The 144,179-nt window shown below is 37.5% G+C and overlaps 5 protein-coding genes, 2 long non-coding RNA genes and 1 other non-coding gene across 11 annotated transcripts; 5 read left to right on the top strand and 3 right to left on the bottom strand.

Annotated features, from left to right (window-relative positions):
• Positions 1-16,823: 16,823 nt before the first annotated feature.
• Positions 16,824-21,793, top strand: LOC114303797 (rho GDP-dissociation inhibitor 1). Of its 2 annotated transcripts, none has more exons than XM_028248950.2 (5): positions 16,824-17,452; positions 17,570-17,636; positions 19,297-19,515; positions 19,607-19,731; positions 21,445-21,793. In XM_028248950.2, the coding sequence occupies exons 1-5, from the start codon at positions 17,216-17,218 to the stop codon at positions 21,520-21,522; spliced, it is 726 nt and encodes a 241-aa protein (XP_028104751.1). In that variant the 5' UTR covers positions 16,824-17,215; the 3' UTR covers positions 21,523-21,793. The 2 variants fall into 2 exon arrangements, with proteins under 2 accessions (XP_028104751.1, XP_028104758.1); XM_028248957.2 differs by having other exon boundaries at positions 16,868-17,452; positions 19,297-19,506.
• Positions 21,794-30,133: 8,340 nt separating this feature from the next.
• On the bottom strand, positions 30,134-30,811 carry LOC145796135 (uncharacterized). Its single transcript, XM_082881153.1, has one exon. It carries the CDS (start codon positions 30,809-30,811, stop codon positions 30,134-30,136), a length of 678 nt encoding a protein of 225 aa, XP_082737279.1.
• Positions 30,812-55,051: 24,240 nt separating this feature from the next.
• Positions 55,052-58,269, top strand: LOC145796134 (uncharacterized). Its single transcript, XM_082881152.1, has 7 exons — positions 55,052-55,121; positions 56,167-56,301; positions 56,412-56,563; positions 56,627-56,805; positions 57,275-57,570; positions 57,688-57,856; positions 58,227-58,269. Exons 1-7 carry the CDS (start codon positions 55,052-55,054, stop codon positions 58,267-58,269), a joined length of 1,044 nt encoding a protein of 347 aa, XP_082737278.1.
• Positions 58,270-58,778: 509 nt separating this feature from the next.
• On the bottom strand, positions 58,779-59,345 carry LOC145794797 (uncharacterized). Its single transcript, XR_014334741.1, has 3 exons — positions 59,199-59,345; positions 58,967-59,094; positions 58,779-58,881 (listed from the first exon to the last, which is right to left on the bottom strand). It is a non-coding gene; the product is annotated as an uncharacterized LOC145794797 (long non-coding RNA).
• A 650-nt stretch (positions 59,346-59,995) lies between these two features.
• LOC114257528 (uncharacterized) lies at positions 59,996-60,480 on the bottom strand. Its single transcript, XR_014334740.1, has 3 exons — positions 60,417-60,480; positions 60,195-60,285; positions 59,996-60,091 (listed from the first exon to the last, which is right to left on the bottom strand). It is a non-coding gene; the product is annotated as an uncharacterized LOC114257528 (long non-coding RNA).
• A 24,522-nt stretch (positions 60,481-85,002) lies between these two features.
• On the top strand, positions 85,003-87,598 carry LOC114308420 (fasciclin-like arabinogalactan protein 7). 3 transcript variants are annotated; one of them, XM_028254002.2, is made up of 2 exons: positions 85,003-85,308; positions 86,561-87,598. In XM_028254002.2, exon 2 carries the CDS (start codon positions 86,605-86,607, stop codon positions 87,391-87,393), a length of 789 nt encoding a protein of 262 aa, XP_028109803.2. In that variant the 5' UTR covers positions 85,003-85,308; positions 86,561-86,604; the 3' UTR covers positions 87,394-87,598. The 3 variants fall into 3 exon arrangements, with proteins under 3 accessions (XP_028109803.2, XP_028109804.2, XP_028109806.2); XM_028254003.2 differs by having other exon boundaries at positions 85,170-85,308; positions 86,546-87,598; XM_028254005.2 differs by having other exon boundaries at positions 85,192-85,308; positions 86,494-87,598.
• Positions 87,599-90,801: 3,203 nt separating this feature from the next.
• Positions 90,802-90,875, top strand: TRNAI-AAU (transfer RNA isoleucine (anticodon AAU)). Its single transcript has one exon. It is a non-coding gene; the product is annotated as a tRNA-Ile (tRNA).
• Positions 90,876-97,136: 6,261 nt separating this feature from the next.
• Positions 97,137-117,265, top strand: LOC114308393 (fimbrin-4). Its single transcript, XM_028253977.2, has 14 exons — positions 97,137-97,259; positions 97,377-97,547; positions 98,495-98,739; positions 99,125-99,296; positions 99,397-99,435; positions 99,536-99,604; positions 99,719-99,835; positions 102,867-103,078; positions 111,933-112,088; positions 112,205-112,404; positions 114,108-114,271; positions 114,361-114,457; positions 114,795-114,886; positions 116,742-117,265. Exons 1-14 carry the CDS (start codon positions 97,173-97,175, stop codon positions 116,955-116,957), a joined length of 2,037 nt encoding a protein of 678 aa, XP_028109778.2. The 5' UTR covers positions 97,137-97,172; the 3' UTR covers positions 116,958-117,265.
• Positions 117,266-144,179: the final 26,914 nt, after the last annotated feature.

Here is a 144,179-nt window from a genome sequence, read left to right as displayed (position 1 = left end):
GAAGCCGCGTGCATTACTTTCGATGATTCAGATTTGGCCGGAGTAACACCGCCCCATATTGATCCCTTGGTAATTGAGTTACGCGTAAACCGGTTCACAGTTGAGCGCGTACTCATTGATCCGGGTAGCACATCGGAGGTTATGTACTATAAGACATTTACCAAACTCGGCTTCTCCGAATCGAATCTCTCTCTGGCCCTGTATCCACTATTCGGCTTCAACGCCAATCTAGAGTACCCGTTGGGGAAGATCTCACTACCCGTTCGAGTAGGCTCCCGAACAGTGGATGTGGAATTCTTGGTCGTCAAGCTGCCGTCGCCGTATAATCTCATCATGGAGCGATCTTGGTTGCAAACTATGCAGGCCGTGCCAAGCACCTATCATCAGCTGCTACGCTTCTCGACAGAACGCGGTATTGAGCCAATCCATGGCTCCCAGAAATCGGTACAAGCATGTTATCTCCTTGTTGAAAGAACACCAAAGGAGCTATAGGTGAATTCTATTGAGGTGCCAGATCGAGAGAGCCTCAACAATGTTGGGCGGCTTCCAAATGAAAAGGCCACGGAAGGCTTAGACCGAGTTGAAATCAACGGAAGCCCAGACAATTCTTCATGGTCGGCGCATCCCTGGATCAGGCCTACAGACAGCAGCTAATCTCCTTTCTGCTCAGCAACCTTGATGTCTTTGTGTGGACTCCATATGAGATGTCGGGTATAGATCCGTTCATCTCACAGCACCGTTTGAATGTTGATCCTAAGTGCAAGCTGATCATTCAGAAAAGTCGGCAGTCAGTCGCAAAGCACACTGCCACCGTTGTTGAGGAGGTTGACAGGCTGCTTGACACCGGGGCAATCAGGGAAGTGACCTACCCTACATAGCTCTCTAATACAGTGGTAGTGAAGAAGAAAAACGGGACTTGGCGAGTGTGCGTCGATTTCACGGACCTGAACAAAGCATGCCCCAATGATTGTTTTCTCCTACCCAGAATTGACCAACTTATAGACGCGACGGCACACCATCAATGTATGATCTTCCTTGATGCTTACAGAGGCTACCATCAAATCGCCATGCATCCAGAAGACCAGGACAAAATTGCATTCCTCACCCCAAGAGGAACCTACTGCTACAAGGTCATGCCTTTTGGGCTAAAGAATACAGGGGCAACCTACCAAAGACTGGTCACCGCCATGTTCAAGGAGCAACTCGGCCACACTATGGAAGTGTACATTGACGATATGGCGGTCAAGTCCAAGGAAGAGCAGAATCATATAGTCGATCTGGAAGAGACATTCAGCATTTTACGCAAATATAGAATGAAGCTGAACGCTTCCAAATGTGCATTTAGGATCGACTCTGGCAAATTCTTGGGGTACATTGTCAACCACCGAGGAATCGAAGCCAACCCAAGGCCAATCACAGCAATCCTAGAACTCAGCTCCCCTCGATCGGTCAAGGAAGTTCAGAAGTTAATGGGGATGGCCGCCGCACTCAACAGGTTCATCAGTCGGTCCACAGATCGCTGCCGACAATTCTTTCATACACTACGGCAGGGCAAGGCTTTTGAATGGTCCACCGAATGTGAAGCCGCTTTCAACGGCCTCAAGACCTACCTCCGCTCAGTACCACTCTTGACAACACCTGCTGCTGGTGACCCGCTCATTTTGTATCTGGCAGTTTCCGACAAGGCCATCAGCACCGTACTAATAAAGGAAAAGTTAGGGGAGCAGCGGCCAGTGTATTATGTGAGCAAGGAAATGGTTGATGCCGAAACATGCTACCTTCCGCTGGAAAAACTCATCCTAGCCCTAGTCATGGCGGCAAGAAAACTGATGCATCACTTCCAGGGACATAGCATTGGGGTGCTAACAGATTATCCTCTCCGATCAGTACTACGAAGTACAGAAGCATTAGGACATGTTTCAAAGTGGGCTCTTAAACTCGGCCAGTACGACATTTAGTTTCTACTTAGAACCTCAATCAAGGGACAGGTGCTTGCCGACTTTGTTGCTGAATTCACTGGGGGCCTTGCCGGTTTCAAGTCCGATGAGATTCGACCAGAGACGAACTGGAGAATTTATGTTGGGGACATTTGGCAGTTGTGCTGTGATGGATCATCCAATTAGCGGGGCAGCGGAGCCGAAGTTGTAATCATGGCTCCCGACGGCACAATAATTGAGCAGGCCGTCAAGCTCGGCTTCGAAGCATCAAATAACGAGGCGGAATATGAAGCCCTTCTAGCCAGTTTGCGAAATGCACATCTTCTGGGTGCCCAGTGCTTGCTTGTATTTTGCGATTCAAAACTGGTCATCAATCAGTTAAAGGGGGAGTACGCGGCAAGAAACGACTGAATGGCGGCTTACATGAAAACGGCTAACTCCTTGCTGGCAAATTTTAACCATCATGAATTAAACCAGATAACACATGATCAGAACACACATGCAGATGCCCTTGCTTGCCTAGCCTCCGCCATTAATTCAGAGATTAAACGGACCATCGAAGTAGGTTTCGTCCCGGGGCCGAGCATTGGCCCTTCGGAGGAAGTCCAAGTCAATGTTATAGAATCTAGACCGTGTTGGATGGATCCCATCACCGCATTCCTGTCTTCCGAACAGCTCCCAGAGGACAAGAAAGAAGTGCACAAGCTGCGAAACAAAGCCCTGCATTACTACTTGGATCCGCAAGGAAAGTTTACAAAAAGTCCCTTTCTAGCCCATACCTAGAATGCGTGCATCCAAACAAAGTTGAAGAGCTTCTGGCCAAAATACATGAAGGCAGTTGCAGCGCAAATTCTGGCGAGCGTTCTTTGGCCCATCGAGCTATAACACAGGGGTATTATTGGCTGACAGTGAGATCTGATGCCGAATGTCATGCAAAAAAATGTGAACGGTGCCAGAAGTTTTCCCCGTTAACCCATCTGCCTGCTGAAGAGTTGAGCTTTATCACCAGTCCCTGGCCATTTGCCCAGTGGGGGCTTGATATCGTAGGACCATTGCCGAGGGCCCCGGGCAACAAGCGATACTTGATCGTCGCCACGGACTATTTCACAAAATGGGTCGAAGCGGAGGCATTAATGCACATTCAAGATACTGATGTCAAGCGCTTTGTGTGGAGAAATATCATAACACGATTCGGCATTCCAAGAGCTCTTATCTCAGATAACGACACCCAGTTTGATTGTGGCGTCTACCGGGAGCTATGCAGCAAGTATGGTATCCGACCCTACTTTTCCACGTCAGCTTACCCCCAGAGCAATGGTCAGGCAAAAGCCTCTAACAAATCCATCTTGGATGGCATCAAGAAGAGGCTGGAGAAAGCTAAGGGCAAATGGGTCGAAGAATTACCGAGTGTATTGTGGGCACATCGAACTATGCCGAAGCGATCCACTGGAGAAACGCCGTTTGCTTTATGTTTTGGTACCCAGGTGATTATACCCCTGGAGATCGGCCACCCAACCCTGAAAACGTAAGTTTTTGATATGGGCCAAAATGACATGATGCTGGCTTTGGATTTGATTTTGATCGAAGAACGAAGAGACCGCGCCCTCGCCTCCATGGCACGATAACAGCAACAGCTTGCCAAGTCGTACAATCAACACATTTAGCTTCCCCGCTATAAACCAGGAGAGTTGGTCCTGAAGAAAGTACTTCCGCCGGCCAGGAAATCGGCTAACGAAAAATTGGGCCTCAACTAGGACGGCCCCTATTAGGTCGATTCGATCGCAGGGGTAGGGGTGTATCGGCTTAAAGACATGTCTGGAAGGAGCCTCCCACGGCCTTGGAATTCAACGCACTTACGAAAATTATATCATTAAACCCGACTTGTGGGGAATGATACTAGTTCTGAATGGTTCAACGTGTACGTGCACCACTTTTATAATGCAAAGATCATTGTTTACTCACTGCCAAATCCAGTTCAAAAGTGTTCCGAATAAAGCCTCCGGATTCGGAGCGCCCTTCGTGGATATCACGATTGGCCAAATAAAGTCTCCGGATTCGGAGCCCCATCGGCGAATGACGTCTTTGGGCTGATAAAGCCTCAGGATTCGGAGCACCCTTCGTGGATATCACGATTGGCCAAAAAGTCTCCGGATTCAGAGCCCCATCGGCGAATGATGTCTTTGGGCCGATAAACCCTCCGGATCGGAAGCGCCCTTCGTAGATATCACGATTGGCCAAAAAGTCTCTGGATTCAGAGCCCTATCAGTGTATGACGTCTTTGGGCCGATAAAGCCTTCGGATTTTGAGCGCCCTTCGTGGATATCACGATTGGCCGAACAGTCTCCGAATTCGGAGCCCCATCGGCGCATGACGTCTTTGGGTCGATAAAGCCTCCAGATTCAGAGCGCCCTTCGTGGATATCACGATTAGCCAAAAAGTCTCCAGATTCGAAGCGCCGTTCGTGGATATCACGGTGGGCCAATAAAGCCTCCGGATTCGGAGCGCCCTTCGTGGATATCACGATGGGCCGATAAAGTCTCCGGATTCGGAGCCCCATCGGCGCATGACGTCTTTGGGCCGATAAAGCCTCCGGATTTATTGCTAGGGCCGTGTGTAACATATGCTGAATAAATATTTAATGAAGAGTGCTCCGTTATAACGAGCCGGCAAAAATCGTTTGCACATTAAGGCATATATACATTCGAAATGAACTCCAGACGGTCAATGTCTATCCAATCATCTAAAACACATTTATTCAAACATCCATGCAATAAGGCACAAAACATGCAAACATATGTGTGCCGAACAAAAATTATAAAGAAACACGAACATTGAAAACAAAACGTTTTATTCAATTAGCCAATGATTACATAGTTTTTAACGCAATCTTCGTTTTCAGCATCACAATGTGTTTTTATCCAGCGTCTCCCTCATCGTCACTCTTTTCGACTTCAAAAGCGAAAAAGGGAAAATGATCACGTTGGTACAGCGGCAACACCGAATCAACACCCTTTGCACGGAGAGTTTCCACGGCCTGAAGTGCCTCGATCCAACCATGCCTAAATCCCCAGTTCTTACATCGGCAGACCTCCTCCATAAGTTTCTCTTTGGTTTTGTCGATGCCGACCTTCTGGCCCGCATGGAAGCCTTGTTCGTAACCCATGGTCCTCGCATTCTCCACGGCGAACATGCTTGCCGTGTCTCAGTCGGTGATGGCGTGACTCAACAGCCGTTGAGTCACCCTCTCCTCCACGATCGGGTTGGATTGACCCACCGCGCGCGGCTCAGTGGTTTGGGCACAAATTGTAGCCATTTTATACATGAAAATTACCAAACAAAAAGCTGTAAAAATACATTCGAAAACTCCTAAAACAAAACAACAAAAAAGGTGTCGCCCAAATTAATTCTCAGAGTCAGACTCCAGCGGCTCAATATCCACTTGCTCGTATGGAATTGGCATAGCCAATGTCACATCAGCAGCAGCAAGGGCTTTGAGCCAGCCCTGTTTGAATCCCCGATTTTCAAATTTGGGGACTTCATCTACATATTCGGCAAAGGCAGCACTTTTCCCAGCTTTGAATGCCTTAGAAGCCTCCGAGTCGGCTGCTTCCTTCGCCTTCTTTACTTCCTCCAACTCAGCCTCCAGTTTGGAGACCGCCTACTGGGCCAATTTCAGTGCCTCTTCGCTCGCATCCGCCCTCTTCTCGGCGGATAACCTCAATTCATCCGCATTCTGTGCCCTCTCCATCTCGGCCTCGGCCCGCGTGCCTTCCATCTTCGCCCTTAAAGCCTCGAACTCGGCCCTGCTCCTTTGGCCATCAACTTCAGTTTGAAGACGACCGAGCTGTTCAATGGCGTCATGATGGCGACGGCCCATCTCCGCTATCCTTCTGACGGTCTGCAAAACAGGAAGTTAGGACCAAAATAGTATTTGCATAAAGTGAAAAGACAAAGTCAAGATATATACCAAAAGTGCCGACTACGTGGCCAATGCTATTGCAACCAGATCTGGCTCCACCCGGAAAGCCGCCTTGTCAGCCGGCAGTGAAACGGACGTAGCCATGCTGAAAGCAACTGCTAGATCTTTAATTATTGAAGCATCACAGGGGATTAGTGTGTTTTTTATCTTCGGTTGAATTACGAAAGGCACGATCACATCTGATTCCTCTAAACGAGGTCGTTTGTCGGCGCGGTTATCTTCTAAGCCGGCCTCAACCTCGGTAGGGCGCTTTTCTGCCCTTTGTTCAGCCTCTTGATCGGCCTGCACAACCAACTCGGCCTCGGCACTTCGTTTTTCTGCCGTTCTCTCCTCAATAACAGGCAAGGAGGGCTGAGATTCGCTAACAGGCAGGGAGGGCTGAGATTCGGTGGCAGCAGGCACTCCAGCTCGAATGGCCTCTGCCCTTCGCCGTGCTGCCATCCTTTCTGCGTTCGCCTTCTTAGCAAGTTGTATGGGGCTTAACCCAACCATATCTTCGAGGTACGCGTCGGGAAGGTCCTCTAGACCATGAAAAATATCGTCAAGTGGAAGGTCCTCTCGGCCCGAAGTGGACGGAGGGTCGGCTAAGTTGAGGCCGGCTTCCTCAAAGGCTAACTTCAAAGCCTCGTCGACTTCGGTTTCGGACTGATCAGACTCGGCAACCTTAGCTACTTCTGGTCGTTCCGAATCAGACCCCTCGAAACTAACTTGCCTCAAATTTTTGAAATCGGTCAAGATAAGGGCAGTAAGAAACTCCTCACCCTTCAGAACTGGGATGCTTTCTACCACCGAGAAGGTCATATAAGTCGGGTCATAGCGGAGAAGAACGTGGGCCGCCCTCCCCTGTTTTTGAAGACTCGGCCGGCCAAAATATATGAGCGCAATCTTGATTTCTAAAAGAACGGCGTCGTCGGTTAAAGTCAGGGCTTTATTCAAATCGTTCTCTACACAAGCAAAACCATGAGGTCTCGAAAATGAAGCTATAAATATAACAAAAAACAAATAAAAGAAGCTACACGGCCAGCTGGTTCGCCCCTCCGTCTAGGGATAGGATTGAGGTGATCATCGCCTTCGCTGAATTCCCAATTACCTTGGACAACGACCATAACATCATCGACTCGCTTCCCAGAGCTGGAAAGCATAGTCACTAGTTGATGGTCGGTGTCCTTGGCCCTAAGGAAGTAACCCCCGTGCCGACCAGAAGACTTGGCCAAGGCATAACAATACCGAATAGCAAGAATGCCAAGGTTAATCCTAAGGAAACGGTTTAGTGCAATAATCCCCATTACGATTCTAAAAAAGTTGACATTGGGTTGGGAAGGGATTAAACCCCAATGGCAAAGCACAGCCCTAAGGAATGGGTGATGGGGAAAACAGACTCCACCCTCTACGATTGACAGGAGAGGGAAGACAATCGTGGTTTCGTCAGCCCTCTCCATATCGAGGGTGCCGTCTGTCACAAGTGACAGACGGATGTCATCAGGAATGGAGAAATGGCGTCGGAAGCCAGAGATTTGATCCGAGAAAAGGAGATCTTTTAAATGTTTTGCCATTTCTTTTAGTCTATAGGATCGTGCTAAGCCAAAAACAAAGCAAGATAAAAGATTCAGGGCAAAAAGGGAGAGAACTTACAAAAGACGAGGAGGATAGTAAAGAAAAAGAAGTTGTAGAGGTAATTCGGAAGGCAGTCCAACGACGAGCGTCTAAAAGTGTGTATGTATTTGAAAGGACATCCAAATTTTAAATCATAATAAATAGAAGTGTATGAAGGGGCGGGAAGTTGAAGTGATAACCGAGAAGCGTGTGTTCAGACATTTGCGTTGGGATGAGGTTAGCCGCCGAATTTCGGCTCTCACTTTTCAAGTCCGAAACAAAACACTTCAGCCAATTGTCGATTAGTGGAGTGTTTGGGGGACAATTGTGAGGGCCGAATATTGGGAGTCGCTAAGATGCCGAATAGTCGAACTCTGGGTCAAAATTTATAGCATTCGACAGCATCTCACACACTCGAACCCTATCCTATTCGGCCCAATAGCCGGTCGAGCAAGGGGCCGAGTGAAAAGCGGTTTGTTACAGTTGAAGCCGAATAGCGAATTGAAAGTGGACCCAATCCTGAGGCCCAAGAAAGAAAAGATATAAATAGAAGGACATCAGCTAGGAAGAGGTATGTGAGAACTATAACACTTAACTTAAAATACAAGTAACTCAGAGCGTTGAGACTGACTTGCCCGTCGGAGTGCTAATTCTGGCACCCTCGACCGGAGTATTTATTCCTTTTCAGGTGACTTGCAGAGGATCACGAGCGTCCCCCAGAATTAGAAAAGTATTTCCAAACCACTTCTCCACAAATGCAATTCAGAAATAGCTTTTGGAAAGTCGGGTTGCAGAATAGACACACACAGTACTTTTATGATATTTTTTATATGTAAATATTGGCATTTTTGGTCAATACATTTTATAATAAAAATAGAAGCTCCAATGATTATTTTGGTACCCTCACTTAAATATTATTTTCGCTCGCTTTTATTGATTTGTTCAAGAATTGACCGGAGGTAACTTCAGTTATTGGCCATCACGATACTTAACTCTTGGGTACGGGAAGCGGGTCGTGGCATTTATAGTTATGATTTCAATTTAAAATTAAATCAAACTGGTTAGATATATATATATATATATATACACTAGAGTACCTTATTAGTATCTTATATATATATATATATATATCCATCAGTTGCTAATTCTCCACTTTTGTAAGTGTTATTGTATAATTGTAAAATAAGTAATGATATGTAAATAAAAAAAATTATACAAAATTTTTAGGGGATTAACCAATAAATCCCATATTTTGAACTTGTAATTTATATAGTCCCATATTTTTTCTTATGATCCATTTAGTCCTTTTGGATGTGTAATGATTCCTATACCCGTCACATTGAAGTGTCACATTTAGAAAAAGTACACTAAAGAGTTTTTTTAGTGTCACATCATGTCCGCCACGTTAGAGTGTCAAATTTAGAAAAAGTACACTAAAGATTTTTTAATTTTTTTAGAATGTCACATCATACTCACCATGTTGGAGTGTCACATGTCATGTTTGGAAAAAGTACACTAAGGAGTTTTTATTATTTTTTTTTTGAAGTGTCACATCATACCTCTCATGTTGTCACATTTGGAAAAAGTACACTAAGAAGTTTTTAATTTTTTTAGTATCAGATCATACTTGCCACGTTGTCACGTTTGAGAAAATACACTTAGGAGTTTTTATTTTTTTTAGAGTGTTACATCATTCTCACCATGTTGTCACGTTTGAGAAAAGCACACTAAGGAGTTTTTATTTTTTTTTAAATGTTACATCATATCCGTCATGTTGTCACGTTTGAGAAAAGTACACTAATGAGTTTTTATTTTTTTTAAGTGTCACATTATACCCGTCACGTTGTCACGTTTAGAAAAAGTACACCAAAGAGTATTTATTTTTTTAGAATGTTACATCATATCCGTCACGCTGTCATGTTTGAGAAAAGTACAGTAAAGAATTTTTTTTTTTTTGAAGTATCACATCATACCTATCACGTTGTCACATTTAGAAAAAGTACGATGAGGATTTTTTTTTTGAGTGTCACATCATATTCGCCACGTTGTCACATTTAAGAAAAATACACTGAGGAGTTTTTTATTTTTTTGGACTGCATATCGTTGGAGTGTCACATTTATACTTGCAACATTGAAGTATCATATCATACCTATCACATTAATAAAAGGATATAGCTGTCTACCAAAACACTACCAAAGTAAAAAATAGGATTATACGGAAAGAAACTCTCCACTAATAGAACTTAATAGATCAATAGAAAAAATTTGGGACTAATTGGAGTATTTGTTTGTGAGACAGGAGTTATTGGTAAGTATCCCAAATTTTTATACACGAGACTGAATATAGACTATTTACTTTAAAATAAAATACTCATAAAAATCATATTTATTTATGAAAATAACATGGAGTATTATCTTCTTGTAATGAGTAATGGACAAAGAAATAGGGCCATATATTGTAGTAATGCTATGGTATACTCTCCTCAAAAAATATGTATCATACGCATATTTATTATGCATTTTTTATGATATATGTTGTGTATTTTTGTGATAAATATTATATATTTATTTTTTTCTGATAGAGTTAAGATAATTTATAATTTAAAGATAAAATTATATATTTTGTGATAATGTTACATATTTTTATGATACTTATATGTGAAGCACAATCAATAAAAAAAGAATAAGTGATATATCTCTTTTTAATTTTTCTTCTTACACTGTGTTGGGTTCATTGATTTTGATAAGGAAAAAAAAAAAAAACAGCAAGTAACATATGAATCGTATTTAACTACATTTTATTAATTATATATATACATATTTCTTTTTAAATTTTTATTAAAATTTATAAATTAAACACAATTTTAAAATAACTTCTTCTTTACTTGAGGTTGATGCTAAGAAACATGGGACACGGGTCCTATCACACCTATCCTTAAACTAGCACTCCCTCATGACCCACAACCCCTGTGCAGTCCTCCAAACGATGTGGCCAGGCTGGCACCTAGACATGTCCGAGCTACATCCATTATTTCTAGTTCATATCATATGATTGGTCATGAAACTTTACTTTATATAGATTATTATTATTATTATTATTATTATTATTTTATGTAAGGAACAACCTATTCGGAGTAGATTTTTTAATTTCACTTTTATAAAGTAAATTTTAAATATTTGTAATTATTTATGTATAAGTTTAAGAGACATTATCGACCATCAAAATCAAATTTAATGGTAGTTTCAAAAAATTTCACTTTATGGAATTATTCATGTGAATTATTAAAATTTTAACCTACATGACATGGATGAAAGATTTAGATCAATTATCAATGGGGGTTGGTTCAAGTGGAAAGGGACTTGGGTCGTTTAAGCAAAAGTCTCGAGTTCGAGCCTTTGTGGATGCAGCAAACCCCTTTTGGAGAGGACCCGGCATATGCACCCGGCAGCTTTCTCGGAAGACCCTGCATATGCGCCTGGCAGCTTCCTTGGCAGATTAGTCCTAGGTCCCGACAGCTTCCTCGGAGGACCCCGCATATGCGTCCGGCAGCTTCCTCGGCGGATTAGTTCTGGGTCCAAAAAATCTGGAAATACTGTGGGAGACCTAAAAAAAAAAAAAGATTTAGATCAATTTTAAAGTACATGAATAAAAATCACATTGAAGATTCTTGATTTGACTTTTTTTGTTATGAATTTATTTTGTATTTTTGAGTTTCTCTCCCTCACTATTTTTATAATATTTTTGACATAGCAAAACACATATATGCTGGTTTAAGAAAGTGGGGGAGTGATTAGTGGAGGAATTAAAGCCTCCGTTTGGGAAGTGGGTTGACTTTTTGGCTTTTTGATTTTTTGGCTATTTTAGCCTGGGCTATTTTAGCCTGGTTTGGGAAGGATTTTTTGGCTTTTTGACTTTTTTGACTTTTTTGACTTTTTTTGTGAGAGAGGATTGTAATGATTATAGGTTAGATTTGATGTTTTGTTTTTTGTGGCTAAAATAGCCTATTTTGTTTTTTGTGACTATTTTAACTAAAAAAGTCTGGGCTTTTTCTTGCCAAACGGAGGCAAAATATACTAATGAGCTGGCTGTGCAAGAGTCTAACCATTTGACTAGTCATAATCTTCCATGGTTGTGTTTAATAAATGAACAAAAATTTATTCTAAAAATAATCCACTAATTCACATGTCATACTAATGACAACTCTAAATGGATTAAATTTTGGTCGATAAATGCTAATAAATGTTATGTTACGAATCATGTTGTGTTATACATTTAAAAGTAATGTTATACTAATAAAAAAACATACATATAAATTTTATATAGAATGATATGGTTGCATTATAAACTAAAACAATTATTAATTGCAAAAATATTGCATTAATATTTCTCTCGCTTTAAATTGTTTGTCCGACACAAAAAATAAAAACTTAAATATGTTTGGTTCTAGAAAATTAAGTCCACTTCTCATAAAATTGAGTTTTTTATTATTATTTAAATTTTCATGCTTTTTTATTTTTAGTGAATTTTTTTAGGCTTGGTTTGGGAAGTAGGTTGGCTTTTTTGGCTATTTTAGCCTGGGCTAAAAAGCTTGGTTTGGGAAGGGCTTTTTAGCTTTTTGGTTTTTTTGACTTTTTTTGTGAGAGAAGAATGTAATGATTATAGGTTGGATGTGATGTTTTGTTTGTTATGGCTAAAATAGCCTATTTTGTTTTTTGTGGCTAAAATAGCCAAAAAAGCCTGAAAACCATCTTACCAAACAAAGGCTTAATATTTTGTTCAAATTTTTTATTTTTTAGATATACCTAATCTAAAAACCTTAAAAAGTATAATATTTGTCAAAAAAAGTTTTAAAAAATTCACCAAATACAAAAAATACACGCACACACACACAAAAAAAAAAATTCAATATATTTTCATATTTTGTTATATTTAATAAATTTTTTTTATAGGTTTTTGTATAATTTTTTTACTTTTTTAAGTATATTAAGATTAAGTGAATCTAAAAATTAAAAAAATTGATTAAAATATTTACAAAAATCATTAAAAATATAAAAATACAAATTGAAAAGTCCTAAAATTATTTTTGAAAACTACCAATTTTTTTTAAAAAACATTCACCAATTAAAATATCTCTTTAAACATCTTTAATTAATAAAAAAATTAGAAATTTTGACATGAAAATATATTTTTAAATTTTCCTTTTTCATCTTAAACAAACAATTTAAGACTTTTAATAGCATATTCATTATAAATTTTATGTAAGAATCACATTTTCATAAATCAAATACATAGGATTGTCTTTCAAAAAACAAAAAAATATATAGGATTGACCTAAACATGACTATGGGCACAAACATCCCAACCCTAGTAGGCCACCCCTCATTTCAATATTCAAATCAAACCACAAGTGGTCCACAACAACGGACGACTAATAAAGTCCCCAGTTCGGCTTTTCAATTGAAAAGTGGTGTTGGGCTTTCGTAAATCTGTGACAAAATTTAAATTATTTAATATGTAAAGTTTGTTGATTATTTAATTTTTATAAAAAAATATATTAATTAAATATTAATAGTTATTTTATCAAAATAGATTTATATTAATAATTTATTTTTAAAATTATAATTATTATTAATATAAATATAATTTAATTAAATAATTATTAATATCAAATTAATATAATTTTTTATAAAAATAAAATCCTTAGCAAACTTTACGTAATTAACGGTTGGAATCGTCCATACAAATTAGATGGTGAGTCTATGGAGACCCATGAATTGGAGAGAACCTTTTCCCACTAAAAGTGCATATAGACAGACAATTGACGGGACCACACTTATCGAATAGTAAAAGGTTTTCAATCCCCCCAAAAAAGAAAAATGTCAGAGACCACACCGTTGTCTAACGTCTTTCCAATCAATCCTAGAGACCGACCCCTCTTCTTGAAAGTTCTTGGAAAAACTCCGGTATACGTCAATGAATATATTAATTAATATATTAATATTAATTATGATATTATTATTAATCTCATTTATTGATATAATTGTAAATATCAAAAAAAAAATTAACTATGTCATATCATTGATAAGTTCAATTTAGAAGTGTTTTAATCCAAGAAATCCATGAAGGAATTTTTTAACTCATTTAGTCCCATATATGTATAGTTTTATTCTATAAAGTCTATTTTCTTGATTTACACTATTTTCTTGGATACTTATGCCCTTTTATTTAATTTTGATACCCTTATAAATATTTTTTCAACAATTAGCAATTTAATGATGTGAACATTCATATTTTAAAATTCACATTTGTAAGAATGTAAATTGGCCCGTGGGCGGCCCGAAACCCGCTCGCGAGCCAGGGCGGGCCCGGCCCGTTGACAATGTGAATATTCACATTGTCATGTTAAAATTCACATTAATAGGAGTGTAAAATTGGCCCCCGTCCCGTGGCGGCGCGAAACCCGCCCGCGGCCAATGGGCGGCCCCGGTCCGGCCCGTTGACAATGTGAATATTCACATTGACATGTTAACATTCACATTAATAAGAGTATAAAATTGGGCCGTGGCTCATGGGCGGCTAAAAGCCCGCCCACAGCCCAGAGCGGGCCCGGCCCGGCCCGTTGACAATATGAATATTCACATTGACATGTTAACATTCACATTGATAGGAGTGTAAAATTAGCCCGCGCCTCTTAACTGCCCGAAACCCGCCCACGACCCGTGGGTGGGTCCGGCCCAGCCTGTTGACAATATGAATGTTCACATTGACATGTTGACATTCACATTGATAAGAGTATAAAACTAGATAGCAGCCCAAGGCGAGCCCGACTCGGCCCGGCCCGGCCCGTTGACAATGTGAATATTCACATTGCCATGTTAACATTCACATTAATAGGAGTGCAAAATTGGCCCCCGTCCTGTGGCGGCGCGAAACCCGCCCGCGGCCCATGGGCGGGCCCGGTCTGGCCCGTTGACAATGTGGATATTCACATTGACATGTAAACATTCACATTGATAAGAGTATAAAATTGGCCCGCGGCCCGGGGCGGGCGCGGCCCGGCCCGGCCCGTTGACAATGTGAATATTCACATTGACATATTAACATTCACATTGATAAGAGTGTAAAATTGGCTCGCAGCCCGTGGGCGGCCCCAAAGCCCGACCGCAGCCCGAGGCGGGCTTGGCCCGACCCGTGACAATGTGAATATTCACATTGACATGTTAACATGCACATTGATAGGAGTGTAAAATTAGCCCGCGCCCCGTGGCTGCCCAAAACCCGTCCACGGCCCGTGGACGACCCGGGGCGTGCTCGGTTCGGCCTGTTGACAATGTGAATATTCACATTGACATGTTAACATTCACATTGATAAGAGTGTACAATTGGCCCGTGACCCGTGGGCAACCCGAAACCCGACAGGGTCCATTGGCAATGTGAATATTCGCATTGACATGTTAACATTCACATTGATAGGAGTGTAAAATTGGCCCGCAGCCCGTGGGCAGCCCGAAGCCCGATCGCAGCCCGAGGCGGGCTTGGCCCGACCTATAACGATGTGAATATTCACATTGACATGTTAACATTAACATTGATAGGAGTGTAAAACTTGTCCTCTGCCCGAAGCTCGCCCGCGGCCCGGGGTAGGCCCGGACTCAAACCCGGGCCACCCCGGGCCATCCACGGGCTTCGGGCCGCCTATGGGACGCGAGTTAATTTTACACTCTTATCAATGTGAATGTTAGCATGTTAATGTGAATATTCACATTGTCAACAGGCCGAGCCGAGCCCGCCTCGGGCCGCCCACGGGCCGTGGGCGTGTTTCGGGCAGCCACGGGGCACGGGCTAATGTTACACTCTTATCAATGTGAATGTTAACATGTTAATGTGAATATTCACGTTGTCAACGGACCGAGGCCGGGCTTCGGGCTGCCCACGAGTCACGGGCTAATTTGACACTCTTATCAATGTTAATGTTAATATGTCAATGTGAATATTCACATTGTCAACGAGCCGGGCCGGGCCCACCCTGGGCAGCGGGCTGGCTTCGGGCCTCCCACGGGCCACGGGCCAATTTTACACTCCTATCAATGTGAATGTTAATATGTCAATGTGAATATTCACATTGTCAACGGGCCGGACCGGGCTCGCCCCGGGCTGCCCATGGGACGCGAGTCAATTTTACACTCTTATCAATGTGAATGTTAATATGTCAATGTGAATATTCACATTGTCAATAGGCCGGGCCGGGCCCGCCCTGGGCCGCCTACGGGCCATGGGCTAGTTTCGGGCAGCCACTGGGCGCAGGCTAATTTTATACTCTTATGAATTTGAATGTTAATATGTCAATGTGAATATTTGCATTATTAACGGGTCGGGCCGGGCTCACCCAGGGCAGCCCACGAGCCGCAGGCGGGTTTCGGGCCAGCCACAAGCCGCGGGCTAATTTTACACTCCTGTCAATGTGAATGTTAACATGTCAATATGAATATTCACATTGTCAATGGACCGGGCTGGGCTCGCCCCGACCCGGACCCGGGCTTCGGGCTGCCCACGGGTCATGGGCCAATTTTACACTCTTGTCAATGTTAATGTTAATGTTAATGTTAATATGTCAATGTGAATATTCATATTGTGAACGAGTCGGCCCGGGCCCGCCCCGGGCGACGGGCTGGTTTTGGGCTGCCCACGGGCCGCAGGCCAATTTTACACTCCTATCAATATGAATGTTAACTTGTCAATGTGAATATTCATATTATCAACGGGCCAGGTCGGGCCTATTTTTTTGGCTTGTGGGCCGGCCCGGCCCGACTCGAATTTTTCCGGGCACCCATGAGAATTGACATAAGCCGGGCCCCTGCACATTGACAATATAAACATTTATATTGACGGTGTGAACATTCACATTAAGGGTATTTTTGTAATTATGTCACCCATAAAACTTATTAAAACATAAGAAAATAATGTGAACTAAATGAAACATAAGTAGATGAAAAGGGTATTTTGGTCTTCTTATCTCAAATTGGACCTAATGGAATAGTAAAAAAGAATATGGATTGGATGGAATAAAGCTCTTAGAAAATGGATTTATCAAAAAAGCTCGTATTAATATATTAATTATAATATTATTTAAAGGAAAATGTTTAAAACTTCCTTTTGGAGAGATTCTTACTATCTACAGTGATATGGATCAATGATGTGTTTGTATTATTTTATTTTTTCTTTCTCTTACTTATTTAGACGAATCATAAGTGAGTGAAAATTATGAAGATAATATTTTGTAAGGTCTGAATCATTACTATATTCAAAAACTCCTCCGTAATCCATTTCAACATCCTCTCTCTCTTCTCGTGCTCTCGCTTGCTTGGATCAAAGTGCCCATTAGTCATAGTGACCTTCACGTTATTTATCTCTCTCTCTCTCTCTCGCAGAGTGAGTGAGAAATTCAACAACCCAACTCAAAAAAGAAGCTAGAAGACAAACCACAGTGCCCCTTTTCTTCTTTCTCCTTTTGGTGGGCCACGTGTTTGATAATTTGTAGGACTTTTTTTGGGCACAGACAACCGTTACCTTTCTGGGATTCCTTCAAATTTCTAGTCTGTGGTACAAAAATTGGTGCTTTGGTTAGTTTTGGCTTGTGGGTTTCTCTTCTTGACTGTTGGGTATTTGGAATTTATAGGGGTTTTTGGGTTACTGTTTGATGATTTGATGTCTTCGGCCGTTGGAGCTGTTTCTAGTTCCAAGAACATGGGGGGTTTTGATGAAAACAAGGAGGGTGGAGAGAGAATTGGAGTTCAAGAAAGTGGAGATGAAAGTGAAGGGAAAGCGAAGAGAAGTATGAGTGAGAGCTCTTTTTATGTTACTGAAGATGAGGAAGATGAGGATGGTAATAAAATAGAGCTTGGTCCTCTTTGTACTCTTAAAGAGCAGCTTGAGAAAGATAAGGTTTGTCTCTGCTCAAATTCATCCTATATACACAATCTTTACCTTATTGGTGGGTTGATTTTGTGTCTTTTAATGTTCTAAGTTTCCATTTTTTGTTTGAATTTTGAGGTTTTTTAGGATGATGAGAGCCTGAGGAGGTGGAAGGAACAGCTTCTTGGGGCTGTGGATATTGACAATGTTGGAGGTATTAATGATTCCATCTAACTACAATTATGATTATACCAAATTTGGATTTTGGGGGATCATACATTAATCTTCTTCTAGTGGCTTTTATGTTTGTTTTTAGTTTGCTAAATTGTAGTGATCAAACTGGGAAAGTCATAGGATCTGAATTCCCTTTTCTAGTTCAGTGAAGTTTCTTTCTTTTTTGGTTCTTGAATTCCCTTTTCTTGTAATTTAACTGCCTGTCTTTATACTATGTATTGAGATAAAAAGAGTCAAAATCATCTCTAGTACTAAAACGACATACCTGAATTGACTGTTTTACTGTTAGTGATTTGTCTTTTAACCTCTGTTGCTCTGTAATTTCAGTCTTTAATTTTCTTGGTTTTCGTGAACGTGGGACTTTCATTTTTGAGAGGAGCTTCAATCTGGAAGAAATCAGTGATAGAGTTCATAATGTAATTGAAGTTCTGTTATGGCCAAGGTTTTTAAAATTAGGATCTTATGTGGGATCGTTGGGAGGTACTCATGGATCAGATCGTAGAATCGGATCGAGGATCGTGAGATTCTATTTTCAACACAAAATAAAATGAAAAATTATGAATAATGATAATGTATGTTACACAATTTTAAAAAGACTAAAGAAAAATGATAAATTTAATATAATGCACTTTCTATGTTAATATAAATTGGAAGAAACGATTGAAAAATGAGTTTGTAGTCAAATTTATATATATATATATATATATATAAGAAGTAAATAATAACAAAAAAATTGTAGGATTGGAATCGTAATAGAATCGGGATCGTATGCAATTCTACACGTTTTAATGAATAGGATTGTAATTACTTTAAAATCTTATTAAATTTAAAATCCTAGTGTGATCCAAATCATTTGGCCCAATTAAAATCGTAAGATCCTACGATCCGGATTAGGATTCTGATAACCATAGTTATGGTTGATTAATTATAGAATATGCATCATATAATATCTAGGGTTTCTGTTGTGAAGTATATCATTCCTTCCAAAAAAAGGCCGAGCTAGTGCACTAGGCTGCTCGCCCTAATGCATATAATCTACTGAGTTTCCATGTTTTTGCTGTAAAATCAAAGAGTTTTTTTTTTTTTTTTTCTTTTTCTTTTTGTATCATTCCTAGAGATTTTCCTTCCTAAATCAATCAAGTCTGCCAATTCAATACATTTCATTTTCCACCTGAGAATTAGTTTTTAAAGTTGAATTTCAAAACAGCGATTTAATTGGTAGAAACAAGTCAATGTTGTTCAATCATCCATAGCACTAATAGCAAGATTTTCTTGCATATTGCACCCGAGGCATCTGCTACACTGTTTATGCAAATCAACAAGAATATAAAACAGTAGTGAAATTTTTCTTACAAAGCCAACCAAGTCTGAGTGTTTTCCTTTATCCCATTCACCTTTTTTTTTGGGTCTCTCCCTCTATTTATTGGAATGAAGGTTCAACGCTATCCGGAGCAAATATTTCAACTTTTGACAGTACTATCTATGTTAAAAATAAATACTAGTCTTCTTTGAATTCTTTCCTCCATTCACTAACAGCAATCACCTGTTTCAGAATCAAATTATTTCAAGCCTTATCCTATATTTCTTTTCTGATGAGATTTGTGCATCATAATATTGGTTTATTGCTTCATTTGTTGCAGAAACATTGGAACCAGGAGTGAAGATCCTCAGTCTTTCTATCCTCTCTCCTGATAGATCTGACATTGTTCTTCCTATTCCAGAAGATGGAAAGCCCAAAGGCTTGTGGTTTACTTTGAAAGAAGATAGTAGATACAGTTTGAAATTCTCTTTCCAAGTCAACAATAACATTGTATCAGGGCTCAAGTACACAAGCACTGTTTGGAAAAATGGTATGAAAGGTAATCTACCAGTGTCCTAAATCAAACCCAAAATTCAAATTTTTAAAAACATTTGAATGTTTTTGTCCTCATTTTTTGTCTTATATTTCAGTGGACAGCACGAAAGAGATGCTTGGAACTTTTAGTCCTCAGCAAGAGCCTTACACACATGTGATACCCGAAGAAACTACCCCATCCGGCTTTTTTGCTAGAGGTTCATATTCTGCAAGAACAAAGGTAAGTTCAATTAGATAGATTTTTTCCCCTCAAGATTTCTGTGCTTAGATGATCCAAACACTGTCTGGAAACTTTAACCATAATGGAATTGGTTCTGATTAGAATTTACTTTCCTTATCTTCATGTAGTGAATTGACAGTTCAGATGTGATAGGCATTAATATGCTTTTGAATTGTTTGGGGTCCTTGTTTGCATTTCCTCTCTTAAAAAATGCAACGAGTTTGACTACTGGTGGAGTTTGAAGACCGGGGATATCACCATTGAAAATTTTTTAAACTAAAAAGTGATCCGGAAATTTTAGTACTGAAAAATATTTGGGAGTTCTAAATTGGGAGCGCTAAAGGAGCTTTAGAGAGTGAGTTCCACTGACTGATGTGATGTTTTGGCCTTAAGTTTTTTTTTTTCTTTTTTTTTTTTTTGAATTTCCACCTCATTAGTGGTCCATTAGTCCTGACAAATTAGTGGGATGTATCATTGTTGTTTTAAGTACTGATTCTGCTGAATTATAACTGACTTTGTTCATTGTTGAAATTTCTTGCACAATCTTTATTTTATCACTTGACATTTACGCTGTGTTTGGTTGGGGGATTTGAGGAGGGAATTGGAAAGGGAATGGAAAAAGTTAGGTGAAATGTGAATAAAATATACTTATATTTCACACACCTTTTCCCTTTCATTAACGATATGATGACAATTTTTTTCTGAATTGTTTTGGGGCCTCATCTGAATTTTCTAACTGAAAATGTACAATGAGTCCAATTCGGGTGGCTTGAGTTATCGCTTGATCCTCAGGTTTCCTCCCCAGTCTAGGACATAGTTTCCAAATATCAAAAAATAAAAAATTGTATATGAATATAAATTTAGGGCATAGAAATATAAGAGGCACCAATGTATATCTCGGTGTATTTTTATATTTATTTATTTATTTCATTTACTTCCCTTTTTGTTTTCATATATTTTACTTTAAGCAAATCAACTTTCTAAAATTATAAAAAAGAAACTCATAAAGGTGTCATGAGACGTGTCCAAACACAGGACACGAGTGTTTGTGAAATATCCCCAAAGTGTCCTACAAAAAATAACAATTAAAAAAATTGAGACGTCACATGACATGTCCAACACGCGGACACGGACACAGACACGGCACCCATTTTGAAGTGTCAGCGCTTCATAGACAGAACCCTCCCTAGGCGTGACCCATAGCCAAATGTGTTTACCATTAGTTTCCTCCTCTTTCAAGATTTATATTATGGCTTAACTACTGAACTTCAGAGGATTGCAGATGCCCCTGTAATTTCTGAACTGTAAATGTGGCCTTACCTTTTATATCTCATTGTTATCTGAAGATTTTGAGGTCAAAAGAGTACCAACTTTGTCACTTATCCTCTTACAAAGCTCTGTTCTGTCTTGAACACATGGCCCATCTATTCGTGAAGCAAACTTTCTGTTGTTTGCCTTCCTTTGCAAGTGGCCTATGTTGTACAGTATTCCAATTTCTTGATGTAGACCTGGTTTTGTTATCTTTCCGAGTTCAGCCCCTTTGCATTGAAGTAGTTTGAATAAAAAATAAACGAGTCTGACAACTGAAACTAACAGTACCATGTGCAATGCAAACCAAATTATGCATGAAAATTTTACTACATTATCACAACATTGCCTTTGCATTGCAACCGTAAATGTACTGATATCCAGTTTCGTTGTCTTTGTTTTCAGTTCGTTGACGATGATAACAAATGCTACTTGGAGATCAACTACACGTTTGACATCAAGAAGGATTGGGCCACTCCTTAAAACAGCGGACTTGTAGACTATGTTCTTTGTACCAAAACCAGCTTAATATGTTTCTCCTTACATAGATTTAATTATAATTCCCCATTTAGTTTTCACCAATTCATTCCAGCATGATGCGAGATTTTGTAATGTTTCTTCTTCTTTATTTCTTTTTTTGTTTTTTGATTTTTCCTTTTTTTGGGTTTAAACTGTTTGTTGGGTATTGTTAACAATTAGAATAGAAGGGTTGTCAGTCAGAAAGCAATTCAGCTAACGGATAAGTTTTGTTTGATATCTGTTTTTTTTTTTTTTCTTTTCTTAATTCTTTTAGACATACATGGAACTTTCTCTCGCATATCTGTCCTTCCTTTTGTTCTTTTTGATGCGTAATTTTTGCTTCTCTTTCTTCTTCTGGATAAAGGGTACTCCTTAGTCATAACTTCACTGCGATTCCATTTGATAGCTTTGACCTCTTTTAATCGATGTAGGAAATTTGGCTATAAACTGCTCTTATCTTTCTTTTATTGTTAAAAGAACCAAGAAAAAAATTATACTTTTAAAACTTCCTCATAATTATAAAGTCTTGTAGAAAGGACAAAAATTATTATTTAAATATTTTATTAGACTATTATACCCTCAATTAAATCTTTCCCCATCACCATCTCAATCTCTAAAGTTTCGTCTGATACAACTATTGCTTATGCATAGATGATAACGCCATGGCTAGGGTTTCAAAGGATCTGGTAGCAAAATCTACGCCGACGACCTCGCAGGCCTCTCCGCTACCGTGGCCGACAACTATAAGAGCAGCTTACCTCACCCATTGCCCTTGTAATGAACCTACTCTCTCTCTCTCTCCTCACCTATGTTATTCGCCATGGACCTTTATTATTCTCAATTTTGATGCATAATAAGGTATTATTCTTCATGTTTGATTGTGATTTTATTAAAATTAGGGTTTTAAATGATCGAGCTAGGGTTAGGGTTTGTTATTAGAATGTTGATTTCTAAAGAAATTGAGGATTTAGGGTTCGAGATTTGAAATTGTTTTCCATTAATGGTGGATTTGAGCAAGTTTTCATAATTATTATAAATTAAAGATCCTCCGCCACCTATGGTGGTTGATTGTTACGAAGTGATCTCCAATGGCAAAAGTGAAGAAAAGAAGTTGGAAAGGGAGATTGTGCTTGGGAGCTTCTGGTCTTTCGAATCTGGTCTCACAGCTTTTGTTTGGTGTTCAATCACACTATTTGTATAGATAAAAGGCTGTGATTTGTTCAAAAATTTGATCTGTTTATTTTCGATCTTCTCAAGTTCTTTTTTTCAATTATTATTATTATGTAAGTTTAGATCATTTTTTGTTGTTGTTGACGATGATGAAAAAACATATTGCAACAGATATTTATTTTTTTATTTTTTTCCTTGTGTTGATGTTGATGAAAATGAGACAGATTGTAATAGATATGAAGAACATGAATCTGAGCTAAAGATGTCACCTTGTTGTTTCCAGCTGGATTTTTTTTTTTTATTTGTTAATAGATCTTAGAGTAAAATTTGACTCTGGTTCATTCATTTAGTATGTATTTTATTTTTTGTAACAGTAAAATTTTACTCTAGTTAAAAACATGTTAATTTGCTTAACAATATAAAATTTTATTTTGAATCATAGTAAACTTTACTTCTATCCGATCAACCTGCGAACACAACAGAGGTGAGCTACCCGACGATGTGTTGCCGGAAAATCCCTCCGACAGTCAAGTTAGCACACACTCAGAGATAGAGAGAGAGAGAGAGAAGAAGAGAGTTGAATGTTTAGGTTTCTCTCACCAAATGATGTTCTATCCATAGCATGGGGAGCGCAGTCATACTTATATACTTTCTGCGTTCACCTCTGCACCCATTCGTCTATTGACACATGGAGCTGCTCTCCCATCTATCAGCACAAATCCAGTTAAACACCACCTAATCAAACCGCCGGACGCCATTAGCGGGAACGGGTAGCCCGGCAGCATCACCTCGGCCTCATACGACCGTGCTACGTAACGAGTCTAACAACGCCACTCACCGAGCTCCGTTATGACCGAGCTTAGCAGCCCCCCGTAATGACTGAGCACTTGCTCTGTTGGCCGGTCTGCGGAGGATCTTGCACACCGATCTCAACGAGCAAACAACGCGAACCGGGCTAGCAGAGAAGTTATCCCAGCCAAATCAGACCTGGGCTTTAACCAAGCGCACAGCACCTGGATTGTCCCAACCTAGCTCAACCCAAACATGCTCGGACCAATTTTAGCCCGGTCATTAAGCCAGATTATGAAATGTCCCTCACAATTGCCCCTTAATTTTGTCCGCATTTGCGTGACTGGAATTAAATTACAAGGCCGGGCTAGACTTTTTGCTCGGTGGTTCACTTTGCTCAGTCTAGAAACCTCAAAGTTGGCAAACAAAGTCAGCTCGTCAACTCACTTCTTGGCGAGTAAAATCAACTAAGCAACTTCTTGAGCGCGCAAAATCAACTTGGCAAGGACCTTTAAAGTTAGCGAGGAAAGCCAGCTCATCAACTTGATTCTTGGCGAGCAAGATCAGCTCGGCAAGGAACTCCATGGTCGACGAGCACGGTCCGCTCGGCGACTTGCTTCTTGGCGAGCAAGATCAACTCGGCAAGGAACTCCAAGGTTGGCGAGCAACGTCAGCTCGGCGACTTTCTTCTTGGCGAGCAAGATCAGCTCGGTAAGGAACTCCATGGTCAACGAGCAAGGTCCACTCGGTGACTTGTTTCTTATTGTGCAAGATCAGCTTGGCAAATAACTCTAAGGTCGGTGAGCAAGGTCAGCTGGGCGACTTTCTTCTTGGCAAGCAAAATTAGCTCAACAAAGAACTCAAATGTCGGCGAGCAAGGTAGCTCGACGACTTGCTTCTTGGCGAGTAAGATCAGCTTGGCAAGGAACTCAAAGGTCGGTGAGCAAGATCAGCTCGGTGACTTTCTTCTTGGCGACCAAGATCAGCTCGGCAAGGAACTCCAAGGTCACGAGCAAGGTCTGCTCGGCGACTTACTTCTTGGCGAGTAAGATCAGCTCGACAAGGAGTTCCATGGTCAACGAGCAAGGTCTGCTCGGCGACTTGCTTTTTGGTAAGCGAGATCAGCTCGGCAAGGAACTCCAAGGTAGGCGGGCAAGGTTCGCTCCGCGACTTACTTCTCGGCGAGCAAGATCAGCTCGGCAAGGAACTCTAAAGTCGAGGAACAAGGTCAGCTCGGTGACTTTCTTCTTGGCGAACAAGATCAGATCGACAAGGAACTCCAAGATTGGCAAGCAAGGTCCGCTCGACAACTTACTTCATGGCGAGCAAGGTCTGCTCGACGACTTACTTCTTGGCGAGCAAGGTTCGCTCGGCAACTTACTTCTTGGCGAGCAAGATCAGCTCGACAAGGAACTCTAAGGTCGGCGAACAAGGTCCGCTAGGTGACTTACTTCTTGGCGAGCAAGATCAGCTCGACAAGGAACTCCAAGGTCGGCGAGCAAGGTCCGCTCGGCGACTTACTTTTTGGCGAGCAAGATCAGCTTCAGCAAGTACCTCAATGGTTGGCGAGCAAGGTCAGCTCGGCGACTTTCTTCTTGGCAAGCAATATCAGCTCGGCAAGGAACTTCATGGTCAACGAGCAAGGTCAGCTCGGCGACTTGCTTCTTAGCGAGCAAGATCAGCTCGGCAAGGAACTCTAAGGTCGGTGAGCAAGGTCAGCTCGGCGACTTTCTTCTTGGCGAACAAGATCAGCTCGGCAAGGAACTCCATGGTTGGCGAGCAAGGTCCGCTCGGCGACTAACTTCTTGGCGAGTAAGATCAATGTGATATCTATGTTCCGTAATATGTTAATTGGTCCTTAAAATGAGTATGATTATGTGTTTAATATGATTTTGTGTGCAAGTATGTGAAAATATGTAGTTTTGAATTTCTATATGTTTACCGTTGGAATATCTGTTTGATTATCTGCTTTCGAAATTAAATTGAAGGCCTTATCGGCCACCGAAACCAAAATTGATTGCGCCATTGTGATTGGCATAATTTTTAGAGCCTACGGTGAAATTTAATTGAAAATTGATTCAGATCAGATTAAATTGATTTAATTAATGAATTAAGTGCCCAAATGTTTTATATTGAAATAATTGTGACTAGTGGGACTTTAAGAGAGGCATTACACCCTCAACATCTCTCCTTTGTTACACTTTGGGGCTGATTTCAACTCTAAGAAAAGAGAGAGGGGTCGGCTAGAGAGAGAGGGAGAAGCAATTGGAGATTTGAGTGAGGAACTTGAGAAACTTGGAGATTCAACTAGAAATTGTGAAGAATTAAACCTCTAGGTAAGCACTTGACCTTGAATTCATAAGTTTGAAATTGTGATCTTGTAAGTTCAAGGATTGTTTGTGATCAAGAGCATGTATTGAGTTGGTTTTTGTTGAAGTGGAAGACTATATATGCATGCATGTATATAATTGTCTTGAATTTGCATAATTGAGCTTGAATTACATGACTCATGTTGAATTTTGGTTGAAATCCATGTATTTGACCATCTTTTATCATATGGGATGGGAATGAGGATTATATGTCACATGCATGTACAATCCATGGGAGTAGAAGCTTTGAATACATGAAGTTGTTATGTTAGTAATGAATTTGGTGGAAAAAGAGCCATGCATGGCTTTGATTTATGAAATTGAGCTTCAAAATGTTGTAATTTAGTGTTTGTACCATGTTAGTGCATATATATATGAAGTTTTAAAATCATGCATTTGGAGCCTTTGAGTTTGAAGTTGAAGTTCAAGATCGTATTCTGGATTTTCCAGAATTTCGATGTCTGCTCGAACAGGGAAACCGCCGCTCGAGCGTGAAATTCGTGCTCCCAGTATATTTTTGCAGACATGGTGTCCGCTCGAGCGGGAAAGTTCACGCTCGAGCGGGGAGCAATGTAGAGGCCTTCCGCTCGAGCGTCAAAATCCATCATTGAGCGTAAATTTCACATAACCAGTACTTTTACAGGCCTCTAGGGTCCGCTCAAGCAGGGAATCCCACGCTCGAGCGAGGACCCTGTTTTCTGAAATTTTATTTATGCGCTCTATGTTTCGTTTTCCGTTCTCATTCACTTGTAAGCACTCTTAGGCATGCATTGAGCATTGTAATTGAGTTAATGAGATAAGAATGAAGCCTAAAGAGGAAAATGTGAATATAGAACGGATCGAATTGTTTGTGACCCTTTTTGTGTTCATAGAATGTATAGAGTCAAGCTCTAGGGCAAATCCACAAACCGATCACTGTGAGTAATATCCTAACAAGATATTTGAAATATACTGTTATCCAATTGTTTACTTCTATGTAAATTTTGTAAGTTCATTAATTTGAATGGTGGGCAACGATTGACATGAATGATTGGGCCGAAGGCCGATTGATATGAATGATTGGGCCGAAGGCCGATTGACATGAATGATTGGGCCGAAGGCCGATTGATATGGATGATTGGGCCAAAGGCCAATGGACATGAATGATTAGGCTGAAGGCCAATTGGCATAAATGATTGGGCCAAAGGCCATCTGCTGTAACTGTTTCAAAGATTGCTTATGTATCTACCTTATTTGATATTATTCACGGGGCTTTCGCTTACGCTCATCCATATACATATAGGTGAGCCAAGGGACGTCCAGAACCAGCCTCGGTGAAATTGTGAGAAACAGTCAGAGTTTTGAGAAGTCAACCCAAACATCTCACGCACAAGACTGTCTTCGCTTTTGTCCTTTGTTCATAGTTTTTATTATGTTGGCGAAAGCATTAGATTACTTTTGTATATAAGTCTTGGGTTCGACTGACTTGTACTTGCATGATCCTGTATGTACAGTGTTCTGTGTTAGTACACATTTTGATGTAAGTTATTAACATAAAAAGGTTTGGAATGTTATGGTGTGCATATAAGCACAGCTCTATGGACAAAGTTTTAAATTGCTTCCGTTGGGCCCCTGTACTCTGATGAGTTTTGCTTTATTTGGTTTAAGGCCGTAGGTAATCTCGTGATTACTGGCCGATCTTGGCGAACAAGATCAGCTCGGCAAGGAACTTCAAGGTCGACGAGTAAGGTCCGCTCGACGACTTACTTCTTGGCGAGCAAGATCAGCTCAGCAAGGAACTCCAACGTCGGCGAGCAACGTCCGCTCAGCGACTTACTTCTTGGCGAGCAAGATCAGCTTGGCAAGGAACTCCAAGGTCGGCGAGCGGGTTCGCTCGGCGACTTACTTCTTGGCAAGCAAGATCACCTTCGATAAGGACCTCAAAGGTCAACGAGCAAGGTCAGCTCGGCGACTTTCTTCTTGGCGAGCAAGATCAACTCGGCAAAGAACTCCATGGTCAACGAGCAAGGTCAGCTCGGCGACTTGCTTCTTGGAGAGCAAGATCAGCTCGGCAAGGAACTCTAAGGTCGACGAGCAAGGTCAGCTCGGCGACTTTCTTCTTGGCGAACAAGATCAGCTCGGCAAGGAACTCCAAGATCGGCGAGCAAGGTCCACTCGGCGACTTACTTCTTGGCGAGCAAGATCAGCTTCAGTAAGGACCTCAAAGGTCCTCGAGCAAGGTCAGCTCCGCGACTTTATTCTAGGCAAGCAAGATCAGCTCGGCAAGGACTCCATGGTCAACGAGCAAGGTCAGCTCGGTGACTTGCTTCTTAGCGAGCAAGATCAGCTCGGCAAGGAACCCTAAGGTCAGCGAGCAAGGTCAGCTCGGCGATTTTCTTCTTAGCGAGCAAGATCAGCTCGACAAGGAACTCCAAGGTCGGTGAGCAAGATCAGCTCTGCGACTTGCTTCATGGCGAGCAAGATCAGCTCAGTAAGAAACTCCAAGGTCGGCGAGCAAGGTCCGCTCGGCGACTTACTTTTTGGCGAGTAAGATCTACTCTGGCAAGGAACTCAAAGGTCGGCGAGCAAGATCAGTTCGGCAAGGAACTCCAACGTCGCGAGCAAGCTCCTCTTGGCGACTTGCTTCTTGGTGAGCAAGATCAGCTCGACAAGGAACTTTAAGGTTGCGAGCAAGGTCCGCTCGGCGACTTGCTTCTTGGTGAGCAAGATCAACTCGGCAAGGAACTCTACTATCAACGAGCAAGGTCAGCTTAGCAACTTGCTTCTTGGAGAGCAAGATCAGCTTGGCAAGGAACTCCAAGGTCGGCGAGCAAGGTCAGCTCGGCGACTTTCTTCTTAGCGAGCAAGATCAGCTCGGCAAGGAACTCTAAGGTCGGGGAGCAAGATCAGCTCAGCAAGGAACTCCAAGGTCAGGGAGCAAGGTCCGCTCGGCGACTTACTTCTTGGTGAGCAAGATCAGCTTCGGCAAGGAACTCAAAGGCCGGCGAGCAAGGTCATCTCGGCGACTTTCTTCTTGGCGAGCAAGATCAGCTCGGCAAGGAACTCCAAGGTCGCGAGCAAGGTCCGCTCGGCGACTTTCTTCTTAGCGAGCAAGATCAGCTCGGCAAGGAACTCTAAGGTCGCAAGCAAGGTCCGCTCGGCGACTTGCTTCTTGGCCACCAAGACCAGCCTAGCAAGGAACTCCATGGTCAACGAGCAAGGTCAGCTCAGCAACTTGCTTCTTGGCGAGCAAGATCAGCACAGCAAGGAACTCTAAGGTCGGCGAACAAGGTCAGCTCGGCGACTTGCTTCTTGGCAAGGAAGATCAGCTCAGCAAGGAACTCTAAGGTCGACGAGCAAAGTCAGCTCGGCAACTTTCTTCTTAGCGAGCAAGATCAGCTCGGCAAGGAACTCCAAAGTCGGCGAGAAAGGTTAACTCGGCGACTTACTTCTTGGCGAGCAAGATCAGCTCGACAAGGAACTCCAAGGTCGCGAGCAAGGTCCGCTCGGCGACTTGTTTCTTGGCGAGCAAGATCAGCTCGGCAAGGAACTCCATGGTCAACGAGCAAGGTCAGCTCGACGACTTGCTTCTTGGCGAGCAAGATCAGCTCAACAAGGAACTTCATGGTCAACGAGCAAGGTCAGCTCGATGACTTACTTCTTAGCGCGCAATATCAGCTCGGCAAGGAATTCTAAAGTTGATTGAAACACCAATAAACCTCTTGCCGAGTAAAATTCATCTGACAAGGAATTCCAGAGTTGATAAAATCATCGACAAACCTCTTGCCGAGCAAAATCCGTCCGGTAAGGAATTCCAAAGTTGATCAAAACCATCAACAAATCTCTTGTCGAGCAAAATTTGCCCTGCAAATAATTTTGATCTTTCCATCAAAATGATTGTTAGTTGTCCCTTAGACCGCACTAAATCCGCTTGGCGAGGCAAAAATACAACAATTCTCAAGAAAATTGTCTACTTGTTTCATTGTGCCAATGGCAAAAAAAGTTACAAAAATAGAACTAAGAACAAAACTTTAGATTGGCAGAGTTCGATGTTCTGGAAATGGATCTGCCATTTACATTCCGCGAGTTTTATGCCGCTTTCCTTGACCTTCTTATAAACGTCTTCCAAAAATCGAACTCCCTATATCTCTTCCATGGTGGTTTGCATGGCCATCATCTTGTCCGACTGCGTGAACCTTTCGCACTACTCTCTTATTCTCTACTACCGAACTTGTCATCACGGTAGCTGCGGCTGCATCGTCTTCGACTCAGATGTGCTCATTAATGTGTTGCATGAGCAATTCCATGATTGACGGTTGATTCATTGTGAGCGAGTCTCTTAGTCGATGTCCAACTAGAAGACCGCGCTTAGACTGAGTGATTACAAGGTTGGTCGGGCAATCAAGGATCTTGTTGAAAGTCTCCCAATACTTAGTGTTATACGCCTTCAAAGAGTCGCCTGGCTCTATCTTTACTCTCAAGAAATGGTCAATTTCTTTGGGCATTTTAGCATTTGTCTTAAATCTGGTGACAAATGCCTCTGCCAACTGTTGCCACCCCTCGATGCTCTCCTCCGGCAGCCTCTCGAACCATTTTAGGCCCAACTCGCCCAAACTCGATGGAAAAACAAGGCACATGAGCACATCATTTCGCTTGTGCCCAGCCATAACCTGCCGGAAGTGGCTTACGTACATATATGGATCAGTATTTCCGTCATAAAGCGTGAACTTTGGTTGACGGAACCCGAGGGGGAGCGACGTATTCTCGATCTCTACGTAAAAAGGGGTGGCACTCAGCCTTGCCAACTCTCTATCTGGTGGCGCGCGTTCCGCCAAGCGTGGTTGTGGCATGGCGATCTTTTCACTGGCTCGCCCTCTAGGGACTAGCCGCTGTAATGCAAGCACCCTCTGCGCCTCCTGCCGGCAAGACGTGCTCCTCCAACACATCTCTTAAGTCTTTCGAACGATCTGAGCGAGAATACCTCGACGCCGTCGTCGGCGCGTGAGGGGTGGTAACTGTTGTCCTGCGTGAAAGATATCGTCGCCGGTGCTATGTAGTCTCCAGCTCTGAAGCTTCTTGTGACGGAGAGTGAAGGGGTGCGACGTTTATTAAGACTACCGGAATGGCGGGAATGGGCGTGCTCACTATGGTTTCCCACTCCAGCAATGCCCTTTCCCTTCATCTAGCGTCTCATGGCCTCCATCGCCATTTTCTTGATGATGGTATCTTGGTCTCTTAGCTTGTCTTCCAAGTGTTGAGTGTGTGAATCTCGCCGTCGGCGACGCTCTTTTGGAATGACAAAGCGCCCAAAACTCCTTACGCGCTTGTCTCGCGCATCCCTGAGAAATCCTTGTGCGGAGGTCTCCAAATCAGCCATCGTCGGAATCGTGGACAGGCCATCTCTGCGCTGAACGCACTTTGGCTTGATGTCGTCGATGGCGAACAACAGAATGTTGTCATGGTTCTCCATAACAGATGACCGGAGAAGCTTGGAGGACAAGGTTTTGTCTGTCGATTTCCCACAGACGACGCCAATTGTACGGGGAGCAAATATTCCACAATGGACGTACTCCTTTCGTCCAAGCTCCGCTTCTATCCGATCAACCTGCGAACGCAACGGCGGTGAGCTACCCGGCGGTGTGTTGCCAGAAAACCCCTCCGACGGTCAAATTAGCACACACTCAGAGATAGAGAGAGAGAGGAAGAGAGTTGAATGTTTAGGTTTCTCTCACCAAATGATGTTCTATCCATAGCATGGGGGCGTAGTCATGCTTATATACTTTATGCGTTCACCTCTGCACCATTCGTCTATTGGCACGTGGAGCTGCTCTCACATCTGTCAGCACAAATCCAGCTAAACATCACCTAATCAAACCGCCGGACGACATTAGCGGGAACGGGTAGCCCAGTAGCATCACCTCGGCCTCATACGACCGTGCTACATAACGAGTCTAACAACACCACTCGCCGAGCTCCGTTATGACCGAGCTTAGCAGCCTCCCGTAATGACTGGGTACTTGCTCGGTTGGCCGGTCTGCGGAGGATCTTGCAAGCCGATCTCAACGAGCAAACAACACAAACCGGGTTAGCAGAGAAGTTATCCCGGCCAAATCGGACCTGGGCTTTAACCGAGCGCACAGCACCTGGATTGTCCCAGCCTAGCTTCGGCCCAAACATGCTTGGACCAATTTTAGCCCGATCATTACCACGACCCAAAGCCAGATTATGAAATCTCCCTCACAATTATTATGTAAGTTTAGATCATTTTTTGTTGTTGTTGACGATGATGAAAAAACATATTGCAACAGATATTTTTTTTTATTTTTTTCCTTGTGTTAATGTTGATGAAAATGAGACAGATTGTAATAGATATGGAGAACGTGAATCTGAGCTAAAGATGTCACCTTGTTGTTTCCAACTGGATTTTTTTTTTTATTTGTTAATAGATCTTAGAGTAAAATTTGACTCTGGTTCATTCATTTAGTATGTATTTTATTTTTTGTAACAGTAAAATTTTACTCTAGTTAAAAACATGTTGATTTGCTTAACAATATAAAATTTTATTTTGAATCATAGTAAAATTTACTCTGATTCAGAGTAAAATTGTACTTTCAAAGTAAAATTTTACTCTGAAATTTTACTCTGGTTAAAAACATGTTGATTTGTTTAACAATATAAAATTTTACTTTAAATCAAAGTAAACTTTACTCTCATTCAGACTCTGAATCAGAGTAAAGTTTACTATGATTCAAAGTAAAATTTTACTCTGAAATTTTACTCTGGTTAAAAACATGTTGATTTACTTAACGATATAAAATTTTACTTTAAATCATAGTAAACTTTACTCTGATTCAAACTCTGAATCAGAGTAAAGTTTATTATGATTCAAAGTAAAATTTTACTCTGAAATTTTATTCTGATTAAAAACATGTTGATTTGTTTACCGATATAAAATTTTACTTTGAATCATAGTAAACTTTACTCTTTTTCAGATTCTGAATAAGAGTAAAGTTTACTATGATTTGAAGTAAAATTTTACTTTGAAATACACTGTGAGAATGACTTAATAGGAGAGCTGATAGATATAAAGGTAATATAGTAGAAGAAACAAATTTTAAAATATTAGGGGGGTTTCAAAGTACCTATATAATTCTTATCATTTTGAAAGACAAATTAGACAGTAAGGGGTCTATCACCAAATTCCCCTAGAAATAATTATTATCAGTCAAAACATTGATAAGAAAGCGAAAAAAAACCATGAAAAAGCTTGGAAGATCATCAAGACTCATAGGCATGACATTGATTATTAAAATTCCTAAGGGGACAAATATTAGTCCACCACATTGCTCTAGTATTGCTTAAAATTGATCCACATGAGCATCCTAAGTTAGCATTGTTTAGGAACTCGGACCAGATCGGTCGGTTGAACCGGTTAAATTGGGAATCAGGCCTTGTTCTGGTTCGAAAAACCCTCTAAATCTGGACTAAGGGTAAAATCGGTGTAAAATTGAAAAACCGGATGACCCGCGCAGTCAAACCGATAGAATCAACTATCCAGATCGAGTTTTGAGGGTCAGCCCTTCTTTTTTTTTTTATAAATTCTGTCTTTAACTTCTTCTTTTTCCCTTCTTTTCTTTCTTTCTTTCTTTCTTATATATTTACTAGTGTATGCCCGTGCCTAAAGTCACGGAGGAAATAATATTGGGATTATCTTCTCTTGTCCAATCTTTTATGTAGTACATGAAAAATTTATTCACAAAATAATTTCGGAAAAAATTGTTCCTTTCTTATTGCATCATTATTATTCTTACCCAAGTTATCAATCTTTCTTGTTCTAATTGAAAAGGTTGGTCTCATTTGAACTTCGGCTAAAATTAGAAAAGAATAAAATCTCAGTGATTGCAATATTAGCGAACCATCTCTAATGTTTTAAAAGAAAAGGCATGGAAAGAAAAATAGTACACTGCCGTTCACCCCCATTGTGCAAAATTGAAGTGTATCAAAGCCCAAAGTTTAGCAGGAAAAATGTATCAATTAGTTAAATAAAATGTATGATTAGCGAACTTAAGAATATATTACACTTAAGTCTCATGAATATAGTTACAACACTCATTTCACTTTCCTAAGCTTAAGTCTCAAACTTTGCAGATTACACTTCTCTCTTGCTAAAGATTAATTAATAAACCAATTACAGAGAAAGAGAAAAATAGAAAGGGAAAAAAAATAGAAACTAAACCTTAATCAAGAAAATCACCTCTCTTTGGGCAATCAACTAACCCTCTAATCAAGCATGTGTGTCTATGGATTACACCGATCTCAAAACATCAAGCATTATTTATAATAATTGCAAAAGAAAAAATCATCAAGCACTAATTGCAAAAGTTCTAAACACATTATTAGATTTTAGATCTTAAACACATCATCAAACACTAATGTTTATAAATGACTCCCTCCATCATCAAGCACTAATGATTCAACAAATATATTTAATTTCTAACATTGAGCAGTCTTTTAGAGACATGAAATTCAGCACTTACGTAGATAATTTTTCAAGAAGCTATTTGTTTCACACCATTTCACTTTTTGCCTCACTTCATCTCTACTCCCCCCTATCCCACACCCACACCCACACCCACACCCACCCTATCTGTTTTTTAATTTATGTAGCAAATATTTTATACACCCAGACACATGCAGCATCCACCTAGACACATCCATATAGATGGAAAAGAGAGATTTATTGACCAAGAAAAAGGTTCTTTATTTGATAACCTTTCATGGATATCTATGGCACCACAATGCAAGGAGCGTCCGTTTCAAAAATCTTCAAACCACAATCTGAAAAGAAAGATTTCATAAACTCACAACTAATATCCAATTGAGAGCATTCAAACTATTTAGAAGTAATGCAAACAAAAAACAAAAAAAAATGCTAATTTTTTGGTCTTTCCCAAAAACAATAAATAATAATAAAAATAATTAGTAAAGAGAACATCGTCCAAAAAATAGATAAATTCATAAATTCAACCCAATCAAGTAAAGGGAACTTTTTTCTCACCCCAATCAAAAGTTTAGCAGAGGTGAACTTTTTCCCCAACCAAAAGTTTGATCATTCGATCAATCTCCTTTCACCTTCCATTCCCTGTGTATTAACAAACACATGAAAAAAATCAAATAGAGAAACAATTTATGAAGCATTTGGCGAACATATGAAAATGGTTTTTTATCAAACAATTTATCAAGCATTTAGTGAACATTGTAGTAGCAGAAATTATGTAGTGGCTTAATCAATTATTTTGAACTTCAATTATTGCAAAATTATACCCAAATCCTTACAATGGAATGAATAACAATAAATTTAATTAAAATAATAAGAAATAGTTTGTAATTTATGCCAAGTGACATGAAGAAGTTGGTCTTTGAACTATGGAAATCGAGTAAAAGATTAAATCATCAACTTACAACATGAATATACAAAAAATAAAAAATAGAAGCAAAAAAATGATGGAATCTTAGTTACCTCTATTCATAGAGCCTTTAGAACTATTCTCCTCACCAAATTCCAATGCCTCTGTCATCTTTACATGAATTGATAATTTCTCTACAACACTCCAACTCAACATAAAATTGTGCATTAATTTTAGGAGAAAAGATCTTTCATACTTAAAACTAAAAAGAAAAATTAAAGTGAAAGCAATTTTTTCGAAGTAATGCAAACAAAAAACAAAAAAAAAATGCTAATTTTTTGGTCTTTCCCAAAAATAATAAATAATAATAAAAATAATTAGTAAAGAGAACATCGTCCAAAAAATAGATAAATTCATAAATTCAACCCAATCAAGTAAAGGGAACTTTTTTCTCACCCCAGTCAAAAGTTTAGCAAAGAGGAACTTTTTCCCCAACCAAAAGTTTGATCATTCGATCAACCTCCTTTCACCTTCCATTCCCTGTGAATTAACAAACACATGAAAAAAATCAAATAGAGAAAAAATTTATGAAGCATTTGGCGAACATATGAAAATGGTTTTTTATCAAACAATTTATCAAGCATTTGGTGAACATTGTAGTAGCAGAAATTATGTAGTGGCTCAATCAATTATTTTGAACTTCAATTATTGCAAAATTATACCCAAATCCTTACAATGGAATGAATAACAATAAATTTAATTAAAATAATAGGAAATAGGTTGTAATTTATGCCAAGTGACATGAAGAAGTTGGTCTTTGAACTATGGAAATCAAGTAAAAGATTAAATCATCAACTTACAACATGAATGTATAAAAAATAAAAAATAGAAGCAAAAAAAGGATGGAATCTTAGTTACCTCTATTTATAGAGCCTTTAGAACTATTCTCCTCACCAAATTCCAATGCCTCTATCATCTTTACATGAATTGATAATTTTTCTACAACACTCCAACTCAACATAAAATTGTGCATTGATTTTAGGAGAAAAGATCTTTCATACTTAAAACTAAAAAGAAAAATTAAAGTGAAAGCATTTTCAAAAATCAAAACACATTTGAAAATGAAACCCATTTCACATTTCAGAAATCAAACATGTTTAATTTTTCCAACACAAACACAAATACAATTTCAATTTGGAACTTTGTATATAATATTCTTCATTAAGCTAATAGTATGTTACCTGTAGATCGATAATCTGATTTCGATAAGAAAAATTATTGTACAGTAGAGTTGAAAATGCAGATATCAAAATCTAAAACCAAACACAAAATTACTATAAATAATACTTGGAATGCGAAAATAACTTCATAATTGAAACAATAAAAAATGGGGAAAAAAATTTAAAATTTGAAATCATATTAACGGAGAATTCTAAGAAAATAAAAAGACCTTCGCTAATGAGATTAATTAAAGCTTGAACAATGGCCAATTAAGTCATGAATTTCAAAATCAATTAATTGAAAAAGATTCAAATCCTAACAATTAACAGAATAAAAATTTAAAGCCATGGTTTTTTTTTTTTTTTTTTTGGGTAGGTATTTAAAGCCATGGTTGTCTAACTTGACTATACAAATCCTAACTATTAACACATTCAAAATGAATTTGTAGGTATTATTTTTTTATTTCATCATTAACACATGACACACCAAAAAAAAATGTATTTTTATTGTGTTCAATCATATATCTACAAATCATACCTATAGCAAGCATGATGAATGATAATTTCCTAGATTTGTATAGTGAAGTTAGACAACCAACCAAATAAATAATCACTAAATAACAATAATCAATCACTGCTTTAGTAAGAATACAAATCAAATTCTTACCTCAATGTTTGGAAGTCCTCAAGCTGTTAATGATCAATCACTATTCTTAGGAAGTGTCAAGCTGTCTAATGTGAGCCTATTAAGCACACACAATGCTTCTTTTTTTTTTAAAAAAAAAAATTAACAACAAAACGGAACTGAAGCAACAAAAATAGAGCTACAAATTAATTTTGGTGTATTTCATCCCTTCTAGAGAGTGTAGAAAATCATTAATGTTGCAATGATAGGGATTGGCCCACCCATTCACCCAATATGCAATTCTAATTTTGATAAATTCCACGATTTTGCACCAAACTGGTTGTTTGTGGTTGAAGATTCATTCATTTCTAGCAAGCCAAAGAGTCCAAATAATAGAATCCAAGATAGTTGGGATGTACATGGCAGCAATTAAAGAAATCAACACAAAATTTACTTTTACATGACAGCAAAACAAAAGACATCCAAAAAAATTAGAGTAACAAAAAAAGAATACCAAAAACAATAGAAGAAATCAACACAAAATTTAAAATTTTACATGAGAGCGAAAGCTAATGAATACCAAAACAATAGAAGAAATCTGCACCATAATTTCCCTGTTGTAAAGATATAAATTGAATTTTGATTTGGATTAGTAATCAGAGAAAGCTAATCAAAGTGCACAAACAATTTGTCATAAAAAAAAAAAAGCCAAATGATCTGAATCACTGAATAAACTTCCATTGCTAGCAAAAAATAAACATAGAAATACAAAATTTTGAGTCCTTGAGAAACTTTGAGTCCATAGAAGACCGAAGTAGGAAAGCCAAAGAATAAACAAAGACAATAATACTGATAATAATTGCAATTGGAGAATTCTACCATACACACCTTAGTTATGCCATTTTCTTCTTTAGTTATAAAAAATTTTCTTCTTTAGTTGTGATATTATTTTAGTTAGGACTCATAAGATCTTTGGTTAAGCCTCATGTGATGTTCGGTCATGATTTTTTTTTTTTTAAATATAAAGTTATACCATCTTCTTCTTTAATTATAAGATGCATATGGTAGAAACTTTTTGAGAGGTGTGTACATAGTCTTTCCTGCTAGAAAGATTTAAGAAATTATGGGAATGATGCCTATTGTATTAGCTTCTACCGGAAATATACATTAAACTGTAAGAAACTGATACTATAGACACCTTTCAAAGGTGCGTATGGTTTGTACCTAAAATTTTAACCACAAAGATTCATGACTACAACCAATTTGAATCATAATAAAAAATCCATAACCAAGATCACTTTCAATTCATAGCAAAACACCACAAACCCTCACATAAGGCAACTTGGATTCATAACCAAATATTAAAAAAAGGCATCATAACGAAAACTAATTTAAGTCCTAATAAAAATCTCATAACCAACTTTATTATAAATTTGACCGGCACAAAGGTCATAACTAAGTACCAACATATGATTTATAACTAAAACCACAAATTTTCATAATTGAGGGATATGGAACATATTTTTGAAGGGATATGTATCATAAAATTCCTAACCTGTATATGAGAGATTTAGATAGAAAATGGGCAGTGTCGTGGCTCCCACCAATCCCTCTATAGTTCCGCTACTGACCATGGAGTGAATGAGTCCAACATAATCTCTTTGGCAATCTGAACAATCTAAGTGATACTTGAGTTAATGTATAATAGAGGTCAAAACAGGGCTCTAACATAAAGCACTTTCAAAAGTGATAATCAAGCTGATGCTCTCTAGCCTCTAGAACTGCAGGCAAGGGAAGTAAACTGTGGAATGAACTATACACATCAATTGTATTTCGGCCGTAATTGATCAATGAAGAATTTATTTCTAATGCAAGCTTAAAACAGAATCTATAAATTAAAAGATAATAGTAGTAGCATCACATACCAAGAAACTAACTAAAACTTTTAAGAAGATAGAAATTTAGAAGAGTTTATTGAGGGACTTATCTGCTGAAACATGTAGGACATTGATCAAATAGGTGATAGGCTTTCAATGAATGGATACATATTACCCAGATGCTTCCCAATTTTCAAGATCCTCTGGCGAACAATCTCGAAGCTCCTTCAATGTCTTGGAGTTGAGATCATAAGAAATAACTTTGCCAGGAACAACTAAAACCAGAGTAAAATCTTTTTCATTTGCTCCCTAGTAATAACAGAGCACGTAAAATTTATAGAATCTAGTAATGGTTGTGTTTACTATGTCAGGGAATAAAGATAAAATGGGACTAAAATTGACCCGGTACTTCACAATCCAACTACTGTAATCCCTGTCCATCTGAAGGATTCTAAGGCCAAGTTTGACATATTGTAAAAAAGTCAAAAAGTCAAAAAGTTACTCAAAAAGTTAAAAAGTTAACACTATTCACCAAAAGTCAACAATTACAGCTGCATAACTCCCAATCCTAATTTTTCCCTACAAATCAATTTTTACAATTTTTTATTACACATTTTTTCATAAAAAGTCAAAAAGCTAACCCAAACATCCATATTTTCTTTCTCAATTTTTTAGTCCAAAAAGACAAAAGTGCACTTATTTAGAACACCCCAAATAACCCCTAAATCTCAAAGCAGAAATCTGATAAATCTGAATAAGAAACAAATACCCATCACATTTTCCAAATACCTATCTTATCACGGGAAAGAATTTTAGGGTTTGGATGCATTGGAGTTTGACACACAGAGGAGAGGTGGTCGATGGTCGTCTGCGTCGCGATAGTCGGTGGTTGGTGGTCTCGCATGGGATGGGCTCCGATGCAGGTAAAGAGAGAGAGAGAGAGTTCAAAATTGAAATCAAAAAGAGAAGAGATAAGTACCTGTGACGGAGATGAGAGAGAGAGAGAGAGTTCAAAATTGCAATCAGAGAGAGAGAGAGAGATTTTTTGACTATTAGATCTTGATGGTAATTCATCTCAACCGTTGATGCTCAAAGAGCATTTGGACAGGAAATAAAGACATCTCAACCATTGAAGTTGAGATGAGACCATTTAAACCATTGGATCAAAATGTATCTCTAAGATAAATTAGACATTTTCAAATACCCTCATCCTTATTATATAGATATATATATATATATATTTCAAAATTTTGACTAAAAATTCTTACTTCAAGAGTCTCCTCTCATAAGGAGAAGTCTCATTGGAAACTTGAGGAGATTATGAAAGTCTATTGCTATTTATAGGAAAAGATTTTTCAAAAAGAACTTACAAAATTCTATGTGAGATTCAATCAAATTATTTGAATCATATTGATTGGAGGGAGAGTTGAAAATTTTACTTCCCTCCAAAATTAAATCTATCATTCAATCAATTTATTTGGAGGGAATGTTAAAAAAAATTCAATTTGTTTAAAACAAGTAACTTTTTCTTACTAGTTATGATTTTATTAAATATTATTAATAAATACTATGCAATAATTTTTATTTTTATTTGAGTATTTATATATTTTTTTATTTATTTATATTTTTCAATTATATAATATTAATTATGACGTCACGGTTCAACCGCTTTGACTCAACGGTTGAACCGGTGACCCATCCACCCAGTCTCTTTGCCGGTTCGTTCACCAGTCCGGAGTATGCCACCAAAATAACTGTCAATCTATATGTTTTGATGCAATATGAAAATTGAATTGTTTTATATATTTTTTGTTCCTCTAGTTGTTTTGTTTGATATCATTTTTTGAAGATCACGCCATTCTAAGATGTATTATTACTATGTCAATGCAGATCATGTTTAAAAAAACAAAGCTTGTTTTTGGGAGAGAAATTGATGAAATTTTAGACAAACAGATCAAAAACTTATATTTGTGAAAACTCAATGAAGATTGTACGGGGAAGAAATAATTCTCCTCGTATAATCCTGTTGACTAAGTCCACGCTCCTCCGTACGACGTCGCTTTGTCACCTGAAAACACAAACGTGAGCTAGCCGGCGTGTGTGTGCCGGAAACCTCTCCGATGCCTAAGTCAGAAAACTTGACAAATAGACAAAGCTCAATGTAATCAGGAAGAAAAATTGTATGTTGTGTTATGTTACCTCCTTCCAAGGTGATGCTTGTGAGCTTTTATAGGTTTCGAGTGGCCCCATCCTAGTAGGACTTTTATTTCTCCATGCAGAGTCCTCATAGGATTCATACTCCTAAAGGATAATGCTTATCCTTTTACACCCCCCCCCCACTGCTTAAACCAAGTGGGATGGTTTTTACTATGGCCGAACTACCACATGACCGAAATAATACTGGCTATACCGAGCCACGGAGTAGGCCGTACTAACAGTAGTTCGGTTCTTCTTCTTGCTACACCATATTTCGGTTCTCTCATGCATGAACCATGGTGTGGTTAGACCGATCTACCGAGTAGCAACATTCCGACCGACCTACCCAGAATACATCATGGTCGGACTATCTCCGAGACCGGCCTTACTAGAAAAGTTGTACGGACCGAAGTAACTCAACATCTCTTCTGGGCCGAAGTAACTTTACCATTCTTGAACCGGAGTAACTTTCTTACTCTTGGACCGGAGTAACTTTTACATTTCCATTGGGCCTTTTTATCCAGTCCTTTATACTTTGGGTCATAAAGTCCACCTCTGTAGCTCGGCCCAATTTTTACCAAAAATTACCCTCTCAATTGCCCCTTAATTCCATCTGCACAGCATGATTGGGATTACCAGTCTACTAGCCGAACTGGAGTTTTTTAAGCTTTTCCAGCCGAGCTAATAACCCTTTAGCTTCTCCAGCCGAGCTAAAAACTCCAAGCTTTTTAAGCCGAGCTAATTCTTACTCCGGGCTCTGTTTTGTCCGGTCAAAACGTCTCTTCAATCACGACTGTAACGCTTCCCTTTCCAATGACACATGGCAGATTCTGATAGGCTGGGGGCAGCTGTCATGCCGCCCTCGTACTACGAAATTTTTGAATAGTTCCCGCCCTTTCTCCTTCTCTTTCCACAAAACAAACATTCTGTCCTTTGGATTAACCATTCTATCATTACCTCTCCTCTCTCTACCCTGTGTTATTGTTGTTCTTCCGTTGCACCTGAAGACTGATATTGCTGCCACTTTCCCATCTCCAGTTCCCTCTTCTTCAATCTGGTAAGCCAATCCATTTTTCCTCCTTTGTTTTGCTTTCGTTTTTTGCTTTTAATGTTTATGCGAAACATTTTTGCCCATTTTCTGGTTTGCTTCTGTACTTTTATTTGGAAAAAACTTTATCATAGAACACTTGGATATATGCCATATCCTGTTGAATACTGGTTTTCAATCCAAAATCATCATTTAACCGAACTAGGATACCATTCGTGCTAGATGTAAGTCTTATCAAGATAAAACCGAACTAGAGAAGATGCATGAAATCAAATGCACCGAAATAATAGGACTTCATCTTCTTGATTGTCTTTAGCCGAGATAAAATGCACCGAACTAAGTCTGAATTTAGAACAACGGAAATCTTAGTCTCCGACCGAGCTCAGCCTTCGGGGCTAAGCCAGCTTTCTTAGTTCTTTAAACCGGACTCAGAAAGCTGCCCCTAGAGGATTAACCGAACTAGCCAAACCAGAAGTTCAAACCGAGATACAAACTGTAGCACCACACATAGCCGAAGTAGGACTTTATCTTGTTTTTATTTGTAGCACGGTCCGATGATCTGTGCTTAACCCCTATGTTTTCCACTTTGCAGACTTAGGTTGCCCAGGCACTCCTTCTTGCGCTCAACCGAGCTACTGAGCCCAATCTTCCGACCGAACTAATTTATTCTTAATTTATACCATAGATGGGTAAGTATAGGTACCTAGTAAACACTCCAGACGGCCTAGCCGAATTCAGGAAGGACTATAACATACTTGATGATGTCCACCTGACATTAGCCGAAAGAGATGTCATTCCCTGGGATAACGAAGGCTTTGTCCCCTTCACCCTTTTATCCATTATAGAAACCAGACTACAGTTTCCAGTCCAACCATTGATCTGTGAATTTCTTAGGCAGACTAGACTATGCCCTACCCAACTGTCCACTAATTCATACCGCATCATTATGGGAATAGCCGCACTGAACCAACAAGCCGGACTAAACCTTGGCCTGGCCGAAATCTTTCACCAATATTCCATTGGCTCAAAAGAAGATGGGTGGGTTTATTATCTTAGAATACGTCGCCGCCGAGAGAAGATAATTAAATATACACCGGACAAAGACTTAAACGACGATGATTTTTTCTGGGTCTCTGGGAACTTTGAGGATTTTCAAGCCCAAATTCCTGGCCGACCTATCAATTGGAAAAAAGGAGAGCCCGGTAATTTTAACTTCGGTCTTCTTTCTTTCATATATTTTATTTTTTTTTATTTCGGTTTGTTAGTCTATCAACCGAACTAACAGTTCTTCTTTCGTAGATTCCGCCCACCTCCATTCCTTATATAGCTATCCAAACCTTGCAATTTTGCGAGCCGCACTACGATATCCTGAACGTAGTTGGGCCAAATTGCTGAAATTCGAGCCGACCTACCGATACAGTGGTCGCCGTAAAGCCAGAGTAACTGACTTTCTTCTCGAAGACGCCCTAGAGCCGGACCCAACCTTGCCACAAATAAGATTAATTCCATTAACCGCTGAAGAGGAAATGGCCAAGAAGAACAGACTAAGGGCGTTTCTGACCGAGACAAGCAGGCCCGAAGTACCGTTACCAAGCCAAACGCAGCCTGCCGTTGTGGCCCTCCCCTCACAACAGCCATCTTCGTTGCGGCGAACCAAACGCGCCCGAACCACCGAGTCTGAACCAAGTTTGGTAGAAGATGAGACTGCTATTCCACCGATTCTGCCACCGAGCCCCCAACCGCAGCCTGCCAACCGAACTATCACCAGCTGGGCACCAAAGCTTAGCTTCAACGACCGAGATATCCTTGACGCTGATTCGGTTGTCGTCGAAAAAGATCACCAGTTGGCCTTTAGCCTGGCCAAGAGTGTGTGCCTCCCCAAGGATATGGAGCACCACCAGAAGCAGTTAAACACCGAACTAAAGTCCATCCGGTCTGCCACAAAGTCCATGATCTTGGTATGTAGCTCTGTCCATTTTTCTGTCTAGTTTTTTAAACTTTTACTTCGGCTCATGGGAAGTCTTTGTTTTTCCAGGAAATTCAAAAAAACTACAACACTCACAAGAAAGTGTTGGAACTCAGAAAAACTACAAGGCAAGCTGTGGCAGAAGCCGAAGTGAAGTCGGCCGAGGTAGAAGACATCAAGAAGCAAATGGCCGAGCTACAAGCAGAGAACAGCAGGCTGACCGGACTGGTTAGTTCGGTCGAAGCAGAAAGGCAGAAGGCTGCCATAGCTCTGAAGGACAAGTACCTGCGCGAGCTTGTGAAGCTCGAAAGAAAGAAAGATGTCGAAATATCCCAAGTGAAGGAGAGCGCAAAAGAGGCCGGCAAACAAGGCTTCAAGAAGGCAGAGGATGCTTATGCCAAGCAATGTAATGCTGCCAAGGAGTTGTTCTTCAAGTGCGGCTGGAGGGCGGCTGTTGAGAAGCTCGGTCACGATCCACAGACCGAGGTTTTCAACCCTCCAGCATACTTCATACCGAGCTCCCTTGTGGAGTATGCTAATGCCATGCAAGAGCAGTTTCTTGGAGACTCAGATTCTGATGAAGATTCTATCTCTGAAGATACTCCGGTTGTTAGTGCGGACCCGTCAGTTCGGTTGGAGCCTACGGTGGAAGACCTGACTATTGAACAACCAGGTGAAACCGTGGTTCCGACCGAAACCACTCTTGCGACTGAAAACGTCCTTCCGCCTGAAACCGGTCTTCAAGTTGATGCCAATGCTGCCTTTGACGCCGAAATTGAGGATCTTTTTTCTTTATTTTTTCTCTTTTTTGTTACCTTTTCCTTGTAACCGGGCTAGGCCCCTCTGTACTTGCTTTTTAATGAATGAAAATTTTGTTGGACTCTTATTCCGGTTTTGATGTGTGCTTGCACTTGTAATGTCTTCTATTGTTCCTCCAACTGCCATTCCGGTTTTAAATGATTAAACTAACTATGCTTACCAGCCAACCACTCTTGAGCCGATATAATTACTTCGGCTGAGGAGTACAAAGAGTTGGTTTAATCCAGCCAACCACTCTTCAGTCATGCCCATACTTTGGCTGAAGAGTACCAAGAGTTGGTTTAATCCGGCCAACCACTCTTCAGCCATACCCATACTTCGGCTGAAGAATACAAAGAGTTGATTTAATCCAGCCAACCACTCTTCAGCCATGCCCATACTTCGGCTGAAGAGTACCAAGAGTTGGTTTAATCCAGCCAACCACTCTTTAGCCATGCCCATACTTCGGCTGAAGAGTACAAAGAGTTGGTTTAATCCAGCCAACCATTCTTCTGCCATGCCCATACTTCGGCTGAAGAGTATCAAGAGTTGGTTTAATCCAGCCAACCACTCTTCAGCCATGCCCATACTTCGGATGAAGAGTAGAAAGAGTTGGTTTAATCCAGCCAACCACTCTTCAGCCATGCCCATACTTCGGCTGAAGAGTACCAAGAGTTAGTTTAATCCAGCCAACCACTCTTCAGCCATACCCATACTTCGGCTGAAGAGTACCAAGAGTTGGTTTAATCCAGCCAACCACTCTTCAGCCATGCCCATACTTCGGCTGAAGAGTACCAAGAGTTGGTTTAATCCAGCCAACTTCTAAAGAACAATGTTTGGTTATTCCGACCAAACGTCCTGCAGCCTGGATCCTTATCCTGGGCTTAGGACAGGTGTTGGTTTATTCCAGCCAACCTCTAAGTTAGTTTTTTCCAGCTAACTTAGAACAATGTTCACAATATTCCTATCTTCACTAAAGCTAACTTTTACAAAGAACAATTCATGCTGAAAAAGAATCGCTTGTTTTATTGAAGAAAGAAAATATTACACATGTTTGAAAAAGAAAAGCTAAAAGTAAAATAACTTGAGATTGGCCGTATTCCATGGCCTAGGGATTGCTTTGCCGTCCTTGTCTTCTAGGTGGTATGCCCATTTGCCCGCTATCCCAACCACCTTATAAGGACCTTCCCAGTTTGGCCCCAACTTGCCATCTCTTGGTACCAAGGTGTTTCCCATTACTTTGCGCAGTACCCAATCGCCGATCTTGAATTGTCTTGGATGCACCTTTTTGTTGTATTTTCTAATTAACTCTTGTTGGTATGAAGCAATGTGAACCAGTGCTTTTTCTCTTCTTTCTTCTGCAAGGTCGAGTTCCAATGTTATGGCTTCTCCATTTAAGTCTGGATCAAAGTTTTCGCTTCGAATTGTGGGGAGGCCAACTTCCAGTGGGATTACTGCTTCTATTCCATAGGCTAAGGAGAATGGTGTCTCTCCTGTTGATCGTCAAGGTGTGGTGCGGTAAGCCCATAAAACATGAGGAAGTTCGTCCGCCCACTTGCCTTTTGCCTTCTCTAGTCTTTTCTTAAGTCCATCCAAGACGACTTTATTTGATGCTTCTGCTTGGCCATTCGCTTGAGGATATGCCGGTGTAGAATTGTAGAACTCTATCTTGTACTCTTCACAAAAGCTTCTGAAGATTCTGCCGTCGAATTGAGTGCCATTGTCTGAGATTAGGGCCTTTGGTATGCCAAATCGAGTGATGATGTTTTGCCAGACGAACTTCTTCACATCTTTTTCCTTGATTGATGCCAATGCTTCTGCTTCAACCCACTTTGTGAAGTAGTCTGTTGCCGCGAGAAAGAACTTCCTGCCGCCGGGTGCTGTTGGAAGTGGTCCTACTATGTCTGAGCCCCATATTGCGAAAGGCCATGGGCTAGTCAATGGTAGGAGTTCTCTAGCTGGTTGATGTATTTGATGTGCGAATTTCTGGCATTTTTCACACTTCTTCACATATTTCTCTGAGTCTGCCTGCATATATGGCCACCAATAACCTTGTGAAATGGCCCTGTAAGCTAGCGACCTTCCCCCTTGATGGCTTCCGCACACTCCTTCGTGTATTTCGAACAAGAATGCTTCTACTTTGCTAGGGTGAACGCACTTTAGGTAAGGCCCTGAGAATGACTTCTTGTATAATGCCAAAGATGGAGATAGCCAAAATCGCTGCGACTTCGCCCTTATTCTGTTGGCTTCTTTTTTCTCTTCTGGTAGGATGCCGTCTTTTAGGAACAGGATAATGGGATCCATCCAAGAGGGGCCTAATTCTGCGCAACATACTTCTTCTGCTTCGGGGTCTTCTATGCTTAGTCTAGGTAGGTAGTCGATTAGTATTGGATGGGATATGGAGGGGTCTGCCATTGAGGTGAAGCCTGCTAGTTCGTCTGCTCTGTTGTTTTCCTCCCTGCCGATTTGTTCTATCCTTACTACTTCAAATATCTTGATTTCTGTTCTGACCAACTCTTGATACTTGGTCATCCTATCAGCCTTTGTTTCATAGTCGCCGGAAATTTGATTTACCACCAACTGTGAGTCGCTGTAAACCATTAGTTCGGTGGCCTTCATGTAGCATGATGATTTGAGTCCTGCGAGAAGCGCTTCATATTCCGCTTCGTTGTTTGATGCTGGGAAGCCAAGGTTGATTGCTTGCTCTACAACCAGGCCGTCTTGGGAGATGAGAACTATGCCCAGCCCTGCACCATGCCGATTGGATGCTCCATCCACAAAGAGCTTCCACATCTCTCCAACGAACAACTTCCAACACGTGGAGGGGTCAGATGATGTCGTGGGGTCAAGAGTGGTGTTTTCTTCAAGGTCCATGCTTGCTATCTGCCCTTTGTCATCTGATTATTTTGTTGGTGAGCCTTTGTTTGTTTCTTCCTTGTTGTCCTTAGTCTGGTCTGCCTTGGAGTTTGATTGACTACCTTCTACTAGGGGTTGCGCTATTCCGGCGTCAACTTCCGTCCCTAGTTCGGTTGTGTCAGTTAGGTCGACTGGGCAGATATGATGACTTCCAGGAGTAAACTTTGCGACGAAGTCTGCCAAAGATTGGGCTTTTATTGCGGTTTTGGGTTGGAACTTGATGTCGAATTGTCCCAACTCTACTGCCCACTTCAAAATTCGCCCACTAAAGTTCGCCCTTTCAAACAAAGCTTTTAGTGGAAAGGCTGTGAGGACGACTATGGTGTGGGCATGAAAGTAGTGTGCCAATTTCTTGGAGGCCATCATTAAGGCCAATGCTAATTTTTCCAAGGGCAAGTACCTTGTTTCGGCTCCCAACAATGTCTTGCTGACATAAAAAATGGGCAAGTGTTGTATTCCTTCTGCGCGAACCAACACTGCGCTAACTGCGTGCTGAGAGACTGCAAGGTACAAGAAGAGTTCTTCACCAGGTACTGGGGTAACAAGCAATGGTGGGGAAGACATATATTCCTTCAAGCTTTCCAGAGCTCGGTCGCATTCTTCATCCCACTCAAACTTGGCTTTTAAAGCTTGGAAGAATGGTCGTAGTCTGTCCGATGACCTGCTTATGAACCGATTGAGTGCAGCCGCCATGCCGGTAAGATGCTGCACTTCTTTGACTGAGTTTGGTCTCTCCAACTCCTGGATTGCTTTGATCTGGGAGGGGTCTGCTTCTATACCCCGGTTGGTCACAAGGAAGCCCAAGAATTTGCCAGATCCTACTCCGAATGCGCACTTAGATGCGTTGAGGCGTAACTTGTGCTTCTTCAAGACTTCAAACATCTCTCCTAAGTCCTTGAGATGGTCATTATCATCCTTGCTTTTGACCACCATGTCGTCGATGTAAGCCTCCATTGTTCTGCCTAACAATGGTTCAAACATCTTGGTGACCATCCGTTGGAATGTCGCCCCTGCGTTCTTCAGGCCAAAGGGCATGACCTTGTAACAGTATAGTCCTCTTAGAGTTGTAAAAGATGTGACCTCCTGGTCTGGCTCATGCATGGCGATTTGGTGATAGCCTCTGTATGCATCCAGAAAGCTAAGTCGGTTGTGCCTTGCCGTCAGGTCCACTAGTTGATCTATCCGGGGTAGGGGAAAGCTGTCTTTTGGGCACGCCTTGTTGACTGTTTTGTAGTCGACGCAGACTCGCCATTTGCCATTTTTCTTTGGCACTACGACTGTGTTGGAGATCCATCTTGGGTAGTGCACTTCTCTAATTGCTCCTGCCTCCAGCAGGTTGCCTACTTCTTCTGCCACTATTTCGGCGTGGTGGAGTGCCGATCTACGTGTGCGTTGAATGACTGGTCTGGCGGATGGGTGGACATTGAGTTGGTGACTGATGAAGTTTGGATCAATGCCTGGCATGTCGTAGGGCGTCCAGGCAAATACTTCGATGTTAGAGGTCAAGAATTCCAGGACCTCTAATCTCTCAGCGCTGGACAACAATAAGCCAAGCAAGAAGAACTTATCCGGGTTCTTCTCATCTATTTTTACCTCCACCAAGTCCTCCACCGCTTTCTAATCAGCCTTTTTACCGACGTCCGCGAATAGTTCATTACTTTCAGGTTCCTCCACCGAATGAACGTATCCTTTGGCAGCACGGCTGCCATTTACCGTAGCGAAACATTGTTTTGACATGATCTGATCTCCATAAACTTCTTCAATTATACCGGTGTCGTTGGGGAACCGCATTACCTGATGGTATGATGACACCACCGAACGCATGGCGTGCAGCCATGTTCTGCCCAAGATGATGTTGTAAGTGGAGGGGACCTTCAATACCCAGAACTCCACTTGTTTTGTTACGCTTCCTGCTCTGACCGGAAGAATTATTTTGCCGACGGGCCATTCTGGCATGGAGTTGAATCCAATTAGGGGAGAAACTGCAGGCGCCAAGTCTTTGTCTTGTAGCTTCAGTTGTTTAAATGTGTCGTAGTACATGATTTCACATGAACTACCCTGGTCAATCAGAATCCGCTTGACGTCAAAATCCTTGACTCGGAGAGTGACGACTAGGGCATCATTGTGAGGACAGTATATTCGATCCAAGTCTTTATCCAAAAAAGTCATAACATCTGTTGCCTCTGTCTTCCCCTTCTTGATGGCAGGTTGTGCACTTAACATTTCTCTAAAGTGCTCAGCCTTCTTGATTGATCCCTTGAGCTCGCATACACGCTCAGGTTCAAAGACTCCATGTATACATTGATAATGCCTTGAGGTGGGGCGTCGATTGGCATTCCGTTGGGGTTATTGTGATCTTGGGGGGCTGGTTGCGTCCCTCCTTCAATATATTTATCCAAGTGGCCTGCTGCCACCAACTCTTCCAAGTGTTGTCTCAATGGCGTGCAATTCTCAGTGCGGTGCCCTTTTTCTTTGTGGAAGGTGCACCGTGATCTTTCGTCATAATCCTTCTGGGCTTCTCCTAGCTTGGCTGGCCACTTGACGAAAGGCTCATCTCTTATTTCGCTAAGAATTCGATATATCGGTTTCTTGAACACCGTGGTTATGGCAGTACGGATTCTCAACCATCTTTTATCAGGGTCTTCTCCGTTATCTCGTCTGCCACGTTCGTTTTTGCTCTGACGATCTACTGTATTGACCTTTGCTGAGGTCTTCTTTTCTGGTACTGCGGTCGCACTAGATTTTGCTTTGGCTCGTGCGCCATCCTCTTCTACCCTGATGTGCTGATGCACTCTTTCCATCAGGGCTTCCATAGTGAGGGGTGGCGTCATGGTGATCGAGTCCCTCAGTCTGTTCCCAACTGGAAGGCCTCTTTTATACTGTGCAATGGCGAGATTGGTGGGGCAGTCCCCAATCTGATTGAATGTCTCCCAGTAGCGACTGTTGTAGGATCTTAGGGTCTCTTTATCACCCATGTCGATGGAGAGTAGCTGATCGATCTCCACCGGGGTTTTAGTGTTTGTTCGGAACCTTGTTACAAAGGCTTCTGCTAATTGTGCCCAAGAGGCTATGCTGCCTTCTGGGAGTTTCTCAAACCAAGTCAAGCCTAGGTCGCCAAGACTTGATGGGAAGAGTATGCACATTAAGGTCTCGTTTCGCCTGTACACAGCCATGACCTGACGAAAGTGGCTCAAGTGTGAGTAGGGGTCCGTCTTCCCTTCATATGTAGTGAATTTGGGCTGAAGGAAGCCTGATGGTAGGGGCGCGTTTTCAATCGCCGGAACAAATGGTGAAGTTTGCAGCCTTGCTAATGCCTTGTCCGTCGGTTCATAGGCAGGGCGCGGTATTGGCATTCCAACCTTGACGCTTCCATGCGTCCGAGGAGCCAACCGCTGCAAGGCTAAAACTCTATGTGGATCCCTTGCCCTGGCATCCTCCTTGCATCGTGCTTTCTCTTCGAGCACGGTTCGTAAGTCAGATGATCTAGGTAATTCTGTCTGTCTAGATCTAGTTTGGTGCAAATGTGAAGGCCAATATGTGCTTCCTTCAGTGTATGACCTTTCAGATCTCGTCCTCTCAGACCTGGAGTGACGAGTTCTGGAAGACCAGGATTGAGTGTCGCCTGTCCTGAGGCTTCTGCTCTCTCCTTGCGAGGGTGTAGTATTCCTACTACGATTTTCTGAGTGGCGAGGGGGTGTCTTGTTTTTGTGCCCCTCTCCTGTCGCCACTTCTTTTTTCTTCATCTGGCGCTTCAAGGCTTCCATGTCCGCCGCCATCTTCTTTATCAATTCATCTTGCTCTTTCACGCGATCTTCCAGAGCTTGAGGGTCAATCCTCCGTCTTTGCCTGTCGGGACTTTGAGAATGGGATTGACGGGGGCTGTGAGTCCGTCTCCCCCTAGCATCCCTCCTGGAGGTATGTCTTTGGGGCTCCAAGTCCGCCATGGGAGGGACAGAAGGTAATCCTTCATGCCTTGCGCCCCCTTCTGGGGTTAGTCCGTCGATGGCGGACTGCGGCAAGTCTTCAATGTGTGCCATTGATTGTAAAGGGGAGAAGCTTTAATCAAGAGGTTTTGTTCTGTCTGGCTTTCCCACAGACGGCGCCAATTGTACGGGGAAGAAATAATTCTCCTCGTATAATCCTGTTGAATAAGTCCACGCTCCTCCGTACGACGTCGCTTTGTCACCTGAAAACACAAACGTGAGCTAGCCGGCGGGTGTGTGCCGGAAACCTCTCCGATGCCTAAGTCAGAAAACTTGACAAATAGACAAAGCTCAATGTAATCAGGAAGAAAAATTGTATGTTGTGTTATGTTACCTCCTTTCAAGGTGATGCTTGTGAGCTTTTATAGGTTTCGAATGGCCCAATCCTAGTAGGACTTTTATTTCTCCATGCAGAGTCCTCCTAGGATTCATACTCCTAAAGGATAATGCTTATCCTTTTACACACCCCCCCCCACTGCTTAAACCAAGTGGGATGGTTTTTACTATAGCCGAACTACCACATGATCGAAATAATACTGGCTATACCGAGCCACGGAGTAGGCCGTACTAACAGTAGTTCGGTTCTTCTTCTTGCTACACCATATTTCGGTTCTCTCATGCACGAACCATGGTGTGGTTAGACCGATCTACCGAGTAGCAACATTCCGACCGACCTACCCAGAATACATCATGGCCAGACTATCTCCAAGACCGGCCTTACTAGAAAAGTTGTACGGACCGAAGTAACTCAACATCTCTTCTGGGCCGAAGTAACTTTACCATTCTTGAACCGGAGTAACTTTCTTACTCTTGGACCGGAGTAACTTTTACATTTCCATTGGGCCTTTTTATCCAGTCCTTTATACTTTGGGTCATAAAGTCCATCTCTGTAGCTCGGCCCAATTTTTACCAAAAATTACCCTCTCAAAGATCATCCAAACTCGTTCTTTTTAGACTAGTATATCCGTGAATCAGTAACTGTTATCGTAATGAATAGGCAAAACTGGTGTTGAAGCTGGTAATGCACTATTGACTGTCAATTAGCAAGAGAAGAAAGTATAATTTAAGCCTGATATATAGGAGTTGAAGTGAGAAATTTCTGTTTGGTCTGCTAGAAAATATAGTTTATGAATTTGATGATCTTTAGTGGAAATTACACTTTACCCTTTGGTGTTTGGCCAAAAATACATAACCTATGTTCTGTGCTTTAAAGGTGAATGCATTTGCATAGTTCTCTATGGTTTGAACTGAAGTGCAAATTGTACGGACCGTGATAAAAATTGGTTTTGTTTGGGAAGTGGGTTAGTTTTTTAATTTTTTGATTTTTTTTTGACTATTTTAGCTTGGGACTAAAAAATCTGATTTGAGAAGGATTTTTGGTTTTTTTGTGAGAGAATGAATGTAATGATTATGGGTTGGATGTGATGTTTTGTCTTATTGAGCTAAAAAGTTTATTTTATTTTTTGTGACTAAAATAACCAAAAAAGTCTCAAGATTGGCTTCCCAAACTGAGCTTTTAAATGCTCTTAAGCCCTCTTGCCCTTTATTCGAAATCAGAAGGAAGTAAAATGTTAATTATTTAGTGAGGGTATTTTATTAACAAAGCGTTTAGAAATCTATAATTATCAAATTCAGGTTAGGAATAAAAAAAAAACAAAAAACTTTTTTTTTCATAAATTACGTTGACCCTCTTAAGGTTTGGAGATAATATAAGTAACTTTATAATTTTGATATAATTATATGGACTTCTTTTTTGAGATTTTTATTGATAAATCCATTCTAGAGTTGTTATAACCCATTAGGTCCACTAAAGTATATTATAACCTAATTAGTCCCATAAACTTTTCTGGATATTCCATAAGGTCCATTTTTCTAATTAAATATAATTTCTTGGACTATTTTGCCCCTGTATATATATATGTACAGTGTTAATACGTAATAGGTGCCTGTTTCTTCGTTCATGCAGTTTGGCAGTTTCTATTTTCGATTTTTCATCATCAATCCAATTCCGAGAGTTACGTTTATGTTTTGCATGCTTGTTGCAAGGATTGGTTGTGCCAGGGTTTCATCCTTGCTGTTGGAGTCAGGTTCTGTGGTTTGCGAGTGAAGACGACGAAGAGGAGGGTGTTCGGTTGTTACATTTGCCGGATTATAACTAGTTCAAATAAGTTTTTTTCAACTTTCTGTACGATTGTAGGATTGCATGATCAAGGTTAGTATCAATTTGGTTATGAATACATGTTCAGTTTATGGTTTCATTCGTATAATGGATCAGATGCTCTGTTTTTGGATTTATATGGATTGAATGCTCTGTTTTTTCAATTATATGCATTTTACGTGGTTATGTGGAGGGGAGTTCATTCGTATTATGTGAAGATTGTGTAGTTCTCATTTGACTTCGATGCATGCGTAATGAGGCTCTGTGTGGATGATTTGATTATCAGTATATATATCAATGTCAATCTGCACATTTTGTGAATGTGGAATATGTGAAGAATGTGGATGTTCTCATTTTAAATTGATGTTTGCTTAATGAGGCTCTGTGAAGATTGTTAATAATTATGTGAAGATTGTTAATGTTCTCATTTTACTTTGATGCTTGCTTAATGTTAACATCTTGTTAATATCAATGTCAATGTTTACATCATCATAAACTGATGTGAATGTTCACATCATTATACACTGATGTGAATGTTTACATCATCATACACTGATGTGAATGTTCACATCAGTGTATTATGTGAAGATTGTTGATGTTGTCATTGGACTTTGATGTTTGCTTAATGTTGACATCTTGTTAATAGTAATGTGAATGTTCACATCTTCATATTGTGAATTATGGATTTAGCAGTTGAAATGTACACGTAGTCATCTATTTTTTGCACAATGTGAATTTTCATATCGATTTTCATTACTGTTCATTGTTGTGTTTTTGTGTTTTTACAGGAGATGGATACCTTTATGCTATTGGTGTGTACATATGGTTGTAGTACAACTGTAATAAATGTTGCCCGCGCAATGTGTTATTCTCGTTTGGTGGAGTGTTTGTGTGAGAAATGGGATGAGTTGTCTGCTGGTTCTATTTCATTGTTCTGTAAACTACCTGGGATTAATAAGTGTCATTTGGACGATGAGGAAGAATTTCAGAACATGGTACTGCTTGCTAAATCAATGGGGGTACAACATGTAGAAGTTGTGGTTGAGTTGAAGGGTGATATTGGTCAGTCAAGTAGTTTGGGATTGCTGCGTGTGGGGGTTGAGGATGAAATTGATGCACTACGGAGATTTTGCCACCATAAGGAGAAGGTGTTGTTGTCAGCCCCTTGGGCAAATGGTATTACGCATGTAGGACAACGGTTTGTTGGAGGTGCACAAGAATTTCGTGACGTTTTATGTAAGTATGCCATCCAATGTGGGTTTAAGTTCACATACGTGAAGAACGAGACAACAAGAGTTACTGCTGTGTGTGCGATGCGGGAGGAGAGGGGGTGTTTGTGGGCTATACATTGTAGAGCACAACGAGCAAATGATTTTTTCTACATCAAGAGGTTTAGTGATATGCATACTTGTGGTACGGATGTTTGAACATCGAAGAATCCGCGAGTTAGTTCGGATTTGGTGTCGAGTATCATATCTGAAATTGTGAGGGACAAGCCGTTGACTCGGCCGTGTGAAGTGGTGACTATTTTGAAGAGGGATTATGGGCTAGATGTGAGTTACCATGTCGTATGGTTGGGTGTGGAGAAAGCAAAGGCTGGTATCCATGGAGATCACTCGTTATCGTTTGACCAGTTGCGGTGGTATTCGGATGCTGTGATGCGGTACAATCCGGGGAGTTATGTCAATATTGACTATGATGCGAGTAGTCAACAGTTTTGTCGCTTCTTTGTGTCATTCGCTGCCTGTATTTCTGGGTTCAATGCTTGTCGGCCTTTATTATTCCTGGATGGAACATTCCTCAAAGGAAAGTACAAAGGTCAGCTACTTGCGGCAACGGCGAAAGACGGAAACAATGGTTAGAAGTTTTTTTTACCTGTCTATTCATGTCAATATTCGCTCTGAGCAGCATAGTCTGGACGAAAGAGTGATTGCTAAATTATAAGTAATGTGAACATTCACATCTGTGACATTAGTATGCACTGATGTGAATGTTCACATCTTTGTATGCTAATGACAGAAATGTTAACATCAGACTGATGTGAATGTTCACATCAGACTTATTACAGACTTATGTGAATGTTGACATCAGTGTATACTAATGTTAGTTGATCTATTAATGAACAGTACTGTGAATGTTAACATTTTCAGTGACTCAACAAGCAACAATGAATTATTAATGGTCGTTAATGTGAATGTTCACATCGTTGATGTTTACGAACCTGAAACCAAAAACAGCAATAGTAAAGAGGGCAATGTACATATGAACATTCACATGACCTGTTTCGTTTATACTATTTTTCTATTCACTTTGGAATATTGTGAACAGTTGTGTATTGGTGTTGTGTTGTAGGTCTGTTTCCTGTTGCATTTGCAATTGTTGATTCGGAGACCACGGCTAATTGGTCGTGGTTCTTGCATGAACTTAGGAAGGTTGTTGATGGGAAGCGCCATATTACTTTTATTTCGGATCGTAATCTTGGTCTGTTAGAAGCTATGCCAAAGGTGTTCCCATCGGCTCATCACGGTTATTGCTTACAACACTTGAAGAGCAATTTAAGAGACCAGATGAAAGGAATTGATAATGGATTCAGGGATCACCTAGTAAGGAGTTTGGGTGACTGTGCCTACGAGCCAACTGTGGTAGGGTTCCATGAAAAGCTTGCAAAATTAAAAGAGGGTAAACAACGAGCTCATAATTTTTTCAAGGACTTAGCACCTGAGCACTGGGCAAATTCATACTTCAGGTAATAATAGATTCCTAAGGTGTTCCATTTTTGAAGTTTAGAATGGTAGTGATGTGAATTTTCAGTTTATAATGGTGACAATCTTCGAATTGTGTTTCATCTTCAATGTAAATGATGTGAATGTTCACATCTTCTAATGATGACTGATGTCATGTTCACATCTGTTAATTTGTCAAATAGTCATGCAATGTATTACAGATTTGAATGTTGACACGTGTCATATTTTGTTGCTGTTGTTAACATTCACATCTGTCTATCATTTAAGTTGACAACGTAATAACCATGTAATGTGAACATTCACATTATTAAAACCTGGTAGCAGATGTGAACATTCACATTATTATACCCTGATGTGAATGTTCACATCAGTGTATACTAATGGCAGTACTGTGAACGTTCACATCTGTCAACATTAATGGTCAGGCCTGTTAAATTCCGTATTGTACAATGTTTGTGATATACTGTGCAGGGGCATGCGTTATGGGGAGATGACATCCAATGCGGCGAAGTCATTTAATAACTGGATTAAAGAAGCACGTAATCTTCCTATCACTCAAATGGTGGACAAAATTCGTACTCAGTTGATGCGGCAAATGTCTGCACGGCGTGACCAAGCAAACAAATGGAATGAGATTATTTGTCCGACATTCGAAACAAGGCTTATGGATTCGTTCAATGACAGCAAGTCTTGGCAAGTTAGCAAAGCCAACGAGGATGTGTTTGAAGTTCATTCGATACCATCGGTTACAGTTGATGTTGCGAGGCGTACGTGTTCATGCTTCAAATGGCAAATCAACGGATTCCCGTGTGACCATGCTGTTATTGCCATTCAGAAGAGCCGCTACAATCTCAATGATTGTGTAGAACATTACTTTCATGTAGAGACATATCGTGCAGCCTATTCGGGAGCCATATTCCCTATACCATCGGTGGAGAAGCCGACTTTTGATCCCACGGACTTTACTATATACCCGCCTACCGTGAAAAGACCACCCGGAAGGCCGAAGAAGAATAGGATCCCATCAAGGGGTGAGAAATTGAAGCAAATAAGGTGCGGGAGATGTGATAAGTTGGGGAGCCATAATCGAAAATCATGCACGGAGTCGATATAAGATGTACCTTTTTTCATTTCAACATTGTATTTTACATTGGATTCTTATATTCATTTTTGAAATAAGATTGTGTTGTGTTGGGAAACATTGGGTTGCAATAAGATTACGTTGCGTTGGCAAACATAATAATGCATTAGTGTTTGATTTGTGTTTTATTTTTACTTTTTTAAGGTACCAATCTGACATTTATGTTGGTTGTGTTTTGGATGAATGCATGCTATTAACATTCACATTATGTGAATGTTCACATTGTTCAACTTTCAAACATTTCTGTGGTGGGAATGTTCACATTGTTGTTACTGTTAACAGCAATGTTTATATCAATGTAACCATTTGCATCATCAACTCATAAGATGTGAATATTCATGACATCATTGTTTCCATTCGCATAATCAGAAGTTATGATGTGAATATTCACATCATCAAATTGTTAGATGTGAATATTGACTTGTGTTAAGAAATATCATAATCACACCCGTCATATTGTGTTACATGAACACTTTAAGCAATATTTACATCCATGTAGTATGGTTTAAAATAGAAGAAAGTGTACGATCATTCTGTGATGTGAACATTGACATCATGTCATGTGTATCCAAAAAAAAAAAAGAAAATGCAATACAATACAATCTCAATCTGCATGACCAACGCAAAATAGGCTTGAAAATGCATATACATATATTGACTGAAAAGTATCTGTACAAGCAGTGATATAGACTTCATTTACAATTAAGCTAGTGAAACTAAATTGTCTTAAATGTGGATAACAGATTTGGGTTACAGTGATAGGTGGACACACCCCACCTATAGGTTTTCACATTGCACTGTCTTTTTGTGGTTCAGGAAAAGGTGTACTAATGTGTCTCTTATTTGACACCATTCAAAGCGATCTAGGCTGGCAACAATGTCTTCACGATATACATGCGCCCTCATGATGTAACAAACTGCAGGCCCACAATCCACCCTGAAAATGCAAACTTCTTGTTAGATTTTGAAATTTAGATGGGTAAAGGTTGTGGAACATGTGTAGAAATCGATTTTAGGCTTACGAATTTGATGCTTGCTGAGGACAGATGTCCACTGATATGATTGTTTTCGAAGTATTTTGGCTTGATAAATTGGTCCATAATGGTGATGACGGTCCAATGTTGTGCACCAAAGCTGTGATGTAGTCCCTCTGCCAACAATGAAATTTCATATTAGGCACCAACCAACATAGGGCATACGTCCAAGTTCAAATATTACACATCACGACAAGTATTGTTTTTGTCAGCCACTTACCAGTATTTGTGCTTTGTCAATATGTGGGTCATGTATGCCTTCTCTTGGGCGCAGTGAGTTATAATGCCTCCATACATTCTCTTTCACGTCGTACACAACAATTGTCCAGTGAAAGTTGTCGTGTATTGGGAAGATTAAGAATCTCTGGCCTTGATACTCTTTGATGTGTACATCAATTAGTTTATTCCTCTTGTGGGGGGGGTACTGTTCAATGATTTTCTGCACACAAAGGGCATACAATGATGTACCAAGTATTTATATCGATGTTTGGTGTTAATGATTTGAATGTTCATCTGCTAATGGGGAGTTATGTTATTGATGTGAATGTTCACATTTCCTAATGGTGAGTGAAACTACTTATGTGAATGTTCACATCTATTAATGTCAGTGATATTACTGGTGTGAATGTTCCCATTTGCTAATGGTGGGTGATGTTACTGATGTGAATGTTCACATCTGTTAATGTGAGTAAATACTGCTGATGTGAATGTTCACATCTGTTAATGTGAGCAACACTGCTGATGTGAATGTTCACATCTGTTACTATGAGTTATATTACTGATGTGAATGTTCACATGTGTGTATCATTTAAGTTTATCAACATAATAAGCATATAATATTCAATGCGAATGATGTGAATGTTCACATCTGTCAATGTGAATCTTCTCAAAGGTCATTTTATGTTTTTGTTAACATTCACATCTGCCTATTATGTAAATTAACAATGTAAGCATGTAATGCTGAGAATAACATCCACATGTATTGAAACATAATCAAAATTAAAGTCTAGTAGTTACCAAACATGTGCTTGTAAAGATGAATGATGAATCTTCCAGACTTGGGTTGACTAGCCCTTGTAGTTCAAGTAGAATTTCACCATAAGCATCTATCACCTGCAGAACCGGAGGGGTGGAAGTACATTATTTACAGTGTCTTTACTCTATGTGTGTGTGTGTGTGTGTGTGTGTGTTTTGTACACATTTACAGTTGCCATACGTTGTTGGTTATTGATTCTTCCTTGATGAGGTGTATGATGTCATCAAAATACACATGTTTAGTCTTTGAGTCCCCTCGCCACACTAGCAACCTGTGCATTGTGATTACAGAAAATGTTAATGTCAACATTGCACATTTATGAAATGATCTATTTCATTAAGTATGTATGTGAACTGAACATGATGGAAAAAAAAACAGTTAGGGATATGTAAGATCACTTACTCATCACCGCCGTTCTTGTGCAAATTTTGGACTTTTTGCTTGTTGAGTTTGTTCATGTTAGCCCAGAACTTTAGTTTGTTGTTCAAGGATAACTTCTTGGACTTTGTTGGCTGCTTTTTTGGTGGTTGCTTGTCTAAATCTTGTGCAATTTGGACTGCATGTGATTTCTGTTCGGCTCCCTCTTTCCCTTTCTTCTGACCAGGCAGGTTGGGGTATTCAAACTCGTCCAACCTGTGTTCTTTCCTTACCTTCTGCTTTATGCGCTTTACCCTTGATGGGGGGCTGATAATGTGTTCCAATGCTGCAGTGGGATTGTTGTTAAGGCTGTCATGAGCCTTTTGTGCTTCAACTTGAGTGATGATGTGTACGGACTGATCATCAAAAAGGTCTTGAAGTATTGTTTTTTCACATTCCAAGTTGATGACCAACTTTGTCAGCCGCTGAATTTCTGTATCTTTTCACTCCATGCAAGTCTTCATGTCCATGTCCACATTGGATGAGCCCGATTGGTCAAATAGTTTGGCTTCAAGGGCAGCAATCACCCTTGCCCTCAACTCCCATGATTCTTCCAACTGTTTGTATTTCGCTTCCAATTGCCATACAAGAGCCCAAGCTTTTTGGTTTTCTTTCATGAGTACTTCCACAATGTCGGGCTCAGTTGGTTGTGCTATGATGATTCCTTTCTCAGCATTGGGGGTGCTACAGCTGGGGTTGATATAATGTCCAACATCATTCAGGTCCACTGCATCGACAGAAAATGCATCCCTGTCATCACTGCGTTGACTGTCTTTGCTTTGATCCTCATTGCTTTCATCTTTCTTTGCTACTGCACTTGACAAAATCTCAGGTTTTGGCTCCACATTCAATTTTGTATGACGATACATCTTCGCTTCAGTTGGTGATGCCATTAGCTCGCCGCCATATACCTGCATTTCGAGACAGTATGTTAGTTAGATAGTTCCTCGTCTCACTATGTGAATAAGCACAATATATTTGGTTGTACTTCTACCTCATTTAAACCTAGCTTAGCCAGAGTTATGGACTTCATGGTGCTATGTAAGGCTGTGAGGTCCCATTTTACGCATCGTGGAATGGCATTGGGGTTGCGGGGTTGTAAGATTGTTGTATGCTCACACAGCCAATACTGAAACAAATAACAAATATCAGTAATTTGAATGTGGATATGAATTAACATTGATGTGAATGTTTACACCACTGGTGCAGTAATGTGAATGTTCACAGTGCACCACTAGGCCAGTAATGTGAATGTTTACATCACTTAAAACTGATGTGAATGTTCACATCCGTTGATGTGAATGTTCACATCTGCTAATGTGGAGTAATGTTACTGATGTGAATGTTCACATTTCCTAATGTTGAGTGATACTACTGATGTGAGTGTTCACAACTGTTAATGTGAGTGATATTACTGACCTGAATGTTCCCAACTGTTAGTGTCAGTGCTATTACTGATGTGAATGTTCACATTTGCTAATGGTGGGGGATGATACTGATGTGAATGTTCACATCTGTTCATGTCAGTGTTATTACTATGTGAATGCTCACATTTTGCTAATGGTGAGTGATGTTACTGATGTGAATATTCACATCTAGTAATGTGAGTGGTACAACTGATGTGAATGTTCACATCTGTTAATGTGAATGTTTACACCAGCATCTACTAATGTGTGTTTGTACATTACTGAAACAATAATGCGAATGTTTTCATCAATGTTGTCAACTTCCACACCAAAGCTGAGAAATGTGAACATTCACATCAGAGTGTTCAGAGCCCGTATATGTTCATATTAAACATAGAATAAGTTGTATGAGATTTGATTTACCATTAACAACATCACACATCCGGTGACTCGTCCTGGTTTTCCACAGTTTTGGCCCAATGAACCCATCAAGGTTGCCCGGATGCTCTCAGCCCAATCATACTCGATCATCTTCTGTAATGGGTCCATGTATGAGTAGAAAACCCATCCAATTATTTCTCCGGATGTAGAGAAGAATAGCTTGACGCATGCATACATGCAAACTAATCTTGCGACCTCCTCATTGTCGTGTTTTTTTGTGCCCTTCAATGCTTCCCTCAGAATTTCTCGTATTTTGGCAGCACTTAACCGACTAACATCCTTGCACATTCGGTGTATGATGCCGGTTGTTGGTTTTGCACCATAAGAGAGGTCCATCGACTTGGTGCCGCAATCCATCCCAAAAATCAGTGATACGTCGCTTCTAAAAATCTGGATGCTCTTATCCCCAATGTAAAACCTTCCACTAGATTGCTTGAATGTTTGTACTATACGCACAATGACATCATCATATTTCATGCAGTGGTTGAGGTCGATTTCGTTACTGATCAAGCTATCAAATAATGGCCAGAACGGTGTTTTTCTAAGGCACTTCAATTGGCCACTTGTAAATTTCGTATCCTTTAACAGTTTGACCAATCCAGTTATATTTGGCCGGTAGTTCACTTTTTTCATGTTCACTTCTTCAGGAACAGCTGTTTGATCAGGCTTGGTTTTGAAACGGGATTCCCCTCGCTTTCGCTTGCCATCAACTTTATGGGGAAGACCTGTGTGTTCAAATGAGCACATGTAATTGGTTGAAACACAGAGGATGGAACCCGAAGCACCAAACAACATTCAACAACCAGCATTGACAGTAATTGGAACATTCACATCATTAGACAGTGATGTGAATGTTCACATCAGTGTTTATTACTGTAAGTTTACACAGTAATCAATACTAATGTGAATGTTCACATCATCCATGTTGGAAAAATAAATTCGGAAAACGACAACAGTTACTGGGCAATGTAAATGTTTACATGGGTGATTACATTATGTTATAATTTGCTAAAAATCAAAGAGAGGAACCAACAACGCCAAACTACACCCAATAACACAAACAACTTTGGCATTAATGTCACAATGTGAATGTTTACATCATACGCCATCACAGTTTTGAGTGAAGTTTGGGGGTTCTGACATTAATGTGAACATTCACATCAGTGTGTAATACTCTAAATTTACCTAGTACTCAATAGTAATGTGAATGTTCACATCATCCATGTTTGAGAAATAAATTTCGAACACGACAACAGCTACTGGGCAATGTGAATGCTTACATGGGTGATCACATTATGTTATAATGTTCTAAAAATCAAAGGGGGGAACCAACAGTGACAAACTACACCCAATAACACAAACAACTTGGGCGTTGATGTCACAATGTGAATGTTTACATCATACTCCATCACAGTATTGAGAGAAGTTTGGGGTGTTCTGACATTAATGTGAACATTCACATGATGTGAATGTTCACATCAGTGTGCACTACTCTAAATTTACCCAGTAATCAATAGTAATGTGAATGTTCACATCATCCATGTTTGAGAAATAAATTTCGAACACGACAACATTTACTGGCCAATGTGAATGCTTACATGGGTGGTCACATTATGTTATAATTTCCTAAAAATCGAAGGGGGGAACCAACAGTGACAAACTACACCCAATAACACAAACAACTTGGGCATTGATGTCACAATGTGAATGTTTACATCATACTCCATCACAGTATTGAGAGAAGTTTGGGGTGTTCTGACATTAATGTGAACATTCACATGATGTGAATGTTCACATCAGTGTGCACTACTCTAAATTTACCCAGTAATCAATAGTAATGTGAATGTTCACATCATCCATGTTTGAGAAATAAATTTCGAACACGACAACATTTACTGGCCAATGTGAATGCTTACATGGGTGGTCACATTATGTTATAATTTTCTAAAAATCGAAGGGGGGAACCAACAGTGCCAAACTACACCCAATAACACAAATAACTTGGGCATTGATGCAACAATGTGAATGTTTACATCATACTCCATCACAGTATTGAGTGAAGTTTGGGGTGTTCTGACATTAATGTGAACATTCACATGATGTGAATGTTCACATCAGTGTGCACTACTCTAAATTTACCCAGTAATCAATAGTAATGTGAATGTTCACATCATCCATGTTTGAGAAATAAATTTCGAACACGACAACATTTACTGGCCAATGTGAATGCTTACATGGGTGATCACATTATGTTATAATTTTCTAAAAATCAAAGGGGGGAACCAACAGCGCCAAACTACACCCAATAACACAAACAACTTGGGCATTGATGTCACAATGTCAATGTTTACATCATACTCCATCACAGTGTTGAGTGAAGTTTGGGTGTTCTGACATTAATGTGTTTACATCAGTGTGTACTACTTTAAATTTACCCAGTAATCAATAGTAATGTGAATGTTCACATCATTCATGTGTGCAAAAACAAATCCCGAAAACTACAACAGTTAGAGGCCAATGTGAATGTTTACATATATTTTTACAAAATTAATTCCGAAAACATCTATGTTTACAAATTCAAATCCGAAAACCAGAAGGTGTATGTATACATCAATGATGACATTATGATTTGAGAAGCAGAAGGTGGAATGGTATTCCTTACTTTTGTTCGTCATGGTTGGTGGGTATGGATCACAGTCAGTGGATAAAATAAACTCAATGGGGTGACAAGAATCTTCGAACGACGAAGCACCCTCCTTCCGATGTGAAGCTTCGCAGTGGTGAGACGAAGAGGAATCTAGGGTTACTGGAGGCAATATCAGTATCGTTTCGTCGATTGAGTTTTTGTTTTGGAAATTTTGTGGATTAAATATTTCGAATAGGAACGGGTTTTTGCAGAATCGGTTTCACGCGGGAGAGGTGGAGAGGGTTATTTCGTCCTTTAACAATTAATGGACCTAATGGAATATTCAGAAACAGTTTGGGTTTTATGGAACAAAACAGTTATAAATAGGACTTATCAAAAAATGGCCCTTCTTTTTTTAATACGGCTAAAACAGCAAAATTAGTACAAATGGTTTGAATACGCAATGATAAATAAAAAATATATATATACATTTTAAATATAATATAAAAGAGATGATAATTTTTTTTTTCATTCAAATGATTAATGAAATATTGATGAAAATAGGACTTAGTGTCATGTGAATTAAAATTTTAAGAAATTCTAATATAATTATATTAAAATTGTGAAATTTGTTGTATTTTTTTTTAATTTTAAGAAAAGTCAGTAAATTTTTTTTTTTTAAACCATCAAAACTATAATTTTCTAGCATGATAATGGAAAGATCCAAACAACGCCTTCTTGCCACCATGTGCAATGCAAGTACAGATTGGGACTCATCAACCACTTTTCCCAGCAAAAATCGGAGGTCCCACCCAAAGATTGTGTAGTTATGTAAAATCAGCTTGATGGGTCTTCCCTGTTAAAGGACAGATAGTATTGATTTTTTTTTTTTTTTTTTTTTTTAAAAAAAAAAGAAACTTCTGATATTTAAATTATTTTTGATGATCTATTTGATAAATGTTAAATTTTAATTTATCAAATATTTTATTATATGAGATCTAAATTCAATATCATATTATTGAGAGTGATTTAGGAATGATAAATTAAAAAATATAATATTATTAATTGATGAATTATATAATTTTATTTAATAGAATACCATTTCACTATTTCCACAACAATGATTAATTTTTGAAAACATTAGGAATCAGCATAGTAGATAAAAAAATAATTATATATATATATATATATATGGAAGTGTAATTTTTTATGCCTAAAGAAATCACTATAACAAAAGTTACACTCCTTCACTTTCTGGTAGACAATTTCTTCATTTCCTATTATCTTAAAAATTTCCCTTAATTTTATTACATAGCAATACATATTCATCTTCATGCAAGCCTTATATGTGGACTCCACTGATATGAGTCTCATATTTGTATTTTTTTTATTTATGTGTTCACAATATGATATGTCACTTACCATATTAGTTTACCGGATTATATCGCAAAAATTAAAATTCATTTATTGCATGTCACATTAATTTGTTAAAAAAGTTAGAAAGGAAATATCTATTGAAATTGAAGGGGGGAAATGAATTGATAAAAGATAATTCGATAATGTAGTAAACAATGCACTATTTGATACTTATCTATTTAAGAAAGTGTAAAAATCACAAGCCTAACAAACACATCATTTATAACGGAATTTACTTACGATGAAAATCAAACTCAAGCCTCGTTTCGGGACTAATCGGTTTAGTTAAAAAGTCAAAAAGTTACTAAAAAAATTAAAAAGTCAACAATCTATACCAAAAAGTCAAATATTCTCTTTTCTCTCTACTTTTTGCGCATTTTTTTGTAAAAATTCAAAAAGTCATCCCAAACATACTAATTTCTTTTTAACTCATATTAAAAAGTTACTAAATTAGTTTGTTCCCAAACGAGACCTCAATCTCAATAGTAATTGAAATCACAAGCCTAACAAACACATCATAACAAAATTTACTTATGAATTTGGGGTGACTTTTGTACTGTGTAATCCTATGGACTTATTTCGAGACATGTTTTGATAATCTAAGTAGTTCACATTTTAGATTATATAGAGTATAATATACCTATAAAAATTAAGTTAATCGGATGTCATTAACCTTTTCATCCACTCACATTTGTATCTACAAAAATAACGATATTCGATTAACTTGATTTTTTGCAGATATATTCTACTCGATGTACTCTAAAATATGAATGATTTATATGATCAAAATGGACTTGAAATGGGCCTATTTGACTGTATAACAGTGACTGATGTGCCCCTCAACATAGCAGCCATCCAAAATCCTTTACCTATGATGAAAATCGAACTCAATCTCTATAATTGAAATAAAATATTCTTATTTTATCTTACAAAATGTGTTTAACAATAAAAGGTCTAATCTTATAACCACAAATATACAATAAACTCGATAAAGATGCCAAATAAATACATAGAAAAATATACATACAAGTAATCTCATAGTAAGGCCAAGTTTGGGAAGACTAAAAAAGTGTACTTTTTGTCTTTTTGGACTAAAAAATTGAGGTTGAAAATATGGATGTTTGGGTTAACTTTTTGACTTTTTATTGAAAAATGTGTAATAAAAAATTGTAAAAATTAATTTGTAGGGAAAAATTTGAATTGAGAGTTGTGCAGCCGTAATTGTTGACTTTTGGTGAATAGTGTTAACTTTTTAGCTTTTTGAGTAACTTTTTGACTTTTTAACTTTTTTGGATCTTCCCAAACTTGGCCTAAGGCGCACAAAATATCAGTCAATTAAAGAATAGATATTACATGAGCTTGATTTTTCACACTCCTTGGGAAAACAAATAAGAAGGTAACATTTGATGACTTGGGGAAACAAATAAGGATTGCATTTGGGGAAACAAAATAGAACAACATAACCAACATGAAAATAGCTAGAACTATGTTTATTTTATTTTATTTTTGTTACATATAAAAACTTCACATATATTATAGTGACCTAGGGATAGGGGGACTCAAAGCTCAAAACCCTGAATTCATAGTAGCAGGCTAGGGGACAAATCATCGAATCACCCATTTTAAATCACATCATCTCTTATAATTTTTACACATTTTTTTTAAAAAATATCAAAAAAATTAAAAAAATAAATTTTAATCACCTTCTCAAAACACTTATATAATAGGTATATGTCAAAGCTGACACGAGAGAAGCCATGTGCCTATAAGCGAAAACTTCATCCCAGCTAAGCAGGTTGGAGGAAGAAATTGTCATGGCACCTTCTTCCAATAAGACAAACAAAAATAATAATAATTAAATTAAATTGTTAAAAAGTCAAAGTTAAGTAAATCATGATTTAGTTAATTTAACATAATTTGACCACAGATTCTATTGAATTTCACGTGCTTTCCCTATAACAGTGGGCTTAGTTTTGTCCTTTCCTTCAATTTGACCACTTTTTTTATTTTAATCTCATCATGTTACCCCTAAATTACTTTTAGCTTTTGAGGTTAATTGATGCAACTTATCTAAGTTATTTATATATTTTTTTTTATTTTGGTGTAGTTTCTGTTTAAATAATTTAAATAAGTTGGAAACAAAAAATGATTATCTTAACTTGACCCGATTGTATTTCTCCCAACCCAATTAAAAAAAGTTTGGGAGAACATTAATATGATAGAGTAAAATAGGATTACGTAAATCAAAACTGTCAAGTTTAAGATAAAATATAAAATTATATTATTAAAATAGTTGAGTTTAAAATTAAGAATTCACGTGCCAAATTTAAAAAATTCAATCCGTTGTCATCCCTACAAAGAAGTTAAGAGAAATTTCTGATTTATAATTATCAATTTTTAACTTATAATAAGTTAAATCAAACAGGTATTTTGCACTATCCATATCATTGTCGTTAATTTGATAAACCCATTGTACCTATTCTATGAGTTTTAATAAGTCACACCTTCTACTAACTCTCTTGCTTTTGAGGCAAATCTACCCAATAAACTTTAGTTAAATAACAAAAAATAATAATTTATTCTTCAACTTGCCGACTTGGAAAAACATGAACAAGGGTTTCGTAATGATATAAAATTCATAGAACAACATTCCCAAGCAAAAAAATAAAAATGTATGTTTGGTTTGAGTTTTTTGAATTAAGATTTTTGAAAATTGAGTTTTTTGTTTTTCGTATTTTTTTGTTTTTAGTGAATATTTTTAAAATTTTAAACAATTTTTTGCTTTTTTAGATACACCTTACTTAGATATATCTAAAAAGTAAAAAAAATATGAACAAATATTTTAAAAAATTAATAAACACAAAAAAATACAGAATTCTTGTATTTTTTTGTATTTTTGGTATTTAGTGAATTTTTAAAAGATTTTTTCACAAAAAATATATTTTTTATGTGTATTTATGTTAGGTGTGTCTAAAAATTGAAAAAAAAAATTACTTAAAATATTAAAAAATTCAATAAATATATATATATATATATATGAAAAATAAGAAAAGAAACTTTTTTAAAAAGTGTTTTTGAAAAACCAAAAACAAGCAAAGCTATCCATTATAAATATGTAAAAGTATGTTGGTAGATGCATAAAAGATGCATATAAATATGTAAAAGAATTTGAAATAGGTGAAATAGGTAAAAAGTGTAATGCCATTATATGTTTCCCTTCGTGTAAATATGATATTATTTGCAATTATCTTGTACAGATTGATATAAAAAAAATAAAAATTGAAAAACTCGCCACACATCCAAAAAAATGATTAACCTAACCACCAAAAAGGTGGAATTTTACCACTTATAAAAACCCACATTGTAATTTTTTTCCCACGAGTCGACAAAAATATATATATATACATATCAATTGATGAATTTTACCTCCTTCTTCTTCTTCTTTCACGGAATAAATCATATGGTATAGGAAAGAGTCATCATATTTAAAAAATAATATCACCAACCTTTTTTTAATATAGCATATTCTCTATTTATGTTTTATTTTCACTCTTAGTAGAAATTGTTTATTTTTCTCCTAGAATTTTTTACTTTTTGGTTATTGAAAAATCCTCTCACTCTTCCACAAGTCCAAGACAGCGCATTTCGCAGAGATCACCAAAGTGTTCCATTGTCCATTCCGAGCAAGTGACTATAACCTGAGAACTTATCTCGACCTCCTAAAACAAGTTCTATTTAAATCAAGACTCGCGCAGCGGGAGAATATCGAATTCATATAAAGTACTATGGTAACAACAACAACTTGAGACTTAACATCCTAACCAACTGCACTATACTCAGAAGATTAGTTCAAAAAGTTCCGAACTTAAGACCTGAGATTTTAACCCCCAAACCTTTGCCAAGTACGGTACCATGTGTTCATGAGTTTGTAAATTTCAAACTTCCTACATTTTCTTGTTGAACTTTTAACTTTGGTGTACTTTTTCTTTTTGCACAGTTGGTGGTGCATGGGAATCCATTCCTATCTCTCCTTCCCTTCTATCATAGAGACCCTATGTGACACCCCTGTTCTGTATTATGCTAATTGGTCCCAAATGCCAGTGTGATTATATGTTTTGATATGATTTTGTGTGCCATTATGCGAATATATATAATTTTGAAGTTTTATCTGTTCATCGTAGGATTATCTGTTTGAATAATCAGCTTCGGGAATTAAATTGAGGGCCTTATCGGCCACAGAACTCGAAATTGATTACGCCACTGTGATTGCCATAATTTTTAAAGCCTGCGGTGAAATTTAATTGAAAATTTATCCTGGTCAATTTAAACTGATTAAATTGATAAATTAAGTGCCCAATTGTTTTATAATAAAATAATGTTGAGTGTGAGCTTGTTAAGGGTCAACTACACCCTCATTTCTCTCCTTTAACACTTCATTTGGCTGATGAAAAACTCTTAGACTTGAAAAAGGGTCGGCTAAGAGAGAGAGGGTGAAGGAAATTGAGATTTTGGTCCTAAAGCTTAGTGATCTTGGAGGCTAGCTCAAGAATTTACCTTAAATTGTGAAGATTGAGCCTCTAGGTAAGCATTGATTCTTGAATTCATGAGAGTAATGTGTAATCTTGTGTGTTCAAGCGTTGTTTGTGATCAAGAGCATGATTTGAGCTGGTTTTATTGAAATGGAGGCTTGATATGTGCATGCATGTAATGAACTCCCATGAAACCACAAATCTAGCATGTAATTTGTGAAATTAGGAAAGATTGGTAGTGTAATCCCACATGCAAGCATGTCTTTGTTGAGTCTTATAGCAATGAGCACTAATTGCATTATTTGAAATGAATATGAAGTCAAAATGGGCATGCATGTACAAATCATGGGAGTATAAATCTTGAATGTTTGAATTTGATATGTTAGTGATGAATTTGGATTAATTTGAGGCATGCATGTAAATGATGTAAGAAATTGGGCCTCCTAAGGTTGTGATTTCGTATTGGTAGCATGTTAACATGTGTAAATGGGTAATTTGAGCCATTGCATACAAGTAATGTGGTTGAAATGTCGAAGTCAAGCTCAAGAACACCATTCTGGGTTTTCCAGAATTTCGACTTCCGCTCGAGTGGGGGAAGGTCCGCTCGAGCAGATAAATCGTGCTCCCAGTACTTTTTACAGACTTGATGTCCGCTCGAGCGTGGGAGTTATTTTGACAGGCCTTCCGCTCGAGCGCCCTATTTAACGCTCGAGCGTATTTTTCATGCAACCAGTACTTTTGTAGGCCTTAAGGGTCCGCTCGAGCAGGTAAGTTGACGCTCGAGCGGGGACCCTGTTTTCTGGAATTTTGTTCATGCGTTCTGTGTTTTGTTTTCCGTTCTCTTTCACTTGTAAGCATTCTTAGGCATATCTTAAGCATTGTAAATGAGTTAATGAGATAGGAATAAAGCCTAAAGAGGAATATGTGAATTAAAGAACGGATTGAACTGTTAGTGACCCATTTGTATTTATGAAATGTGTAGGGTCAAGTTCCAGGGCAAATCCACAAGCCGATCACTGTGAGTAATATCAATATTTGAAAGCTGGTCAATGTCCAATTTTTATTCCCTTATAAACTTTATGAGTTGTTAATTGGGATTGTGGACAAAAGTCTGACAGGAATCAATGAATGGACCAAAGGTCGTTTTGATAAGAATGAATGGACCGAAGATCATTTTGATGTAAATGAATGGACCAAAGGTCATTTTGATGTAAATGAGCGGACCGAAGGTCGTTTGGACCTATATGAATGGACCGAAGGTCGTTCTGTCATGAATGAGTGAGCCGAAGGCCGTTTTGACGTAAATGAATGGGCTAAAGGCCATTTTGACAGAAAGGAATGGGCCGAAGGCCGTTTTGACATAGATGAATGGACCGAAGGCCGTTTTGACAAAAATGAAAACCTGAATGGGCCAAAGGCCAGTATGTTGGAACTACAGTCACTTGATCTAAATTTTGTATAAGTATATATATATGTTAAGTAGAAATGTGAATTGGGCCAAAGGGCGTTTGGAACATGTTGCTCTACATTGTTACGTAATTTCTGCATTCGATATTATTCGCTGGGCTATCGCTCACGCTCATTCATGTGTTTGTAGGTGAGCCAAGGGAAGTCCAAACCCAGCCCCAGTGAAGTCTGCTAGGAAAAATCCGAGTTTTGAGGAAGTCAGCCTTGCGTCTCACTCTTGAGACCTACCCTTGGCTTTTTGCTATGTAATTATATTTTGTCTTGCCGGCAAGGACTTTATGTATATCTGTAAATAGTCTGTCATAGGTTGACTCGTTTTGGATGATCCTGTCTGTAATGAATTTTGTGAAACTGTACTTTTGATGTGGGTTATTAACGTAACTAAATATGGTCTGTTGATGTGCATATAAGCACGGCTCTATGGACAAAGTTTTTATTTATTATTTCCGTTTGGCCCCTTTACTCTGACAAGTTATGTCTGTTTTGGTCTGAGGCCGTAGGTAATCTCAGGATTACTGGCCGGTTATGTCCTTAACCCATAGAGCGGGTTCGGGTCATGACACCCTACCTCCCTCACCATGGTTCATACATTGGCCAAAAACATAAGTGACAGTGAAAGAGAGAGTTCTTATATTTTTTTATATTATTTTGAACTACTTTCTTTTTTATTTTTTTATTTTTTTAAGCTTTTGTTTAATTTTTTTTTTCTGAATCTTTTTTTATTTTAGCATAGTGACGCTAGTTGTGAATTTAAATGGTGCATCCGACAACGGCTATAATGAGATATCTATGTTCTTGACTAAACAGTACTTTGATTATACACTTTCTAAAATAGGTTTGGAGTTTTCCTCTCTACCATCTTTCTATTAGATCAATTCACTTTTGTGTTTTTCAAATCGAAGAACCCGATTCAAGAATTAGTCAAAGTTGTTTTTTAATCAGTTCTAGAACTTAATTTTGAACATTTGGTATAATATTTTCTTTATTCATCTAAAATAAATTATAGTTACATATAAATTGGCAGGGAAAAGAAAAGGGATAGGTCAAGTGCATAGGAGTAATTAATTTTAATTGGTGTGAAATTGTGTGCACAGGTAGTATTATATATCAATCATCCACTTTAAAATGATTAACCTAACCATCACAAGAGGTGTGGATTACACTGATCTTCTTCTGTCCATTTAAATCTTAAAGAATATCAATGTAATTTACCCTTTCGTTAAACTTATGTGACTTAATACATATATATATATATATATATATATAGATATGTATTTGGGTGAATTATACTAACGGTTCCTGTAATTTAGGACTTCTGCCATTTTGGTTCATGACTTTTTAATTATAATACATTTGATATTAAATTTTGAATTTCATTCCAAATAAGAACAATTAAATACATTGTTACTCTATTTCAGGGGTAAAGCCTTCAATTTGATAAAATATAAATTTGTTTGACAAAAATAAATATCAAAAAAATATTTTTAAATTTTTAAAAATTATTTCTACTCACCAAAGATAAAATTATATAAAAATGATAAATATTTTTCATTTTTTTTTTTTTTGCCAAATTAATTTTTAGTATGTTTAGATAATGACCAAGTGGTTTTTTTGTTGATATTTTTTTATGGTTATCATGTAATAGATGGTTGCATTTGTTGTTAATAGATATTTTTGTATGATTACCGTGTAATGGATGGTTATTAGACTTTTAATGTATAAATGATATATTTAATATATGATAGTTTTGGATTTTTTGATTTTATGGATTGGTTTAATAATGACATCAAAATTGTCACCATGTTTAACTTTTGAAAAAATAAAACTAATTTAACGAAAATAAATATAAAAAATTATTTTAAAAAAGTATTTCTACCCTCTCAAAAATAAAATTATATTAAAATGATTTATTTTTAATTTTTTTCAACAATTTAATTTTTAGTTTTTTAGAAAAAAAAAATTCTGAAAATAGATTATGAAACCAAACCAAACGGAACTTTATAACAAAAAAAAGTTCTAACATTATTCATTAAAAAAAAAACTATTATATTTTAAATAATATATAAGTTAACTGACGCGAAATAAGTTATTTGACGACTTTGCCTTTCAAATAAAATAATAATATCTTCAATTGTCCTTATTTAGAATAATATTTAAAATTCAAGATTAAATGTATCATATAATTGAAAGATCATAAATCAAAATGACATAAACTTTAAACTATAGTGACTGAGTATAATTCGCCCTATATTATTTTTTCAAAAAAGTTGCAAGATTATTACATCTATTTTTGGGTACATGTAGAGAATTTGTGTGTAAAAAAATGCACAAAAAGAACTCTAAGATGAAGATGGGTCTACACATGTAGGATCTATTTCCATGCATGATGTACATACAATTTCTGTGAAAAAAAAAATATATTTCTCATTGGGGGGGGGGGGGGGGGGGGGGGGGGGGGGGGGCAAGAGGAGACGGGTGTCGGTAGAAGAGAAGTGGGAGGAGACATTTGCCTTGCCAAATCATTATTGAGAGAGCCTTTTACTCTTTCTAGTTTGCTTCTGGTGATGGCAACAACCCCGGACTGTTTTTTTTTTTCCTCATTTTTTTAATAAATAAATTATATTAAGCTCCTTTAAAATTTTAAAAAAAAAAAAATAAATCTTATAATTTTAATATAATTACATTGATCTTTTTTAATAAGATTAAATGGATAGAAATTGTGGATGGTAAATTTGTCTCTACATAGGATTAACGAGATAATGCGTCCATTTTTGTGTCTATAAGATAAATCAAAGTTCACTTAGGTCGAGATGACTCTCTGACGATCAAGTTAATTCTTTGGTCGAACATTACCTGTATGTAAATAAAATAGAGATATATTTATAAGGCTTTTTTTTAGTTAACTTTGTACGTCTTTACTTGTTTGTTGGACTCCTTGTTATAGTTAACTAATACATTGTTGTGAATCGTTGATTGTGTCTTGATCGGATGATTAATTCTTGTCAGAGATCTTTCGAATAGTAGCAAGCTTGCAATTGCTACTGATCATTGGATCTCTACTTATCTAATGGCTGGTTCTTCATTAGATCAAGTAGAACCAAAAGGTTATCGTCGATCTTAGTTGATCTAACGGTCCTACTTCTTGTCAATGGTTTTGTTGGTGGCCAACTTACCCCTCAATCGTTGGGTCTATGCCAATCGAACATCTACTATTTGTTGGAAATGGTTATAAAATTCTGGATAAAATCAGAATTTTTTCCTAAGTTCGGTCTATTTTTTAGGTGGGCCCCAAGTGTCGATTTACTCGGGTCAAAGTGGTAACGCGTTCTATGCCGCGTTGTGATTCACGTGGTATATTTGGTTGATCAAAACCATTACCGAGTGAATGGGAAATTGAAGCCAAAGTGTGCTCCATGAAAATGGAGTTTTGGTGAAAATTCCTTAAGGTTGTAAATTGGCTTGTCCCACATTGATTTGGTGGGAAGTTTTGAAAGGGTTTATAAGGCTTAGGGTGAGATACTTGGGGTGTGCCCCAAGGGGTACCCAAGTGTTTCAGAGGGAGAGGTTATGGGTAAAATGGGCTACACCCATTGGACCCAAAAATCACCACGCGCCGCCGTCCATCCAGTCGGGCGGGCTGGGTTGGGCCTGGGCGCGGGAGCGTGGTGTGTGCTTCTAATCTTTTTGGGCCAAAAACATTTGAATTTAATTTAATTTTTTATTAAAATAAAATCCAAAATTCAAATTAAATTGGTTTGGATTTTTTGTTCATCCAAACAGGGCCCTTCCCGTTTTCAAACAGAAATAAACTGTTTTGGAATTAGTGCACACCCAAACAGGGCCCTTCCCGTAATTGCTATCTGTTTGAATTGTTGAATCTGTTTGAAATTCAAAACCCAACAGGTGTCATACCTGTTCAATTCAAAACCAAGAGCCACATACCTGTTCAATTCAAAACCAAGAGTCACCTTCACATCTATAAATAGGACCACCCTCATTTGATGTTTTCGATTCAGAAATTTCGTATTTCACTTCTGCTATTTATATTCTTCATCTTGCTGCATTTTATTTCCGAAAGAAAGAGTGTAAACACTTAGTGTGTTCGTAAGGCAAACAATTTGTAGTGCTGCTATTGTTTGTAGTAAGATCATTTCATCCTGGGAGATAGACGTCCAAATTCTGAAAGCACCGTGGAGAGGACGAATCTGTCTTAAGGACACAGTGTTAAACACTGGACTTGATCAGAAAAGTTATTCAAATAAATTAACCAAGTAAGTTGTTTAATTTTATTCTGTTTTTTATTTGTTTATTTAATCAGATTTTATTTTTGTTTTTGTAACAAACTAAAATCTGTGGTTTTATTTATTTATTATTATTTCGAGTTTGATTTTTGTAATCAAACAAAATTCTCTCCTTTTATCTATTTCTTTTATTCTTGTTGTTGTGTTGTACACAACAGAATTTAATCTATTTAAATACAGTGAAGATTGTCCTACAATCTTAAGACAGATTCCTTTTTGGGTATCTTCATTGTATTTAATTTTCTGTGTTTTCAAATTAATATTCTGGTTGGAAAAACAAATAGTGATTTATGCTATTTGACAGATAGTAGTAATATACTGTCTCTTTTCTTTGACAACAACTAGTAGTACGATACTGGTGTCATTAACAATTCAGAATATTATATGGTATTACAGAAAATTCTTGTGATATTTTATTTTTCTAGTTTTAGTAACAAGGAAAATAAAATTATTTTGTTGTTATAATTTATTTTCTGGTTTTGGTAACTAGAAAATTATTTTGTGTTTGTTCTGATTTTTGTAATCAGATGGTTTTGTGGTATTTTATTTTCTAGTTTCAGTAACAAGAAAAATAAAATGATTTTGTGTTATAATTTATTTTCTGGTTTAAGTAACTAGAAAATTAATTTGTGATTTGGTTTTCTGATTTTTGTAATCAGATATTATTTCGATATTTTATTTTACTAGTTTTAGTAACAAGGAAAATAAAATTATTTTGTATTGTAATTTATTTTCTGGTTTTAGTAACTAGAAAATTAATTTTGTTAATCAATCATGTAACTTTGTGAGTCTGTTAATTTTGTAAGTAACTTATGATTTCGTTTGGTAGACCACTTATTTTTGAACCCTTTGTGAAAAGGTGTTAATTATTTTGACTTTATCATAGTTCATCGTGAGTATACATGGAAGAATTTGTTTCTAGAGTAAAATATTAGTTTTACAAACTAATTTTATTTTTATTACAATGTGGATTCATAGTCTTGAATTGTTTCTGCACTTAAGTAGGAAAATATATATATATATATATATATATTCACAAGAACATTTTAATGTATATTTAATTTGTTTATTTATGTACAAATCAAACTTATTAAATGAAGGTATGCTTTGTCATTTTGAAATTTAAAGTTTAAATGCGTTGGATTTTATTTATGAGTTGAGAATCCTTTTATTTCATGATGCAAGTGATGGGATCGTGCATGATTAATTTATTTTGTTGATTCATTATTTTTAGTTGATGCGTTTGATATGCATGTATGATATCAACTCAAGTTATTTCTTAACAATAATTTCAAGTGATTTGGAATGATAAATTGTTATGTCGACTTAGGACATAAGCATGTTAATTTGAATATTTCTAATCAATTTTGAATGGGTGTTTAAATACCAGAAAAATTTAAACATGAAGATGTATGTAATTATATCGGTCCGTTTAATTGGGAAGTAATTTAAGAAATCTTTTATGTTGATTATTGAATTATGTGACATGAGATGTCATTAATAATTATTTTACTTGCCTAGTAGAATTTGTTAAACCATGAACCATTTTATTAATATGGGAGTGTATCTCTTGCATTAGTTGAGATAATTTAATTTTCTTCTGTCACAAATATTTTTATGACAGTGACATTTATTTGTTATTAAGTTGCAAGAATGTATACAATCAAATGGGTTTTTGAATTGTTTGATTCTTAGGCAAAATTTTTTATGAGAATATGATTTTGTCAAAACATTAATTCTGACTTGTGTAGTCATAATTATTTTGGTTTTTTCTGAATTTGTTTTAAAATTCATTGATTTATAAAATAAATGATGAATGTCATGTTACTAAGTTCAGGTTTACCACAGAACTTGTGGGGGGAAGCAATATTGTCTGCTAATTATGTTCTTAATAGAATACCCCACAAGAAAACCAAAAGCATTCCTTATGAATTGTGGAAAGGTCGACTACCTTCCTACAAATACTTAAAAGTGTGGGGGTGTTTGGCAAAAGTTGAAGTACCTGTTCCTAAAAAGACTAAGATTGGACCAAAAACAGTAGATTGTGTGTTTATTGGTTATGCTCAGAATAGTAGTGCATATCGGTTTCTGACTTATAAATCAGTAATACCTGATATAAATGTGAACACTATTATAGAGTCAAGGAATGCTGTGTTTTTTGAACATGTCTTTCCTTACAAGAAAGGACAGGAATTAAGTTCACAGAAAAGAACTTATGATTGTACACAAAGTCAAGAGACTAATGACAATCAAACACAAGAGACTAGTAATAGTCTCGACCAACAGGATTTAACTAACGATGAATCAAGACGAAGTAAGAGAGCGAGAACATCAAAATCCTTTGGTCTAGATTTTCTGACATACTTGTTAGAAAATGAACCTCAAAGCTTTAAGGCAGCAATGACAGGTCCTGAAGCACCTTTGTGGAAAGAGGCTGTTAATAATGAAATTGAATCCATTATGCAAAATCATACTTGGGAATTGGTGGATCTTCCACCAGGTTCTAAACCTCTTGGATATAAATGGATATTCAAGAGAAAAATTAAAGCAGATGGTTCAATTGACAAGTATAAAGCAAGACTTGTTGTTAAAGGTTACAGACAAAAGGAAGGTCTGGACTATTTTGACACATATTCCCCTGTGACAAGAATAACATCCATTCGCATGCTTATTTCTATAGCAGCGTTGTTTAATTTAGAAATACATCAAATGGATGTTAAGACAGTTTTCTTAAAACGGTGATCTAAATGAAGAGATCTATATGGAACAACCCGAAGGGTTTGTAGTATCAGGGCAAGGAAAGAAAGTTTGTCGACTTGTAAAATCCCTTTATGGATTAAAACAAGCACCTAAGCAATGGCATGAAAAATTTGATCATGCAATGCTTACTAATGGGTTTAAGATAAACGAATGTGACAAATGCGTCTATGTTAAAAACACTGACCAAGGATATGTCATAGTTTGTCTTTATGTGGATGACATGCTTATCATCGGAAGCAGTCAAAACATGATCAAATCAACTAAGCAGATGCTTAACAAAAGATTTGATATGAAAGATATGGGGGTCGCAGATGTTATCTTAGGAATGAAAATTACTAAAACATCTGACGGATATGCATTATCTCAATCTCATTATATTGAGAAAATTCTTGATAAATTTATCAAGGATGATTTGAATTTAGCTAGAACACCTGTAGACATCAATCTTTATTTATCAAAAAATAAAGGTGATGCAGTGTCTCAGTTAAAATACTCCCAAATCATTGGAAGCCTAATGTACCTAATGAATTGTACTCGTCCTGATATAGCTTATGCTATCAGTAAATTGAGTAGGTACGCTAGTAACCCTGGAGAAGACCATTGGAAAGCGATCATTCGAGTTCTTAGATATCTAAGATTTACTCGTGATCATGGTTTGAACTTTACTCGATATCCAGCAGTACTCGAAGGTTATTGTGATGCCAATTGGATATCGGATACTAAAGATTCAAAATCCACTAGTGGATATGTCTTTACTCTAGGCGGCGCTGCTGTTTCTTGGAAGTCCACGAAACAAACTTGCATCGCACGATCCACAATGGAATCCGAGTTCATTGCTTTAGACAAAGCAGGTGAAGAAGCAGAATGGCTTCGTCACTTCTTAGAAGACATTCCAATGTGGCCAAAACCTGTGCCAGCTATTTGCATTCATTGTGATAGTCAATCTGCAATAGGCAGGGCACAGAATCACATGTATAACGGTAAGTCACGACATATACGTCGTCGACATAATACCGTAAGGCAATTGTTGTCAAATGGAATAATCTCAATAGATTATATAAAATCTAAAGAGAATATTGCGGATCCGTTAACAAAAGGTTTGACAAAAGAGCTAGTGTATAGTTCATCGAAGGGGATGGGATTAAAGCCTATTACATAAGAGTCGTCATAATGGTAACCCTACTTATATGACTGGAGATCCCAAGAACTAAGTTCAAAGGGACAACTAAGTTATGTATGGCTCGCCAGAAATCACCAAGGGATTAAAATTCCTACCCATTCCTATGGTGAGAGTGATATCTGCAACATATGTTGTCTGCAGGGGTGTAAGGATAAGCTTTGCTTTTAATGATTACTTATATCTTGATTAAGGCATAAAATCAAGATGAGTATAAGAAGATACTCACAATAAGAATCACCTATATAAGTGTTGAACTGGGGCCGGTTCTATGAGAATGAAGAGGCTAAATTCTCTAGAAACACTTATGAAAACCAGGTGCGTTCAAGGCCAAAATGAACACAACAGTGAGAACCACGATGTGTTAGAAGATATTTTGTGTGAAATCTATTGTCTTGGCTTACACAAACGGCTGAACAATTCAAGGCATCGCGTCCATTGGTTAGCCAGTAAGTTCGATAGGTTATCACTAGGGAAGGTTCAAAGCCGAAAACTACCTATCCTGATGCAAGATATTTTCGACTTATACTCTTTCGTTAAAGTCTGCATATTGTTGCATTTCCGTTGTCATCAAATTCCATTCATGTGGGGGATTGTTGGAAATGGTTATAAAATTCTGGATAAAACCAGAATTTTTTCCTAAGTTCGGTCTATTTTTTAGGTGGGCCCCGAGTGTCGATTTACTCAGGTCAAAGTGGTAACGCGTTCTATGCCGCGTTGTGATTCACGTGGTATATTTGGTTGATCAAAACCATTACCGAGTGAATGGGAAATTGAAGCTAAAGTGTGCTCCATGGAAATGGAGTTTTGGTGGAAATTCCTTAAGGTTGTAAATTGGCTTGTCCCACATTGATTTGGTGGGAAGTTTTGAAAGGGTTTATAAGGCTTAGGGTGAGATACTTGGGGTGTGCCCCAAGGGGTACCCAAGTGTTTTAGAGGGAGAGGTTATGGGCAAAATGGGCTAGACCCATTGGACCCAAAAATCACCACACGCGCCACCGTCCGTCCGGTCGGGCGGGCTGGGCTTGGGCGCGGGAGCGTGGTGTGTGGTTGGGCTTCTAATCTTTTTGGGCCTCTAATCTTTTTGGGCCAAAAACATTTGAATTTAATTTTATTTTTTATTAAAATAAAATCCAAAATTCAAATTAAATTGGTTTGGATTTTTTGTTCATCCAAACAGGGCCCTTCCCGTTTTCAAACAGAAATAAACTGTTTTGGAATTAGTGCACACCCAAACAGGGCCCTTCTCGTAATTGCTATCTGTTTGAATTGTTGAATCTGTTTGAAATTCAAAACCCAACAGGTATCATACCTGTTCAATTCAAAACTAAGAGCCACATACCTGTTCAATTCAAAACCAAGAGTCACCTTCACATCTATAAATAGGACCACCCTCATTTGATGTTTTCGATTCAGAAATTTCGTATTTCACTTCTGCTATTTATATTCTTCATCTTGCTGCATTTTATTTCCGAAAGAAAGAGTGTAAACACTTAGTGTGTTCGTAAGGCAAACAATTTGTAGTGCTGCTATTGTTTGTAGTAAGATCATTTCATCCTGGGAGATAGACGTCCAAATTCTGAAAGCACCGTGGAGAGGACGAATCTGTCTTAAGGACGCAGTGTTAAACACTGGACTTGATCAGAAAAGTTATTCAAATAAATTAACCAAGTAAGTTGTTTAATTTTATTCTGTTTTTTATTTGTTTATTTAATCAGATTTTATTTTTGTTTTTGTAACAAACTAAAATCTGTGGTTTTATTTATTTATTATTATTTCGAGTTTGATTTTTGTAATCAAACAAAATTCTCTCCTTTTATCTATTTCTTTTATTCTTGTTGTTGTTTTGTACACAACAGAATTTAATCTATTTAAATACAGTGAAGATTGTCCTACACTATTGTGTCAATTTAGTTAGTCTACACCATATCATGCTCGCCTTAGATATGTCACGGATCTAGTCGGCCCCTCTCTCCCTACTTACCTTGGGCCATATTTAGTCTGGATTTTTATCCGGCCTATTTGGGGCTATATTCCCATTGGGCTTGGTTTGGATTTCCATCCCTAGTAGAAACTAATGCAAATGTACAAAATACAAAAATAAACAACGCGTATTTAATTTCATATAAAAAAATGATAATATTATTTTTTTATTCATATAACTAACAAATTATTGATAAAAATGAAGGTTAAGTGTTATATAAATTAAAATCTTAAGAGAGCTTAATATAATTACGTCAAAACTATAAAAATTATTATATATTTTTTTCAAATCTCACAAAATTTAAGTGTAATTTACCCCCCTTATGTATATAAATATATAAATTCTAATACAGCCTATGCTGTTTTGACCAAATTTCATAATGGTCCTCTCACTCTTTATATTTATAAATTATTGTATAATGTAAGTATATCTTGGTTTCAATAAATAAAAAAATATATTTATATGTATTTATCTTGCTTAACCACGTGAGATATGATGATTACTCAATGCTGGATAAATTATAATAACAATAACGCTAAAGTAGTTCAAAATTTTGTGATTCAAATGGCTCAAATCACTCAAAACGACGTCGTTTTGAGTGTAAATGAGTGTAAAACGACGTCGTTTTGACAGATTTGAGCCATTTGAGCCATAAAATTCTGAGCTACCAAATATTTTTCTTATAATAATTAAATATTTAATTTTAAATTTAAAATTTTTGTGTATAGAAAACTGTGATGACTATTTCAATTCAAACTCGCATAATTTTTTATTTTTAAATCATTAAGACCATTTTCAACAGTTCATCAAACTTTGCATCATATTTGAAATTTGGTAAAAAAGTCACTTTTTGGAGCTCTAATGGTTCACCAAATTGGTATCAAAATGAGAATGAAACAAAAAATTCATCAAAGGGAGAACAGGCGCCAGATTCACCACTTCATTGTGCATTACCGTTGGGGTGGGCCAACCCGTCAACCAACCAGTTGTCCGGCCAGTTGACCCACCGGTCGACCGATTCCCTTTCAAATAGGTAGGTTCAAACTGGTCAAAAAAGATTCAAACAGGTTAAAAAAAAAAAAAAAAAAAATTGCACTTACTAGTCGACCGGCCGATCGACCATTCCCTTTTGATGCACGGTTAGAACAGGCCATATCAGATTGAGAAAATTGACTTTTTTTTATTCAAATTTAATAAAAAATTTGATACATCGTTAGAGATGCTCCTAACTGCGTGATTTTAATAAATTGGTATCAAATTTATTGAAGAGACTGATCCAATGTATCAATATCACTGTCCACAAATAGGGACTCAATTAAAGCTGAAGGACCAATCTTACCTTAGCTACAAATTATCATGGGAAAATTCTATGATGTGTAAATGTACCTTAGAGGTAATTTTTTCATAAAATTATGTAAGTTTGTAGAAACTTATATAAGTAATTTCATAAAAGTTCATAAGTTAACTTACGTTAATTTATATTTAACTTACATATTTTTAGGATATCATTTATATAAATTTATAAAAATTTATATAATTTTAGTAATAAAATTGCATACAAATGCATTACACACTCTAACATTGTACTATTTTAGGAAGATAATTATAATAAATTTTTTAGTTAAAAATTAATTATAATTAACTTTTTATGGGAGAAAAAAATGAATTATAATATGAGAAGTGAATTATAAAAAGATCCCAATTGGTTCAAATAGAGTGCAAAAATAATTTCGTTCACTCAATCCAAAAAGTTACCCTAATCATTGATTGGTTAAAAGTAAAAATCATTCAAAACTGTGGATTTTTGACCAAACATAAATGAAGATTTTGTTTATTTACTTGTTGAATGATTAAAAAGATCAAACACAAGTACAAAGAGGTTGGAGATTCAAAGTGAGATATAAAAAAATGATTTGCAAATAAAAATTGTATACGAATTTTTTTTTATTAAAATGATATAATAATGATATTTTTAAAATAATAAGTTATACTGATAGATCCTTTAGTTTGAAATAAATAAATACAAATTTATATAGCATCATTTGTATAGATTTTCTATATAATTGTTTTGGATAAATTATATTAACAATTTTTATATTTTTGTCATTATGTCATTTTGATTAATGTAATTTTAATCAGTTTGATTTTGATTTTAAATTTATGAAATCATTTCAATTTAATCTAATTAATTACAACTATTACTTTTTTTGATGAAAAATTTATGTAGGACATTTTATATTTTTGTAGATAAAATTATAAATTTATTTAACTCCGTAAGTTAACTTCAATTAAATTATTATTTTTTGTCAAGAACTCTAATAATGTTATTAATTAGATTAAATTGACACAAAAAATAGGAGAATCAAAATTAAATTAATTAAAAATATAAAGATAAAAATAACAAAATAAAATAAAATATAAAGACTAGTCATATATAATTTGCTCAATTATTTTTGTTCTTCTTAGATTATTTCTGACAAGTAATTAGTTGATAGGTTGATTAGAAAGCCCACCCATGTGGCTTCTGAGCAATTTTCTTATTTCTAGAAAGCCATCTCTCCATCGCCATTAATTCTCTTAGTTATAAGAAGAACCCTTTAAAGCTTTAGAAACTACAACCTCCTCTCTCTCTCTCTCTCTCTCTCTCTCTCTCTACACCAGCTGCCACCCCCACTCAACTGAAGTTATCTGTCCTAATAAAACCCCATTATCATAATCATACAAGCCTCCACTGCATTAGCACACACTAATCTGCTTCTCTCTGCATCAGGTCAGTGTTTTCACACCCCCTTCTCATTGCATTACTTACCTCTTTGATTGAGGTACTATTCCTTGATACTGCAACAAATTTTGATGATGATTGATCTTTAGTGTTTATGGGTTAATGGGTTTTTCTAATTTCAGATTGTTATTTCTGTTTTTTCTTTCTTATTTGTATGATTTGATCTAGATTTGTTTTCTTTATCACTGTTGTTGTACTGCATTGTGTGGTTGTAGACTCTTTATGCTCGCAGTGATGCTTTATAAGGGTTTTCTTGGTGTGCTGTTCATCAAAATTGGATTTTGATCTGGGTTTTCAAATGCCTTTATGTTCCTAAAGGAATTCAAATCTCTAGAGAAAAAAAAAAAAATGGTTCTTTTATGTATTTCTCGTTCTTTTTGGTTAATGGGGACATTTTTTATGACTTGAAGAAGTTGTATAGTTATTCTTTCTAGTTTCCCATGGATGCTCACAGTGTGTTTGGGGTATTTTTCAGAGATCCAGAGAGTATGGTTTTCTCAACAGCTACATTGTAAAAATTGGATTTTTTTACCTGATTTTGCAAATAGAGTTTTGATCTAGTTGGGTTTTTTATTTTATTTTTTTTGGGTTTTCTATGATCATGTTATGGTTTGGTCAGGTTTTCACTAAGTTTGTGTTGAAAGCTTAAGATCTGAAGATTTAGGTTATGTTTGGATCTTAGATTTGTGGAGGAAAACTAAGAGGGTACAGAAAAGTGAATGAAATAGAAACTCCCTTCCTTTTTCTTTCCCTGTGTAAATCCCTCATGAAATCCATGATCTAAATACAACCTTATGACCTGGGTTTTAATCTTTGGGGGAAATTGGGAAGGTTTTTACCCTCATTCTGCGGTTTTAATTGGACTTTCCACTACTTTGCATCCATAAAATAATCAAAAATTACCCTTAGAATGACAATGTGTGAATGCGATTTTTTCTAATATGGCCCACATCATACCAAATTTTAAATTTGCATCATACTCTCTTCATTTTTTGGTACATAGCTTTTCTGTTGTGTTCATAGGCTAAGATCTCATAATGGTTTGCGTTAACAGCACTACTTTGCATCCATAAAAAACCGAAAATTACCCGAAAATAAAGTGTGAATGCATTTTTTTCTGGGTACGGCCCACATCACAAAATTTGAATTTGCACCAATACTCTTCATTTTCAGAGTACATTGCTTTTCGATTGTGTTGATATGCTAAGATCTGACAATGGTTCAGATTTGCTCCATGTAGAAATTTGCAGATATCCAGATAGTACAAGATTTGGGGGAAAAAATATGGATTTCACATTGATTTTCATGGTTAGCACCACATTAGTGCTTGTGTGTTCTCCATCAACATATGCCCAAACTCCTCAATCTCCAATATTCAGCCTGACTCCGGCTCCAGCACCGGCACCACCATTCATAAACCTCACGGAGTTACTCACAGTCACCGGCCCATACCACACCTTCCTCAACTACCTTCAGTACACCAAAGTCATTGAAACCTTACAAAACCAAGCAAACAACACTGTGGAAGGGCTAACCCTCTTTGTCCCAACAGATGATGCTTTCTCATCTCTCAAAAAGCCCTCTCTCTCCAATCTCACCCAAGACAAGCTCAAATCAGTATGCCTATTCCATGCCTTGTCACACTTCTATAGCCTGGCAGACTTCAAGAACCTTAGCCAAATTAGCCCCGTTACCACATTTGCCGGTGGAGAATACACTTTGAATTTCACTGATGTGTTTGGGACTGTGAAATTGAGTTCAGGATGGTCAAACACAAAAGTGAGCAGCGCCGTGTATTCGACTGATCCGGTTGCAGTTTATCAGATCGATAAGGTTCTTCTTCCGGAGGCAATCTTTGGTACCGATATTCCTCCGACCCCAGCTCCCGTGCCAGCACCGGAGATTGCTCCAACTGCCGATACCACGAGGGAGAAAGGGACAAATGGGTCATCTCCGACAAATGGGTCATCACCAACATCTTCACCTGCATCATTTGCTTGTAGGATTGGAAGCTTTGGTGTTTGGAGTCAATTGGTTTTGGCAATTTCAGGTGGGTTTGTCTTGTTCTTGTAAGAGAGGATTTATTTGGGTTTTTTTTTTTTTTTTTTTTTTTAAAAGTCATGTTAAGACTTATTTAAGTGGTACATTGATTCATTTGCTTTGGTTTTGAAGCCATTTTTTGATGATATAAGTTAGTGATGATACAAAGTATGGAATGTGAGTTACTCTGTTGTAATTACTTTCTTTATTTAAATGGCATTTTGCTTGCTTTGTGGTTGAATTTGATAAATTATGATTTTTTGTACAGGTAACAAAAGAAAAGAAGTCATTTTATTCGGGTGAACATGAAAACATGAACATAGGTGTCTTTTTCATTTTTTTTTAATTCTCTGTTTTGGCAATTTTTTTTTTTTTTTTTTTTTTTTTTTTTTTTTTTTTTTTTTTTTTACAATTTCTTATCTCCTCAATCATCCAAAGAAATAATAATATAATCCTTTTCCTTTGTCACCAAATCCTTTGATCCAAACAGACTATTTGATCCCTTATCCTTGTCCTTTGTTTCAGTTAAGCCCAAAACTATCAAATTAAATGTTGACATCCAATTCATGTAGTTGCATAATTGCATTGATCGTCTTGTTGCTGCACAATCCACCTATAGGGATATTAATTCAATAAAGTCTAATCCAAAATGGAGCTATCAGTCACAACAACACACTCTACTACTAGTATTGAAGGTGTTTTTATTTTTTGTTTTTCTATTTTCATTTTTAAAAAAATACCAATCGAAAAAATAAGACTATTTGGTCGGCAAACTGTTTCAATTTTTTTTCTTTTTTGTTTTGGTAAAACAACCCACTTTTCAAAAATATATATATATTTGCAAAAAATAAAAATCAATAGATATTTATGTACTTTTCATAACATGGCCCACACCACACCAGTAAAAAAATAATATACTATTTGGTCGGCAAACTGTTTTAATTTTAATTTAATTTTTTTTTTTTGGTAAAACAACCCACTTTTCAAATAGAAAAATGCTTGGGAGCACTAAAAAATGATCACTAGAGGGAGCATTAATGATGTGGCAGTGGGCCCCGCCCACTTTCTATGCCTTGTTTTTATTTATTTATTTGTCATTCCTAATGTATTAGTGCTATTAGTGGCGTATTTTTTAGTGGTCTAAATCATTGTTGTTTCAAATATATATATATATTTGAAAAAAATAAAAATCATAGATATTTATGTACTTTTTCGTAACATGACCCACACCAATGTTTTGAAAATCGGATCGGTAAACGAACCGAAAAAGAGATGGAATGGACGGGTTACTGATTCAACTGTCGGGTTTCAACTGTCGGGTTAAAGTGGTTGAACCGTGACATCATAATTAATATTATATAATTATAAATTATAAATAAATAAAAATATATATAAATACTCAAATAAAAATAAAATTTGTTGCATAGTATTTATTAATAATATTTAATAAAATCAAAATTGATAAGAAAAAGTCCCTTGCTTTAAAGAAATTAATTTTTTTTTGATATTCTCTCTAAACAAATTAATTGAATGCTAGATTTAATTTTTGAGGAAAATTAAATTTTCAACTCTCATTCCAATCAATATGATTTAAATAATTTGATTGAAATTTGAATCTACATAGAATTTTGTAGTTTCTCTTTGAATTTTTTTTCCCTATAAATAGTAATACACTTTCATAATCTCCTCAAGCTTCCAATGAGACTTCTCCTTATGAGAGGAGACTCTTAAAATAAGAATTTGTAGTTAAAATTTTAAAAAAAATAAAACATATATATATATATAAGAAAAAAAAAAGAAAGAAAAGAAAATAAGAAAAAAAAAAGTTAAAGACAGGATTTAAATAAATAAAAAAATAAAAAAAAGGGGCCGACCCTCAAAACCCAGTCCGGGTCACCGGTTCTAGTAGTTCAATTGCCGGGTCTACCAGTTTTTTAATTTTACACCAGTTTTGGCCTTAGTCAGGGTTTAAAGGGTTTCCGGACCGGAACAAGGCCCGGTTCCCAGTCCGACCGGCCTGTCTGGTCCGAGTTTCTAAACAATGGCCCACACCACACCAGTTAGAAATAAAAATGCATGAATAATGGAAAATTCTATAAAGGCCTGTATCATATGTCATTATAATTTTTATGAATTTTTATTATGTTTTATTGTAATGTAAATGTTAATTTATTGTGGTGTTAATTATGACACTGCACTTTGTGACACTTTGAATCTTAATTTATTGTGGTGTTAATTATGATACTTTGTGGTATCAACACCACACATCACAAAGTGTCACAAGTTGCACATGATTCACTTATTTTTAAAGAGTGTGTATTGTAGTATTATCCGTAAATAATACTCAAATACGTGAATCTTACACTCAAATGTCTTTTATTTATTTATTTATTTATTTATTTTATTTTATTTTTTGGTGTTAATCCATAGAAGAGTAATTATAAATAAAAGAAATACGTACATCATTTAAATAAACTCCAAGTCTACAATAGTTAAAAAAAGCAACAAAACCGAACACAACCAATATACCAGGCTCATTAAGCTTAACAATCACTACTAACTACATGCAATTAGGGTAAAAAAAAATTGTCAAATTTATTGGATAGAATGCCCATTAAATTTGATTCAAATAACAAAAATTGCAACCAAATACTGAAATGTGAGTTTTATGAATTATAATTCTATCTCATGGATCTCATGGTATAATGATTCCACCTAAAATGATAAAACTCCACTGCTCTACACCAATCAAAATGTGTGAACAAAATTGAACACCCCAACTTAATACAATTTAGACAGGAGGAGGTGGGTCTCATGTGACATTTTGGCAAATTATATGATTTTGAAAATTAGGAGTACTTGCGGATCAAGTTGGGTAGGTGGCCTTTCATTAAACATCCGTCTATGCCAATAGGGAAAAATAAATACACATTCGTCTATTTAGTTAGCATATGCAAATTGAGTAGGCCGTGAGGGTTGGTAGATAGATGCGAATCGATTTGGTGGTAAGATCTTACTATTTTTTACATTTTTTTAAACTATTTTCCAGTAATTCTTTTCTATTTTGGGTCTAAATTTTTTATTTTTCATTTCTTGTAATAAAAATAAGGCTCAACTTTCATATTTCATACATAGCAAATATAATTACTAAATAAAATGCCTTTTTTTAAACACACAAAGTATAAGCATAAAATCATTTTTTTAGGGGTGTTGATGGATCAAGTTGGGTCAAGTAACCTTCCATCTGTCATCTGTCTGAGCTTAAGTGAATTGAAAGAAATTCATATGCATCCATCTGATCGGTCAAGTAAAATTGTCCATCATGTAGCGGATTAGTTTAGGTTATTCGGTTTTAGTTGATTGGATTGATGCTAACGCAGCCATAGCACACACAAACAATTTTATAGTACATATACTCTGTTTGAGATTGAATCAGCAAGTGGCCTATTAGCTCAGCTGGTTAGAGCATCGTGCTAATAACGCGAAGGTCGCAGGTTCGAGACCTGCATGGGCCATTTTGTTTTTCTTATTCTGCCTGCCAGTGGCCGTTTGTGAAGCAAATTAACGATTCCTTCTCTTTTTTTTTTTTTTATTCATTTTTCTTCAACAGTCATTGGGATTAAATTTTGAGCTTCTCAATTGACACTTTTGTATGACGGAATTTTATTTTCAAATTACCCTTTTGTAATAAAGAATTAAAGCATTGGTTGTCTGTAACTACCCACTCAGTCTATAATAGCTAATTTTAATCCACAATAAAAATTTTAAGCACACACATGAGTGTGCACAACTTCTAATGTAGTCCATATTTTCATTAGTTGATATTATTTTCTCATTTTTTTTTTTCACTTATGATGTATTCAACAACAATTATGGGCAGTTTGGAGTGAGCTACATAGGCCACTTATTTTTTTTTTGATTTTTTTTTTTGTTTTGGTGACTCTTTTTTTAAATTATGTAAAAATATTTATTTTTTTAGTCAATCTTGTGTTATGTAGACGAATCTAAAAAGTAAATATTTTTTGAAAAAATCAAATTAAGCAAATAAAAAATTAGGGGTGAGCATGGTCCGGATTGGACCGGATTAGGGTAAAACCAAGACTAATCCGTTATCTACGATTTCTGAAAAATTGGAACCAATCTAATCCATTTAAATCATGGAACCAATCCGAACCAATCCATTTAAATACGGATTGGATCGGTTTAGGACCACGGATTCACGTAATTAAATAACAAATATATATATATATATATAACACTTTAATTTCATAAAAATATAAACATAACGCTATATCAGTTCCATAATAGCAACATGTTTTTCTATAATAGTGACATACTGTTCTTGAATTTAAACAACCATAAGAAAATACAAACAAAAGTAATAAAATAAGATATTATACGGTTTTAGGTTTGAGTTTAGATTTTATATAGAATAAGAGAAGATACTATGGGGAGGATGTATAATAAAAATATAGACTATTTGTATACGGTCCGGATCGGTTCCAATCCGGAACCGTGGGGTTCAATCCGGAACCAATCCGTGAACTACGGATTTTTAATTCTTCAATCCGGAACCAAACCGTGGATTCAAAAAACCAATTCAAACCTATCGGATTGGACTGGACTGGATCGGATTACGGATTTCACGGATTCCTTGCTCAGCCCTATAAAAAATTCACTATTTTGGGCTTATTTTTGTCTTTTCTCGACATTTTTTTAGAACTGTCAAATTTTTCGATTTGCCTTGTCGAGTTGAATTTAGAAGCCTAAAGATTTTTGAATTTATTTTTTTACCAAAGATGAAAATAAGCGCCCCCCCCCAAAAAAAAAAAAAAAAAACAAACAAACAAAACAAAAACCCACCAACTAAACAAATCCTTTGAGAACAAACTTATAAGTCAACTTATTAGTTTATTGGCTTATTTGAGTCATCTCTCTATTTTTTGTATTTTTTTTTATAATAAATCAAAAATTTAGCTTATAAGTTCCTTTTCAAAACAATCCTAAAAAGGCCAAAAAAAACCACTTAAACTTTTTAACTTGGGTAAATTACAAATACACCCTCTGAGATTTGATTAAAATATGAATCACTCCTTGTAATTTTGAAAATTACATTTCACCCCCTGAGATTTCTAATTTCATAACAAATCGCCTATTTTATTAATAAATTATCAAGTCAATTGTTTCAATTAATAATTTAGGTAATTTTATTATTATGTAGGAGAACAATTGTGAATTTCATTTTTTTAGTTAATTCTGTTAAATAAAAAATTATAATGAGGGAGTATTTGTAATTTTTTAAATCGCATAAGACAATTTATATTTTAAACAAACTACGAGAGGTGTATTTATAATTTACCCTCTTAATTCACAAGGCATAAATGAAAATGGGTTCATGAATTTGAGATCGAGCCATTGGGCTTAAATTCATTGGGATCCATTTGTTAGTTTAACAATAATTTGGCCAATGAAGGGATGACAGTGCAGTTCATTGGGCAGTAATCAAAAGGAAACCAACTGAAAAGTCTTATTAAGAAGATGAATGTGCATCAATAAGTTTTTATGATTTTTTGTGTGTAAAAAAAAAAACTTATTTATTTTTAATTATTATCACAAAATTTTATTTTTTATTTTTTTTAGCAGTGTTTTTATAAAAAAGTGTCATCAATTATTAGTTTTTAGCGACAATTGAAAAAATTGTCACGCAAAAACATCATTAATTGTCATTTTTTAGCAACATATTTAAAAAATGATCATAGAAAAGCGTCACCATTGCTTATGGGACTTAATAGTGCACAGGTCTTTATAACAGTACCGGCATATAATTACCTGTAATCAAAATTGTGTCAAAAAATTAAGTATAAAAGGCGTCATAAAAAAGTGACCTCTAAGATTAGACCATAAGGAGTCAAGGTCCTAGATGTCATCCTTAGGTGATCTTACATAGTAAGACCATTCAACCATATAATGGTAAGTCATAAACTCGCACATAGGCGAGGATTCGAACCCACATTTCTAACACTGGGTACAATTCATCCAAGCCTGAAAAGTTTATCCTATCAACTATATGTGATGTCTTCTCGAGTAGCTGGCCTCGAGAAGAATGAAACCTGGTATCTAATAGTGCTTAAAATTTAAAATGGGTTTTCATTACTTGAGGGACAACGTGTACACGAGCTAATGTGATTGTCAAGCTGGGTATGCCCATGTGCTCTCTTTTGAGTCGGTTTTATGGATGTGTTCGAGCTACAACGCCTTAACCAAAGACCTAAAAAACCATCCATAGGTTGGGACAGGATGAGCAGGAAAGCAAGCTGGGCTAAGCCATGGAACGAGTAGTCTGAGTTATGTGATATTAGATTTTCTGTTCACGAACCATTTGATAACCCTAGTATAGGGGTTGTTTGATCAGGGTTTATAAGGGAAGTATAAGGGTGGCCGGATATAAAATTGATGGGACTCGTTTGTTTTTCTTTCTTATTTTTTATATCTCATGTTTGGTTGATTTGAATGTAGGGCGCCTATAATAACCAAACATAGTAAAAATAGACTCTGCATATAATTTAACTGATACTCTAAACATATTATATCATATTTATATCTATAAATATTATATATCTTTTTCCAAACACTTGTATCAAATCCAAACAATCAAACATAATCATAGTCTCTTAAAATTGAGGAGCTACATACATTTCATCCCCGACACCTTACTTAACAGCATATTTGTGTACTAAGTTATATTCTTAATTTTTTTACTATTTTATATTATCAAAATATACATGATAAAATATTATTGGGTATGTTATATTAATCTCCTTTGTGATTTGAAAAAAAAAAAAATAAATTTTATAATTTTAACATAATTACATTGAGTTTTATTAAGATTTTAATTCATATAAACACTTCTTATTTTCATCAATAATTTCTTAGTTACATAGATAAAAATAATAATAATAATAATATTGTCATATTTTTTATATAAAAATATAGGAAAATGTTTTGTAGCTCGAAACATCTTCCCCCCGAATGGCCTGATTTTCGGAAACGACGTCATTCTGGTTTTGATTTTTTTTTTTCTTTCCCTTCCACTTCTCCTTTCTCTCTCAAAGGTTGAACCAAACCCAGAGAGAGAGAGGGAGAGAGAAGGAAAAAGAGAGGAAGAGGAGGTTGATGGCGATGATGATGTGTTGATGGTGATGATGTTGCTGTTGATGAAGATGTTCGCCGATGAAGATGATGAAGGAGCAACTGGGGTTGATGATGTGTTGATGGTGAACATGATGAACATGATGGTGAACATGTCTTCGGTGAACATGATGAACATGATGATGTGTCGATGATGATGATCTGATGAAGATGTTCGCCGAAGTTGATGAAGATGTTCGCCGATGATGATGTGTTGATGGTGATGACTCTGCTATCACACCTTTTTCAATTTCGGGCGATTTAGAGGGCTCGTTTTCGAGTTGCATAGCAGAGCTCAAAAATATATATTTTGCGTTGTTTGTTTTTGTGTATTTTTGCATTATTTTCATTAGTTCAATTCATTTAAGCTTACTACAAGAAAAAATTAATGTAATTATATCAGAATTATAGAATTTACTTTTTTTTTTTCAAATCTCAAAAGAGGTCAATGTAATTTATCTAATATTATTTAACTTCGTTGTTTAATTAGGGTCTAGATGATCATCTTAACTTAAAAAAGTATTTGGGCTTCATAGGCTTATTTTGGGACCGATCTTAGTAATCCAAACTATTTACCTTTTAGTACTCGTTGAGTAAAATATTAATGTAAAAAATTAAGCTACTATATATTTGAATAACATTTATATTACGAAAAATGAATGGCTACTATTAAGATTATAATTGTCATCAATTGTTTTAAAATTTAAATATATAGCTACTGATATCTAATAATTTTAATTTTTTATATAAATAATTTAAAAAATAACTATTCATATCACCATGCTTGTCTAAAAACTCAAACTCTCTCTCTCTCAACTTGAATGGCCACCTTGAGATAATTGAATCCATTTAATTAATGTTTATTTTCAAAACAAGAATTAAAAATCAAGGAGGATTCTATAATACATTCCTCACCATATGCACCTTAATTACGCCATTTTTTTTTTCTTTAGTTACAACAAATTTTTTTTTTTAGTTATAACATTATTTTGAAATGTTTGATTATGCCTCATGTAGTTTTGGTTATGCTTTTTTCTTTTTAATTATAACTCAAAAAATATAAAATTTTGTCATTTTTTCTTTAATTATAAGGTTCTATAGTCTTTCCCATAGTCTTTCCCATGAAATTGATCATGAATATCAACAAAACAAGGGTTGGTTTGGGAAATTGATTATTTTAACTGTCTTTTTAGCTTTTTGATTATTTTAATTTAGCTAAAAAAATTGTGTTTAAAAAGTTGGTTAGCTTTTTTTCGTAATTGATTTGATGACACTGAGAGAAAAAATAAAATAATTATGATTTGAATATGACATTTTATCTTATTAATTATTTTAATATATTTAATTTTATTAATTATTTTAACCAAAAAAAAACCATTGTCAAACACGGCCTAAGTTATTATTTGTAGCGCACAATTTGGTGTAGTTGTTAAAACAGCTTATAGATTATAACTTAACAGATTATAGATTATGACTTTAATCAGAAGTTGTTTAATCTGTTTGGTGTAATTGTTGGATTATAGATTTAAGTTGCTGAGTAATGTTTGTTAAATAAGCTGTGAAATAACTTTTTCAATTAATTTTTATTTTTTGTTTGTCTACATTTCTTATAAAAAATAATAATAATAATGTATAGTCTATTTGAATCTTTTTCTATTTTTAAAAAAATAAAAAATAAAAAAAATTTAAAAGTATAACCATAAATTAACATGTACACAGCAAAAACTGATAATCAGAAGTAAAGGGTGAGCAGCTTCTCAGAATCAGTTTTTTTTGAGTTAAAATAAGCTGTTAGAATCAGAAACTGTTTGAAATAAATTTAATCAAACAATCCAAAATAATTTTTTTCAAAACTAAAAGCCATAAATTATCTGAAACGAACACCCCAATGCCTCGCCACCCTGATAATTCGCGGGTCCGAAAGGTAATACGGTTTTCTCTCTCTCTCTCTCTCCTTTGTGTTCTCTCTCTTTCTCTCAATCGACACCAGGTCCAGAACTCTCTTCTCTCTCTCTCTCTCTCTCTCAACACATTATGTTTCTTTCCATTCCCCATTCAGAAAAAGACGCCTGAAGAACTGCCACACCACTGAGCAAACGAAAAGGCTCTTTAATCTCACAATGAAAATTTGATTATCAGAAGATTTGTTCTCTTTTATTTGTACTTACATTCCGTTTTTCGATATGGGTTTTAGTTATTTTCTCTATTGCATTTCTGGGACATTCGATTCTCTCAATCCTCTGTTTGGTTGCTGACAAAAACAGAGGAGGAGAAAGAAAAATTTATTAGTTTCGAATCTGAGATTACCCACACTTGTGTAGGTTCGTCACATTTCACTAAATGTAATAAAAATTCTGATTTTTTTTTTTCTTTTTTTCGTATGTTTCTCTACATTTTCCTCAGCAATCAAATATTCTGTGATTCTTTTTTGTGAACAGCATGCATGCATGCTAAATAATGTAATATGGATCTAGAGTTTGTATTAAATACATTGGTATTCAAATCTCTTCATACATCAAACTGTTTTATTTAGTTTATCTTATTTTATTTTATTTTATTTTTTGTTTGCTTTCTGGACAATTAGTTTGTTCTTCTCATTTGGGACTGGCACAAACACAAGCAAAATGTCTGGTTTTGAGGGTGTTGTTGTTTCTGATCCATGGCTTCAAAGCCAATTCACTCAAGTTGAGCTTCGCGGCCTCAAATCCCATGTATGTAATTTTATTAATTTTTTTGGGTTTTGCTTTCTTTCTTGAATTCATTTATCAACAACATTGTATGGACAAATATTTGGCTTAGTGGCAATTTCTGTTTGTTTTTGGTTATAGTTTCTTTCAGCAAGGAACCAATCTGGTAAAGTCACGTTGGGAGATTTGCCTCCAGTGATGATGAAATTAAGGGGTTTGAGTGAAATCTTTAACGAGACGCAGGTAAGGACTATCTTGGGGGAGTCTTCTTCTGACATGAGCCAAGAAATTGATTTTGAATCCTTCCTTCGGGTAAGTTCCCAAAGATGTAACTGGCATTGCTTCTTTTTCTTTTTTCTGTTATTTGTTGTTCCAAATATTTTTCGTACTTGGTGGAGACTTTTTAGCTTTTGAATAGTTGAAATAAGATAATTAAATAGAGGCTGAACAATTATGCCAGTTCATAAGCAGACATGGTTAAATTTGATGGTTCTCTCATTTACTATGTTACATGGACTCGGGTACGGGTGTCGGGTGCGGGTATGTATCTAGAGGTCGGACTCATCAAATCATAAATTTAAGGATAAGCGGACTCGGCAAAAAAATGTCATATTTTTATATTTTTAATCTAATATGTGAGATAAAATGGTATTATATGTAACTTATAGTGTCAAAATGACATTTATAGCAATTATATAATAATATATACATATAATAATAGTGTTATATACAATTATATAAGAAGTATCCGTTGAAAAGTATCCGACACATATCCCATACCCTTGTCCGAGTGCCGGGTGTCCGACACGGGTATTTGATTTAATTTGAAGAGTCCATGTAACATAGGTATAAATGAGTACCTTTTTGGTCGATGAAATATATGTAATTGGGAAACCAAAAAGCAATAAGATTTTGCAGATGAGCGGGCCTCTAGTAACTTGCATTGTTTATTTATCATCATCTCTTATGTATTATTAATGTTATTCACGTTTATACTTCATAAACTAGTGGCAGCTGCAAAGGCAATGCGTTTACAATTGTACATCTAAATGAATTGGAAAACTGATTAGCAGCAGTTACTGGATATGGAGTTTTAGCCCTTACCAATTTTAGGGGTATTTTGGGAAGACAAAAATGCATAACCAAAAGCTTCGGAGTTGTGTGTTTCATATAATAGAATAGATAAATAGAATTGATGAAATATAGCTTTCTAAGTAGCCAAAAGAAATAAAACCTAAGTTGGATTTTGTGATGGGCAGGCATGCCTGAATTTACAAGCAAGAGGAACAGCAAAAGCTGGTGGACCGAAATTGAAAAGTTCAACTTCATTTCTCAAGGCTACCACAACAACCCTCCGCCACACCATTAGTGAATCCGAGAAGGCCTCTTTTGTTGCCCACATTAACAGCTTCCTCAGAGAAGATCCATTCTTGAAGGAATATCTTCCTCTAGACCCATCTAACAATGCTTTATTTGATCTTGCAAAGGATGGAGTTCTTCTCTGGTACATATAAAGATCCACTTGACACTTCAATTGAACTAAGAAGTACATATACAAACACGTAACACAATACAGACACATAGACATGCAAATTTTCAGAAAATTCCAGACATGACACGGCGCGGACACATGCAAAACATATAATTTTATATTTATTATGTCATATATTTTTTTAAATCACATATTTATTTTATGTTAAATACTTATTTTTATCAAATTATCAACCTTGGGTATGCTATTCCGGTAAAAATAAATAAATTAATTAAATACTGTCCATAGCATGGTGAACTCTCTCCAACGTGTCAGACACCGATATGTGACCTCTGGAGAGGTGTCTATGCTTACATGAATGTTTGTAGTTTGTTAATATATTACTTCTGTCATGCAGTAAGCTCATCAATGTTGCTGTCCCTGGTACAATAGATGAGCGAGCTATCAACACCAAACGGGTCCTTAATCCATGGGAGAGGAATGAGAATCACACTCTTTGCCTCAATTCTGCGAAGGCTATAGGCTGCACTGTGGTTAATATTGGCACACAGGACTTAATTGAAGCAAGAGTAGGTTAAGCTAATGCTAACTATTTCATTGAAATGTTGTTTATATTTTCCACTGCTGATACAGAAGTCGCTGAAGTCTCTTTCTTTTGCTCTGGTTTAGCCACATCTGGTAGTGGGGTTGATTTCTCAAATAATCAAGGTATCTTTACTTTGTCCAATGGATATTTTCTCGAGATACGTAGATTTTGATCACCATAGCTCTCAATCGTGTTTGTATTTATGTTTGGCTGCAAGATCAGATTCAACTGTTAGCTGATCTCAATTTAAAGAAAACTCCTCAACTGGTGGAATTGGTGGATGACAGCAAGGTCACAGGATGTTAATTGTTTTTACCTCCATTGATATTGTAGTGAAGAAATAGAGTATTATGTTTTACACTTTGATATTTTATATTTGAATTAAATAAGTGACGAAATTTGCAGGATGTTGAGGAACTCATGAGTTTACCTCCCGAGAAGGTTTTACTCAAATGGATGAATTTCCAACTGAAGAAAGCAGGCTACAAGAAACAGGTTACAAATTTTTCATCTGATCTGAAGGTAAGAAAAAATTCACCGGTTTCTTAATGATGAAGCACTCTTGGTTTAAATCTAGTGGCAACAATAATTTAAGTTTGCTTGATTTGGTGATCAGCAGCACACATAATTATATTGAAATGATTTGTATCTACCTTTAGATGATATTACCTGGAACATTGTGGTCCTACTTATAGCATTCGGGCAAAGTTAGGGAGGTGCCTCCTTCGCTTGTAAATTATGGGTGGGGAGGAAGGGGGGAAACAAACAAAGAAAGCGAAAACACAGTCAACATTTTTAGTTTGGCCGCTCTCTTATGGCTTCTTCGTTCTTTACTACTCCATGCATAGTGAATTTTTGCACAATTCAATGGTTCTGTCAATGTAATCTTTGCATTCTTGGGCTAAGATTTCTTTATAATTTAAAATTTATATTCCCTTTTCCAGTTTTATATTTTATGCATAAAACCTTCCCTTTTACAATATTAGCCCATTGATACCCTCAGATTTTATTGTTGACATTCTCTATTTTTTTTTTCTTCCCCGAACACCCCCCCCCCCCCCCCTCCCTTCTTTTGTACATCAGAGGTCACAGCTAAGGGAGAGGGAAAAACCTTGAACCCTTGGTCTTCTAGTGAGATGCAAGGGTGTTAGCCAATGGGGCTAGCAACAGTTGGTTTTTATTGTTGACATTCTACTTTTATCATTTCTTAATTAAGATACACGAATTTTAAATAAGTGATTGACAATCTGACACTTAAAATAAAAAGTTGAATGGATCCTAGGTTCTGAAGTAATTTATATTGACAAGTTAACAACTACATGTTAATTAGTTATTGTTCCTTGAGGGTTAAATAGAATTTCAATTCAAATAATCATGCAAGCTTTGCAACATCACATGGAAGACACATTGGACTGCAATTGAAAACAGCGAAGGATGAATTTCACCTAATAAACCACAGTGATAAATTTCATTGTGATTGTAAATGTTAATCAACATAAAACAAAGTAATGTAGTCATCTTTTTAACATATATTAAGAATATTGAATCATCTATATTATGAATAGATGTGATTAGCGCTAATTTAGATCCTTTCCACATTTTTGTATCTTGGTGGCCACTCCACCGTTGCCTATATAGTAGATCCTCTCCATTGTACAAAGCAACATATCGAAATTATCTCTCTTATTTTCTTGTTTTCTACATTGTTTCGGAGCCGTCAATACTTGTGGCCTAAATTCTCAATTAAGCTTCCACTCTGTAGAAGGACGCCCCTTTGCTGCCTTCGCTCGTTGGACCCTCAAATCATGACTCCTACTTTAGCCAAGCACTCTCTTTTTTTATGATTCACCAATAGCCTGCCAATTTTTACAATCTTAAACATCACTATCACCCACATCTTATCACGGCCACTCCAAATCCGTCTGTTTCTTCTGCCTTTCTCACACTGCCTCACTCTAGTGCATTTTTTAGATGCCCTTTCCTGTGGTAGAAGACCAGTTTAGTCCTCTTTGTCCATCCTTGTGTCCAGCTAGTGAAAGAAGTCATATTCAAACCTCCCTGTCCTGTCCACTCCAGTCTTGAACCGGAGGAAGAAGTCCAATTTGGTGGCCTCTTTGTCCATCCTTGTCTTTTGTAAGAAGTCATGTTCAACCTCTTTAGTCCAGTCCTCCCACGATGGAAGAAGTCAACTCCAGACCTCTTTGTTCACTTGCATGTCTGATGCCAAGACAGTAAACTAGCTCTTAGTGGTCTTCCATCACCATGACCACCACACTTGCCTTTATCGCAGTAAATCATCTCAACCTCCGCAGGTTTGCTATTCGGATATCGCCCAAGGCTCTTTTTAGATCTCTAGCAGCCATGCGGTCCACACCATCGTAGATTTTCTTCCAAACTCAAGTTGGTCTCAATTGTCTCAACCTACTTGAGTTTGAGGGGGGATGTTAATGTATATTAGGAATATTGAATCATCTACATTATGAATTGATGTGATTAGCCCTAATTTATGTAATTAGCTCTAATTTAGATCCTTTCCATATTTCTGTATCTTGGTGGTGGCCACTCCACACTTGCCTATATAATAGATCATCTCCATTGTACAAAGCAACATATCAAATATATCTTTCTCTTATTTTCTTATTTTCTACACATTTGATAGTAAAGAATTTTATGTCTCATTATACTTTAGTAACTTAGGAAGTGAAGTGTCTTTTATTACATTACCCAATTTATGCCAGGTTCAGGAGGACATCTTTGAGATACTAACATGCTAAAGACATGCAAGTAGTCGGATGTAGCATTCCGTTAATATCAGTAAGAGTGCTGATATATATAATCACATTTCTCACCTCATTTTCTCACTCCAAGACACAAAGCAATGGGGCCCACATCAATAAATGCACATGGGACCCATTGACTTGTGTCTAGGAGTGAGAAAATGAGGTAAGAAATAGGATTATATGTAGCATTTTCCAATTGTATTTCATCTCCATAAAATATGTAACTCAAAGGCAATTTCTAGGCTTGCACTCCACCAGCCCACCCAATGAAAGAAAGAAAGAAAGAAGACTAGAGATTCTTTTCACATAATATTTACCTATTAAGTGTGACCTTCTGAGCATTTCGCGAAACAATCACTCTTGATCCTGCAATTTGCAACAATAAAACTATTGTCTCATTAACATTTACTTCTAGGTCGAAAGTTTTAATCTACAAGCAGAAATTCAGAGGCAGTTTTCTCTTCACTACTCTGGTAAAAGGACTTTTATATAGCAAAAATAAGTTCTTCAAGTCAAGCCACAAGTTACTTTAATGGAGAGGAAATAACCAAAACTGGATTTTTGTGTTGTATTCTTTATTAGCTTTGTGATTCATGATTTGTTCTTAAGGAGAAACTTCCATAGGTGATTATGCATCATATCAATGATTGACAAGCCAAAACATACCTTAGGGATATTTACCTTCTAAATTTAAATATTTGTATTTGCAATTAGTTGTGTCCTTTCTTTTGTATTTTTCTCTAAAATAATGTTATAGACTTGTGCACTTGCAGGATGGTGAAGCCTATGCTCATTTGCTCAATGTGCTTGCACCAGAACATGGTAGTGCCACCACGCTGGATGCTATGGATCCTAATCGAAGAGCAAATATGATTATTGAGCATGCAGAGAAAATGGATTGCAAAAACTATGTCACTCCAAAGGACATTGTTGAGGGATCACCAAATCTAAATCTTGCATTTGTTGCTCAAATATTCCAGCATAGGTAAGCATTGACATTTTATTTGTTGGTCTGAACCTAAAAAACACGGACGCTTCTATGGAGGATGTCTTAATTAAAAAATCAAATTCATAAGATTAGACATTTTATCGACACTTTGCAAACACTTCGACGACACTTCTTGACCCTCTGAACACGGCCTATGTGATGAATACCTTCATGATAAGAATGTCCTACATTCTTCTATGCACTCTAAACATGTTTTGAAACATTAATAAGATGAATATATCATACGTATTGCAATATTTTATAATTGTCATTTTAGAATATAATTTTTACGTGAATGATATCTTAATGTTTATTTTATGAAATATATGTAGCCTTTTTATGTAACTAGTGGGTGCGTGTGTAAATTAATATCATAATATGTATGTTGTCTAAATAGTAAGAATGTTCTTAATAATATCTAAGGTCTTAGGTTCAAATCTTGCTCACGCCTTTGAATAATATTTTTTTATTTTAGGAAAGGAAAATTTGCCACGTGGCAGAAGGAGAAGCCACCACACTATTAGATGCCAAGTCATGTGCTCACATATATAATTGTACAGATTAGTGTTATGTTACATATTTTCATTATCTTTAAATAAATTATTCATATATATATCACATATAATAAATTTAGAAAAATATAATATTTTAACGTGTCTCAAGCATGTTATGTCCTGTGGTTTTTGAAGGTTAGTGTGTCCATGTTGTGTCACATTTTCATGTCTGTGCTACTTAGCACATAACTTGTGGGGCAAATGCATGATACTTGAGACCCACCACATGCCATCTTGGAAGTATCTTTGTCAACTTAGATGGTTAAATTCATTCAGTTTAGACAATATTTTGGGCACTGAAAAGAAAAATTATAATTGGCTCTAAAGTTTGTGCATGCATACCTGTTAACACATCCAGTTATATTGAGTTGGCTAAAAGAGTATTAAAGATAATCTGTGCACCAATTGGAAATATGATAACATACCAAGCAAAGAACAAAATTTAATTTATTTTTCATCAAAACGTTTTCATTTCCTAGGAAAGCAAAACTAAACATAAGTGGAATATTAAAGTTCCAATGTTTGATGTAACAAAAACGAAACATTAGTGGAATTCCAAAATTCTAATGTTTCCATCAAAACATACTGAAACAATGAGTTGTTTCGACACCTATTAAAAATATTTAACATTACTAATTTTCATTTGCCCTTTTTTTCTCAAAAGAAAATATTTGAAAACAAATAAAAATATTAATCTTAAAACAATCATGGGCGTTTTTTTTTTTCAAATAAAAATATTAATCTTACTAGAGAATCTGATAAACTAGAAAGTAGAAGAGGAGAGATATAAAGGGGAAGGAAAACAATCATGATTAAGTCGTTTATTCTCTTTGTTTGTTATTGAAAAGTACTTTTTTTTTTCATCCCTACTAGGCTACTACTACTAGAATGTTTCATATATTTTTAAAGTTTTTTTCCTTACAATTGGCAAACCTATTCTCCTACTAAGCCTTCAAACCTTTTGTTTATGAGTAGACCACACAATGTTCAATTATTTAATTACTAAGAATGTATTAGCATTTTATTTAGGTTTTGGTTTAAGTTTTTGTTTCGAAACATTTGTCAAATGTTTTATTTTCTTTCTAATGTCCCTTATGTTTTCGAAATGTTTCTAAAACATATATGTTTCCAAGCTAACTGAAATTTTTTGACATTTGATCCTTGATCAGCCTTGTTTGGGATGAGGTTTTTTTGACTAAAATAGACAAAAAGTCAAAACACCCAATCACATCACTCTCTCTACTTTTTTGCACATCTTTTTGTAAAAAGCCAACATGCTAACTAAAATAGTCAATTCCCAAACAAGCTAAGTGATGCAGGACGAATAGAGACAGCACCGTAAGGGCTGTTCTGGGGCTGTGAAGGTGCTGAAATTTAGGGAAAAAAAGAAAAAGAAAAAGAAGAGGATAGATTTAGGAATCACTCTTAGAATTCCTTAGGCATGACACCAAGGGTTTGATTGCATCGCACAACCAATAAAGAAGCATTACATGGTTCAAAACTCTCAACTTTTTATAAAATATCAACTCTATCAAATTATAAGCATTACATATAGGACTAGAAAACTTCATAAACAAACTAGAACTAAAATAGGAAACCACCAAAATATCTTTGACTTCCAAAACTAATTCAAGACTAAATAAGAAACAAAAACAAAGACTAATTAAATAACTTGACTCACAAGACGACCCATGGGCGACCCCTACAGCCCATGTAGGCAAACATAAAATTATCAAAATACCCCCTGCCTAATACTCCTAGAAACATAAAAATAATCATAAAATAAAACTATAATAATATTATAACCATGATTATGTATGGTTCCTATCAATTTCTTTGTAAAATCATTTCAATTTTCAAATATCGCCGCTTCTTTGAATTTGCTCTTCCTTGAGCTTCTTATATTCCACATCATTCTCCCTTGGTTAGAAAAAAAACTCAACCGTGATTTTAGAAGTGTTGAAGTATAAGCATCCACAAGCTTTGGAATTGCTTCCACGGCTTCATGTTAAAATCTTTAAGTTGTCGCCGTCTTTTCTTTGTTGCAGATAGGAACAAAAATATTGAGAAATTAATCTAGTCCTTCATGATACTAAATCTGTCAGGAATGACAAAATCAATCAAAAGAAGTGAAACATCCTTGAATTGATCCAAATCTTGGGCTGCAAAATTTATTTTGTGAAATCTGTTCTCATTTGGCTCTGCAAGGCACTGTTTGTAATCAATTTGAATACTTTCACCCACATCATTAATTGCGGATTCCAAACTTTCATCCTCCTTTTCAACCAATGTTCATCATGTAGTTCAACATTACCATCCCTTTGGAAAATATTAGAATCTGTCGTAGAGAATTGAGGCAACAAATTGTTGGCCTATAAAGCCATATTAGGATCGGTGTCAACAACTGGATCATGTAATTCTTCAATCCCTACAGCTTGTGTGACATTCGAGTCTTCTATTTAGACCTCATCCTCTTCTTGAATAACAACTAGGTCTTCTTGGGGTGCTTTTGAGTCATCAATAAGATTATTTTTTCCCCTTATAATCTGACCGTTTACGACCTTCTGTTGGGCTGCTCGTCTTTCCAAAGAATTAAGCCGAACTTGAAAACTATCTAACTGCTCCACAATTTTAAAAAGAATTTGATCTCTTTGGTTTTAAGAAAATATTCCCTTTTCAAGAGTTCTAGGATGCGTAAATATGTTTTTGAACTTCCACAAAACAATAGGATCTTTCGCTTTGATACCAAACTGATGTAGGACGAATAGGGACAGCGCCGCAAGGGCTGTTCTAGGGCTGTAAAGGTGCTGAAATGTAAGGGGGGGGGGGGAAAGAGAGAAGAAGATAGATCTAGGAATCATTCATAGAATTCCTTAGGCATCACACCAACGGTTTGATTGCATCACACAACCCATAAAGAAGCTTCAAAGCTCTCAACTTTTTATAAAATATCAACTCCCTAGAATTATAAGCATTACATGATTTTATATAGAATTAGGAGACTTTCTAAACTAACTATAACCAAAAAAGAAAACTATTATAATATCTTTGACTTCTAAAACTAATTTAAGACTAAATAAGAAACATAAATAGAACCTAATTAAATAACTTGACCCACAAGACGACCCATGGGCAACCCTTACAACCCATGACAACAGTAATGAAAATTATCAAAATAACCTTGACCTAAAAATCCTACAAATCAAAAAAATAATCATAAAATAATACTTTAATAATACTAGAAACCTATGAAGCACGGATACTTCAAATAGGAAGACGTATCCGTATCGTATCCGTATCGGATACCGATATTCCTTGGATACTTACGGATACGTATCAGATACTTATTAAAAGTATCGGATACTTCTTAATTAATTTTTCATTAATTTTGAAGTATCGGATACTTAGTTTTGAAGTATCGGATACTCCGACTCACATATTATCGGATACTTCTTAATTAATTTTGAAGTATCAAATCCTCCAAGCCACGTATTACTCCTTTTACGAAATTAGAATTGTATTATTTCTTGCATAACATCATGATAAAATATAATTGCGAGAATAAATAGAATATTTTTACAATACTTTGCTTAGTTTTTTTTTTATAAAAATAACATAGTAAGCTCAAATAATAGAAGTCATCAAATTGGCATATCTTTATTATATCATGCGTGTCCCCTACAACTACATAGAAGTAAAGATTAATAAGATAATATAACTGTTAAAATGTACCAAAACCTACCACTACACCTACTCCACCCACTCCACCTACTACTCCACCTACTACATACCTACCTCCTTTAATCTTCTATATATAGGACTCATTGTAAACACAACAAATATCAATCAATAATACATCAATTTTAACATGGTATCAGAGCAAGGTTAAGACCTTAGTATTTCTCGCTTCACCGGCGGGCGGCAACCTCGCCTTGGCCGCCCGCCGGACCTCAACCTATTCCGCTGTCATCTCTATCACACCCATCACTAAATATACCTTATATTTTCCAGCCATAGCAGCCAATCGATGAACTTCAGGTCCATGCACATCAATGTGTCGATGGAGTTTTGTTTATCTGATCTTTTGGTGTTTCTCTTTCCTTGTAAAAATCAGGTAGTGGCCGGGCTTTGAAGCAGAAGCTTTGCCGCAATTTTCTAAGTTCTGTTCCTGCTTTCTCCTTTAATCTTGTCTGCAGCTACACTTTTTGTGTGTCCTTAGCATTGAATTTTTCTTCAAGCTTCTGTTTTCTCCTCGCTGCTCTTTCCTCCGTCCTCAAGCTGAAAGGAGTGGATAAAGTTGGTGACTGCAATTTGTTTCTGCACGAAGATCTTGTTGTTCTTCTTGGAGACGGTTCGGAGGACAGTGGCTGTGTACCAGGACCCTCTGAAACCCTCGTCTTCGAAGCTCAGCGAAGAGGTCGATGCTTTCCACAACGACGGTTGGTGGGAGGGTATTGTCACTGCCATTCTCCAAGATTCTAGATACTCTGTTTTCTTCAGAAGTTCCAGGGAGCAGATTGATTTTCCTGATTCCGATCTGCGCTTACACCGTGAGTGGGTCCACGGGATTTGGGTTCCCCCATTGGAACAACAACCTCCTCCTCCTCAAGAACAAGAATAAGCCCCGTCTTCTTAGTTTCATTTCAGGTTGTTGTGGACCAAAAATCATGGCTAACTATGGAATTTCGGGGCATTTTTATTGGATTTTCATGGAGAACCATTTCTGATGATCCTTGTCATTGCATCTTCCATTGCTGTGTGGTTTATCTAGATCTGGACATGCTTTTCTTGAGCTGAATTCACTGCACAAACCCATCTCTCTCTTCTCTCTCTCGACAACACCAACCCCATTTTACTTTTCTTCTCTTATTTCTTTATTTTTTCTTTTACTTCCTTTACCACCACTCACCCATGTGACCCACTCTCCAACCATATATCTTTTGCAGGTGCACTACCCCCAACCTACATTCTCTTTCTCTGAAATCCCATCATCGTTTTTTTTTTTTTATTTTATTTTATTTTAACCCCATCATCCTATTTTATCATCATCATTATGTCTCCACTGCCCAACTTTCTTTATTTTATATCTATATATATATATATATATTATTATAATATATTTCTCCATCAATATTTCATTATTATACAACTCGTTAGTGAGCATCACCCTTTTTTCATTATCTTATTATTATTTTTTATATTCCACCAAAAAAAAAAAAAAAAAAAATCACACCGATGTTTTTCATATGACCCATCCACAAATATTTTTATCTATTTTCTTTATCCATTGTTTTATTTTCTTTTATTTTTATTCTTAAACAAAATAACAACACCACCAACATTCCACAAACTTGTCATTTCTTCATGCCGGGGATCAACCCCGATCACAATTTTACACCCAAAAAAAAAAAAAAAAAAAAAAACAATCAAACAATCAAACAAAACCAAAACAACCACATCCACAGGCGGGATTTTTTTTCTTCTCTACTCTGCCGCCGGTCTCTTCTTCTTGCCTCCGTCTTGGGCGGCCCTTGCCGGTGTTGCCTTCGTGTTTCCCACTCCACTGGGCATGATCACTACTCCCTGCTCCTCCACTGCAGCATATGGCGGCCCTCCAAATCGAAACATCACGGTGGCCTTCCGCTTCAGCTCCTTGTTTTCCGCCTTTAGCACACTTATCTCTGCTCGCGCATCCTTATACATGCGTTGGAGCAGAGCCAGTTGGGCGTTTAACTGCTGCACCTCATTTGTCCTACTCTGCAGCCGGTTCGACAAATTTGTAACCGCAGTCATGGTTTCCACACATGACTTCAATGTATACTGATTAGCCTCTACATCCGACTGCACTGCCATTCTTTGCTCCACAGACCGCATAGGAAAGTTCAACGGAGCAAACTCCGGGGCGCTTGGTTGAGGTTCCAGTGCCACCGCACCAGTTATCTCTCTTGTTGACTCGTTGAGGTCGGGAAAGAGAGTGAGCAGACCGCGGGAAGACGAAGCCATTTTTCTGGGCAACAGAGTGTTACAGAATATCTTTCTCAGCAAAACGAAGAATTTTTCAGAGGTTTCTCTCAGTTTTTCTGTCTCAGCTTCTGCCTCAGCCTCAGCCTCAGCCTCAGCCTCCGTCTTGGTTAAATAGCCGAGGCAGCCACGCGTATCGCGCGCCACTTGACGCCAGACGACAAACGGGCGCGCCAGCCAAGGCACTCACGTGCCTCGCCATCATATCTGGCACGTCTTTTTATGGATTGGGCACGCCTTTTGATGGCACGCCTTTTGAAAAATTGGGCACACCTTTTGAGGGTGCAACTTTTTAAGGGTCCGACAAGACTCTGTAAACTGTTCCGACATTGATTCCGGTTAGCTCCTTCATGGGTCCGACAAGACTCTGTAAACTGTCCCGACATTGATTCCGGTTAGCTCCTTTATGGGTCCGACAAGACTCTGTAAACTGTTCCGACATTGATTCCGGTTAGTTTCTGCAAGGGTCCAGCAAGACTCCGTAAACTGTCACAACAACTGTCACAACACTTTTTGAGGGTGCGACTTTTTAGGGGTCCGACAAGACTCTGTAAACTGTCCCGACATTGATTCCGGTTAGCTCCTTCATGGGTCCGACAAGACTCTGTAAACTGTCACAACAACTGTCACAATATTGTCTGCTACAACGGTCCGACATGACCCCATAAACTGTCTTCTACATCGGTCTGCCATAACCATACAGTCTTCTACAACGGTCTGACACGACCATACAGTGTCTCCTATCCTTTTTTATTTTATGTATTCGACTATTTTCTTGTTTTGTTAGTCTCTCCAAACTCAAGTTGGTTAGTTCCTATCCCCCTTGAGTTTGCGGGGGGCTGTTAAAATGTACCAAAACCTACCACTACACCTACTCCACCCACTCCACCTACTACTCCACCTACTACATACCTACCTCCTTTAATCTTCTATATATAGGACTCATTGTAAACACAACAAATATCAATCAATAATACATCAATTTTAACAATAACAATAGTAAAATTAAATATCAATAAATAAATAAGAAAATAAACTTGCATAGAATATTTTTGACTAGTGCAAAAGGAAAAAACATAGGGTCAAGTTATAGATTGTTTTGATATTATAATATCAACATATTAGACTTGATATTGTAATGAAATATTTGCAAGACCTATTGAAAATTTAAAAACTAAACTAGCTATTAGCTTAAATTAATACCTAATTCTTAAAGATTAGTATTTTGCATTATAAAGTTACTGTGATTTCTCATCATTCTTGAGCTTATGTGTAACTCATTGCTAATAATTTATTTATTTTTTATTTTTTATTTTTTACAAACGTATCCTAGCCGTACCCGTACCCGTATCCTACTTTTTTAGGTTTTGTTGTATCGCCGTATCCGTATCGTATCGTATCCGTATCTCGTATCTGTATCCGTGCTTTCTAGCTAGAAACATAATTATATAAAATTCCTATCAGTTTCTCTATGAAATCATGCCAATGTCTAAATATCATTGTTTCTTTGAATTTAGCCTTCCTTGAGCTTCTTATACTCTGCATCATGCCAATATTTATAATATTGTTATAGTTTTATTTTATGATTATTTTTATGTTTCTATCGATTTCTCTTTAAAATCATTTAAATTTCCAAATATAGCTGCTTCTTTGAATTTACTCTTCCTTGAGCTTCTTATATTCCACATCACTAAGGTTCACATAATTCACTATGTTTCCTATTTCTTTATTCCTGAAACTGCGCACAAAATTATGGTGAACTTTTCCAGTCACTTTCCTTTTGTGTAACCTCTACCACTTGTTCTTGTGGAACACAAGGCATTTCAACAACATTAAACATTTAGTGTCTGTTTAGATGAATGTGAATTTCAAATCAAGGGATTTGAGGTTAACTAGATAGAAAACAATGAAAAAAGATAACTTGAGATAGAAGATATACATTTTAGTAAGATCCTTTGTAGCTAGAAAGCAAACTCTTAGCATGATTCCACACAACTACTATTATATGATTATTTCAAATCCATCGTGATAAAGCTATTTAACTCAATCTTGATAAAGCTATTTAACTCAATCTTGATAAGTAAACTATCATATCTAAATTTGAGTTATTGTACTTGAATGATTATGGGCAAATCTCTTGATTTGAAATTCAAATCCATCCAAACGGACCCTTAATTTTGTGCTTTATGTTAATTTATGATTGTGCATATTTTGGCTTTTTCTATGACTATCAGTGTGGATTTCTTTGTAATTAATTTGTGGATTTTTTGAGGCAGGAATGGCTTATCCACAGACAGCCAAAAGATTTCTTTTGCTGAGATGATGACAGATGATGTTCAAACTTCTAGGGAAGAGAGATGCTTTCGATTATGGATTAACAGTCTTGGAATTGATTCATGTGTCAATAATCTGTTTGAGGATGTCAGAGCAGGGTGAGATTGTGATTTCCTTGCCTCATTTTTGAGTGCCTGCTAATTTTGCTTGATGTTTATCTCTGTTACATGCAGATGGGTTATATTTTTTTTTTTTTTTTGATAAATACATGCAGATGGATTATATTGGAAATTCTTGACAAAGTTTCTCCAGGATCAGTGAACTGGAAGCATGCAACCAAACCTCCCATCAAGATGCCTTTCAAAAAAGTTGAGAATTGCAACCAAGTCATAAAGATTGGAAAGGAATTAAACTTCTCTCTTGTGAACGTAGCTGGAAATGATTTTGTACAAGGAAACAAGAAGCTCATACTGGGTTGGTGACACTTCATCTCCTACCTCCCTTGCCTAAAAAAAAGTAGAAAAAATGTAATTACTGTATCTGGCTCCTTTCTTTTCTTTTTTTCACTTGAATGAGGCTCTCTGTTGGCCATTGGTTCACTGGTTGAAATTCATCCCAATAACCTTGAGGTTATGGGTTCGAATATGAGGGCAGTCACTTTGTACATTGATGAAATCGGTAAATGGATGGTCCACAATCCAGTGAGATGGTGATGGAGTGGGGCTTCTTGGTAATGGGCTGGTCTTCTTCCTAGGCAAAGGCTTGCAAAATAAATAAATAAATAAACCCTTTGGAGTGCACCAGTGGGTGTCCTCCTCAAGGTCCTCCTACGATCAAGTTGGTGGTGAGCTCGAAGAAGACTGTAATGGAGATTTAGGGTTTATGAATGGATTACTTACCTTCCACAATACTGTTGAGTGCATATATAGACCAACCTCTCAGGTAGTGTTTGGTTCACTAGAATGAAGTGGAATGGAATGATTATTCCATCAAAATGTCTATTCCCATGTTTGGTAGACTAAAAAAATAATGAAAAATGCATTACAAACGGAATTGTATTGTAAGAGAATAATCATTCCATTGGGGTCCCTAAGGAATGATCATTCCATTTCATTCTTATTCCAATGAACCAAATAAAGCATGAGTGATTTGCTTCACATGGGGGGAATCATTCCATTACTCCTCTCGCCAATAGGAGTATGCCACGTGGACCACTATCATTCGAGGAGGTTGAGTCTATGAGACATCTTTCTGGTGGCTACTGGCAGTTATAGGTGGAGGGGACCACCCTAGATCGTCCCATACATATAAATAAGGCACATGTTTATATGCTGGTTGGGCAGGAGATTCTGCTGACCAGCTTAGTGGAGTTGAGAGGTTGGCCTGACCTCTATCGCGGGTCATTGAGCTGGGCTACCCTGGATCTCTTGAGCCTGCTAGGTTATCAGCTCATGTCCCACTGGGCTGCATTGATGGTTGGGCCCCAATTATTGGTCTATACACCATACATTACAGTCAGAAGTTAGGCTTCTACAGAGTCCATCCATCCCTTGCAGACCCCCATTAATGGGGCCTAACTGGGTGTAGTTTCTAAGTGAGCCCATTGTCCAACATGTTAATTTTGCCTAATTTACTCTTCCATCTATGGGAATCGCTTTTGCTTTGCTACTTTTGACTTGCAAAGGAATTTGTTATTGTACTTTTGGATCATGTGGTTTCAGCTGTGAGAGACATTTGATATGAAGCTTGTCTAATTGGGTGCAGTCCATTCAAGCAATAATTAATTTGACACGCATTTCTTGGATCTATTTTTCTTTTATTAAACAATTTTTATTTTTAAAATCCATCCACCAACTGTCGTGATCATGCTTTTCCTTATGTATCTTGTGTATGTTCTTTAACATCTATGAAGTTTCACAGATTCAAATTTTATCTCGCTGGTTAATTTTCAAAAGAAAAATGCTTGGGAGCACTAATTAGTGCTCCCACTAATTAGGTGGCAGTGGGTCCCGTCATTAATGATGTGATGTTTTAGTCTTGGAGTTGTATTTTTTTTTTTTTTAAAACTTTTTTAATGCATTAGTGCTATTAGTGGTGATATTTTTAGTGGGATGAATCATTGTTGTTTTCAAAAATGGAAAAAGGAAAACATATATTGACTACCTTTTCCACCTCAGCTTTTCTATGGCAGTTGATGAGGTTTACGATGCTCCAACTCCTGAAAAACTTAAAGTCTCGCTCCCGCTCCTGGGGAAAGGAGGTAACCGATAATGACATTCTAAATTGGGCAAACAACAAAGTGAAGAGCTCAGGCAGAGCATCTCAAATGGAGAGCTTTAAGGTAACTGATGACGCTTTGTGTCCCTTTTTACAAAAGGTTTTTTTAAGCCATGACTGATCATTTCCGTACTTCATGGCAACTTTTGATAGGATAAAAACCTTTCAAATGGGATTTTCTTCCTAGAACTTCTTAGTGCTGTGGAGCCGAGAGTTGTAAACTGGGGTGTTGTTACTAAGGGTGAAACTGGTATGATATTCTTGAAACTTTTGGTTTCTGATGTGGAGTTATTCTTGAAATTGGGCTTCACATATGATATGGTTGATATATTTCATTTTATTTTCTCTCTCGTTTTCTTTTGCTGGAAATTCACATTGGAGACTGAGGTTCTTTAGCACTTGCCTAAGAAAACCTGAAATGCACCAATTTGTTTCATTTATGCTTACAAGTAGAACAATTTTCGAGTCTTTGTAGAAATTATGTGGGAAAGTGAAACGATACATGCAGCCGTTGTGATCTAAGTTCCCTAACAGTTCCGGTGCTGGAATGAGCTAGCTGATCTTAGTTTTTCTTATTGTAATTGCAGATGAGGATATGAAGTTGAATGCAACATATATCATTAGTGTTGCTCGAAAGCTTGGGTGCTCCATTTTCTTATTGCCTGAGGATATAATGGAGGTAAAGATTATGACCTCGGCGAACTTACTTATTTAAATTTGTAATCACATCAAGTTTATAATTTCATCTACTTGGTTGGGATTACATTGAAGGTTGCGTAAATTTTGCCCTCGCCAGACCCCGCTTCAGCAAGGGGCTCATACACTAGGTCAATTTATTTATTGGGATTAAATTAAATGATGTCATTGTCAAATACAAATATCTGTTACTGGACAAAATGTTAATTAACCTAACCCTTTGAACTGGTTCACTTTACCTTTGACTGTCATTTACAGCTTACAAGTGATAGAAATTGGCCTAATCTTTTCCTTCCGAGTTATTGGACCTTGCTGATAGATCTTCTCATGACTTGTTAGTAGCTAAACTGGAATATACGCTTTTTATTTTTTGACATTGATCAGGAAGTTCAAGAAAACTGTACCACCTTGACCTAAGAAGCGTGGATACTTCTATGGAGGGAATTTGTTGTGTCTAACACCTATGTCCGATACCGAGACTATTTGGACACTTTGAAAAACGTGCCTAACAGTTCTCAACATGTCATAATAAAACAATTAAATTTATAATATTAGACACTTTATTGACACGTCACGGACACTTTGACAATGTCCTATGTGATGAATCGCTTTATAATAATAATGTTCTGCATTATTCAAAATACAACTTATGCACTCTAAATATATTTTGAAACATGTATAAGATGGGTATATTGTATATATTGCAGTCTTAAATTCTTTAGAATATAATTGTTATGTAAATAATATCTTGATGTTTAAGTTATAAAATACAAGGCGAATTACACTCACGGTCCCTATAGTTTGGGACTTGTGTTACTTTGGTCCTTCACTTTTCAATTGTGACACATTTGATCCTGAATTTTGAATCTTGTTCCAAATAAGGACATTTGAAGATATCATTGCTTAATTTCAAGGGTAAAATTGTCAATTTGATAAAATATAAACTAATCTGACAAAAATAAATGTCAAAAAAATATTTTTGAATTTTAAAAAATTATTTCTACCCACTAAAAATAAAATTATGTAAAATTGATAAATCTTTTAGACATTTTTTTTATTTTATCAAATTAATTTTTATTATGTGTTTGGATGATGATCATGTAATGGGTGGTTGATTTTATTTTCATTAAGTTAGTTTCTATTTTTTCAAAAGTCAAATATGACAACTTTGATATCGTTATTAAACCAATCCATTAAATTAAAAAATCCAAAATTAAAAAAAATTTATATATTAAATATATCGATTACACATTAAGATCTTAACAACCATCCATTACATGATCATCATCTAAACACATAATAAAAATTAATTTGATAAAAATAAATAAATAAATGTCCAAAAAATTTATCAATTTTACATAATTTTATCTTTGGTGAGTAGAAATAATTTTTTTAAATTTAAAAATATTTATTTGACATTTATTTTTGTCATATTAGTTTATATTTTATCAAATTGATGATTTTGCCCTTGAAATTAAGCAATGGTATCTTCAATTGTCCTTATTTGGAACAAGATTCAAAATGTAAGGTCAAATGTGTCACAATTAAAAAGTTATGAACCCAAGTGACATAAGCCCCAAACTGTAGGGACTATTAGTGTAATTTGCCATAAAATATATAACTTTCTAATATAATAGTGTCATGTTACATATTTTTCATTATCTTTGAATAAATTACTAATGCGTGTCCCACACATGTCGTTCTTGCATTTTTTGAAAATCAACGTGTCAGTATGTCCATGTTGTGTGGCTTGCCCTTGTCTATGCTTCTTATAGGTTTTGACTTTGATTGATGCACAACTTCAAATGTTCTAATGGGCTAATGCTATTTTATGGCAGGTAAACCAGAAGATGATCCTCATTCTAACAGCAAGCATCATGTACTGGGCACTGCACAAGGTCGGCGAGTCTGAATCCAATTTCTTAGCCGATATATCCCCAGCACCTTCTACCGATGATCTTTCCAAATTATCTACCGAAGATGCTGTCTCTGATACTGTTGTAAATGAGGAAACCTCAACAGAGGTTGAAAAAGACAACCATCCCAAGTCCTGATACAGAGAATGACCAAGAACAGATATGCTTATCTTTTTCTTTTTCTTTTTCTTTTTTTTCTTCCAAGAGGTCAAGAAAATATTGGTTGCAGTTGGTTTATATGTCAATTGCTAACTTTTTTATGCAAGAGGACATGGTCATTGTTGATGATCGGATTCACCATAGAGAAAAGTGTTTTTTTTTTTTTTTTTTTTTTTGTAAATTTCCATGGTGTAATTAGGGTTTACTGTTATTAGGCACATTCTTTTTATCAATTACTACATTGATTCTGATAAATAATGAAATGGTGGAGACATGCTTTTGCTTTACTTTAAGAGCATTCTCAATGTGCAAATTCTTGTCTTAACTCTTAGCCATGTATTTATAGGTAGGGACTATGGCAGAGCCATTTTAGCTCCTATGCAATGCTATACAATGTACTTATTTGGTAGTGTTTTTGTTTTAGGCCTCGTTTGGGAATCCTCCCTTTTAGCTAAAAAGTCAAAAAGTTACTAAATTTACCAAAAAGTCAAAGATTCTCTTTTCTCTCTAATTTTTATACATTTTTTCGTAAAAAGTCAAAAAGTCATCCCAAACATACTAATTTTTTTTAGCTCGTATTTTAGTCAAATAGCCAAAAAGTTACTAAATTAGTCTGTTCCCAAACGAGGCCTTAGTGCTACTATTAGCACCTGCCTGCCTAATTCTTTAGACCCCTTAATTTCTAATTTTTCATTTATTACACTTATACACTGAAGTAAAATTATATTAAAATATATCATTTAATGGAACACCTAACTACCAAATAAGAATTAACACTATACAACATTGTACCTTCACCTCTAGCTGTACGTATTCCACTTTTCTAAATCCTAAACATGTTACTCTTCATAACCAACCAACATAAACCCTAAACTTGTTACTCGTCATAACCATCTTAAACTCTAAATGTATCATCTTCATCACCATGATAAACCCTCCTGAACTAGAAACCTAAAGCTCTTTTCAAGCCCAATGTATTACTCTTCATCAGTTATTTCACTTTGTAGAGCAATGGAGGACGATGACAACAATTTTGATAAGGCTGGCGTTCCATTGATAATTTTTTCAATCTTGCATTAACATTCTTCGTTGTTTTCAATCATTGTTGTTTTGTTCGAGTTGTTTGGTACAGGTTTGCTGACTGTTACCTTAGGGAATTTCCAACATCAAGATACAATAGTGTCATATCCCCTTTTACGCCAAAATAAACCCAAAAACAAAAATGTAATAAGAAGAAGAGAGGCATTGTTGTTGATAAGATGGGTAGTCGATATTTACCTTAGAGGAATTTCCAACGAGTTTTTGTTAGAAATGGTTTTAGAAAATATAATTTTTCCTTAACTTTGGTCTATTTTTTAGGTGGGACCCATACGCCGAAGTTGGCGAGTCTAAGTAGTAACGCGTTCTATGCCGCGTTGTGATTCACGTGGTATATTTGGTTGCTCAAAACCATTATCGAGTGAATGGGAAATTGAAGCCAAAGAGAGCTCAATGGAAATGGTGTTTTTGGTGAAATTTCCTAAAGGTTTAGTTTAAGGTTTGTCCTACATTGATTTGATAGGCAAACTTTATGTGGGTTTATAAGGCTTGAGTTTGGAACTTGGGGTAGGCCCCAAAGGGCACCCAAGTTTTGTAGAGAATGAGGTTATGGGCTAGACTCATTAGACCGAAAATAAACACATGCGCCGCCACCGTCCGTTCGGTCAGGCGGGCTAGGCTCAAACGTCGGTGCGTAGTGTGAGGTTGGGCTTGTTCACCCCAATACTTATCTTTTTGGGCCAAAAACATTTCAATTTATTTTATTTATTTAGAAATAAAATCTGTCTATTTTTTATTTCAAATTCTGGTTGGAAATAAAATTCAAATTTTGGTTTGCAGCTCTTCAGAAATTCTGTACAGTTTCGTATCTATCCAAACAGATCCGAATCTGTTCAAATTCAAGCCTGTAGACACCCCATTTTTGACCGACCCTAAGACTCAAACGTCATCGTTTGTGCACGCGGTAATTGCGCATGTTTGTGCTTGTTTCGAGCGTCCGAAGGTCTCGGCTGAGCGCCTTGTCTTTAAGCCTCTAAACCCTCTGTGTTTTGGCCTTGTTTTTAGGCCAAACCTTGGTGCCTCTTGGCTGAAGGAGAGTGGGGCCTTGCCAACCACTTTTGGCAGTTGCCAGTCACTTTTTCTCCTTGCCAACTAGTTAGAGTGGTCAGCCAGCTAGTTGAAGTGGCCGGCTGACCACTTAACTGGCTGGCAGCCAATTTTTCTTCTTTTTAGATATTTTCAGATCTTTTGAGCCAATTGTGGCTCACTGAACTCATTCTCCATACATGTGTATGGAGGGATTGAGCAAGCCTTTTGGCTTGCATTGCGTATATAAGGGAGTTTCCTCCCCCTTGTTTGGGGTTCAGATTTTTCAAAGCAAAAATCTCCCTCTCTCTCTAGAATTCTCCCTTTCTCTCTCTATATTGTGCTATATTGAGCCTTAAAGTGTTGTTTCCTCACACTTTTGCACACAAACACTTATTCAAACACCGTCACTTTGGAGCTGAGGTCCCTTGGAGCTTATTCTGAGGTCTTAGACTTGGTTTTGACTCAGAATTGTTGCTGAAGTTGTTGTCTTGTTGTTGTTCTTTAAGAGTAAAGCACTTGTCCCTTTTAAGCTTTGTTTTGGTTAAGAGCTTTGTCACCTTTGCATGCTACTTTAAGGTTGGTTTAAGCCTCTTAATAACTCTGTTTTTAAGGCTTTAAAGTATTGGTTTGAGCCTTGTGTGGTTAGGGGGGTGGTTCCCCTCTTTTGCTCTTTGGCTTGTTAAGCCTCTTGAGCCACCTCTCTAAGCTTTTGAATCACCCATTGCTTGGCCTTTTAACCACTGAAACTCAGAGGAATTTCAGTGGTAAAAAGTTGTTCTTGTGGTCCAAAATAGGAGAGGGTGATCCCCTTTCCTTGTATGCTTATTTGCTAGTATTGGTGGCCTAATACATGAGCATGTGTTTCTATTTTTTTGTGGCTTTGTTCAAGCATGTTTTTGTGACTTTTTGGACCTGCCATAACTCTGTTTTTGGTTGGTTTGGTCATTGGTTTCTTTCATCTTATACTTGTAGTGCAATCCTACTTGTTGGCCTAACATGCTTCATGCTTCATGCCTCATGCCTCATGCCTCTCATTCTAGCATGCGTATGCTCCACTCCAGCATGTTTTTGTTGCTATTTTGACCTGCCTTAGGTCTATTTTGAATGGTTAAGGTCATTTGAGCATTGCTTAGTATGGTTGTGGTGTAAAGGGCATTGACTAGCTTTAAGTTTTGGGGCCTTTAACATGTTGTGCATGCGATGTTTGCATGTTTTGGCATCATTTTATACATGATTTCAGAGCATATAGTGTAGTCACACTCTCACATATTCCACTCCTTTATGGCTTTGAGAGTTGTGCCTTTATGCCTTGTTTATGGGCCAATACATGAGTATGCATTTCTTGCTATTTGAGCTTCAATTTCAGCATGTTGTAGCCTCTGTCCAGAGCTGGTTTGGTTATTTGTGCTTAATATTGCATGCTTCTAGAGTGATGCTCTTCACTAGTCTTGATGCTTATGGCTCCGAGTATGTCTTGCATGCATCATTTTCATGCTTTGATGTCATTTAGCATCGTATTTCAGTGCTGAAATGTATGCCAATGCATGTCATCTTTCATTTGTTGCATCACTTTGAAAGAGGTCTTAAGCCCTTTGTTTGTTTGAGCACGAAATTGAGGCGTTCATGCCTAATGGTTTTAGCCTTCTCTTGAGGGTTTCTACTAACCAATGGCATGATGTTTCTTTCATGCTCAAGAAGCTTGTGGCTTGGACCCTCTTTCCAATTAGAGGACTTCTCATTTTTGGACTTAACCGGTTAAAGGACTTATCGGTAATCTAAAATGAATAAACAAAATGAATCAAAGTAAAAACATGCCAAGATAACATGTTTGAGTTGCATTGCATGTGTTTAGATAGTTCAAACACGAGAAACGAGGGGCGTTTCATACTCAAAGTGATGAAACGTGCCTCATTTCTTGGTCATTGTCCCCCTTGATTGTGCATGATAGGGTGGAGGCCTCTTGAGTCTTGTGTGTTATTTGTGCATTCATTGACTTGTACAAACTTGGCTTCTCGGCCATCGTGCATTATCATTCTCGGTTGGTGGCCCGAGAGTCGAGTACCACACTCCTTTGAACTTGAGAAATGATAAGAAGTGTGGTTGTACACACATACCCTGCAATTACCTTGCTTTGCCCCTTTTGTACTCTGTTTGCAGCAAAATTAGAGTGTGCAGAAGCAAGTGGCCTACAGCCTCTTTAAGTGGCCGACAGTTCTCAGGCTCAGAGGTGGTCAGAAGATTGTTCTGGTTCTGGAGCAGAAACAGCCTGGAGATTGGTTCGGTGTTCAAGAATCAAGGCGAATGCAAACAGAGGCAACCGGCGGCAAAGTAACAGACTTTCGGGAGAAATGAGAGAAACCAGAGCAACCAAGCATACATGCATCCCTCGCTTCTTGAGATCGTTCATTTAAATTGCCTAGCTTTTTTGTAATTAATTAGTTAAGTGTTTAATTAATTAATTCGGTTTGTAACTAATTAGCTTAGATTAGCTAATTATTCAATTGTGTTGTAATTAATTAGTTAGAATAGTTAGTTAATTAGTTGGTTTGTAATAGTTAGCTTAATTAGCGTAACTAGTTAGCCCTCTTTCATTCGGACCCTCCGTCGAAAGGGCAAATGTTGTAATAAGTGTGCGTGTGTGTGTGAATGTCTTCCAACCCCATTTCTTTCTCCTTTTTATTTATCCACTTTCGATGGTTAGATTAGGGATCATTTTCAATTAGCATACCTTATGTTTGCATGCGTGCATCATTCATTTGTTTTGCATGCATCGGGCTCGACGCATCATTCAAACTACATCGTATTTCAATACCTATTTGAATACGTGTTCAAAGCATGTTATCAAATCGAATCATATGTCATGATTAGATAGTCGAGCCTACTTAGTTGCATTTTTGCATGTGTTGCATTAGGCATTGTTAACATAGCTAGGATCATGCATTGATTTCTAACTAGTTTTCTGTTTTGGCTCGGAGTATACTTTAAGTGTTTATGCTTTAACATATTGCATGAGTGTGAATGTTGCCATGTTAGCATGCTTGCCGTGAGGCTATTTGCTTAAGTGATTAATTGCATGAAAGCCAGTGGATGGAGGCTTTATTACTTGAATTGGAACAATTCATCAAGTGTGAGTTTTAAGCCCACTTGAAGTGGCAAACCATCATGTTTTAAGCCCACTTGAGGGTGGCAAATCTGTGCTTTAGCCTATTTGAGGGTAGCAATTTCAAACCATTTTCGAAAAACAAACATGAAATATTTTGTTCCAACTCTTGTAATTGAGTCTATACTTGTATGCTGTGCGTATCACATAGTAATATTAGCTAATAATTAACAAGAACACATGAGATTTATAAAAACAATATATCATGCTTAGTAGAGGTCGATCCTTTGATCGGGCGAGCAGGGGTGCTCATTTCAGGACCTTCCCCTCTCGTACCCAAGTTCCCAAGTCGAGGCAACTTTGGTGGTGACGGACACGTGGCCTTTGGCATGATTCAGGGTTTCCTAAATTTCCCAAAATAAAATATTTAGGTGGCGACTCTGAAATCTAGCAAAGCAGTCCATGTTTGGTGCTTTTTGATTCAAAATTGATTTTTCAAAACCAATTGCCGGAGTTGGACTCTTTGGTGATTTATCAATCTTACATTGCACTTTGTGAGATTAGATTCAGAACCGTGACAGGAGTATGAATTGTAGTAACTAGAACCCAATTCGCGCCCTCTCCGAAAGGGGAGCGCGCAGAGAAAGTTCGGGCGGTCTAAAGTTTCTGGCGACTCTGCTGGGGATTTAGAGAACTTGACTCGAACATCATGATATGTTGTTTTGTTTACACTTATGTGTTTCTTTGCATTGCATTTGCATTGGTGCACTCAAGTCACAGTGTTTGTCATCTGTTATTCCTGAACGGTTTATCGGAGGCTTGTTTGGAAAAGCGTGCCATAAGGCTGACCGATTACGGGTTCTGCCACGGTGGGACCACAAACCTTGGTTTTGCCGAGACACCCTATTTGACCATTCGACCTAGTACATATCAGAAGCTTTAGAGACTGTTCCAAACTAGGACAAGTTGCTTACCCGAATATAGGTTGTTTGAAACCGCATGCGTGTATAGTGAAACCCTAGCTCCTGACAAGATAGTACAGGGAAACCCTACCCCTCCATAGGGGTGTTTTGGCTCTCACTTACTTGCTATGTGCTTTTAGAGTGTGTCTCTACAGGAATGCATGTATCAGTTTGAAAGTCTGGGTATTAGTCTGAGGACATCAGTATTTGGGGGTATCAGATTTGAGGCAGTGATTTGGGGGCAGAGATCAGTGTTGAGTGCAGTTTTTTCAGCTTACAATGTCAACTGTGTGTTGTCTTATTTAAGCCAAAATGCTGTCCGTTTTTCTGATTGTTGTTTCCTTATTTTTTGCTTTATTTATCTTTTTGCAAGGTAATATTGCATCATTGCTTCCAAGGAGGCAGTTTCCCTCAAAGCACTCTAGGTTAGAGGTAGAAGGCTTCACCGATCTGAGGATCTAGTTGACAGACAAACAGTGTTCTTTTCATTACCCCCGGTTACAAGACGGAGGGCAGTTAGGCAGAGAGTATCAATACAGCAGTCAGTTCAGAGGTCTTTGTCTACCCCACCTGTGCACAGTAGGGATCAGATTTCTGTTTCTACCGCAGAGAGAGATACACATGTTCAGTCAGATCAGCACCTTATGGCCGGTATGGATGACATGATGCGTTAGCTCCAAGAGACCATGCAGGCCATGCAGCGGAATGTTGCCCGCCAGGCAGAGATTGTAGCCCAACAGGCAGAACTGATTGCCAGGCTCCAACAACAGCAGCAACCACAACAAGCCGGAGCATCTGCTTCGCATCCACCCCCACCCCCACCCCCACCCCCACCCTCACCTAGGGTTCTAACACTTGGGGAAACAACAAACGTCCAGGAAAATACAGACGTTCCAACAGGGCCGGTCCCACCCCCAATCCTACCTCAGCTGTCTAAAGCACTGGCTAATCCAGTGGACACACCGTTTGAATTTGAGGTGGATCCAACAGCATTAAAAGTGAGTAAGCTTGAAAAGCTGTTCAAGCGGGCCCAGGGAGTCAACTCGATCCCGGACATAGAGGATGGATACACCGATTCGGCGGTTACATTGCCCGATAGGTTCAAGATGTCTCACATAGATCATTTTGATGGCTCAGGCGATCCTATGGTTCATTTGAGGCTGTTTTTTGATATTCTGCACCCGATAGGCTTAACGAGACTCCAAAAACTTTCACTCTTCAGCCGGACCTTGTCGGGTATTGCGGCCATTTGGTACGCCAAACTGGAGGACTTAGTGAAGAGAAGTTGAGAGGAGATGGCCGAGGCCTTCGTCGCGCAATATTCATATAACACCCAGATTGAGGTCACGACCCGTAATCTTGAAACGACCAGACAAGAGCCGAAGGAAGGCTTTTTTGACTTTGTCACTTGATAGAGGGCTAAGGCCTCCATGATGACAACTCGGTCACCCGAGAAGGATCAGATAAGGATGGTTGTGTGCAGCCTCCAACCCAAGCTGATGCAGAAAATGATCGTCTTACCCTTCCCCACCTTTGCAGACTTACACGAGATTGGGGTACAAATTAAAGACGCTATGAAGCAGGGTCTGATCGACCAGGACAAGGAACAGCCCAAGAGGGCATTTACCCGCAGTTCGAATACAGGCACGAGTAGTTCTGCAGCTACTAGAACTTCAGACGTCGGCATGGTCACCACCACATCAAAAACAGCTGCACCCTTTACCGATGCGTCCGGAACCAGCTCACAAACAACCAAATATCCACCCCGGGGCCAGAGGACTTTTACTCCATTGTACATGCCTCTGTCCAAAGCCCTAGGGGTTCTAATCAGGAAAGGGCATTTGAAGCCCCTAGAGTCGCGGCCATTACTAGACAAACTTCCTTCTTCTCATAACCCCGCCAAATATTGCGTCTTTCACTAACAACACGGTCATGACACCGACTCCTGCTACAGACTGCGTCATGAGATCCAAGATCTTATTGACAACAAGGTGATTATGCCTCCTGACAAACCAAATGTTACCACCAACCCACTCCCACCACATAACCAAGCTCCACCACCCAAGCATATCAATCTGATCCAAACCGCAGCCATTCCATATGACCAAAGCATATACATCACTCCCTCCCACCTACTCAAGCCTGAGGTGTTCATCCCAGACAGCACAGACTTGTGCATGATGAGTACTTCCCTAATCCTACCCAAGCCAGTGGTGGTGACTGTCGAAGACAAAGCTGGGGTGACCTTAGAGGAGAATGGGAATGTTGGTTCAGAATCTGACGGATCTGGGAGCTTTACTGAGGAAGCATACAACCTGTGCGGTTATATTGTGTCAACAGATCAGGCTAAGTCGAGGGTAGAGTTGCCAACTGGGGCAGAGATTGATGTGGTCCGGGAGGACGGCTTGAGCCAAGGGCTTGATGATCTAGCCAACCTCGAGGAGGATATCAACAACCTACAGTTCTTTAATGAGCAGGACTTGGGGAATGTGCAGCTTGGTTAGTATGATGCGAACGGAGCAACAGATGCCACAAGGTGGCTCAGTGACGAGCCAGATGTTGTTGAGGTACCTCAATCAGAATAGGGTCAGTCAGAGACGGGAACATCTGCAGTGGCCGGAATGGCCGAGAATCAGGAGGAATCGCCGGAGAGCACCGGTGCAAAGAATTTTGCTCGGGATTTGGGCAGTTTATGTACAACAGACACGGAGTAGGAAGCTGCACTGAAGCAATTTGAGCAGGAAAAGATCAAGAATCTTGACAGGGCTAGAGAAGCCAAGGCCCCTGCGGGGACGAAATGTGCTGTGAGTACAGAAACAACTGTAGCGGAACCGAATAGTTGTCTGTCGGTTGCCGGTGGGATATGGTGGGAAAATGATGACTTACGTCTTGCCCACACTGACGAGGACTGGGGGCAGAATCAACCAGATGACACCTGGTACACCGAGGTGGACCATATGACCCGAAGTGGGCGGTATTTCAAGCCCCCACACTTGGACCAGCCAGAGGCGTCCGGGAAGGACAAAGAAGCAGAGAGGCAGAGAGGGTTCACAAACAAGCCGTCCTTACAGCCATGGATAAGGCCAAGCTTTCAATTGATATAACTCTGGAGCAGTTGGTAGGGCTGGTTTTCCTGGGAGGAGCTTCCCCAACCTTGACCTTCACCGACAAAAAACTACTGCCTGAGGACTCTGATCATAACAAGCCGCTCTATGTCTCTGTGGAGTGTAGAGAGAAATAGATACCGGTGGTCCCGGTCGATACAGGATCTGCAATCAATGTATGTCTGTCAAGAACGACGTATGCTATCGGGTTGAAGCCCGCAGATTTTGTGCCTACAGCCCAGGTGATACGGGCCTATGATAATACCAGCCGGGAGGTGATGGGGACCGTACGGATTAAGACTTAGGTTGGCCCGGGGTAACAGGACATTGAGTTCCCTGTCTTGGACATTCCAGCCACCTTCAATCTACTCCTTGGGCGGCCGTGGCTGCACCAAGTGAAGGCTGTCTCTTCCACCTTACACCAGATGCTGAAGTACCCGTACGGGAAGGGGATGGCAATTATTTTTCAAAATTCTTCAATACATCCGCCGCCAAAGGTTTCTACACCAGTTCTGGAGATTGAGCATGGCGCGCAGGATGTATATCTATCAGGATTCACCCTAGCTGAGGCTCGGGTTGTACAGGATATGCTGGCTGTTGATGAGGGGCTATACGTCAATGCACAATCTGTCTACCTCATGAACAAGCTTCAACACATGCCCGGGATAGGATTGGGGCGAAGTGGCCGGAAGGGCGTTGCAGCATTGGCCGAAGTGTCGCATAACCCATATACCTTTGGCTTAGGTTACTCACTTACCAAGGAGGATTGGGCAAGGAAATGAAGGGAAATGGCCGGAAGAGCCAAGGCTAAGCAAGCTGGGAAGCACTATGAGCTGGTGCACAGACCTATCCAAGGAACCTTGAACGGACGCTTTGTCCGGGAAGGGGAAGACTTCCCGTTTTGCGGCTTTCCGGAGCCCCGGCTGAATTCAGAGAAGCGGCGTTTACCCGGCTTCGAAATCTTTTTTGACCTTCAATTGTCAGGGGATGAAGTTGCCAACGAGAAAACAGACCCACCGACTGAGGCTGAGCAGTGCAAGGAGGAAAAGTCCAAGAGCATCGAACTCGAGATGGGGGTAGCAATGACTTGACTCCTCTCAGATCCTCAGATCGTACCGGAGTGCTTGGGGGATAACTTCTCAGTTTCTATGATCGGGGATCAAACGGCTGTGGGCCTATTTTCTAGCATTCTGGATGCATCCATCGCACATTCCCTCGTCTGGTAATACGAGGAAGGCTTTTTGTAATAACCCTCACCACTGATTACCGTTAAACATTGATTACTGATAATTGAACTGATTATAAGTACTGAACTGACTAACTGAAATTGAAAACCGAATTGACTGAGTACATGTTAGTTAATTGCATTTTATCAGTTGACAGTATGATTATCTGTTCATGTTCATATGTTTAAACTGCAAATTGAAGGCCTTATCGGCGGCCGAATCCAAAATTGATTGATGTTTAATGACCCTCATAATTTATGTGATTTTATAGTACAATTATCTGAAAATTGATTAGGTATGATTAAATTAGATTAAATAAGCTAATTAAAGAGTTGGACTTAATTACCGAATTGCCACCCTTAGTGGTCCACTCAAATGCACACACTTGAGCCTTGTATACACTTCAATCAGAGCATTTCATCAGCTCATTTCTTGAGCTTAACCGACCAAGAGAGGGAAAGGGAGAGGAATTGAGTTCTACCTTGTAAATTGCTTGGTAATTGAAGAAATTGTTGAAGTGATTGCATTTTTGAGCTCCCTTCTTGAACTACAAGACTAAAGGTAGCTCCATTGTCTTCTTGTTCATGTTTTGAGTTGATTCTTGCATGGTTCATGTTAATTTGTAGAGCCAAGTCATGATTTGGTTCATTAATGGTGGATTGAAGCTCATCTCTTGCATGCATGTTAGTATTGTTGCATTTTGAGGTTGATTACATGGACATTAGTACATGCATGCTCATATTGTTGTTATAGACCATGTTTTCATCTGGTTTTGAAAAGAAATGAGCTCATTTGAGCAGGCTTTGAAGCTTTAATTTGGTTTAAAACTCATGCATGACATGTTTGAATGTTGTTCTTGAAAATGGGTTTGAATGTGGTTTAATTGACTCACCTTTGGGGCTTGAATTCATAAATTGAGCTTTGAAACTTGTTATACATTGAATTTAGTGATGTTTTCCAGAATTTGGGCCCAAGAGGTCGAGTTTGGAGTGGTTGAATGCTTGGTTTGAGCTTGGGAGGCAGATCTGGAAATTCCAGATTTGGCTTCCTCGCTCGAGCGAAGGATTCCCCGCTCGAGCGAGCACCTTTGTCCAGGGCTCCGCTCGAGCGACCATCGAGCGACCATCGCGCGTAAAATCACAGCATCCAGTATTTTTACTGTTTTGCAGACCGCTCGAGCGAAGGATTACTCGCTCGAGCGAAGCCTTTGATTTTGGACTTACGCTCGAGCGGAGAAAGTCTCGCTCGAGCGAAGCTCCTATTTCCAGCAAACTTTGCAAAATGTTTTCTAAGTGTATTTTTGCATCCTCATCCCATCCTAGGCATTCTTAGGCCTAGTTTAAGACATTTAGATGAGGATATCGTTGTAGAACACACCTAGGCAAATTAGGGATTAAGTTATGAGATTTCCCAACTGTGTAGCTTAGTGTGTTCAACCTGTTAACTGTGTAGGGTTGGCGACTGGGGAGACACGCTCTAGCATACTGTAGCCCGAACTCTGTGAGTAACAATTGTGTAAAGATATGTTCAACTGATATCTTTTGAATACTGAACTGAACTGTTTACTGAACTGGTATTACTGAATGAATGTATGTCCCTTATTTCTGAACTGTACTGTGGCATCCTTAGTACCTACTGTTACTGTTACTGTTACAGAGATCTCTGTCGGTTCCCTCGTGGAGCCACTACTGTTTACTGACTGATGGCCATCATTACTGTTCGGTCTTTTAAGACCTACTGTTACTGTTATGCTAATGGATGTACCACATATGACTGTTTACTGTACTGAACAACTGAAATACTGTTTGAATTGAACTGTTTTCATTACTGTAAGGACATTCATTCTAAACCCCTTTACGCATTGAGTTATTCACTGGGCTTTAGCTCACTGCTCATATATATATGTAGGTGTACAGGCACCAGACCGGAGCTAGGAGCGCGGGTTAGACTCCAGTTTTGTCAAGCCAGCCTATGTGTCTCACTGCGAGGTTCCGAGTTGCCATGCTATGGCTTTGGGGTGTTTTGTTTGTTTTCCCCCGTCTGTCTCCATACTGTTTGGACTACTGTACTGTTATAAAGGGATTAGGTCCCTGTACTGTGTGACTGTAAATTTTGTATAGACCGTACTGTTTTGTACAGACGGAATGTTTTCTGTACTGTTATGTAGGGTTGAGTCCCTAGTTGAATGGATGTGAATATTGTACATACTGTTCTGTACTGTTTATGTATGAATGCATGAAAAATCTTTTGCATACAGACTGTCACAGCTCGTTGGGCATTGTTTAATTACTGTATTGGCTTCCGCCAGGCCCTGTACTCTGTTTTACTGTATTACTGTTAAGCAGGCCTTCGGTAATCTCGGATTACTGGCCGGTTACGGTGTTAAACCCATAGGGCCGGGTTTGGGTCGTGACACTTTTTGTCGTAGTGAACCGGAATCTAATTCCACAGAGTCTGTGGAGTCGGAATCAGATTCCAGTTCTTCTGAGTCGGAGTCAGGTATTCTTGGGGTTGATAACCCGGATGCCACTGTCTTGTCCAGGTTGTCTTTTTTTTTTCCTTTGAGTCTGTTATAACCGAAGGATCAGACGGACTGGATGTTAATAATGAGAATCAAGCTGCTGTGGTTTTTGAGTACTTTTCTATGCCTTTAGTTTATTGCATTAATCAGGACTTTTAAAATTTTGATGAAAACGACGAGGGAGAAATTTCTCCGGTTTTGAAACGTTTGATTGATCAAGAGCAGGAGAGGTTTGTAAAACTTTTGGTTAATGAAATCACTTCGATTAATGTTAGTACTAAGAAGGATCCGCGGCTGGTCCAGATCGGGTCCACGTTGTTTTCTGAGAAACGCAAGTGCTTAGTCGCTTTATTAAAAGATTTCAAAGATGTTTTTGCGTGGTCCTACGAAGACATGCCTGAAATCGATCCTGAGATTGTACAGCACCGGATCCCTCTTGACCCAGAGGCCCGACCTGTTAAGCAGAAGCTCCGAAGGATCCGCCCGGATTGGGCTTTGAAAATCAAAGAAGAGGTCACCAAGCAGATTGGCGTAGGGTTCCTGTTAGAATCTGAATACCCTACTTGGTTGGCCAATATAGTTTCGGTGCCAAAGAAGAACGACAGAATTCGAGTATGTGTGGACTTCAGAGATCTGAACAAAGCCAGTCCAAAGGACGACTTTTCCCTGTCGCATATCGACGAATTAGTGGATTTCACTGCTGGGCATGCGCCGCTCTCGTTCATGGATGGGTTTTCAGGCTACAATCAGATTTTGATGGCACCCGAAGACAGGGAGAAAACTGCTTTCACTACCCCGTGGGGAACTTACTGTTGTAGGGTGATACCGTTTGGTTTGAAGAATGCTGGGGCTACATATCAACGGGCCGCGACCACGATCTTGCATGATATGATCTATAAAGAGGTTGAGGTATACGTGGACGACATGATTGTCAAGTCCAAGGAAAGAGAGGGCCATTACACTGCCTTGAACAAATTTTTCCAATGGATCAGAGAGTATCGGTTGCCGCTGAACCCTCAGAAATGTACATTTGGTGTTACAGCATAGAAAACACCGGGGTTCTTGATTACACAAAGAGGCATCGAGGTCGACCCTTCCAAGATTAAGGCCATCTTGGAAATGCCACCACCAAGGACTGAAAAGGAGATGCGAGGCTTCCGGGGTAAAGTGCAATTCATAAGACGGTTTATCGCAAAATTAACCTTGACTTATGAACCGCTGTTTGGTCTCTTGAAGAAAGGAAAGAAGTTCCAATGGGATGACCAATGCCAAGTTGCTTTCGAGCAGATCAAGCAATATCGACAGAACCCACCTGTGTTGTCACCGCCTGAGCTGGGAAAACCGTTGATTCTGTACCTATCAGTGACCGAAACCAACAATGGGCCGCATGCTTGCACATGAGTATGAGGACAAAGTAGAGAAGGCTATCTACTACCTGAGCAAGAAAATGCTGGAATACGAGACCCGCTACACGCCACTAGAGAAGGCTTGTCTGGCCTTAGTATGGGCTACCAAGAAGTTGAGGCACTACTTGTTAGCTCATTTTGTAATACTGGTTTCGAGATTAGATCCCATCAAATATCTCTTCGAGAAACCAACACTTACGGGTAGGCTAGCTCGTTGGTTGCTTCTTCTCTCCGAATTTGATCTGAAGTACATGACGCGCAAGTCAGTGAAAGGGAGAGCGGTAGTGGAGTTCCTAGCCGATCACCCAGTGGACGGGGATGAAGCAGTAGAATATCTATTCCCAGATGAGGCCATTCTGCATGTTGAAGAAGAAACCTCGACTATGTACTTTGACAGAGCGTCAAACTAGTATGGGTATGGGATAGGGTTGTTGCAGATAGCACCCGACAATTCCCTCATACCCTTAGCCTTCAAGCTCCGGTTCAAGGTATCAAATAATGAGGCAGAGTATGAGACATGTATTGCTGGACTGGAAGCCGCCCTGGAACTAGGGACAAAACGGTTGGATGTTATCGGAGACTTGAACCTTGTTGTATCTCAAGCTAAAGGAGATTGGAAAGTTAAAGAAGAAAAGATGAAAATCTATCACCAGGCCTTGGACGTTCTGATTCCTTGGTTTGAAAAACTGAATTTCGTTCATCTGTTAAGAGAGAACAACAGGTTCGCTAATTCATTAGCAACTCTATCTTCTATGATAGACATCCCTTTTGGAGTCCGGATGCGTCCGATCATCAATGAACAGAAATTTGTGCCGGCCTACAAGCTGATTGCTACCATGGATGAGTTACAAGATAAGAATCTCTGGTATTACGACATCTGGAACTTCTTGGAAAAGGAAGCGTATCCACTAGGGGCAAATGTCAAAGATAAGAGGGCAATTCGAAGAATGGCTGTTCAGTTCATCATCTACGGGGGTAAGCTGTCCAAGCGGGAACATCTTGCGATGCGCAACTGTGTATTGATACTGAAGAATCTAAGCGCCTGATGAAGGCCATCCACGGAGGAGAGTACGGAGCGCACACGAGCGGGGTGATGCTAGCCTGGAAGATCCTTAGACAGGGTTATTACTGGTCAACCATAGAGGAAGATTGTATTGGCTTTGTTCAAAGATGCCACAAATGCTCAATCCATGCAAACCGCATGGACATTCCGCCGTCGAAGCTGTACAACATGACTTCGCCATGGCCGTTTTCAGTCTAGGGGATTTATGTGATTGGGGCTGTCACTCCGAAGGGGTCCAACGGGCATGAGTACATTCTGGTAGCGATAAACTACTTCACGAAGTGGGTTGAGGCCCAATCTTACGCTGTGTTGAAGGCATCACATGTTGCTAAGTTCATTAGGAACAACATCATCTGTTGCTATGGAGTCCCGAATGAGATTATTTCGGATAATGGTTCTCACTTCAAGAAGGAGGTAATCGACTTGTTGGAGAAATACAACGTGGCTTTTCATAAGTCATCCACATATCGGCCACAAACCAACGGAGCTGTTGAGGCTGCCAACAAGAACATCAAGCACATTCTGCAGAAGATGGTGGAAACCTACAAGGACTGGCCAGATAAGCTGCCATTTGCTCTTTGGGGTTACCGAACTTCTACTAGGGCAACTCCGTATTCCTTGGTCTATGAGATAGAGGCTGTTCTACTTATCGAAGTTATGGTTCCGTCATTGCGGGTAATGGCTGAGTGCTAGATTGCTAAGGCAAATTGGCAGCAAAGTAGGTTCGAAGAACTCATGCTCTTTGATAAAAGAAGGCTGAAAGCACTATATCACGTCCATGGTTATCAACGAAGAATTGTCAGGGCTTTCAACAAGAAGGTTAAGTCCAGGAATTTGAAGGAGGGGGATCTAGTACTCAAAGACAACCGAGCTCCCATCCACGACCCTAGGGGCAAGTTCAGACCTAATTAGGCTGGTCCTTACATCATCAAGTCTATTTGGTCAGGTGGAGCTGTCGTTCTGATGGACCTGGATGGCCTTGAGTTCTCCCAGCCGATCAACATGGACAAGTTGAAGAAATACTATCCCTGAGAGGCTCGCTAGGCTGAAAACCCGAAAGGACGACTTAGGTAAAAATTAGAGCAGGAAAAATTTGAAATAAGAAAAACAGAGCTCACAAGGTTGAAAACCCAGAAAGGACGGCCTTGGCAAAAGTTAGAACACAAAAGGAGAGTATTAATATACGAGTGAACCTGAACCGAACTACGTAAGGCTTGATTCCCACAAAGAGTGTAAACACAAATTGTGTTTGTTGTGCAAACAATTTTGTAGTGCTGCTATTGTTTGCTGTTGATCATTTTATCCTAGGAGACAGATGTCCACAATCTGAAAGAACCATGGAGAGGACGAATCTGTCTTAAGGACACATTGTTAAACACTGGACTTGAAAGCAGATGGTTCAATAGACGTTCACCCGGTTCTAAACCTCTTGGATATAAATGGATATTCAAAAGAAAAATAAAAGCAGATGGTTCAATAGATAAGTATAAAGCAAGACTTATGGTAAAAAGTTACATATAAAAGGAAGGTCTGGACTATTTTGACACATATTCTCTATAACAAGAATAACATCCATTCGCATACTTATTGCCATAGCAGCGTTGTATAATTTAGAGATACACCAAATGGATGTTAAGACAGCTTTCTTGAACGGTGATCTAAATGAAGAGATCTATATGGAGCAACCCGAAGGGGTTGTGGTGCCAGGGCAAGAAAAGAAAGTTTGTCAGCTTGTAAAATCTCTTTATGGATTAAAACAAGTACCTAAGTAATGGCATGAAAAATTTGATCATGCTATGCTTACTAATGGGTTTAAGATAAACGAATGTGACAAGTGCGTCTATGTTAAAAACACTGACAAAGGTTATGTCATTGTTTGTCTTTATGTGGATGACATACTTATCATTGGAAGCAATCAAAAAATAATTAAATCAACTAAGCAAATGCTGAACAAAAGATTTGATATGAAAGATATGGGGGTCGCAGATATAATATTAGGAATGAAAATTACCAAAACATCTGATGGATATGCATTATCTCAATCTCATTATATTGAGAAAATTCTTAGTAAATATATCAAGGATGATATGAATCTAGTTAGAACACCTGTAGACATCAGTCTTTATTTATCGAAAAATAAAGGTGATGCGATGTCTCGGTTAAAATACTCCCAAATCATTGGAAGCCTAATGTTCCTAATGAATTGTACTCGTCCTGATATAGCTTATGCTGTCAGTAAATTGAGTAGGTACACTAGTAACCCCAGAAAAGACCATTGGAAAGCGATCATTCAGGTTCTTAGATATCTAAGGTTTACCCGTGATCATGGTTTGAACTTCACTCGATATCCAACAGTACTCGAAGGTTATTGTGATGCCAATTGGATATCGGATACTAAAAATTCAAAATCCTCTAGTGGATATGTCTTTACTCTGGGAGGCGCTGTTGTTTCTTGGAAATCCACGAAACAAACATGCATCGTACGATCCACAGTAGAATCTGAGTTCATTGCTTTAGACAAAGCAAGAGAAGAAAATAGAATGGCTTCACCACTTCTTAGAAGACATTTCAATGTGGCCTAAACCTGTGCCAGCTATTTGCATTCATTGTGATAGTTAATATGCAATAGGTAGGGCACAGAATCATATGTATAATGGTAAGTCACGACATATTCGTCGTCGACATAATACCGGAAGGCAATTGCTCTCAAATGAAATAATCTCAATAGATTATATAAAATCTAAAGAGAATATTGCGGATCCGTTAACAAAAGGTTTGACAAAAGAGCAAGTGTATAGTTCATCGGAGGGGATGGGCTTAAGGCCTATTACATAAGAGTCATCATAATGGTAACCCTACTTATATGACTGGAGATCCCAAGAACTAAATTCAAAGGGACAACTAAATTATGTGTGGCTCGCCAGAAATCACTAAGGGATTTAAAATTCTCTACCTATTCCTATAGCGAGAGTAATATCTGCAACATATGTTGTATGCAGGAGTTTAAGGATAAGCGTTACTTATATATTGATTTAGGCATAAAAATCAAGACAAGTATAAAGGAGATACTCACAATAAGAACCACCTATATGAGTGTTGAACTGGGGCTAGTTTTATGAGAATGAAAATGCTAAATTCTCTAGAAGCACTCATGAACAACCAGGAGCGTTCAAGGCCAAAATAAACATAACCGTGAGAACCACAATGTATTAGAAGATATTTTGTGTGAAATCTATTGTCTTGGCTTACACAAATGGCTAAACAATTAAAGGCATCGCGTTCATTGGTTAGCTAGTAAGTCCGATATGTTATCACTAGGGAAGGTTTAAGGCCAAAAGCTACCTATCCTGATGCAAGATATTTTTTATTTATACTCTTTTGACAAATTCTGCATATTGTTGTATTTCCATTGACATCAAATTTCATTCATGTGGGGGATTGTCAGAAATGGTTTTGGGAAATATGATTTTTCCTTAACTTTGGTCTATTTTTTAGGTGGGACTCATACGCCAAAGTTGGCGAGTTTAAATAGTAACGCGTTCTATGTCGCGTTGTGATTCACGTGGTATATTTGGTTGCTCAAAACCATTATCAGGTGAATGAGAAATTAAAGCCAAAGAGAGCTCCATGGAAATGGTGTTTTTGGTGAAATTTCCTAAAGGTTTGGTTTAAGGCTTGTCTTACATTGATTTAGTGGGCAAACTTTGAGTAGGTTTATAAGGCTTGAGTTTGGAACTTGAGGTACGTCCCAAGGGGCACCCAAGTTTTGTAGAGAATGAGGTTATGGGCAAAGTGGGCTAGACCCATTGGACCCAAAATAAACACACGTGTGCGCCGTCGTCCGTCCGTCCGGTCGAGTGGGCTGGGCGCGGGTGCGTAGTGTGATGTTGGGTTGGGCTTGTCCGACCCAATACTTATTTTTTGGGCCAAAAACATTTCAATTTATTTTATTTATTTAGAAATAAAATCTGTTTATTTTTTATTTCAAATTCTGGTTGGAAATAAAATTCAAATTTTGGTTTGCACCTCTTTAGAAATTCTATACAGTTTCGTATCTGTCCAAACATATCCGAATCTATTCAAATTCAAGCCCAAAACAAGTTTTTATCTATTTGAAATTCAAACCAAACAATGCCTTACCTGTTCAAACAGATTTGTATCTGTTCAAATTAAAACTAAACATGTAGGTGTCGTTTGGTAACACTTACGTTTTCAGTTTTCTGTTTATATTTACAAAAATTTAAAAAACTCAAATAAAAATTTGTTTGGTAAAATTTTTGATTTATAAATCAATAGTATCAGTTTATAAATTTGGCTAAAAAATGAAAATACAAAAAATGTGTTTTCATTTTGAGTTTTCAGTTTTTTTTTTTTACCACCCAACACTACCCACCACCCGCCACCATTTTCCACCACCGTCTTCGGCCACCACCGGCCATCACCACCCACCACCTGCCACCACCACTCACCACCCACCTGCTACCACCACCCACCACCCGCCACCACCACCCACCCGCCCACCTGCCACCCACTCGCCACCACCCACCTGATATCCACCCGCCACTACCATCCACCGCCCGCCACCACCACCTGCCACCTACTTGCCACCACCACTCACCACTCACCTGCCACCACCAGCCACCTGCCACCTGCCACCCACCCGCCACCATCACCCACCACCCACCACCCACCACCACTACCCACTCGCTACTACCTACTACCTGCCACCGTCAGTCACCCACCCACTACCACCACTTACCCGCCACTCACTACCATCCACCACCCGCCACCGTCACCCATCCACCCACCATCACCACCCACTCCCCACCCGCCATCCGCCACCCACCTGCCACCACCACCCACCACTCGCCACCACCACCACCCACTCGTTACCACCCACCACCCGCCACCGTCACCCACCCACCCACCCACCACCTACCCGACACCACCACGCACCTGTCATCACCACCGGCCATCTGCTACTCACCTGCCACCACCACTCACTCGCTACCACCCACCACTCGCCACCGTCATTCACCCACCCACCGTCACCACTTTCCACCACCGTCTTCCGCTGCCACTTGCCACCACTTGTCATTTCTCACTCTTTTTTATGTTTTTAAATTTTTTTAAATATTTTGTCAATTACCAAACGTGTTTGTAGTTTATATTTTTCTAAAAATAAACAAAAAATAAACAAAAATCAGTTTATAAAATTTTTGTAACTACAAACTGAAAACCTAAACGTTACCAAACACACCCGTACTGTACCTATTTAATTCAAACCGAACAGCCACGGATTTTCCTATATAAAGGCAGTCCCTCATTTGGTTTTTTCACATAATTTTTGTCTCTAATTTTGTCAGTACTCTCTACATTTTGCTGCATATAATTTTATGTGAGAAAGAATGTAAACACAAAGTGTGATCATTGTGCAAACAATTTTGTAGTACTGCTATTGTTTGCTGTTGATCATTTTATCCTAGGAGATAGATGTCCACAATCTGGAAGCATCGTAGAAAGGATCAATCTGTCTTAAGGGCACAATGTTAAATATTGGACTTGATCAAAAAATTTGCTCGACAAATAAATATGGTTAGTATTTAATTTACTTTCAATTTATTTATTTATATCAGATTTTGATTTTGTTTTTCTAAAAAATAAAAATCTATTTTATTTTATTTTTATTTACTGGTTTGATTTTTGTAATCAAACAGTCTTTCTCCTTTCTTATTTCTTTTGTTTATTATTAAGCACACAAACATTATTTATTCGTAATACAGTGAAGATTGTCCAGTAGTTGTAATAACCCTCACCACTGATTACTGATTACTGCTAAACTAAGACTGATCATGATAAGTAATTGAACTGATTGAAAAACTGAACTGATTGATTGAATGTGCTAGTTGAAATGCATATCTATCTGTTGACTGTTGAACTATCTGTTCATGTTTTATGCTTTAAACTGCAAATTGAAGGCCTTATCGGCGGCCGAATCTGAAATTGATTGATGATTGATGATAATTAGAATTTATGTGATCTTCTGGTGTATTTATCCGAAATGTGATTTGGTATGATTAAATTAGATTAAACTAAGTTAAACCACATAAGTTAAACTAATTACCAATTTGCCATCCTAGTGGGCCACTTGCTAGACACTTGTGAGACTTGGTCATATACATTGCATATCATTTCTTCAGCCCTTTTGTGAGCTATAGCCGACTAGAGAGAGAGAGAGTGCGAGGAAAAAAGTGATTTCAACAAATTTAGCTTGGTGACTTGAAGAAATTGAAGGTTGATTGCATAATTGGGCTTCTAGTCTTGTGATTGGAGACCTAAGGTAGAGAATTCAACCTCTCTTTGATGTATTGGTGTGTTGTCATGCATGATCCTTGAGAAATTAGAGATTCTAGCTAAGAGTTGGTTCATAATGTTGAATTGTAGCACATATCATGCATACATGTTGCCATTCTTGAGTTTTGAAGTTATTGTTCATGAAATTACTCATGCATGTCCATATTTTTGCATTGGACCATGAATTCATCTTGTTTTTGGAGAATTAGCTCATTAGAGCATGTAATTGAAGCTTTGAATTGGTTTAAACTCATGCATGTCATGTTTGAGTTATGTTCATGAAAATTGGTTTGAAATTTTGTTTAATTGAACTACCCTTGGGCTTTGATTTCTCAAATTGACCTTTGAACACATGTTATATTATGGGTTTTGAAGAGTTTTCCAGAAAATTGGCCCAAGAGGATCGAATTTGGTGTTTTGAAACTTGGTTTTGAGCTTGAGGTTCGAATCTGGAATTTCCAGAATTTGGACTTCCGCTCGAGCGGGGTTACTAGCGCTCGAGCGGGAAAATCGTGTTCCCAGTACTTTCATCTGTTTTACAGTCCGCTCGAGCAGGATTTTTCACGCTTGAGCGAAGACTTGTGTCACACGCCCGAGCGGGTATCGAGCGCCCAATCAAGCATGATTTTCACACATCCAGTACTTTTTGCATGTTTTACAGTCCGCTCGAGCGGGTAACTCGCGCTCAAGCAGAGTATTTTGTTTGCTTGTACGCTTGAGCGTGATAAGTGACGCTCGAGCGGGACCTCTGTTTTCTGAAAATCCTGAAAATATTTTTAAAGTGCATATTTGCATCCTCATTCCATCCTGGGCATTCTTAGGCCTAGTTTAAGACATCTTAATGAGGATATTGATGTAGAACCACACCGAGTCAAGATAGGGATTAAGTTATTATTTTCCTAACTGTGTAGCTTAATGTGTGTTCATTCTGCAACTGTGTAGGATTGGCTTTCGGAGACGCGCTCTAGCTTATCTGTAGCTCAGAACTCTGTGAGTAACAATGTTGTAAAGATATGTTCGAAAATGAATATTTTTTGAATGATCAACTGAACTGTTTACTGTTAACTGAATGAATGTTTCTCCTCTATTCTGAACTGTATTGTGGCATCCTTAGTAACTACTGTTACTGTTACTGCTACTGCTACTATTACAGAGATCTCTGTCGATTCCCATATTTAGAACCATTACTGATGGCCATCATTGACTGTTCGGTCTTTCAAGACCTGCTGTTTACTGTACTGTTCTGCTATTAGATGTACCACATATGACTGTTATGACTGAATGACTGATACACTGAATCAATTAACTGTTTTCAATACTGAAAGGACATTTATTCTTAACCTCTTTACGCATTATGTTATTCACTGGGCTTTAACTCACTGCTCATATATATATGTAGGTGTTCAGGCACCAGACCGGAGCTAGGAGCGTGGGTTAGGCTCCCTTTTATCAAAGTCAACCATTGTGCCTCACTGCGAGGTTCCGAGCCTGTCAAGCCAGGGCTTTGGGGGTGTTTTAGTTTTTCCCTTTTTGTATCTGTTATGTAACTACTGTTTAAATTGAATGTTTTTGTACTGTACTGTTTAATAGGGATTAAGTCCCTGTCCTGAATGATTGTATACATTGTACATACTGTGATGGTACTGATTGTATATATATATATATATATGAAAAGTCTTTTTGCATTCAAACTGTTATAGCTCATTAGACATTGTCTATTTACTGTTTTGGCTTCCGTCATGTCCCTGTACTCCGTATTATTGTACTACTGTTAAGCAGACCTTTGGTAATCTCGAATTACTAGCCGGTTACGGTGCTAAACCCATAAAGGCGGGTTTGGGTCGTGACAACAGTTTTCTGTAATGGTGAACAAAAATCTCCAATGAGTATTTTGTAGTGGTGGATAGAAATTTACGACGAGTTTTCTATAATGGTGGACATGAATTTTCGACAAGTTTTCTGATGGTATTCTTTGGATACCGTCGAATTAATTCCTTCTTTCATTAAGAGTCGACAAGAATTTCAATGATAAATCGTCGATGCAATGCTCTGCACTGAGTCAATGGTATTTACTGATGCAACGACCGTCAGTGTTCTTTTCTATAGAAGATGGAAGGTCATCAAAAGAAGAAAGAGAGAGGGTGTGCAAAATTAAGTGGTGTGCCAAAGTGCGACAATATTATGAATAAAGGTAAATTTAGTATTAAATAAAGTATTCAAAAAAAAATTATTAAAATTTAAATTTAAAGTAGTGGTTCAAAAAAATGAAAGAGTTCAGAAAATTTAGACATGTACTGATGGAAGTCTTTTTTTTATTTTTTTTTGTTTCAAACATTTCAATGTTTTTTTTTAAACGATTAAATGTTTTAAAAAAAATACCCACCGTTGTCCTATTATTTTCATTTTTGTACGGCTTGACTTGCGACTAATTTGCCTTGGGGAGTGCAAAAGTGGTTTTTGAAAATATTTTTTTTTAATGTTTTTTAAAAAGTGGATTATTATTAATAAAAAAAATCTAAAAATAACATATCAAACAAATTTTTATGTATTTTTTGAAAAAAAATTGATAACACAATAATATAATTACTTTCTTAGCTACAAAAGTAGATAAAGCTATATGCCGGAAAAGGAGATTCATATTCACATATTGCACATTTCACAAATTCAAAGCACTCGTTTTGCATAGTAAATTTTAAAAGGTTATTTTAATTATAAAATAATAAAATAGGTTAAAAAATTAATAAGATAAAATGTCATTTTTAAATCATAATCATTTTATTTTTTTCTCTCATAAAAGTAAAAAAAAAAACCAAAAAACTTATCTTAAATGGATGACAAAAAATTACATTGATGTGATTTAGGAATATGTATAAAAGTGTGGTGACCATTATTAGATCGCCTGCTAGTGAGACGAGTGAATTTTCAATTACTGCATGGTTACATCAAGAATCAACCTTAAGTCATTATATTTTTGCTTTAATTATGAATGAGTTGACGCGCAATATTCAGGATGATGTGTCATAGTGTATGCTTTTTACAGATGATATCGTGTTAGTGGATGAAACTAGAAAATGAGTTAACGCTAAATTGGAGATTTGGAAAAAAAACACTTGAATCTAAAGGATTTATGATAAGCAGAACTAAAACAAAGTATATGGAGTATAATTTTCGTAACAGTCAAAATGGAAGCAGAGAAAAAGTGAAGATTGAGAACGAAGAACTACCTAAGAGTAAACATTTTCGTTATTTAGGATTGATTATCACAATGACTGAGGAGATTTGGAGCAAATGTGACCCATAGAATTCAGCCAAGATGGTTTAAGTACAGGAGTGCATCTGGAGTACTGTGCGATAAACAAGTATCCATTAAACTAAAATGGAAGTTCTATAGAACGACTATTAGACCAGTGATATTATACGAGACGAAATGTTAGGCAACTAAAAACCAACAGGTTAATAAAATGAGTGTTGTTAGGATGAGGATGCTAAGGTGGATATGTGGTAAGACTAGAAAAGACAGAATTAAGAATGAGTATATTCGAGAATGGATAGGAGTTGTACCAATAGAAGATAAGTTGAGAGAGAATAGATTGAGATGGTTTGGTCATATACAACGGAGACCAACAGAGGTAGTAATGAAGAGATACGATATAGTGACGGTAGATGGTAGTGTTAGGGGAAGGAGTAAACCTAGATTGACGTGGACTAATGTAGTAAATAAAAATATGAATTTTTTTAATTTGACTAACGAAATGGCCTTGGATAAAATCGAATGGAGAAAAAGGATTCATGCAATTGACCCCATTCGTTGATACTTAAGGCTTGATTTGGCTTGGCTTGGCATATGTACATTATTTAGGCCTCGTTTGAAAATAAGTTATTTTAGTAACTTTTTGACTTTTTGGCTAAAATATTATGTTAAAAAAATTAATATATTTGTAATGACTTTTAAATTTTTTACGAAAAGATGTGCAAAAAATAGAGAGAAATTAAAATCTTTGATTTTTTTGTATAAGTTGTTGACTTTTTTTATTTTTTTTAGTAACTTTTGACTTTTAAGCTAAAAAATGATGTTACCAAACAAGACCTTAGTACTACAATAAATAATAAAATTTACAATTTTGTTTGTTTGTTTGTTTATTTTTTATTTTTTATTTTTTTGGCCCACATCAATGTAAGAATAAAGAACATGGAGGAAATAGTTTCTGCAGGGCATTCATGGGTAATCTTCAAAAAGACCATTCAGCTAGCTTGTTTTCATTTTTAAAAAAAATTGGGCAAATTACATATACACCCCTCGAGGTTTGGTTAAATTACAGATACCCCCCTGAGGTTTCGAAAATTACATCCCGCCCCCTGAGGTTTGTATTTTCATAACAATTTACCCCCTGAGGTTTATATTTCATAACAAATTACCCCCTAATTTCTTATGCAAATATAGCATTCAGGGGGGAATTCGTAATTTCTCAAACCTCAGGGGGGTATTTGTAATTTAGCCAAACCTCGAGGGGTGTATATGTAATTTGCCCAAAAAAATTCTACATTATTATTTTTCATGTTTTTTGTTTTTATTAAATTTTTTTAATATTTTAAGCAATTTTTTTACTTTTTAGACACACATAATATAAATACACCTAAAAAGTAAAAAAATTGTAAAAAAATCTTTTAAAAATTCACTAAATACCAAAAATATAAAAAAAAATACAAGAATTCAGTATATTTTTTATATTTTTATGTATTTATTAATTTTTTTAAAATGTTTTTTTACAATTTTTTTACTTTTTAGATACATCTAACTAAGGTGCATCTAAAAAAGGAAAAAAAATGTTTAAAATTTTAAAAATATTCACTAAAAACAAAAGAATACGAAAATCAAAAAACTTTATTTTCAAAAAACTTAATCCAGAAAACTTAAACCAAACACACTGATTGGATTTCTGTAGCTTCAACCTCAAGCCATCCGAGAGGAGAGGGAAGAAAGAGAAAAAAAAAAGGTAAGGATTAAAAAAGAGAAGAGATTGCATAGAGGAGGAAAGAATGAGGGAAAAAGGTACAGAAGGAAAATGGAAGGAAAAATATGGGAATTTTGGTGTGTTTGGTTTGTGTTTGTAGAGTAATTTTTTAGATAAAAAGTACGAAAACTTGTTTAGTTGGTCTTTTTTCAGAAATGATTTTGAAAAATTATTTTGGAGAGAGAGTTTTAAAAAAAGTAATTGATTTGATGTGTATGAGAGAGAAAGTGATTTTGAAAAATACGTAGCCAAACAAAATTTTGAGATTTTTTTTGAAAAAATTTGTTTGGTTTGATTACTCTTGAAAATTTATTTGTAGAGAATTT

The sequence above is a fragment of the Camellia sinensis genome, chromosome 7 (assembly GCF_055761805.1).
Source record: "Camellia sinensis isolate YWXY chromosome 7, ASM5576180v1, whole genome shotgun sequence".
Taxonomy (NCBI): domain Eukaryota; kingdom Viridiplantae; phylum Streptophyta; class Magnoliopsida; order Ericales; family Theaceae; genus Camellia; species Camellia sinensis.
The sequence above is the reverse complement of the archived record's forward strand: the minus strand, read 5'-3'. Positions and strand labels throughout refer to the sequence as shown.

Excerpts from the sequence above, each read along its gene's own strand:
- LOC114303797 (XM_028248950.2), top strand. The coding sequence starts at position 17,216 with ATGTCTTCGGCCGTTGGAGCTGTTTCTAGTTCCAAGAACATGGGGGGT. Across the intron at positions 17,453-17,569 it reads AGCAGCTTGAGAAAGATAAG|GATGATGAGAGCCTGAGGAG; the intron begins GTTTGTCTCTGC and ends GAGGTTTTTTAG. Across the intron at positions 19,516-19,606 it reads TTGGAAAAATGGTATGAAAG|TGGACAGCACGAAAGAGATG; the intron begins GTAATCTACCAG and ends CTTATATTTCAG.
- LOC145796135 (XM_082881153.1), bottom strand. The coding sequence starts at position 30,811 with ATGTGTTGGAGGAGCACGTCTTGCCGGCAGGAGGCGCAGAGGGTGCTT.
- LOC145796134 (XM_082881152.1), top strand. The coding sequence starts at position 55,052 with ATGGTACTGCTTGCTAAATCAATGGGGGTACAACATGTAGAAGTTGTG. Across the intron at positions 56,302-56,411 it reads TGAAACCAAAAACAGCAATA|GTCTGTTTCCTGTTGCATTT; the intron begins GTAAAGAGGGCA and ends GTTGTGTTGTAG. Across the intron at positions 56,564-56,626 it reads TGTTAGAAGCTATGCCAAAG|ATGAAAGGAATTGATAATGG; the intron begins GTGTTCCCATCG and ends TTAAGAGACCAG.
- LOC114308420 (XM_028254005.2), top strand. The coding sequence starts at position 86,521 with ATGCTAAGATCTGACAATGGTTCAGATTTGCTCCATGTAGAAATTTGC.
- LOC114308393 (XM_028253977.2), top strand. The coding sequence starts at position 97,173 with ATGTCTGGTTTTGAGGGTGTTGTTGTTTCTGATCCATGGCTTCAAAGC. Across the intron at positions 103,079-111,932 it reads GCTCAAATATTCCAGCATAG|GAATGGCTTATCCACAGACA; the intron begins GTAAGCATTGAC and ends TTTTTGAGGCAG. Across the intron at positions 114,887-116,741 it reads TGCCTGAGGATATAATGGAG|GTAAACCAGAAGATGATCCT; the intron begins GTAAAGATTATG and ends ATTTTATGGCAG.